At 41.6% G+C, this 144,179-nt stretch overlaps 1 protein-coding gene and 1 long non-coding RNA gene across 7 annotated transcripts; one reads left to right on the plus strand and one right to left on the minus strand.

Annotated features, from left to right (window-relative positions):
• Window positions 1-4,042: 4,042 nt before the first annotated feature.
• On the minus strand, window positions 4,043-26,041 carry MPHOSPH6 (M-phase phosphoprotein 6). 6 transcript variants are annotated; one of them, XM_017967016.4, is made up of 6 exons: window positions 25,952-26,041; window positions 23,836-24,598; window positions 20,699-20,811; window positions 8,309-8,399; window positions 5,520-5,614; window positions 4,043-4,675 (listed from the first exon to the last, which is right to left on the minus strand). In XM_017967016.4, exons 2-6 carry the CDS (start codon window positions 23,836-23,838, stop codon window positions 4,543-4,545), a joined length of 435 nt encoding a protein of 144 aa, XP_017822505.1. In that variant the 5' UTR covers window positions 23,839-24,598; window positions 25,952-26,041; the 3' UTR covers window positions 4,043-4,542. The 6 variants fall into 6 exon arrangements, with proteins under 6 accessions (XP_017822505.1, XP_078214524.1, XP_078214523.1 ...); XM_078358398.1 differs by having other exon boundaries at window positions 23,836-23,894; window positions 25,924-26,041; XM_078358397.1 differs by having other exon boundaries at window positions 25,783-26,019.
• A 47-nt stretch (window positions 26,042-26,088) lies between these two features.
• Window positions 26,089-105,319, plus strand: LOC103789530 (uncharacterized). The gene is made up of 6 exons (XR_013530528.1): window positions 26,089-26,185; window positions 34,824-34,982; window positions 42,786-42,843; window positions 89,007-89,090; window positions 92,757-92,851; window positions 103,003-105,319. It is a non-coding gene; the product is annotated as an uncharacterized LOC103789530 (long non-coding RNA).
• The last annotated feature ends 38,860 nt before the right edge of the window (window positions 105,320-144,179 follow it).

The following is a 144,179-nucleotide window of genomic DNA, read 5'->3' on the forward strand; positions in this document are numbered from 1 at the left end:
ACCCACAACCTGCAGCAATCTGCCCAAGAAACCAACTCCTATTTATAGTGAGCAACCCAGGAATCCAGCCTGCTATATAAATCACACTTGCAGAAAGCCAGATTGTTATCTTAGAAGGTAAATAGTTTCTGTAACAATTGGCCCCAGATGGCCAGGCCTTAATTACTGACAGCTTCCCTAATTTTGCCCCTGCTTCTAACTTAGGGCCAACTAGAGAAAGCCAAACTTGTACCTCTTACCTATCATACAGAGTGCCCCGCACCTGTACCTCTTACCTATCATGCAGGGTGCCGCGCACCTGTACCTCTTACCTATCATACAGGGTGCTCCGCACCTGTACCTCTTACCTATCATGCAGGGTGCCGCGTACCTGTACCTCTTACCTCTCACGCAGGGTGCCGAGCACCTCTACCTCTTACCTATCATACGGGGTGCCGCGCATGTAGTTAGCTTACCTCTAGCTTCTTCATGCCAGCAGTCCAATCAGAGCACACTTGAGCCTTCTCTTCTGTGGGTCTTAAAGCTTTTGCATTCCTCTGCGCGCCTTTGAATCTCTCGCAAACGCAACTGATGGTGGCTGACTCAGAATCGTTAGCCTTTGCTTTTCTCCTTTGGTTCAGTACTTTGGTTTAAATAGGCCTTGTGAGCCTATTTAAATGGATTCAAACTGCCATGCATTCACTTATTTACTGAATAAATATTTACTAAAAGCTTCAATAGGTCGGGCACGGTGGCTCAAGCCTGTATTCCCAGCACTTTGGGAGACCGAGGCGGGCGGATCACGATGTCAACATATCCAGACCATCGGGGCCAACATGGTGAAAAGCCGTCTCTACCAAAAATACAAAAATTAGCTGGGCGTGGTGGCCCGTGCCTGTAGTTCCAGCTACTCGGGAGGCCGAGGCAGGAGAATTGCTTGAACCTGGGAGGCGGAGGTTGCAGTGAGCTGAGATTGCATCACTGCACTCCAGCCTGGCGCCTGGCCACGGAGCGAGACTCTTTCTCAAAAAACAAAAAAGGCTTCAATATAGGCCATATTCCTTGCTAGGCACAGCAGCAAATGAAGTAAGATATGGTCCCTACCCTAGAGGACAGTAACTTGGCAACTAAGGGGATGAACAGGATGACTTGGCAACCAAGTCAGAGGGCATTAAAATACCGAGGCAGCGTTTTTTTTTACAAATTGCATGTCAATTCCTGGATTCATAACTTCCAGGAAGGAGTAGCTAAACATTTCAACTTTAATCGTTATACACTTGAATGCAGATTAGAAAAATAAGCATTTTAAGTTTAGCAAACCCATGATTTCAGATAATACTGCTTTAGGATGTCTGTAACAGCTAAAGTCTAGTCTGAGGATTAAAAGCCGCCCTTATTTTAACAGAGGAAATTAAATATTAAGAATTGTTAATTGGGTATTAAAGAACTAAACAAGGCAGAAGGAAACCACTGAGGTATCATGCAGGAAGCTGCCACTCCTAGGGAAGAGAGTGAAATTGTTCAATTTCTGAAACTTTGGAGGGGTCCCAAAGAGCGAAAACTAAGATCTCTAACAATAAGTTGCTGTTCTTTTAATACGAGTGTCTCCGAGTTGGGTGGGGAAGCCCTGCGGCCAAGGCATTGGACAGATGTCTGAGTAGGTACAGGGTCGTTGGTGCTGGTGATGTCTCTGAGTTGCTGTGGGCTGTTGCAGTAAGTGTTGGGAAGACTAAACGGGCATTAACAATTGTTCTTGGAACACCAGACTCTGCTGGGGTGCAGGCGTTTTGAAGGTGACAAAGAAATAGGAAATGAAGAGGAAGCAGAGAGAAGAGACATCCTGTTCTTCCTATAGCCTCGCCATCTCCACCTGGGCTTCCACTGGCTGATCCTAATTTAGAGTTATGTATATATCTATGTAACAAACCTGCACGTTCTGCACATGTACCCCAGAAATTATTTATATATATATTTATATATGAGTATATATATTTGTGTATATATGTGTGCATATATATAAGAATTGGCTGCATAGGAGAAAGGGGGTTTGCTCAATCCCAGCACAGCACTAAAAGCTGAATACATAGGGTGAGTTTGATTCTGTGAAGCAACAGCTTCGAATATGCCATAGCCCACCCCTTGAGCCATTCAGCATTCACACACTGAGCACTTCTAAACTTCCTGCAACAAGGAAAACAACTGCTTCTACCAAATACACAGCAATCGTCCTTTTTACAAGATAGCATCACCCTTTCTCCAAAATGAGGAGACATAGTCCCAGCAGACATTCTATCAGTTAGTTACATCAAAATTTTAGTCACAGACCCACCTAATATTCTTACCCTACAACTAAATAGCAGTTAACTCCCTAAGAAAAGAGTGAGGTGAGAGAAGAAATTAGCACCCGCACACATGCACACACGCAGAAGTCACCCCTAGGTATCCAAGGACTGGCTCGAGGACTGGTATCCTGCAGATACTAAAATCCAGATGCTTAAATCCCTTACGTAAGACAGGATGTTTGCATGTACCTTATGCACAACCTCTGCGTCCCTTAGACCATCTCTAGATGATTTATGATGCCTAATACAATGTCAAAGCTATGTAAATAGTTGTCATACTGTATTGCATCTGATGTGTATTATTTTTTATTATTTTTATTTTTTGAGTACTTTCTGTGGTTAGTCAAATCCACAGATGTGGAACTCACGGATACGGAGTGCCAATCCTACGTGTAACAGCTGCAGTAATTTGTTTCTGTAACTGGTTAGTCATAAGACTGAAATAACAAATTTCCTTGTTTCCTTACACATCCCATGGTTCCTATTCCCTCAGCCAGTAGCTCAACTTCTCAGGGTTGGTGTGGTGTACCACCATCATTGCCTAAAGGGCCTCATTCCCCTTTGAGATCATTACAGCTCTCCCTTAAAAGGTAGTGGCATACATAGGAGGTGCTAAAAACACCCTAGAGAATCCTCGGGTTCCAGATGCCTTTCTCGCCCATCCATTGTGTAGGAAGGACACAAATGCCTTTGTTGCCAGGATCGCTTGCACCAGCCAGAACAGTAAACTCCAGCCTGTTGGTTCAGTGAAATGGCTGGATAGTTTCAATTCCTGGCTTAATGGAGCCAATGTTGTGTTCCCTAGTGGGAGCACTTCTCCCTCGGGAACTCATTGAGAGAAGCAGGAAACAACCCCCCTTGGGTGGCACCACTCCATCTACTTCTGCTTGATTCCAGACCATGCATTCTGACTCAGAACAGCCCCGTGTAGCAGTCACTCAAAGCATTTGTTACATTTGTCAGATGGAGTCGTATTCCACCTAGTGCCATAACTGAGTCTTCAGCAGACCATTGCATCGTCCTATTATGCCCGCTGTTCCTGGGTGATATGCCAAGGTCAGTGAGTTTGAGAGGCATAAGCCCATTGATCCCCCTTGTATTATGGTGAAATGGGTTTGTCAATCAGAAGTCACACTGTGCAGGCAGGTACAGAAGACGTGCGCTAAGTCCCTGGACTGTGGTGCTGGTAAGGCACTGGGAAGAACTTCTGGTTACTTCCCAGAGTTGGAAGGGGCTTCATTCTCATACTTGTAATGACAAAAAGGCCACATTAACTTCAAATTCCTATCTATTCTCATAACTCACATGAGAACTGAGGTCACAGAGCAATACAATTTTACAGGGATTTGGGGAGAGAGGAGACATGTACCCTCATTCATTTGCTGGGAGCAAAATTAAATCAGTTTTTGACATCCTAGGTGCATACCTCCAGACAGACAGACACACATACACACAATTAATTCTGTGTGCTTCTTTCTATACTTAGCATGTAAAATAGACTTCACTATGAGACTGGACCATTTGTTAGTGATAAATTCTACTGGGCTATAATGTAAGAAATTGACGGTTGTTTTTGACCCATAAGAGGCAATTTCTGATGGTTCAACCTCATACATCACTACATTCTGATCAGCTATTTTTTACAATTACTATGTGGAAAAGAGTTGTATTACTGAATCAAACTGAAAATATTATTTGAAAGTACAAGAAAATACAGAAAGTATGTCAAAGTAGATTTTTATTACAGAATAATTTTTTCTATTAATTCAATGCTTTAAATAAAACAACATAATACCATAAACTGACAATGGCCTGGTAGCATGTAAATACTTAAGGCCGGAGAGGCATGTTTATTCTTGATAAATATAATAAAGGGCAATTTAAACTTTGGCATTGGTTTACATGAGTCAATTCAAGGTCAGTGACTGGAGAACTGTATTAAGAGAAACCAGAGGTCAAAACACTCTTCAGGAAGGGGCCCTCTAACAACGTACATTTGAAGATTGGGGGGTAAAAATCCACTCTGAATGAACGCCATTAAGCAAAGGATGTACAACATCCATCAACATCTGTTTCAAAAACAGCATGTTTCTAAAATGATACATCTCTTTACAAAGTAAACATTACAGTATTAGTAACTACAGAGCCGCCACCGGGGTGCGCTCCAGATCCGCCGCTGACTTCCATGAAGCTCCCGTGGGCCACGGCTCAAGGCATCATCTTAATCCTGAGGCTTTAAGAACATCTTCTTTGCTTTAATCGGTTGTATGTCTCCATTTTCATCTTCTTCATAATTGGCATGGTCTCTCTTTCTGGCAAACTTTTTCCCAATTGTCCCCACCAAGGTCTCATATCTGTCAAGAGGACAGACAGCAAATGTTTAATTTCAAATAAAAAGGTAGGAATCATACTGTGCAGCCATAAGCAAGGATGAGTTCATGTTCTTTGTAGGGACAGGGATGAAGCTGGAAACCATCATTCTTATTAGCAAACTGACATAAGAACAGAAAACCAAACACCACATGTTCTCACTCTTAAGTGGGTGTTGACCAATGAGAACACATGGACACAGAAGGGAACATCACACACCAGGGCTTGTCAGGGGCTTGGGGGCTAAGGAAGGGACAGCATTAGGAGAAATACCTAATGTAGATGATGGGGTGATGGATGCAGCAAACCACCATGGCACATGTATACCTATGTAACAAACCTGCATGTTCTGCACATGTACCCCAGAACTTAAAGTATATACATAAAAAAAGAATTGTAATACACACACACACACACACACACACACACACACACACGAATCAAGCCTTGTCAGGAATATCAGACCAAATATGCAATAAAAAAGATTAAGAAAAAGAAAAATATGATTAAAATAAACCATCAAATTTAACAATTTATGAACTTCTCTAAGAGTGATTAAATTCCTTGCCATTTTGGAGTTGCCTAAACAAATTGAGTTGTACATTTTAAAATACATATTTCCTGCAGCACTGGAAATGGGCTCTCATCTGGCAGCCTAAGACAGGTCTGTGGCCCCCGCAGGCCACGTAAGAGAAGGCCAATCATGGTCATTGTCCTACTGGGGGACTCCCTTTAAAGCTGCCGTGGACTGTGGGGTAAGAGGAGTATTCCTGGGAGAGCCAACGAATGCTTGGTCCAGATGAGAAAGCTGCTGCCCAGGAGAGTTACCTTCTAGCCATCTCTTCATCTGACACATCGAGCTCCACTGTTTCATCTTCAACTTCTTCTGCTTTGTGCTTAGCATTCATATGAAGCATCAATTTCTGAAAAATACACCAGTGCTGACCTTCAGGCTAGAAAAGGCTTGTGAAAGGAACTGATGTCAAACTTATTTGAAGGCAGAGAAACTGAAGTCAAATACTCTAGAGAACTAGTCAAAACTGATAAGCGATTCTCTGTAATACTCGATACCGCAACAGTCTAACAAAAGTCAGCTCTAAGTCAAAAAAAACAGTAAGGCGAAGCACCACTGGATTATATTTAGTGTGAATTGAAAGTGTATTTAAGATCATAAATCTTAGTATTAGTGACTCATATCTAAAGCAGGCATACTGCTGACATATTCCAGTGAGTGGGGGAAGAGATAAACTTTCAGATTTTCTCTTAACTTCCCTTACCCTGTCTTTGAGCCAAATGAAGAAGAACTAACAGTCAACAGTAATTTTTTTTTTGAGACAGAGTTTCACTCTGTCACCCAGGCACAATCTCAACTCACTACAAGCTCCGCTTCCCGAGTTCAAGCGATTCTCCTGCCTCAGCCTCCAGTGTAGCTTGCATTACAGGTGCCTGCAACACACCCAGCTAATTTTTTTTTTCTGTCTCTCTCTCTCTCTCTATCTATATATATATATATATATTTTTTTTTTTTTTTTTGAGACAGAGCTTCGCTCTTGTTACCCAGGCTGGAGTGCAATGGGGCGATCTCGGCTCACCGCAACCTCCGCCTCCTGGGTTCAGGAAATTCTCCTGTGTCAGCCTCCTGAGTAGCTGGGATTACAGGCACGTGCCACCATGCCCAGCTAATTTTTTTGTATTTTTAGTAGAGACGGGGTTTCATCATGTTGACCAGGATGGTCTTGATCTCTTGACCTCGCGATCCACCCGCCTCGGCCTCCCAAAGTGCTGGGATTACAGGCTTGAGCCACTGTGCCTGGCCTAATTTTTTGTATTTTGAGTAGACATGGGGTGTCGCCATGTTGGCCAGGCTGGTCTTGAACTCCTGACCTCATAATGCGCCTGCCTTGGCCTCCCAAAGTGCTGGGATTTTAGGCGTGAGCCACTGCACTTGGCAGCAGTCAAGAGTAATTTTTAATGCATCTCTTGGGTGGTGGTGATGGTGGGTGGAGGAGGCGGGAGAACTGGAACCTTGACCCTGGTATAATGGAGGGAATCTGCACCTCAGCCTCACCCTCCTAAACCTGAGGGTGGATAATGCATCCCATGTAACATCCATGTGATACGGGTCTCTCCTCCATCTCTTTCATATTAACCTTTTTGTGATAATTATCCTGTGACCTTATTTTTTTTTTTTTAAATGTGTAATCTCTTCTTTATAGCAAGAGGAGGATAAGGAATAAAAGATTAAGAAGCCAGTCTCAACTAGTTTTTCTAAGGCTTAAAAGAGTGATAATAGTTCAAAACCTTTTCCCAGGAGGACTGTACTCAGTGTTACAGAACCCAGTAACTGGGGACATTTTCTAACACCCGCCCCTGCCCCCCGCCATCACCTTCTGCGGGCAGTCGCACCCCTCCTTTCCCACTGTAGCAGACGTACTTTGGAACGCCCACCTATCCACAACTCCATTCTTTGGATACAGCATGTTCAGAATCCACCGCCTTTTTCTTCCCTCTTCACCCACTGCCCAACCCTTTCCTTCTCAATCTAAAACTTAAAGCAGGTCAAAGCAAGACCAGGATATACCAAAAACAAACACTTCTAGTGTTTGACTCTGTGTAAAGTAAATATAACACCTTAATTATCAATATGCCTCCTTCCACCTCACCAAAAAAGCAGAAAAGGAAAATCAACCTACAATCTTTCTATAAACTCTGGCAACTGGATTAGCTAACTACAGCTCGTGGAGAAGTGGTTCTTCAATGGGGATGATTCTCCCCACCAGGGAACCTGTGGCAGTGTCTGGAAACATTTTTGGTTGCCACAACTGGATTAGAGGGTGCGGTGTGTGTGTGCTCATGACATTTAGTTGGTAGAGAACAGAGGACATGTGGGTCGTCATCCTTTCAGGACAGCCACCACCACAAAGAATTATCTGGCTCCAAATGTCAACACTGCCGTGGGCGAGAAATCCTGGCTTCAAGTAATATTTACAAAACTAAAGATTTATATCTCAAGCGTCCATTGGGTTCATCAAGTACCTGACAGGATGGCTTTTAACATATGAGCCAGAGGTCTAATGAATATCTGCTAAATAAAGCTCTGCTTCTCTATCCTGGAGCAGGAAAATTCAAATGAATAGCTCAGTTATAAGGCAAAGATTCATTTTCCAAAACAAACTTTCCAAAGGATTCATTTAAAAATCTACTTACAATCTTGGATTAAAACCTGTCGATTAAAAAGTCAAATTACACAATTCTAAAGTAACATTTTTCTATTAGAAAAAAATACATTTATAGATGCCAGAAAATAACTTTTCATAACAGCATCATATGAATAAAATCTTGACACTGCTGTACAAGACTCAAGTTGAAATTCTAATATTTACAGTGGCACTGCCAAGGGCTGCATACTGCTATATTAAATCATCTACTCGCCTCTACCATAAAACTAGACTGCAATGCCTGCAATTTCTTTAAATAGCTATGGCAATATTTCAAGACTTGTTATTTTCTATATAACAAGTAGAAATTGCACCTGGTGGGGAAACACCTAAGCCCAATTATTAGCAGAAAATATTCAATCGGAAAAAGTTTAAATTTGAAGCAATTATATTTAATACCTCAACCTCAGGATTAAATCCTCTGAATGACATTCTTCCATAGAGAAGGTCTTCACATAATAAGAAACTCTGCTCTTCTATTATGAAACTCCTAAATGGGAAAATAAACCTATATTAATACCATGTCTCCTTATATAAAGCACAGCAAATAAAAGCCAAAACATTGAATAAAAAATCAACCTTATGGTTCTCAATAGAATGAAGTAAAAATACAGTAAGATTTCCAACTTAGGGTTAAAAATAAAAACTGATTAATTTGGTCAGCAAAGGCATGAGGAGACAAGAGCAGCAGGCTGGAGGCATAGCCCCTCTTAACCACCACATTTAATTTGCATAAATACCTACATGATATAAAGACCAAAGGTATTTACAATAAACTTGAATTTGCAAAGGATGCAGCAAAGTTTCTTTTGTGTTTACATCCCCTCACCAAACTGTTTTTTCAATTCTTTTTCAGAAAGGAAATAATGTGTATATAAAAATACACATACAATATACAATGATATACTACTGCAAACCATTTTACAAAAGTTCCTGGCATGTTTTGTCTTTCGTTCTCAGGGATTTCAAAAATTCCATTCTCTAATTATCAAAGTAGCACCTTTCAAGGAACATAATTTGAAAAGCAGAATAAAGTATGGGTTTATAACCTGCCTGGAAATTCCCCACCAAGAGGTTAAAAAGGACTGTTAGTTACTATGTTGGGACATTTCCTTCCAGTCTTTTTTACACTTGCATTTACGCTGATTCTTGAACACAGGTTTGAGCTGTGTGGTGCACTTATACACAGATTTTTTGAAAGATATTTCAATAGTTTTGGGGGAACAGCTGGTTTTGGTTACACAGGTAAGTTTTTTAGTAGTGACTTCTGAGATTTTGGTCTCCACCAAATTCTTATTCCATATCTAGGAGAAGTGGGAACTCAGGGGCTTGGGCAGCTTTAGCGGTGTCATCAGTCAGAACCCTTAGCTATAAACACCAAAGACTGACCCTGGATGACTTTAGCAGAGAAGGAATTTACTGTAAGAATACTGTAGGCTCTTTATTTCCAAGGGGAATTGGTTCCAGGACTCCTTGTGGAGACCAAAATCTGTGATACAAAGGGCCGAGTATACTGGGCATCTCAGAATCACAGAGAAGGCTGGAGGGGCAGAACTGGAAGATGGGCAGAAGTAACAGTTGCTAGGTAGTTGCACCGAAACCAAAATCATGCTACAGAAAATGACTCTAGGAAAACCGGTGCTGCTGCTGACAGGGCTGAGCACTGACAGCATCGGGGCAGGCTGCGTTCCCCTGGACCAGGACCTTATTGTCTCCAGCAGAATTTCTTTGCTGAGTCACGAGTTCAAAACGCTAAATCCATGGTGACATATCTGTCTCCAGCCTGGCCATAAACCCTTACGTATGGCAAGAAAGCAAACATCTGGCCTTTAAGGCTTGTCTGCTGGAGTAGGCTCTGATTCTCATAAAGATTCCCTCATCCAACAAACACTTACTAAACCAAACTGCGTGCAGGCACTGTTCCAGAAACTGTGGAAACAGCCACCAATAAAAGAGCCTCAGCCAGGCATAGTAGCTCACGCCTGCAGTCCCAGCTACTCAGGCGGCTGAGTCAGGAGAACTGCTTGCACCCCTGAAGTGGAAGTTGCAGTGAGCCAACACTATGCCACTGCATTCCATGGGTGACAGAGACTCCGTCTGCAAAAAAAAAAAAAAAAAAAAAAAAGGCCTCTGCTCTCATGGAGGTTACAATCTATAGAAAGAAGGGCTAAATAATGAATGAAACATTTATATCATAAAATGGATGAAAATATAGGTTATTCCATCCCTAGCGGTAGGGGAGTAATTAGTACAGAACTAGCTTTCCCACACCATAACTATAAAACAGGACAAAATATTAAATGACTATTTTAAGATAATGAACCAGTCCAAGCAAAGGACTATGATGCCTGAGAGAAGAAAACCAAATGAAATAAGCCCCATGAATGCACAGTTTTCCACCTAGGGGCAATTTCAAGATTGTGGAGCAGTGAGTGGAAGCTCACATAAGGCCCAGTCTTGCTGAGCTCAAGAGAGACCAACTGTTTCATTGCCGCTTCAGCTGAAAACAAAAAACAAAAAACATAAAAAAACCAAAGACACAAACTGAAGTTTGGGGCTATGCAGATGGCTGGAATATCTGGGTGAGGAGACCACAGAAAGGGAGCTACACCATGGAATTCAGGACCAGCATGTGGGATTCCCTTGAACCTTTGGCTGACTATTAAGCTGCACATGTGGAGGATGAGTCTTCAGATTTAGGAGAAAAATAACTGCTGGTGAGATGATTTCTGGGAGAATACCAACTGTATTAGCTTCCCACGGCTGCCATAACAAATTTAAGCTGACAAAATTGGTTTCTTAAAGCAATAGAAACTTATGCTCCTACAGTTCTGTACAAAATCCAGATGTTGGTAGGCCTGGGATCCCTCCAGAAGCTTCCAAGGGTAAAAGGCCTTCTGTGTGTCAAATCTTCCTCAGCTTCCTCCTTGTAAGGAAAGGTGATTACATTTAGGGCCTGCACAGATAATCCAGGATAATCTCTCATCTAAAGATCTCTAATTTACTCATATATCAGCAAGGTAAATTTTGCCATATAAGGCAACACTCACAGGTTCCAGAGATCAAAACCAACCTAGATGTTATTTGGGGGACTATTTTCCAGCCTACCATAGCCAGGAAAAAAAATTTACCCTGCAATTGTATGTCGAAGAAATAATAGAGTTTGCACAAAGAAAGGAAATGTGTGAGTTCTGCCTGGCCAGAGAGGAAAGAGACCAAGCTAAACACCCTGTGGATTTAGCAGAAAGGCCACATCTTAGGAGTAGAGACAATTTAGCTTCAGGGTAGAAGCTACAAAACACACACTGACAAAAACAAGCTGATTGGCATGTAAGTTAACTGCCTAATGAAATAAAAGTCAACACTCTATTAAGAAAAGCTGGCCGGGTGCGGTGGCTCACGCCTGTAATCCCAGCCCTTTGGGAGGCCGAGGCGGGTGGATCACGAGGTCAAGAGATCAAGACCATCCTGGTCAACATGATGAAACCCCGTCTCTACTAAAAATACAAAAAATTAGCTGGGCATGGTGGCGCATGCCTGTAATCCCAGTTACTTGGGAGGCTGAGGCAGGAGAATTGCCTGAACCCAGGAGGCGGAGGTTGCGGTGAGCCCAGATCGTGCCATTGCACTCCAGCCTGGGTAGCAAGAGCAAAACTCCATCTCAAAAAAAAAAAGAAAAGTTACGAAATCTAGGCAGTCAGCAATGTAATACATATAAATGTGCAGCACACAATAAGAAATTATTGGACATGCAAAGAAGCAAGAAAATGTAATTCCCTCACAGAAAGAACAACAGAAGAAGATGAATGAAGTCGTAGAAATGGACTTTAAAACAACTACTGTAAACATGTTCAAGGATTTAAATGAAAACATGAATGCAATGAAGAAACAAATAGAAAGCCTGAATTAAGAAATAGAGACTGCAAAAAAACACTAGATAGAATTTATATAATTAAAGGAAAAAACACTTTAAAAAAAGAAATTATATAACTGAAAAAAAAATCTGAAGGGAAAAATTGGATTAGTCCTATATCTATTAAATACATGGAATTCATTACTAAAAATCTTTTCACAGAGAAAGATTCAGATCCAGATGGCTACACCGGTGAATTTCACCAAGCATTTACAGAAGAAATAATTTCAATTTTACACAAACCAAGAACTGAGAAAAGGAGACAGGAACACTTTCCAATTCATTTTATGGCCAAAACCAAAGACATAACAAGAACTCCACAATCTAGTATCTTTTATAAACGTAGATGCAAAAATCATTAATAAAATGTCAGCAAACTGAATTTAAAAATTTTAAATGTTACATATGAATACCAAGTAGAATCTATGTCAGAAATACAAGGCTGTTCTGATATTCAAAAGTCAATACAGTTTTCAACACATTAACAAAATAAAAATCATGGTCTTCTCATAAAAAATTATTTGACAAAATTCAACATCATTTATGATGAAAACCCTCAGCAAACTAGGAAAATAAAGGATATCTCTGACATTGATAAAGGGCATTCATGAAAACACAGCACTTCATATGTAATAGAGAAAAAGCAAATGCCTTCCCAACTATGATCAGAAACAACTCAAGGAGCACTCTTGTCATTTCTATTCAATATTGTACTGAGGTCCTTAGCCACGAAATAAAACAAGAGGAGATAAAATGTATAACTCTCTTTCTTTGCAGATGACATAATTATCATCTGCATAATTAATCACTTTTAAGGAATCGACAAAAAACTACTTGTGAGTCATTTTACCATTACAGAATACAAAGTTAACATACAACCATCAATTTCTACACACTCCCCAACCCCATTCATACACACAATAAACGAGTTTGATATGATACATAAAACTAAGAAATACTTAGGGATAAACAGTGCAATGAGTATAAAAGATTTTTTCAATAAATTTTAATAGGTGCAGTGGCTCATGCCTGTAATCCCAGCACTTTGGGAGGCCAAGGTGGGCAGATCACCTGAGGTCAGGAGTTCGAGACCAGTCTGGCCAACACGGTGAAACTCCATCTCTACTAAAAATACAAAAATTAGCTGGGCATGGTGGCAGGCGCCTGTAATCCCAGCTACTCGGGAGGCTGAGGCAGGAGAATCACTTGAACCCAGGAGGCAGAGGTTGCAGTGAGTTGAGATTGCGCCACTGCACCCTAGCCTGGGCAATAGGGTGAGACTGTCTCAAAAAAAAAAAAAAAGTTCATAGGGCCACAGGTTATCTACGAAAAATATATCCTTTAATCTACTTCATGCTGTACATAAACAATTAGAGGCAAACCACAGATTAAAATTTCAGCACTAAAACTACAAAAATTCTAGAAGCAAACAGAAAATATCTAACCAAGTTGCCATAGTCAAGGATTCATTAGACAGGACTCATAAAGAATAAACCATAAAAGAAAAAAAATTAATGAAACAACACGATAAAAACTCATCAAAAGACAACATTAACAGACTAGAAGAAAATATTCACTATACATATAAGTGGCAAAGAACTTGTATTCAGAACATAAATAATTCCTACATGCACAGACCTATCTAAGTTTTGCCTCAAAAGAAAAAACAAACCCTAGAAACACTTAAGTTTGAGTTAATGATATGCATGGTGTAATATTTTGGGAGGAAATGTACTGATGTCTGCAACTTACTCTTACTGTATCAAAAATACAAAAAATACAATAAAATGATGGATGTATAGGGGGTGAACAAATACGTGATATAAACTATTTGGGAAAAAACCCAGAAACAAAACTTTCTCAATTTTTAAAATGGCCAAAATATTTGAAAAGGCACTTCATAAAGGCAGACGTGGAAATAGCCAAAAAGCAAGACGTCCTTTAACGTTATTAGTCACCAGGAAAATGCAAATTAAAAACCATAATGAGATGCCACTAAAATAGTTAAAATTAAAAAGATATATAACTCCAAATACTGGACGCTAATGCTTCCTTAGTGAACACGTAATATCATAGAACAGTTTGGAAACTGGTCTGAAAATTTCTGTTAAAGTTAAGTACAATTCCACAGTTACAAGAGAAATGAAAACATAACAAAACAAAACTTGAGTATAAATGTTCATAACGCTTTATCCATAAGAGTAAAAAAACAAGGCTGTGTGTGGTGGCTCACACCTGTAATCCCAGCACTTTGGGTGGCCAAGGCCAGTGGATCACCTAAGGTCAGGAGTTCAAGACCAGCCTGGCCAACATGGCAAAACCCCATCTCTACTAAAAATAAAAATTAGCTGGGCATGGTGGTGCATGCCTGTAATTCCAGCTACTCGGGAGGCTGAGGCAGGAGAATTGCTTGAACCTGGGAGGCAGAGGTTGCAGTGAGTTGAGATAGTGCCAGCGCACTCCAGCTTGAGCAGAAGAGTGAGACTCTGTCTCAAAAAAACAATAAAAAATTGGAAACAATCCAATGAAGAGTTCTTTAACATTATTAGTCATCAGGAAAATGCTAATTAAAAACCATAATGAGATGCCACTAGAATAAAATTAAAAAGATATATAATTCCAAATGTTGAACTCTCATACTTCCTCAGTGAAAGTGTTACGATAACACTTCTATTAATGTCCATTAATAGAAGAATGAAGATACACTGTGGTGTATCTGTAAAATGAAATACCACTTAGCAACAGAAACAAATTACTGATGTTTCAAAACAAGGATGAACCTCAAAAACATTTTGCTGACACAATAAAGTACATATTGCACGATTCCTTTTTTATGAAGTTCAAGAATAGACAAAATTAATCTATGGTTTAAGAAATCAGAACAGGGCTTGCGTCAGAGCAGGGGTGAGACTGACTAAAAAGAGGGGTGAAGATCTTTATGGGGTGACGGAAATGTTTCCTTGACAGGAGTATGGTTTATAAAGATGCATGCAGTCAAAACACATACAGCTGTAGACTTAAGTACATTCCACTGTATGAAACGACCACCCCCACCCCCCCCACCCCCACCCCCACAGAAAGCAGTTTAAGGGAAGACAGTGAGGGCAGACTAGAGGAGGGGTGTTGTCTTATAAAAAATAGTCTGGGTAGGCCTCTTGGATGGGGTGACATCTGAGCAATGACCAGAAGGCAGTGAGGAAGCAAGATATGAGGACGCCCAGGTGAAGAACACCTGAGGGCCTAGTCCTAAGTGTGGGCCCTGAGAAAGGAATCTAGCTGACCTCAGAAACAGAAAGCCCTGACAGCTGGAATGGAGAGAATGAAGAGTAGCAGGAGGTCAGAACTACTTGCATGATAACACTAAGATGTCGTCTCTTACTGTGTTGACATTAGCAGACTGTGAAAGCAACTATGGGCAAAATGAAATCTTAGCATGAGTGAAAGCAGTAGTGATACCAGAGTATCCCAGTAGTTTATATGCTTCACTGCTAGGCCCTCAAAGTTCAAAGAAAAAGCCAGTTTCACGTGAGTATGTTCTTATGATACACCACACATTTGTTTTTAATCTTAGCCCTCAATTACTTTAAAAAACATTCTGTGCACAAAATAGAAACTACATATAAGATACTTCTTGATAGTCAAATATATCTGCACTTGTGTGACTGAACTGAGAGATGAATCAGACAATTTTTTTCAATGAGACACCGCAGTGTTTTTTTTGGGTTTGGGTTATTTGACAGACATTTTCTTGAAAATTAATAAAGCAAACCTGACACTTCAAGGGGAACAACTGACATTATTTATTGCCAATAACAAAATTCAAGCTTTCAAGCAAAAGTCAGAACTCTGAATAGCTTGTATCTGTCATCTTGGGCTTGATAGATTCCCAACACTTAAAAGACTTTTCTGATGAAACTTTTCTGGTGATACTAATGAATGTGATTTTTGATATTGTATAACAAGATGAGTTAACATTGGGAAAATCTATACAACTCATTTTCCAAATGACAGATGCATGATGTTAAGAAATCATATATGGGTAAAAGATCTATTTAGAATACAAGACAGACCAAGACTAATGGAAAGTTCACTGGTGTTTTCAGATTCCACACTGCAATTTACTCTTAAGAAACTACTACTGATTGAGGAATCGTACCAAAGAAGAATGACCTGAAAAGGCCATTGAAATACTCCTCTCTTTTCAACTGTATCACCTGTGTGAGGGTGGACCTTCTTCATATACTTCAACAAAAACATGCTTTACCAGGCCAACTGCAGGTGTTCAGAGTCCAGCTGTCTTCTATTACGCCAGAATGTTAAAGAGATTTGTAAAAATAGAAAATGGTACCACTCTTCTCAATTTTTTGTCTTGAAAAAGTTATTTTTCATTAAAAATGTGTAATGTAATGAGTTTGTTTTTAAATGAATATTTAAATAATTTCTAAAATTTCTTATATAGTAAATTTTGACAAATATAAATCACGTAAAACACTCTCCAGGAGTTCTAAATAATTTTTATGAATGTAAATAGCTCCTGAGTTCCAAACCTTTGAGAACCACTGTGATTTTGGTTCCTCTCTCACTGGCCCTCTAATCCGGCCAGCAGCTCACTTACTTCAGAACCAACTATCCCTGAGGGAATCTAAATTTGGGCACAGAACTTGCTGTTCAGCTTTTTCTATGCACTTGGGATTCCCTTTCAATTGTCCAGTCTTATTCCTTATAGAGTGAGTGGCTGATGAGACCTCCTCAGTTCCCAAGTAAATCACCTCTCTCAGGAGAACACCATATAGACATGCCATCTCCAACTTCACAGAAGCTTTCACTTAAGACAAATGAGGGACTCAGAGACAGGCAATCCCTAGAGGCCAGGACTGGGTTCAGAGCAGGACCACTGGCCCCTCAGAGGTCTTACCATGGCTTTGCATTGACACCATAACTTTAATATAAAAAGGAGCATAGGCGTTTTGTATCTACATGCATGGTTAAAATTTAACTGTTTCTGTATTTTAATGATCCAGTTTTCATTAATGAGGTTCTGTAATTTTAGGATTAAAACACACCCACAAAATTATCTATTTCATCTATTTTGCAGATGAGAAACTACTGCTCAGGAAAAAAAGCCAGACTTGCCTAAAGCCACAAATAATATGCATGGCAAAACTCCAGTTAGGAAACCATTCTCAGTGGGGCTCACATTCCTGAACATTTTTCGAGTGAGGCACTAACTGCCCTTTTGCCCTGGACCATCTTTGTAAGGATATCTGCATAGTGAGCAGCCTTGAAAAGGTCTTCCTCTAAAGCAAAGGGCAGATATGGTTACTGTCCAGCATAATACAGAGGCCTCTCTTGGGGCTGAAGGCAAGTCTGCCTGTGGTCCGTTATCTGAGAATCCAGTTTCCTAAGATCAGGAGATCTCAGCTGTGATGCTAATCCACTGGGTGCGCAGCATCCGCCTGGGTCACTTCATGTCATCCCTCATAGGAATTGGGAACAAAAGAGAAATGATACAAACTTGATGCTTGTGCTGCTTTCTCTGTGGTAAGTCCGTTGTCTCTGATGGTGTTCAGGACACATTACGCCCAAAATATAGCATCCTGGCATACTGGTATTTTATGCTGGAGGAATCTGAAAAATGACATGCAGGTAGGATTTTCTGACCATCCCCTGAAGCAGGTCATAAAACCCTCACGTGAGAGGTGTTCCCCCTACACTCAGAGGAAAGCAACATCCTTATCTCAGAAGAGGAAGGGACAGAGAGGAATCTGAACAAAGGACTTGCTAAATTTCTGCTAGCTTATTACTTTTCGCTCATACCACTTGGTCCTATCCTATTTCTCCACAACTTTCCACTCTTCACCAAACCTAACATAAAAACACTCAGGTTCAACCAATTCTTCAGTCTTCATATTCTTATGAAGGCTCCTGTGTCACATAAAACTTTTATGAAATAAATGTGTATGACTTTCTCTTGTTAATCTGTCTTTTGTTACAGACACCCCAACTAAAGAATCTCAAATGGGCAGAAGGAAAGGATATTGTCCCTCCCTTGCATCTCGGACCCAGAAGGCTCCTATCTTCCACCAGCATCAGTGAAAGTATGGCACGCTAACTTCTTAGTTTCAGGTCCCTATAGCTTCTGACTCCAATTAGACCACAAAATACAAGCCTAAGACTCACAAGAGCCAAAAATACTTCTTAAACAACTTGCTACGACAAAGGAGCAATTAAACTGCCTGTACTTGCACACTGTTACTGGGCCACATCCTTTGGGGAAAAACAACATGGCAACACATAGCAAAATCTTTGATCTGGTAAATTTCACTCTTAGGAATTTATATTATATCAGCTTTCCTGGAAACAGAACTTGAGACAGAGTGACATGCAGGAAATTTAGTAGGAAGTGTTGTTCAGCAGACACCCTTCTAGGAAAACAGACAGGAGGATTGGGCAGAGGGAGACGATGATGTGCAATGCGGCTATACCAAGGCCTCAGCCACATATGAGCTCTGGAGTCAGGAAAGCCCTTCAGTTGGTCCAAGTTGGGGCAGATCATGATTCCCCTAGATGGTCTAGTCACTGGCTAAAGGTGTCCCCTGGGAGGCAGTGTTAACACTGAGTAGCCTTCATTATCTTCACTGAATTACAGACTGATACAGCTGACATTAAAAACGGGAAACTTGAGACTTTGAGAGCATATACACATGCAATCTCCAACTGCACAGATAGTAGTAACACTCTGGAATAGTTCAGATAACACTAGCAAAAAAGGAGGCACAAATATACATGAGGAGAAATAATGGGTGTCCTTCCTATATTCGGGTATAAGGAAATACACACAATGGCAACAATCACTGTGCTTTCTGCCTGGCGCTGTGCTGACTGTTTTACATACATTACCTTATTTACGTCTCGGAATGTACTGGACAGGTACTGTCATCATACCCAACACACAAATGACACAAAACAGGTTAAGTAACTCACCCAAGGTGACAAGTAAACAAGTGGTGGAGCAGGGTATCACACCCAGGTCTGCCTGACTTCAGAGCCCATGTGCTTAATTAACCAATCCATTCCATGGTCTCCCTACTTAAGAGTGTTAAAGACAACAACTACAATACAACACAAATTTCAAGGATGTCATCCATTTACCCCTTCAGATCTACTTCCCTTCTTCACCCCTGCTCTCTAGCCTGGGAGGGTGACTTGAATATAATGCATGGAAGGGCTCCTTTGCTGCCAGGTACATGCCTCCCTTGCTAGGATGACCTTGCGCTGGCTGTACCCCTGGATGGAAGTAGCAGGTCTTTTAAGGTGCTCTCTCTACACAGCTTATCTCCAGATTCGGTCACCATTCCCCACCCGCCCCTTGACTCTGCAAGCTCAGCTGGTAATCGCTGCTACTACACAAGCTAGGAAGGTACTACACTGTCCTGAGGGGTTCCCCTATGCCCCACCCACACCTTGATAGTGTCTCCTCAATCTGAGAGTACCATCTTTTGGGGCCAACATCCTGAGCTGATACACACACCTATACATAAACAAGATGCTGAGTAACGGCAAAATGTTATCATTTATCTTCCCAGGAAAGAAATGTAAAGGTCATTTTCTGTGAACAATATGCGTATTGGGGAGGGGGAGACTACTATTGGAAACAAGATAGACACAGTCCTGCTCTTTAATAAACAACTGGCTGGAATACTTTGGCAAGTTTAGTCAAGGCATAAAATTAAATTATAGCTCCTTAGCAGCAAAGGTCCCTTCCCACCACTGATCCCGGCCCTGGCATTATCTTCACCCTCCTCACCAACATCTTGCTTCCTCTGACAAGTAGAGAAAAAAATGACCTTCCCCCATTCCTCCTGGTGGGACATACTTTCTATCTTTAGAGAAGGATATCTAACCTTTCAAATAATGTCCATAGGTCAGCCAAATGAACAAGGGAATATAACATACCAAATCAAAGCCCAAATGTCAAGGGCAGAATGGAAACACATATATGTATCTGAAGGTAAGTCATATAAATGTGACTGAGGTAAGCAGCATCTTCAGTCCTTTGACCAAAGTTTAAGTAAAACCATCATGCCACAGAGCTTACTAAGGTAACAAAAGTATCACAGAAAATGAAAAATAGCTCCCAGAAGCATTTAGCTGAATTAATGGATGAAATAAACCCATCACACCCTCATTCAGAACTGTTGATCAGGCACCAGTCACAAACAGTGTACCCCAGCTTCAGCACTGACTAGCTGGGTGACCCCAGGCAAGTTACCCTCCCTGACGCTTCAGTTCCTCAACTACAAAATGGACAGAATGACAGGAGGGAGCTCCTAAGTTTGCTGTGAAGATTCGATAACTAAGGATGGAAAGTGTTTTAGCCCAGTTCCTGGTACACCCTACAGATTCAGTAAATGTTAGCTAAAATGGATGGTACTACAAGTAGTAACAATTTCAAAAAGAGAAACAAACAAAAACTCCTGACCTGCCTTAAAATGCTCCACATCATGAACTGTGTAATTGAAACAAAACTGGAGAGGCCTGAAGTACACATGTAATCTTTAGAACTTAAGGTGATAGAACATTACAGCTTTCCCAAAAGGTCTGCTGTTACTATCTGAGATATGTGGGCTAGGTTCCTTTATTCAATGTAAAAAAGGACAACGTGATACATAGTGGCTGGGGGAGGGAGTAGTAAAAATGTATAAATCCATGTGTAACTTTTATAGGTTTAATATTTTTTACTTGTGCCCCTAACTCAACAAACTGAAAAGAAACTATTTCATGGGCTTTATGTTGCTGGAATCATGAGTTAAATTTACCAGGAGTTTCCTTCTGAATGGCCCAAGCATCATTAACAGAAATTGTAATAAACCTACTCTTTCTCTTTAAGCTCTGGCAAATCCAAGTACCAGTGCTCTTCACTAATGATTTTCTTTTCTTCCTCTTCCAGTTGTTTCTTGGTTTCTGAGTCCAGTCCCCTTTGCATAAACTGTGGGGGGAAAAAAAAAAATCAATGTCAGAAACTTTTTCCATTTTAGAGCTGAGGAAACCTCAAATAATTTCCTTCTACTTGCTATCCCTCAGTTATCTATGGAGCCTACCTGGAGATTGAGAGTTGGGGCAAATGATCAAACGGTTTAGCTGTCCCCTTCCACCTTTACACTAGATGATGAGGGACTGTGTCGGGGCATGTGAAAATGCACAATGTATGCTTCCTTTGGAAAACTTAAGGGCTAAGACACCACATTCAAGGGTCTTCTCACCCACAGAGCCCACTGGCTTTTGCACCTGCTGATCTTGGGTTGAAATGCTCTTCCTATCCTCTTCCACCTGGCCAACTCCTCACCTGTCTGACATATGTAAACTTACGCCACTTCTGTAATGCCATCCCTGGCAGGTGCCAGTAAAATCAGTATCTCTGTCCTAAATGCTTTCACGTCTCTCTCCAACAGACTCACCACATCTTAACTTTTTGAGTGTCTATCTTTTCTGGAGACCTTTAGGACCGGGACTGTGTCTGAGTCATCTCCTTCATCTGTCCCAGAAAGGTGACTGAAGCACAGTAAGCGCCCGATAAATGTAGACAGAAGCAAAGGTGCATCTGTAAGTCTGCTCTTTTTTATTTGTCTTCTGAAATGCTGCTAAACTCTTCAGCTGCTCTTATTATCAAATCTGCAGAAACCTGACTCAAAATACGGCAGTAAATAACAGTCCTGCTGCTAGTCTCTCGCCAGCAGGAATATCTACTTTTCTTCTGGGAACAAGTGAACAAACTTAAGAGGCAAACCAGAACAAAATGATAAAATACCAACACTGGAGAAAATAAAATCAGAAAACACCCAGGAGCCTCCTAGCAGTTAGGTTTCAGCTTCCACTGGTTTCTATGTGCCCCCATTTATTTCCCTTATTCAGGCCCCATATTTCTTCTCTTTCTATTCCAGTTCTTCCAAAAAGAAACACAAGCCTTTTTAGGTATAAAGGCTTTAACAATGACTACTAAGTTAAATGGAAAAAACCTTAAGAACGTTCATGAATAAAACACAGTCATGTGCTGCAAAATGATGTTTGGTCAACGATGAAACCCATATATGATGGTGGTCCCCTAATATTGTAATACTGCATTTTTACTGTACCTTTTCTATGTCTAGATATGTTTAGATATACAAATACTTACCACCGTGTTACAACAGCCTACAGTATTCAGTATAGCAGCATGCTGTACAGGTTTGTTGCCCACGAACAACAGGCTGTGCCATACAGCCTAGGTATGTGGCAGGCTATCCCATCCAGGTTTGTGTACATCAACTCTATGATGCTCTCACAATGACGAAATCCCCTAACACTGCATTTTACAGAATGTATCCCTGTCAAGTAACACATGCCTGTGATAACATCAAGTGCTGATGAGAATGTGAAGAAACTGATCACTCATACATGGCTGCTGGAAAAGTCAATGGTACAGCCACTATGGAAAACACCTTGGCAGTTTCTTAGCAAACTAAACATACACTTAGCCATATGACCCAGCAACTGTCTGCACAAAGTGAGTGCATGCAAAATGGTGAAATCTGAGTAAGCTCACTGTCAATGTCCTGGCTCTTTATTGTCCTCTAGTGATATAAAATGTTGTTGCTGGGGGAGGTGGCATGAAGGATGCCCAAGATACCCCTGAACACTTTTTGCAACTCCCTGTGAATACATTACTATTTTAAATAAGAAAAGAAAACAAGTTTGTAGACTACTGTCTTGTAGTCCTTACCCATTTCACCTGTGTCTATATCCTCATTCTAGGAAAGAACTGCAGTTTCTGGAATGTACACATTATACTACCACGTCCTTTTGCCTTTGCTACTTAACAACATGTTTCCATTTTTTGCCTCACACAATATTTACTCTTGTAGGCCCACAGCATGTGTCCTCTAGTAAGACTTCCCCGATTGGCTCTTCCTAGGCCTGCTCCTATAAAGGAGCACCTTTCCAAGACAGCCTTATCAACACTGGATTATTATCCAGCATTGTGCTGCTTTGGTGTCTCCCAAGACTACGGTTCTGAATAGACCATGACTCTCGTTCATCTTGTACCATTGGTACTTAGGCTGCACCCCTGGGACACAAAAGAGCTCACCCAGTCAAGGTTCTCTGAATGTAAATGAACCTAGACTTGTCTTACTTTTCCAGACTCTCTTTCTGGGATGGTTTTCTTGAAACGCAGATGCCTCATTTAATCATTAATATTCCTCATGGTAAAACTCATCAGTATTGCCCAACTGCCCTTTTTTCTCCCATTTAGTCAGGTACCTATTCTTTGGGTATACAAAAGAGCCATAAACTTATGTTCTGTACATAGGGAAAGGATAGAACTCACTGTGAATATAAATCAAGCACCTCCAGACTTACGTAGAAGTTCAATTCTCTTACTCTAGAGCATTTCAGAACACATTCTAAAACTAGTGAGGACTCAGAGCAGACATCAGCACAATACAGTCCTCAGGCTGGATGTCTGTCGTTGTCGATAAAGTTTTACTGGTACACAGCCATGGTCATTTGGTCTGAACAACAATGGCAGAGCTGAGTAGTTGTAACAGAGATTGCCTGGCTCATAAGCCCAAAATATTTATTATATGGTCCTTTGCAGAAAGTTTGCCAAGCCCTGTTCTAAGAGTCTAATAGTGCTAAAATCACAAATAAGCACCCTCTCTACAACCATTCCATACTGACAGACCTTCTATCCACATCCTCCTTTTTCTGCTTCCCATCAGGATCACCCCTCAATGGCTTACCAAGTCAGAAGCATTCAAGTGAGTCAGGATTAAATCCTCAACCCTCATACTTGCCATAAAAAGTGGTTCCCAACCTTTTTGGCACCAGGGATTGGTTTCCTGGAAGACAATTTTTCCATGGGTGGGGTGGGGAGGGGGGGACAAATGGTTTAGGGATGATTCAAGTGCATTACATTTATTGTGCACTTTGTTTCTAATATTGTAATATGTAACGAAATAATTATACAACTCACCATAATGTAGAATCAGTAGAAGCCCTGAGCTGGTTTTCCTGCAACTGGGACAGTCCCATCTGGGGGTGATGGGAGACAGTGATAGACCATCAGGCATTAGGTTCTCCTAAGTAGCGTGCAAGGTAGGTGGCTCGTATGTGCAGTTCACAGTAGGGTTTGTGTTCCTAGGAGAATCTAATGCTGCCACTGATCTGACAGGAGGCAGAGCTCAGGTGGTAATGCAAGCTGTGGAGAGCAACTGTAAATGCAGATGAAGCTTCCCTCACTTGCTTGGCTGCCTGCCACTCACCTCCTGCTGTGTGGCTCAGTCCTAACAGGCCTGGACTGGTACTGGTCCATGGCCCAGAGGTTGGAGACTCATGCTATATAGGACTTAGCTCTGGCTATGGCACTCAAGTGCAGCTGCTCCATGCCTTTTCACAGTATACTCTGTTCAGTTAGTACAGGTAGTGTCTCCTGCTATCTTGCCAGTAAGTTCTTTCTTATCGATGACCAAAAGCTTCTAAAACAAATAGAGAACTTGGGTGATCTTCTTCTCTCTCCTTTGCTTCCAATGTTCAGTTGGGTCTCCCCACTTGGTGGGGGTGGACACTTATTTTAAGTTAATGTCCTCCTTTTTAGTTGCAACTCAGATCTTTAGTTTGAGCCTGAGTCACGTAGTACATCATCTGGCTTATTCCAAGAGCTAAAACAATTGCTAATCTTTTCAGTATCTGCTTGGCCAATTCACTCCACTTCTCTGAAATTAATGTTATTACAAATCCTAAAATCAAAAGCAAACTCTGTTCAGTAAAGATTCAAATTTTGCTATTATCCATGAAAGTGCTTGACAAACTATAAGTTATGCTACAATTTATCCTCATTCACCCATTCATTGTTTACTCTCTAATCTTTCTCGTTTTGAGACAGGGTCTCCCTCTGTGACCCAGGCTGGAGTGCAGTGGCACCATCTCAGCTCACTGTAGCCTCGATCTCCCAGGCTCAAGCAATCCTCCTACCTCAGCCTCCCAAGTAGCTGGGACTACAGGTGCATGCCACCACGCCTGGTTAATATTTTGTATTTTTTGTAGAGATGGGGTTTCACCACGTTACCCAGGCTGGTATCAAACTCCTGGGCTTAAGCGATTTGCCTACCTCAGCCTCCCAAAGTGCTGGTATTACAGACATGAGTCACTGCGAATGGGCTCTCTCTCCAATCTTTCAAAACACTATGAATAGCTTCCTTCCCTTTTTTTTGGAAATTCCACCTCTTTAAACATGACATGTAACAGTTTGCTACTCTCTATTAGTAGTGCTCAGTGAGAGGCATTAGAGTAGTAATAAAGAGCCAGGGTTCTGGAGCTAGACTGAGTTCCATCCCGTCTGCACTACTTATTAGCTGTGTAACTTTGGGTAAGTTACTTACTTCCGTTTCGGTTGCCTTAGTTGCAAAAATAGAGTTACTGCCTGTAGTAACCTCAAAGTGTCATTTTGTGAACTGCATAGGTTAATATATGCAAAACACTTAAAACATTATAGAGTACCCCAAAAATGTAAATATTTGCTATTTTTGAGCTTTCCATTGCTCACAAAATAAAGGAAAATATCCTTAATCAGGCCTAAAATTCCCTGCACGTTGTGACCATGGCCTACTCTGCAACCTCATTTCTTAGTATTTGCCTTCCAAACATACGGAATTATCTCTAGTTCCTGGAAATCTCCATGCTTTTCTTTTTCCTTCTTGCCTCTGGGACTTCTGAACTCAGTTTCTCGTACTTTAAGACGCTGTGCCTCCCACCCTCCCAGTAACCTAAAGGGACCACGACTCCGCGAGTTCAGTGAGTTCCCAGGGTCCCCGGCGCTTCTACCCTCACTGAACTTGGTGAACTGTACCTTGACTGCTGCTTATGTGTATATAAGCTCCGATCCGCCCGCGGGCCTCCCAAGAGAGTCAGCCTAATTCACAACCTGGTTCCCAGTAAACAGTGCAGAGCAGGCGCTAAGTGAATGAATGAGCACAAGAGCTGGAAGCCTTTGGGGCCTCTCTGGTGTCCCCCGTCCGCCCGCCGCCTCGGCCCAGGTCAAGTCGGAAGGACCGGGTGCCCCTACCGCCCGGCGTGGCTCAGCGTCCCCGCACCTTCATGCGTAGCAGATTCTTGGACAACTTTGACTTGCGCTCGGCCGCCATGGTGGCTCCCGCCCAGCGCCGCACTCGGCCGCGATCCTCACCGCACATGCGCGGAGCCGCGTGCGTAGCTGCGTCGCGTGTGTAACGTGCGACGCTCCTCCCCACCCCGCCCTGCCTCCCCGCCCGGTGTCTCGCGCGCGGGTGCGGCCCCTCTGTGGGCGTTCTGCCGACTGAAAGGCTCGGGTAAGCGCGTGGGGCAGTCGCGCGGGGATGAGCGCGGCAGATACTAAACAGGCCCAAGTCAGAGGAGGCCCCCCAGAGCCTTGCTGCCCCGAGCTGTGGGCCGCCCTCCCGGGACGTGGGCCTGGCCACCTCGAAGGCCTATCCTCCCTCGGGGACCCCCTTCCTCAGGCACCCCCTCCAGACTCAGTAGTCCTCGCCGGCACCATAGGTTCCCGCGATGCCTGCCACCCGCCCGGGCAGGGTTAACTACGTGTTTGTCTTCATAACGTGAGTGGCGGGAGGGGCCACGTCGTTTTCAGTAGGACCCCACGAGTTGCTCCCGTCCTCACAGCCGCCCGGAGTCCCGGGGGAACGCGGCCGGGGCCGCCCCAGGCAGTCTGGCTTCCGGTCCCCGCGCAGAGCCACCTTCCACCCGCCGGCCCCTGCGGGTGCGACTCTGGCTGAGGGATCTCCGCTAAACAGAAGAATTGCAAGAAGCAGCAAGAGATGGAGGCAGGGATGGGTGCCAAACACACGCGCATGAGAGGAAGGCCTGGTTTTGATGTAAAGAATTGAAAAGACCAGCCTGGGCAACACAGGGAGACCCCATCCCACCCAACCATAAATAAACAAATAACTGGGTGTGGTGTCTTGGACCTGTGGTCCCCGCTACTTGGGAGGCTGAGGCTGGAGAATTGCCGGAACTCGGGAGGTCGAGGCTGCAGTGAGCTGAAATCCCGCCACTGGACTCCAGTGTGGGCTACAGAGCGACATCCTGTCTCAAAAACAAAACAACAGAGCAAAAAAGAATTAAACACTGAAAATAGGGTAGCGTTCATACCCCGTTGTTTAATGCTCTGGGTACCACCTAAAGACATTTTCGAAAGCCATTCCCAGGTCGATGCTGTGGAACATCCGAAAGCTAGTAGCATCTCAGCTGACAAGCATGGGCTCTATGTCAGATTCTTGAGCTGGGCACTTAAGAGTAATTAGTTCACTTAATCTTCATAAGAGCGGGAAGAAGGTATCGTCATCGTGTTGTTAGGGATTCGAGACCGCGGGTGAGGGACTTGCTGGAATTCACACAGTTACTCCATATCAGAGATGAAATTCAGAAACCGATTGGGATGTTAAAAGCCCTTCAGGTTTTCCCAGGAATAAATAAAATGTTAATGTGCTAAGTAGCTATAGAATCTCATTCACTTGTGACTGTGTGTGAGATACTGGGACATAATACCGTGTAAAAGCGTATCCCCACTTTTCCGGAAGCTGGCATTCTGGACATAAATAAGTGATGAATGCTGTGAAAAAGAACAGTGACATGATAGAGTAAAGTTTAGGGCTACTCTAGACAAGGTGGCCCGGAACGGCCCTTGTCAGATGATGGTGCTAAGGCTTGAAAGTTGAGAAAAACCTGTTGTATGAAGAGTTGGAGGTAGAGCGTGCTCAGGAGACGGAGCAGCAACTGTTAAGTTCCCGAAATATGAACAAAACAAAGTCCCTGTTATAAGGTTTAACAGTGCAAACAGTGAAATTAATCATAAGCCACATTGCATCCCCTAAAATTCATACGTTGGAGTCCCAACTTCTAGTACCTCGGAATGTGAGTGTATTTGGAGATAGGGCCTTTAAAGATGTGATTAAGTTAAAACTCGACTCTTAGGGTGAGCCCTAATCCGGTCTGACTGACGTCCTCATAAGAAGAGGAAATTTGGGGCTGGGTGTAGTTGCTTACACCTGTGATCCCAGCACTTTGGGAGGCCGAGGTGGGCGGATCACCAGGCTGGTCAGGAGTTCCAGACCACCCTGGCCAACATGGTGAAACCCTGTCTACTAAAAATACAAAAAAATTAGCCAGGCGTGGTGGCGTGCACCTGTAATCCCAGCTACTAGGGAGACTTAGGAGAATCACGGGAACCCAGGAGGCGAGGCTGCAGTGAGTCGAGATCCTGCAGCTGCACTCCAGTATGGGCAACAGAGCAAGACTCCATCTCAAAACAAACAAACAAACAAAAAAACCAATAAAAGAAGAGGAAATTGGACACAAACACCCAGGTTGTGTTTGCATAAAAGAAAGGCTATCTGAAAGCCAAAAAAAAAAAAAAGCCTCTGGAGAAACCAAACCTACCAACACCTTGATCTTAGACTTCTAGCCTCCAGCACTGTGAGGAAATCACACCCAGTTTGTATAAGGCACCCAGTCTGTAGTGTTTTCTAACGGTAACCCTAGCAAACTAATGTACCATATAATTAGTTGTAGATGACAGTTTTGATGAGAGGCTGGTAAAGAAAGCATGAGGATCATGAAAGGGTACAGCAAGGGTACCTAAACCATTCTGGCCTGGAAAAAGGACTCTCCTAAATGTGGAGAGGAGTTAATCAGGGGAAAGGCCCACCAATCCTTCACATTGTTGTGCTACTTTCACCAGCATCCATCCATAGGACCCAACTTGCAAGTTCCTGTTAAACAATAATTCCTCAGCCCCTCAGGACTGCTGTCTGTCTCTACAAGTTTGACTTTTGTGCAGGATTTTCAAAGAGGTGCTCTGAGAGAGGGGTGAAAGGGAAAGGGACTCGGTCTGCCATCCGTACTTGGGAAACTGAGAGGTGACTGGACTGGATGAGCACATGTCTTCTCAGCTTCAGAAGAGGAAGACAGCATTCTCAGCAGACCTAAGAGCATATATCTGTCATCTAAGGATGCTAGAAACACCACACCTTCTCTATGGACCCCTATTATACCAGTCTGGATTCTGATTTGTTTTCCTGAAACATTGACATTATTATGTTATTCTTTCACTCTAAAATTTAAAATATCCATTATTATCTGAGAGATAAAGGTCAACTTCCTCAACCTGCCACTCCAAATTCCATTTTTCTATTTGGTGGTGGAAATCCTTATAATTAAAAAGAATCCCCCAAGTCTCTTCCCACCCCTCAACATGTTATAAATGAGAAGTGATTTAAGAGTAATAGTGTAATTTTAACTTTGAAAACTACCTGAGAAGATAATTCCTTGATCTTTCCATGCACCTGAATTGCAGAGCACAGAGGATAGATCTCAGAATCAATGTGTTAACCTGTTGTAGTTACCCAGCCAAAGAAACATCATTTTGGGGGTAGAAATATTTCAAGTGGTCTCCACACAGTTTTGAGTCCTGTCATAATGGAATTTGTTGGAGGTGTGAAAGCCTCCAGTTCTTGCCAACTACTGGATCCATCAAGAAAAGGTTCCCTATGTCTCTTAGCTCCTGTAGCAGAGCTAAGGCCATGGTGCCTAGTACATAGATGCTTGTCGTATTTGGCTACTGAGCACTTGAAATATGGCTAGTGCAACTGAGAAAAATTATTAACAATATTTATTTAAATTTTTAATTTTTTTGAGACAGAGTCTTGCTCTATTCTCAGGCTGGAGTGCAGTGGCATGATCTTGGCTCACTGCAACCTCTGCTTCCCAGATTCAAGCAATTCTCATGACTCAGCCTCCTGATTAGTTGGGATTATAGGCACCCACCACCACAGTCAGCTAATATTTGAATTTTTAGTAGAGACGGGGTTTTGCCATGTTGGCAAGGCTGCTGTAGAACTTGTGGCTTCAAGCAGTCTGCCACCTCAGCCTCCCAAAGTGCTGGGATTACAGGCGTAGCCACCATGCCCAGCAATTTAAATTTTAAGAGTAACAGTGTGAGTTATTTTTCTGTATATGCGGCTTTATTGTTTGAAAGGAACATATATCACTTTAACCTTTCAGAATTTAGCATCTGAATTGAGATGTGCTGTAAGTGTAAAATACATACCACACTTCAAAAGACACTAAAAAAAAAAAACTCAATTTTTTCATATTGTGTGTTAATAATTAAGAGATATTTGTTTAAATAAAAAATAGCCGAAAACTAATTCCATCTGTTTCTGCTTACTTTTTAAAATATGGCTGCTAGAATATCCAACATTACATGTGTGGCTTGCATTTTTTTTCTTTTCTTTTTTTTAAATACTACAATGACTGTGCATACCTTCCCAGTGCAGAAATTAGAGAAGTGTCTGGGGTGAATGTGGGAAGGAACTCTTTTATGCAATGAGACAATGAAGATGGTATGTTAAGTATTAGTTTTTGTTCATTTGTTTGTTTGTAGGTACCAGATATTGTAATGACTTATTAAGTAAAATGGTGGTACAGAAGGATACTGAGTAGTTCATAGATGATGAGAAGGCTTGATAACGAGGCTAAGTTAAAAGAACAGAAAGCAGGGCATTTGAGGGAGCTTAATGACGCAGCGAGAATGATGAACACCCATTGATTTCTCTGCTCTTTGGACACTCTACTCAGGTTTTCAAAATCAAGGAGAGAGTTTTGTTATAACTCAGCTAAGGAGGGCAGGACTTGATTTACAATTCCAACAAGACTATACACAATGGGGAAGGGTAATTCTTTAAAGAGAAATTGGGTGCTGTTCCTCAGAGATAGTCCTGTACTAGCCAAAACAATGCCAAGGACATATCCACTTAAAGCAGGGTGAGAGTTCTGTTGAGACAGCTGGAAGAACACACAAATGGTTGAGTGTCAGGTGAGAAACTCGTATCCAACATCAAATCCATTTCACAAAATATGCTCCCTCTTTCTGCTTCCCTGATTTATTCATCAAGTATTTTTTTTTGGCTGCCTGTTACATGCAAATTGTGACTACAGGTCAACCAGTCTAAAAAGGTAGTAGTGTAAGGCATTCCTTCTGCTCTTACATTCAATTACTTATTTTCATGGGTGTCTTGGTTAAATCAGAACATTAGTGCAGAAAATGGCCTTATATGACATCTAGGTAATTCCTAAACATCAGTTAAGTCATTATGAGAATGATCATGAAGAATTAAAACACATCAAAACCAAAAAAGATTTCTGATTCTCTGGATGATTCTGAATGATCAGCCAGAATTTGGAAACTATAGAGTTAGATGGACCTTTTAACTATGTATACCACATTATGTCAGCTCAGTCAAAACAGAGATTTGTTAGCATTCCACCTAGGTTTTTTTTACCTTTGCCTCCGTCCATCTCTTCTTTTCCATTGCTGCAAGCCCATCCTGGTATTTATGCCTAAATCTTACTATTTTATGACCGTCTGATTGCCATAGACTCCTAGTTTTCTGGCTTCTTCCTTTTTAATTCTTTTGTTTACCAAAATTTTTAAAGCATCTCTTAGGTTTCTGGTGCTTTTTTAGGTACTGGGGAAACTAACCGACCCCATATGGGTATGCCCAAGACAACAAAATGGATTCTAAGTACTATCATAGAAATGGGAGCTGTGGCAGGCAGCATAATCTGGATTTGAGGCCCTCTAAGAGCCTTCCTTGGGGAAGTAACATCTAAGTTGAAATCTCAAGATGAGTTACACGTTTGTCAGACAAAAAAAAAAAATAAATGGGAATGGGCATGGAAAGGTGAAGGACGTTTCAGTCCAATGGAAAAGGGTTAACGTGATGCCTATTGTATAGTAACACGTATGGAGAGGCAAGTTAGGGCCACATCCGAAAGGCCATGTGTGAAATTGGGAGGATTTTATCTGAAAGTCTCTGCAAGGCTGTTGAACTCTTTTAAGCAGGAGAACAACACCATTTAAAAATTGCAAAATAGACTTGTGTGATTCCTAAGATCACTGGCTGAAAGTAGAGTAGCAAAATGGAGGAAGGAAAAACAAAACTGAAGACAGGGAGAAAGCCTGACCCTCAAGCCATTTTCAAGATTCGTTTAGATGACACTTCCTCATTTCCTGTAGATTAATTTTCCATTTTAACTAGTTAATCCTATCACCTATGAGATGAAATCCAAACCCAGGTCGAGACTTGATGGGTAAGACCTTCTACACCTGTCTTCTAGCCTTATTTTCTAGCTTTTTATCCCTGCCATACGTGTCTCCATGTGCTCTCCTCTAGCCAAGTTGATCTACTCATCGTTCTCCAAACATTCCATATTTATCCTCCACATAAATACTCACACTGCCTTCTTTTCTGGAATGATGCCTATAATAATGTTTTTGGTTCCTTCAGCTTTTCAAATCATACTCCTTGGGGCCCAATTCAAATTTCACCTTCTACTTGCATCAACTGAAAATGATAGGGCTGCTTTATAGTTTCAGTGTTTAATTACACACTATGTTTTATTGTTACCTAAAATGATTTCAGGTGCAGGAGGACAATTCTGTGTTTCATACTTACCTTAAATGTTTCACAGCTTTAAACACAGTTCTTAAGATACTAAAAAAACCACTTATTGAATAAGTGAAAAACTGCCTGTTCTGTAACATGGGTGAGACAGCATTTAAAAAATTATGCACATCCTTTAAAAACTTCTAAGCCGCATAATACTCAACAAATTCCATCCAGCTAAGTTCACAGTTTAAAATTTTTTTTTAACTTTACAAAAGAAAATTAAATAAATGAGAAGCCAAGGACAAAGTTATGATACAGCTTATTTTCCTGTACTAGTATATTCTTTTCGGTTAAAAGAGATATGATATCTTTGGACTGTGAGAAAATTTCTAAAGAAGCCAGTTGCTATGGGGATTATGAAGAGAAAAAATTTAAAAAATATAATCAGTTCATGCAAATGAAGCCACAAGGTCTAAACCTCGAAGACATTTGGGAGGGATGGAGGGAGGAGGTTTCAGAGGAAGAATGTGGAAGTGAAGTGTTAGGGGAACTTGTTATAACTGGAAATCTGGCCACAGTTCAACATGGGGTTGTTACTTTACCAAAGAAAGGGGTAATTGGTGTGTTTACTAATGAGAAGGAACATGACAAAGGTCTTAAATCAGAGGACTGAAGAGATCAAACCGTCTTCTCTTTACCTACAACAGATCCTTACTTCTAGAAAAGGAGAGACCAGGTTATAGAAGCCAATGCCAGCTGAAAAGAAGGCTGCTGGGACAGTGGCTCTCACATTTCTATACCCTCTGATACTCTAAGAATATGCCTCCCACCATTAAAAAACAAAAAGCCAATATTTTTCTTATCAGGACAGTTAAATATTTTTAACTTCGTTATTTATTATTTGTAGTAAGGTTTTTAAAAGTTCATTCTTTTATTAGTTGTGCTGGGAAGGCTTGTTTCTTCTCTGGCTACTGTAAAGTTCCATCTAAGCTGAAATCAATCTACGCAGGTGTTCACAGCTTTTGGAGAAGGATGCCATCAAATGTACCTGGACACAAATCATCCCGACACATTTCCGGTGGCACCCAGGCACTGCTGACCGAAACAGTGAGACATCGTCTCTGTTTCACACAGCAGCAGTGGCTGAAAGAAACTGCAAATCCTATTTGCTGTTTTAAAACTAAATTTATGAAAATGATCTCTAGGGGAAGTTGCACAGTGGAGTGGAACGAACACAATCTTTAGACACAGAAAGACTTGAATTTGAATCTGTTTCTAGGATTTCTAGCCATAAAAACCTGTAGTAAGTTTGCAGACATACAAATGGAGTTTGTCTTTCAGGGAATTTTCTTCCTGTTACAAGTTTAAAATAGAAACAAAAGCTACTCTCCTAGATGACTTCTCGTATGCTGAGAATATGCCTGAAAAATCAAGGGCAGATGCGTTAAACCTTGCATACTCACCAGATGGTGTAGATTGATGGAAAGTGAATTCTTAATCCTGATGCTGATTTTGAGGACTCCTTTATCCCATGGGTATTCTTACCATAGTTGGAATCCCTGGCCTAAAGAGCATGGACAAACCAGGGCAGGGGTTTTAGTGACAAAAGTGAGCAGTTAGGAATCAACGTTCTCTTTTTAAGGCCCTGTAAGTTATTAAAGAACAGTTATGTTTGTAGATATTTTGTTAGCAATGATGTATGATAAAGAGGAAAATAATCCAATTAGATATTAGATTCATTTGATTAAAAAATGATTTTCCAAACAATAACACATAAAAATAGAAATGTACAAATTAGAAAAATTAAAGTCTCGCCTACTTTATTTCCCCAACTCCCATTCCTTAATGGCAATTTCCATTAAATCTTCTGGCTTCAAAAGTTTGCAATAAAATAATGTTCTTTAAATCAACTTTTTTCTTCTGTTGAATTGTTTTAAGAAGGGTATCTGCTTCTTATGGTAAGAAGGCATTGCAAAGTGCTGTAATTTATTTTTCTTCTTAAATATACCTACAAACATTTGTTTTGTTTTATTATTTTTCTGTGAGTAGCATTTGGCCATGACTTAACTACCACCATTGGGTGGCAGCCTAAATTGTGACACCTCAGGAAGTGAATTAATCCTTGACATTAGGTTCCATGAAACCCATCTTACAAGTGACAATTTTGCACAGTTTTTTTTTTTAAATGGAGTCTCTCTCACTCTGTCGCCAGGCTAGGGTACAGTGGCACGATCTTGGTTCACTGCAACCTCTGCCTCCTGGGTTCAAGCGATTCTCCTACCTCAGTCTCCCAAATAGTTGGGACTGCAAGCACATGCCACCACGCTCAGATAATTTTTGTATTTTTAGTGGAGATGCGGTTTCACCATGTTGACGAGAATGGTATTGATGTCTTGACCTCATGATTCACCCCCCTTGGCCTCCCAGAGTGCTGGGATTACAGGCGTGAGCCACTGCACCCGACCTGCACAAATGTTTTTAAATGCGGTGTTGAATAAACGGTTTCTCTTGTTTCTAGCAAGAATCAGAACGAGAGAGTGAGCGAGCAAAATAAATGTCTAGTGACCACTTGAGAAAGTCCTCTCTTCCATTGAGCCATTTCACTCCTGCCCATCTACTCTCAACAGCCCAAGAGCCACTGAACACTCTAAACTCTGTGAGGATCAGATGAAACAAGGTATGTGAAAATACCTTACCAATACAAAGGTGTGCAGATGTCAAGGATGGTTATTAGAGAATGGAGGTAGGTTTCTTTTATAGTCTCTTTTATTGGCATGGTGGATTTTTAACAGAGTAGCCTGTAGGAATTAACTACCACAAACCAAGACCTGTACTATTGCACATTTTTATTTTCTTTAAATCCACTTAAACTTAAATCTAACATCTCATTATACTTACGGGCTGGCAGAAATTAAATTTAAATATTTATTAGTAATTTCTTGCACCAAGCATAGTGCAAGGGTTCAGAATATTAAATGATGCCATACCATAGGTGAAGATCCCCATGTCATTGATCATTAGATCTCACTGATAATGAAGAGAGATACCCATTTTCCATTCATCTTGATCTTTTTAGATTCTGCTTCTTCCTTGCTTCCAGTCCACATTTGGTGTCAGAGATCTTTGAAAGGACTGGATTCCTAGCATCCAACATCTCTGGATGCACCATACAGATACTCTTTGCCTTGTATGATTCTGTGTCTCACTGGACCTTCTGAACTCTGACCTCTTCCCAATATTGAAAAAAAATGTATTCTTTCCTTATGCTGTTCTAGAAAGTATTGTCTCTCCTGTCTGCCTCTGGGCTTCAGGGACATACCTCTTCAGTGTGTGTAAACTTTTACAAAAGCCAATAAAAACTGTAGTGTGCAGGCAGTTTCCTCTCTATGTCCTATAAACCTCCTCTCCTACCCCTGAGACAAGAGATACTAAGGGCCTGACCACCTTCCTGGAAGTGTTGAGGTATGTATGAAGTAAAACGCGAAACTCAAAAAAATTATTCTGTTCCAAGTGGCATAACAAAGAACTTCTCTTGCCTTCAGCATATCAAAATTTTGGTGAGCACACTCCGGATTGTATTTGTTCTCCTATCTGGGTGAACAGAACACTCTACGTGATCTTTTTGATTTATTGACTCTACCTAGACTAAGCAACTGTTTTTGATTATTCATCTAGCTGCAATAATCTCCAATAAGAGAAAAAGGAAAATACTTCATGAAGTCTAAGAAACAATAATTGTAATAGTTTATAATTTGCACTTGTTGGCAAGTAAATAGCTCCTTTAACATTAGTGAAATACAATAACCAGCTTCTATGATTTTGTTATTGTATTTGAATTTTTATGGCATCATTCAAACTGTAAGAAAGCTAAGTTGCATTTGGTTTGTGCTGCTTAGGGGATACGTGTTAGAAATGCCTAGTCTTGTTGATTAAATTATTATCTACCCAGTCAGGAGGAATTAACTGCTGTGATTTAAATATGTAGCTATTTGGCATTTAGTAGATCAATTTTAAGGAGAGAAAATGTTAATTTTTTTTTTTTTTTGCCATGGAAAGTTCCAAAAATATTCAAAAGTGCAAAGAAGAGAATACTTTAATCCCTACGTATTCATGAGTCAGCTTAATTATCAACTTATGGCCAATCTTGTTTTATTTACATTTCTCAGTTTTCCTCTTTCCTGTCCACCTCAACCTCCCAAAGTTCCAGGATTATAGGTACAAGCCACTGCTCCTGGCTGAATATGTATACTACTTTTGGAATTAAACTTTCAGAGGACAATTTATGAAAGGAAGAACTTGAATACATTTTGTTAACATGTGAAATAAGAGACATTCTCAGGTCAGGACGTGCTATGGAAATATTGCCCCTTAGTTGGATGATTTTACTCCTATGTTAATAAGATTAGCAGCTGGCCTGTATAGATTGCTGGCCATGTGCCAGGCACTGTGATAGGCACTTTCAAGCTGATGATTTATTTCTCACCATAACACTTTGAAGTAGGTATTGTTACTATGCCCGTTTCACAGATTAAGAAACATGACCTCAATCCCAAATTTAAATGGACTATATACCCCAATCAAAAGACACAGACAGGCAAATTGGATAAAAAGCCAAAACCCTTCGGTATGCTGCATCTAGACCCATCTCACATGCAAGGATACACAAAGACTCAAAACAAAGGGATGGAGGAAGATTTACCAACCAAATGTAGAGCAAAAAAAAAAAAAAAAAAAAAAAAAAAAAAAGCAGGAGTTTAAATTCTCGTCTCTGATAAAATAGACTTTAAAGCAACAAAGACCAAAAGAGACAAACACATTACATAATGGTAAAAGGATCAATGCAACAAGAAGAGCTAACGATCCTAAATATAAACGTACCAATACAGGAGCACCCAGATACATAAGGCAAGTTCTTAATGACTTACAAAGAGACTCAGAGTCCCACATAATAATAGTGGGAGACTTTAACACTACATTGTCAGTATTAGACAGATCAACAAGACAGAAAATTAACTAAGATATACAGGACTTGAACTCAGACCTGAAATAAGTAAACTTAATAAACATTTACAGAACTCTCCACCCCAAATCCACAAAACATACATTTTTCTCAGTATCACATCACACCTATTCTAAAAGTGACCACAAAATTGGAAGTAAATCACTCCTCAGCAATTGTATAGCATTTCACAGGTTTAAACGAAATATCGGTTGGCTGCTTGTTTGTTATTTTCCTCCCTTATTCCTTCCTGTCTTCATGGCTAAGCACATTTATTGGCATAAAAGAGGTGTTTAATACCCATTTTTAAGACTGCATTCTAGCCTGGGCAATAGAGCAAGATTTCCATTCTCTCTACCTCTTTCTCTTCCTCTTTCTTTCTCTCTTTTATTCTTTTTTCTTTCTTTCTCTCTCTTTTTCTTTTCTTTCTTTTTCTTCCTTTCTTTCTAAAAAACAAAGAAAAAGAGAGAAAAAAAAACATGACCTACTGAAATCCCAGTGCTTGGCTTGGAAGGCTAAGATGGGAACATTGCTTGAGGCCAAGAATTCAAGCCCAGCCTGGGAAATATAGTGAGAACTCATCACTACAAAAAAAAAAAAAAAAAAATTAGCCTGTGTGATGGTCATGCCTGTAGTCTCAGCGGCTTGGAGGTTGAAGTGGGAGGATCATTTGAGCCCAGGAGTTTGAGGCTGCAGTGAGCTATGATTGAGTCACTGCACTACATCCTGGGGTGGCAGAGTATGACCCTATCTCTAAAAGAAAAAATGAAAAGAAAAGGAAAGGAAAGAAACGTGATCTAGAGCAATTAAATTACTTGGCAGAAGTTTGGAAGAGGCTGACTCAGGCTTGGTCCTGAGCTGGTGGGACTCCCTTGCCATCGCTCCACTCACTTCATTGATCATTCTACTTCCTTGGGTCCCGAAGTCTCAATATTACCAAATGCGTTTTGTTATTTCAATTCATACTTGTTTGCCTCTTTTGTTGCTGAACTGCCATATTATCTTTATTTTATGATGAACTCAATGACTCAGGCAAGACAGAGTAATACTTCCTCCCATTTTATTTCTTGTCCATAGAATCTGATTGGCTTGAAAGATGAAAGGGAGAAACAACACAAAACGAACTTCATGCCTTTTCTGATTTAGTTAACACTCACATGACAAGCAGTTGGCTCTTGTCATCAGTGGCTTTCTGTGTTGTTCTTCAACTGCCTAAAGTTTTTTCCTTGGTGAGAAATGTCATAAAGCTCTTTTTAATGTATCTATTCTGTAAACTTAGGACAAAGATAGAGCAAGTATATGGGAACAGAAGTGCATAGCACTTTTATTTGGAATACATTTCACATTACAGATGTAAACAAGCTGTCACCATCTTTTTGAGCTTTGCATACTGTAGCAGATTTATTTTTCGCAACTTGACCTTGGCCTCCACATGATTTGGGACTTTTTCATCATCTTTTGTTCAGGAATAACAAATTAATTTTTTTATGTAGTATAAGAAGAATGGTATTTTAAAGGAAAATCTATAAAATGAGATGCCCACATACACGCAAACACATACTATGAGACATGAGTTATTTGCATATTCACACTATTATTTCCCTTGTCTATTGGAGATAATTGAGATATTACTGTATGCCCAAAAGGGAACTGTCTATGCCCCAAAGAAAGTTGATCCTTAACAAAAAAAATTGCTAATTTTTATATTCCAGTGATAGTTTTAGAAGAAACCGTTTCTATCCTTTGCACTTCTGTGCTATAGCCATGAGGACTGAGTTGAGAAAACACCTCTGACCAGGCAGAGTTTCCAGAACTTAGACCTCTCCATGTCCCTCTTTACATGTAATGAGAAAGTACATCAAGGATGAACTTCTTCACAGACCACAGGAAGATGCTGCACAATCCTGCTTGTATCCTTAAAATAAGATTAGAGACTTTAGTCCTTTAGATTACAGATTTCGCCCTTCAGGTAATCTGAATGGCAGGTCCTTCTAGTGAGTAGTTAGTACACAGTATTTGGAGAAAAAAATGTAATATTAATTCTTCTGCAAATGTATAGATCTCTATGCCTCTGTTTGGCCACACTCAAAGAGGATATTTTGAGAAATCCTATGAATACTCATAATGGTGAGATTGTTTAAAATACCTTAGTTCTTTTTTTTTTTTTTAATTTTTTATTGCAATTTAGGTTTGGGGGTACATGTGCAGAACATGCAAGACAGTTGCATAGGTACACACATGGCAGTGTGTCTTGCTTTCTTTCTCCCCTTCACCCACATTTGGCATTTCTCCCCAGGCTATCCCTCCCCACCTCCCCCTCCCACTGGCCCTCCCCATTTCCCCCCAATAGACCCCAGTGTTTAGTACTCTTCTCTCTGTCCATGCATTCTCACTTTTCATCACCCACCTATGAGTGAGAATATGCGGTGTTTCATTTTCTGTTCTTGTGTCAGTTTGCTGAGGATGATGTTCTCCAGATTCATCCATGTCCCTACAAATGACACAAACTCATCATTTCTGATTGCTGCATAATATTCCATGGTGTATATGTGCCACATTTTTCCAATCCAGTCTATTTCTAACTCTTTAGGAGGCTCAAAGAGACGAAAGAATTTTACATTGTTTATTGCCACGAAACATTGTAGTGTGCTTTGAAAAATATTTGGTAAATTCAGGAGCCATAGTATAGGAAATTCAGTTCTGTAGAATACCGTCTAGGTGGATCTCATACTAGTATTTGGGATACCTTATGAATTTAGTACTCATAAACTGTAACATTATTCCTCCAAGGGGATGTATTTTTTATGTGACTTATTTGTCATGGTTGGCTTTCAGTTCTTCTTTCTTCTGAGTTACCTTGCAGTTGTTGATACTTAGAAAGTCGAGAGATGGAGCTGGGTGCGGTGGCTCACGCCTGTAATCCCAGCACTTTGGGAGGCTGAGGCCAGCAGATCACGAGGTCAGGAGATCAAGACCATCCTGGTGAACACAGTGAAACCCCATCTCTACTAAAAATACAAAAATTAGCCAAGCGTGGTGGTATGCACCTGTAGTCCTAGCTACTCAGGAGGCTGAGGCATGAGAATTGCTTGATACTGGGAGGCAGAGGTTGCCGTGATCTGAGATTGCACCACTGCACTCCAGGCTGGGAGACAGAGAATCCAACTCAAAAAAAAAAAAAAAAAAAAAAACAAGGAAATGAAAAAGAAAAAAGAAAAAAGTCCAGAAATTTGAGTTGCGTAATAAATGTAATCTTAATATAAACCATATGGCAGAGAAGAATGTCTATAAGGTCATGGCTTTCATGACATTTTTAGTGTTAGGGCTGGAAATGTTCTTCATTATCTCTACTCAAATTCTTAATTCATTAGAAAACTGTAACACCCCCATCCCCTGCCGCTGCCAAGTTAACCAGCTGGTGGCAGTTCCAGAACTAGAGAGGTGGTATGGCACCACGGTTAAGTGCCTTGGCTCTGACGTCATGTGGTCTGGGTTTGAATCTTGCCCCTGACACTTACTAAGTGTGTAAGCCTGTGCAAGTGACTCTGTGCCTCAGTTTTGTGCTTCAGTTTGAAAATGTAATAATCGTAGTACCTCATTTACAGAGTTATTGGGAGAATTAAATAAATGAATATGGATTGAACACTTAGCACAGTGCCTGGTGCATAGTGAGTACTCAATAAATGCTATCAGAATTAGAATTCTGTTTCCTACTTCTTAGTTGATTGCTTCATTATTACACCACATTGTCTTTCCCGACATCCTTTAGACAGTAAAATATTTCAGTAGTATTATTTCTCATTAGAATTGATTAAGTATTTTAGAGAAGAGCACACAGTTATCAAGTATTGTTGTAGCCATTTTTTCTGAGAGATAGCAATATGATAAATGAAAATTTAGAATGAAATAATGTATATTGGAATATATTCAGGTAATGTGTCATACAATACATTACTTTTTAATACAGGCTTGATCCCTAATTTGCATAACAATTGACCACTCTAGTAGCTCATTAGATAAATTGAGCCCAATTAACCACTTTAAACTTACTACAAATGCGTGTCTGTAATGTGAAACTGTTACTGGAAACTCATTGGAACTCAGATTTCCAGTAAAAGGAACCCTTGATTTTTCAATAAAAGAGGAAATATCTATTTTGGGTCCATGTAGATGATATGGATTTAGCAATGATTTGTGCTTCAATTATAATCACTTACTGCCTTTTAAAGGGAGAGTCATGTCTTTCCAACTCTTTATGAAGATATATTGCTAAAACAACAAAGGCTAATCTTAGATACATGATGCTGTCCACCTATTCAACTGTGTCAACTCTAGGAATTGAGCCGTAGTGTAGTGAGTTAAGCTCTATTCTAATTCTATTAGGTATATGTGGTTGATACTTCAAGCTGCCTACCCCACTGTCATTCTCACCAGCCTTATTTGTTACTGGTGGAACTCTAAATTTTTTCAAATACTGGGTAGTCATGTGTTTTAGGGAAAGTTAGAATTCCCATCAGCTTTGAGAGGGGATGAATCTTGAATAGTCGAAACCAGACATTCTAATTCTAATTCTAATTCTACCCTTCCAGTGATTGACTTAGACATGGGTTTGTGATGTGATTTTATCCAGTAGTTATTGAGGGGGAGTCTTTGGCTTAGCTGTGGGGTGCTTTTGTGTAAAATTTACACTTAGAAGCAAACGTTTCTGCCTCTGATGATTGTCATTCTTATGTGATGCCTGGAGTTGCAGAAGCCATCTTTAGGATCTAGAAGAGAACCAGGCTCAGAGGGCAAGCCAACATGCTTAGGATGGAAGAGTAGAAAGTTATAAAGAAGGTTCCTGTTGACATCAGTGAATTACTAAGTGAACTCACCGTGAAGCTACTCTAGCTCTGGACTTCCTGCTTCATGATATAATAAAAGTCATTATTTAAGCCAATTTTAGTTTGCCTTCTTTATTTCCAACAGACACACTAATCAAAACCATGTAAAATCACTTTATTATAATTCTCATTTCTTTGTGTTCTTTGAGCATAGTTGTCAGAATTAGCTAATGTCTGAAAATTGCTCATGGGATCAGGCATAGCATTGTCCTTGTCTCTTGTGTTTTCACTTGACGATTTCCACTATTTCAATATTTGTAAGTATTTAAACTTATGTTAACCAGCGACATTTCTTCATCCTTGAGTTAGCATTTTAGGTACAATTTTACAAATATTAAATAATAAAATTTATCTCATCAGATTTCTTTTTGTGCTGCAGTTTCTTTTCCCCCTACTAAGCTCCTTGGATACAATCATTTTTTAGCACAGCTCACCTAAGAATATCAACTTGAATGGGGATTACCTCAGTGAGCACGAGGAATGAGGTAACCTTTTGTTACATTAGCATGACCATCTCCTTTGAGCTGATTGATGTACTGTTTTTCTAATGTAATTTCTCAATTAGATTTCTTAAAATTAAATTTTCTCTTTTTTTAAGGTGATCATGCAATAGCAGCTGTGGATTAAGAAAACTGAGCATGTGTGAATTGAGATTGGTATGTTAAATGAAACCAACATAATTTGACATATATGTAACATTTTTCTGCTGGGTGATTACTACACATAGATGTTAATGGATTCATGTAATTCACCAGGGTTACAGTTTATGTGAGCCTTTTAAAAATAAGTGCAATTGGATAATGATCAAGTCTGCAGGGAAGTCTTACTACCTTTAGAAAATTGTCCTCCCTTTCATTCCTGATAAGTCACTGCATTTTGGCTACCCTGTTTACACGTCTGTACCATGTATAGTACTGACATGGTTTGGGTCCACGTCCCTGCCCAAATCTCATGTCAAATTGTAATTCCCAGTGTTGTAAGTGGGGCCTGGTGGGAGGCGATTGGATTGTGGGGACGGATTTCCCTTCTGGTGCTGTTATTATGACATTGAGTGAGTTATCACGAGATCTGATCATTAAAGTATGTAGCACTTCCCTCTTCTCTCTCTTCCTTCTGCTCCAGCCATGTAAGATGTGCCTGCTTCCCCTTCATCTTTGCCATGATTTTAAGTTTCCTGAGCCCTCCCTAGCCATGCTTCTTACACAGCCTGCTTAACTGTGAGCCAACAAAACCTCCTTTCTTTGCAAACTATCCAGTTTCAGGTATTTCTGTATAGCAATATAAGAAAGTTGTAACACAGTTACTGAGACAATAATATCCCCTTTTACTCTGTGAGTAACTCTTCTTTAAATGCTGTGGTTTCATCAAGAGATTTGCCTTCGGACCCTCTAAGGACCAAACCATGAATGTGGGGAATGGGGTTTTGTTTAAAGGTGGCACTGTGAAGTCCGGTATTTCTATCAGTCCTTCTATCAGCACTTTAGGCAAAGCAAATTGGAAGTGAACTGAACAGATGCATCCTGTTAAGAGAGACCCTTCGGAAGGTCTCCAGGTGGAGTCTTAATCCTTGGCATTGCCACATAGCAAATTATTCTTCTCTGAGTAATAAACAGACTAATAGACCATGATTATTTTTCTCAATCAAAGAACGAGACTCCTAAGCCTTTTTCTGATAGATAGGCTGCTGTATATCTACATCGAGAAAGAAAATAAGAAGTATGTAATAAAGCTTAAGATATATCTGCTTATGCTTAAAGCTTATTTATTGAGAATACTTCTGCCTGCTAGCACTTTTTTTTAGTATGTATGTCTGGAGAGAGATTGGTGAGAAACTGATTCCTTCCTGTCCCATATAAGGCAGAACAAAGGTGTGACTTGGTGTCAATGTGGGTTTTCAATTTCTGCTGTAGAAATGTAAAACTTTCTCAGGATTCTTGGTTTACATGCTGGGAAACCCCCTTCCAACTCATTCCCCATAGAAACGCACTGGTAGAAGTGAAACTTTTTTTCCATTCTCTTGCTTCACTCCCTAACTGAGCAATACCAGGTTTATATGATTAGAAATTCCCATCTTTAGGCAAAAATACTGGAAGCAGTATGAATCATACTGAGATATTGTTTTGCATTGCATTTGACAGGAAATAAAAACATGTGAGGTCTTTTTATGAGTCTCTATCTTCTGACATCTTGAAATTGCTTCACCACCATGATATAAAGACTTAAAGTACAGTTTCTGCTGAAGATAAGAGATGTATTCCTAATTTTGCAATATCTTAGAACAGGCCCTAATGCCAGCCGTCTCAGATTAGTCTTAAATCACTAGCTCCTTTGGGGAATAAGAATGGGAATATTCTGATTGTATAAGGATCTTGGGGGTTAGGGGGTTTATGTAGCTATTGTGCTGGACTTTATAAGCTTGACTGCTTTTATGCATCTTGCACAAAGTGAAATAATAAAATAGTTTTGAAAATTTTAATCTATCTCATTTATGTTGAGTGCCAAGAAAAGTGGTCTCTCCTTCTCTCTCTCTCTCTCTCTCTTTCTCTCTCTCTCTCTCTGTGTGTGTGTCAGAGAGAGAGAGAGAGAGGAGAGAAGAGAGAAAGAAATTCCATAGAGTGGAGCTGTGCTAAAGTAGCCAGCCCCCGTATCCTCTTGGAGAAGCTCCTTCAACGGCTGAAAATTCTGCATTTCATTTTAATAAAGGAGGTGAAATTCCCAATGTAGTGGTATATACGTCCCCATCTAATTATGTAGTAGATCACATTAATTTTCACACGAGTATTTTTACATGTTTTGCAGGTGTTTTTCCAAATCCGTTTTCTATTACAGATTGTAACCCCTTTTGAGGAAACAGATTTGTATTCTAATTCTTTTTGTATTCTTGCTCATAATACCTACTGCGAACTGTGGGGATTCATTAAACTCTGATAACTAGCCAGTTTTAACTAGCAGATATGACAGTTCTTTAAAGGTTAGGAAAAACTTGAGCAAGTAGCAGCAGGAGCAGTTTTAAGCTTTTTTTTTTTTTCTTAAGGAATGCATTTAGGGAAGGATGTGAAAACATTTCAGTTGTCTTGGTAGCACTATTCCTATGATTTCCACTTCTTAAAGAAGGTAACCATAGAAGTAATTTAAGCGCTTTATCTGCTGGCATCATATAATCTATTAAGCACATAATTGTCCAGTATACACTTTCTTTTTTACATCCCCAATGGATCATACCAGCTTCTTGTTTCATTGTTCAGCATATTTTCGTTATTAGTTCAAATGCCAGTTTTCCTGCCCAGTCAAGTAAGGTGTAAAGCATACAGGGGATTGCTTCTTTTGGGAGTCAAGACTTCTCTTTCTCTTTGGCTCATTTGATCCATTTTTTTGGCTTCCATCTCAAGAGTGCACACCTGGCTGGGCGTGGTGGCTCACGCCTATAATCCCAGCCCTTTGGGAGGATGAGTTGGGTGGATCACGAGGTCAAGAGATCGAGACCATCCTGGTCAACATGGTGAAACCCCGTCTCTACTGAAAATACAAAAACTAGTTGGGCATGGTGGTGCATGCCTGTAGTCCCAGCTACTCGGGAGGCTGAGGCAGGAGCATTGCTTGAACCCAGGAGGTGGAGGTTGCAGTGAGCTGAGATGGCGCCATTGCACTCCAGCCTGGGCAACAAGAGGGAAACTCTGTCTCAAAGAAGAAGAAGAAGAAGAAGAAAAAAAACAGTGCACACCTGCCCTACAATTAGTATTTAGTGGCAACTTTGAGGCTCACAGTCACAGAGACTTGCAAGAACTCAAGACTGCAGCTGAAGGAAGAAGCAGACACGCCAAAATTGATAGATGTCCCTTGGTTAATGAAGATCACAGATGGAAATACTTTTTTGTGTTTGTGTGAACATGCTGGGATTTTAGAACTGATGCTATTAATCAATCTGTACTAAAACAGAAACAGTTGCAAATATGTAATATAGAGTATCAATGGAATAGAAAACAAACCTTTAACTAAGCCTAATTTTTTTTTGAAGTTGGAAAATGTTTCCAGCCTGTTTTGATGTAATTGAAAGTGTTTAGAAGCTTTCCTGAAGAGTTGATTAATATATCAAAATCAGAAAAGGCAATTTTGAGTCTAATTTTGTTTGTTTACTTTGTAATACAGGATTCTTGGCTTTGAAATTCTGCAGGGTGAAAAATGACTGTCAGTGTGAAACACAGTAGTCAATTGAAAAGAACATTATGTCTAATAGGGAACAGCTGATACTAGCCCAATGTCTGCTATCCAGAACTATATCTTAATCAGTCTGAATAGTTCCTCACTGGCAGAGTAGAGTCCAGATTTGGCCAAGGGAGAGTCTTTGGCCCCTCAACTCTTAGTATGACAACCCCAAAGTGTGGAGTTGGTGGGGAGTTACTCTGGTCCAGGGTGGAGAAACAAGGATAGTTTGGGATCTTGATGAGCTGCAGTCTAGAACATCTGCTGTGTATATGCACAAAGGTGGAAGCAACGTCATGAAGGAAGGGGTTGCATAGCTCCTGTAGTGGGGCCTGTAAATCTTGATGATGCTCCAAGAAGCTTTTCCAATTACTTCTTGATTTTCTCAATGGGAAGGAACTAGATTATAATTATATTTGTAATTATATTTTGGCACTCAGCCTTTGGAGGAAGAGGTCTTAGTTCCAGAAAATTTGCTGTGCAAGAACAAAAAAAAATGAACTTTTTTTTTTTTCCCTAGACGGAGTCTTGCTCTGTCACCCAGACTGGAGGGTAGTGGTATGATCTCGGCTCACTGCAACCTCCATCTCTGGGTTCAAGCAATTCTCCTGCCTCAGCCTCCAGAGTAACTGTGCTTACAGGCATCTGCCACCACACCTGGCTGAGTTTTGTATTTTTAGTAGAGATGGTTTCATCATGTTGGCTCTGCTGGTCTTGAACTCCCGATCTCAGGTGATTTGCCCACCTTGGCCTTCCAAAGTTCTGGGATTACAGGTGTGAGCTACCACACCCAGCCAAAAAATAACAAACTTTTACACAGAGTTTCTGCCTTTTTGGTTGAAACGTGAGTATTCAGAGTGGTAGATGCCTACTGTAGAGTGATTTCACATCTTCTTTTATCCAGGGAAGTTCCAATTGCATATATTTTCCCCATTATTTCAATCACGGATATCTCCTAGAAGTGACAATATTTTGGTGGTTGTACCTGCTAGGCTGTCTTTCAAATCTGAAAGCAACATAAAAATATTTTACAGGATCATAGGTCTTGGTTTGGGGTTCAGAAAATAAGGTCATCACATGTATAAGGAGATAGAACAGAAAGCAAAACAAAACAAAAACCCTAAAATCAACCTGATCTTCCACCCGTTTGGGTAGGTACTAGAGTTTCCAGTCCAGGTTGTGACACAGCTTCTGCTTGAATATCTCCCCTGATAGGTTGGAAACTCACTCATAGCTGGGAAGGCGTGTAATTGTTAGTTAGCTTTGTATTTTTAATCAGACGCTTTCCTAGAGTCTCACTCATCAGGAACAACAGAGAATGTTACCTTATTTTTTTTTGACAGTTCTTTAGATATGAGGATGGATATCTTCATATCTCAGAGACTTCCCTCTCCCTGATCAAGGTTTACCAAGCCCTTCAATCATTTCATTCATGAGATTTTCACCATTCTAGGGGTCGTAACACTCTACCTTAACGTTGGTTTTCCTGGTTTAACTTTTGCAGAATAAAACTGGAACCCCCTTCCCTCAAAAAAATTTTTTGATAATGCAGTTTAAAATTGTTTTAGTTCATTTTGCAGCCACATATTATTATTGGTTTCGACTAAGCTTGTGGTCAATTGATGCCTCTTGGTCTATTTCAAATAAATGACTATCCCCACCCCCTTCTCCCCCCTTTCCCCTAATATGTGCATGTGATGCTGAGAATTGGTATATGAAAGTTTATATATATATTTGAATTCTGGCCTGCCATTCAAATCTCAAACTCTAATAAAATCTTGATTTTTTTTCATCTAATGTACTAGTTTTTTCCTGTCAGCTGCAAATTAAAGTAGGTTTTCTACATTTTTATAAGTGTTATCATTATCTTATAAAAAGGACACACTTTTTAGTGAGACAGATCTTGGATTTTAATCCCAGCTTCATCATGTAACTGCTATCTGATGTTAGGCAGTTATTTAAACTCCCTGAGACCAGTTTTGCTCATCCAAAAATAAAGATGATGATAATTTCTACCTCTTAGTTTTGTTGTGAGCATCTCCAGTAGTGTAAGAGCAGAATATAGTGCCTATCACATAGTAAGTAATGGTGATAGTAATAATAATAATAATAATAAAGATAAATATTTTCTTGACTGGGAATCCAAATCAATATTCTTGTTATCTTTCTTCTTTTCTGTGTCAGAGTTATTATTTTATATAAGGCCAAGGACAGAATGCTGTAGCCACTAGAGGCCATTCTTCAGGTTGACATCTACTAACTGACAAATGTTATTGATCAATAAATATTTGTTGAGTACAGCTATGTTTCAGTACTCTTCTGGTGACTAGGAACACAGTGGTAAAAAAGACAGCAAAGTCCCTGCCCTCATGGAGTTGACATTCACAGGGCCAGGGTTACTGCATAACATAGGGACATAATTCACATAGAGTTTGTTGGCTTTGCAAGAGGAGGAGAGAGACAAATTATGTGTGGATGTACATATATACTTAATATATATAATGTATATAATACAATATCAGATAGTGACAAGGGCTAGAATATACAATGTGATATCAGATAATGACATGAGTTATACGGAAAAATAAAACAAGGTATTCAGTGTATTAGAGAGGGAAAATGCTATCTTATATCACATGGTTAAAGACCTCTTTAAGAAGGTGAAACTGGGGTAGACTCGTAATGGAGGGAGACCATGAGCTGTGCAACTCTCTGAAAGAAAAGTGTTCTAATCAGAAGGACATTGATTCATAAATGTAAGCATTTTGGGTATAAATGGTCAGCCAGTTATTTATTCTCTTTCTTTATTTATTTATTGCTATTAATTTTTTGAGATGGAGGCTCACTTTGTCACTGAGGCTGGAGTGCAGTGGTGGGATCTTGGCTTACTGCAACCTCTGCCTCCCAGATTCAAGCAATTCTCTGCCTCAGCCTCCTGCATAGCTGAGATTACAGGTACCCACCACCACATCCAGCTCATTTTTGTATTTTTAGTAGAGATAAGGTCTCACCATCTTGACCAGGTTGGTCTCAAACTTCTGGCCTCAAGTGATCCACCCTCCTCAGCCTCCCGAAGTGCTGGGATTACAGGCATGAGCCACCACAGTCAGCCTATTTGTTTTCTTAAAACACTATCTTATCCATGAGATCTCCAGGAGAGGTTGTAAGTGTGCTTGCCCTAAGTCATCTAAACCACAGATGGATCTGAGCTTGTGTGGGGACTATGGGGAGGCATATAGGATTTGTATTTCCTTGCCCATATGAAGACCTTTCTCTCTCTGATATTTCTCCTTGAGCAAGTATGCAACTTCATGGAACATAAAGCAAAGAAGGGAACCCATAACCCAGCCAGATCAAATGAACCAACCCTAGTGGCCCATGGGGTGATAGAAGCCCTATCCAGGTTGCTCTCCCACCCCTTATTGTACACATGACATCTTCATTCTCACCTAAAGCCACACACACACAAAAAGGCAGGCAAAAATCTTTGTTATTTTTCTTTGGTGAATCCATCCTGGTTCCTAGTGATTACCACTTCCTTTTTAGGGACTGACACATCATCTAGTCATAACCGGTTTCAAAATCAAGCTTGGAGATCTGTAGGTCACATAATACGCTTTTCCCCTACTGATGGGGTCGCCCCATGTTGGGCACCACTGTTGGGGTCACCACCTGCGGGGGTCTGTTATATCCAACTGAGCATAGAAAGTCAACACCAGAACAAAAGTATGCCAAGTTGCAGGGTTTATTGCCGGCGACCACGGAGGACTAACGTCTCTCCAACCTGTGGCCCCATAAAAGAGGGTGACAAGACTTTTTATACCTGTAAAATCGCCTTGGGGGTGAGGGGAGAGGATGGGGTGAGGGGCTTTAGCCATTCCGAGGGCCAGTGGATTCAAATCACTTTCGGGGCGGGGATGAGGGTGAGGGGGTTCCAGATATTTTGAGGGCCAGGGGACTATTTGACATTCTGATTGTCATTCAAGGGGTTCACAGATGCTAAAATTAGCATTCGTTTACACATGGTCTGGGTAGGGGTGGGATCCATAGATTTTTATTTACTTGGCGCCAGGATGGAATTATCTGGGGGTGCTTACTCCGGTAAACAAAGGCCAGCAATTCTGGCATTTACAGATAATAGAAGGTATGCAGCTTTACCTCACTTTGCATCTTGTGAATAATACAGCAGTTTACAGAAGCCAAGGTTAGCAGTCATTGAGGAGAATGGAAACAGTTTTGTCTCTTTATAAAATGGCATTGTACCGGTTCTAACTCTAGGCTAGCTATATCACAGTCTGTCCTGCAGACCTTGACTCAGTGATGGATAAAGTACACTGACACACATATATTATGCTTTGCCAGTTCGATTGGGGATCTGTATGACTTAAGAGGCATCCCGGATAGTCCTGTAAACAGTTGTAACTGCTGGCCTCCACCAGCCAGTGAGACTTGCATTTGTTTAGTGAAGTTTAATTGACAAAAGCTTGAGTCAACACCACTAGAGTGAAGATTTAAAGCACAGAGTCTGATGCCCAAAGCAAACACCATTAGTGGGTTATCTCCCTGGTCAACCTCCTTCTGAGAGGGCCACCTGGCTCAAAGTTTACTTTTAAGACCACATGAGTAAACAAGTTAGTTAGGTAAACTCCTCTACATACCCTAGCTATTTGCTTTACTTATTAACTAAATGTAAAGGGCAATTTAGGCTACCATCAACTGAAACTATGTAAAAAACCCATAGGTCTTCCAAGAGGGTTTGAGACTATATTCTTTATAATTTCCTCTGCTATTTTTCCATTAATATTTTTGCCACCACCCTGAGTGAATTCCCATGTCCCACCTCAGTTTGAAAAATTAGAATGCTAATTTCCTAGCTCTATGTGTCTCTAGTACATTGCCCCAGCAGTTTTTCTATTCTCTATGACCCTGTAAAGATGACTGACAGTGACTCTTAGATTTTATCTGCAAAGTCTCTTCAAACTCCAGGATGTAATTTGTTTAGGCCTGGAGACACAAACTCTTTAAAAACAATGAGATGGTCTCCTGCTATCACCTTACCTATCTCACGTTTCAGTTCCTTCTGAACACATTTATTCAACTCTCCTGAGTTTAAAGATCATTGTCCCTGATACAGAAGCTAGAAATACAACCGGGGTGGAGTTTTATGACTTTCTCTTTGTTGTTTGTTAATGTTATATCATTTGCCCCGAGGAGTCAGTCTGTGTTTTTTAGGTTTGTCTTTTTTACTTTGATTGTAGCAGATAAGAGGGGTGTGTGTGTGTGTGTGTGTGTGTGCATATACGTGTTTCTGAGTTTGTAGATGAAGGCTTAAGCGTATTTCACTTCAACTCTTATTGAGGGATGAATTCTCCCACCTTTTTCATTCAGTTCAAGACTCCTATGCATATTTTTCCTTGCTTCAGTGTATGTTTTTGCATGAAGGCTCTAGAATCACACCATTCAGGGTCAAACCCTGGTGATTTCACTTCCTCTAGCAGTGAGACCACGGGCAACTTAGTTCACTTCTATGAACCTGAGTTGGCCTTATCTATGAAATGAAGGTAATGATATGTTAAGGACTTTGAGGCCAGGTGCAGTTGCTCATACCTGTAACCCAGCACTCTGGGAGGCTAAGGCAGGTGGATTGCCTGAGGTCAGGAGTTTGAGGCCAGCCTGGCCAATGTGGCAAAATGCTGTCTCTAGTAAAAATACAAAAATTGGCCAGGTTTGATGCACATGCTTGTAGTCCCAGCTACTCGGGAGGCTGACACATGAGAATTGCTTGAACCTGGGAGGCAGAGGTTGCAGTAAGCCAAGATTGCACCACTGCACTCTAGCCTGGGTGAGAGAAGGAGACTCTGACTCAAAAAAGAAACACAAAACTTAAGAGTAAATGATTTAATGTACATAAAGGGCTTAGAAGAGTGTCTGGCACATCTTCTGGCAAATCACCACCATCATCAGCTTTTACGTATTCCCATCATATTTCATATAGATATTTCAGAAATCTTCCGGTCAGCCACAGTTTGTCTTATGGTTAGGACACACTTAATCCAATTCTTTGTATATTTTATCTCTGTGTATTTAGGCCCCAACAGTGAGCACTGACATAAATGATGATGATGTGGAGCTCTCAAAGAGCATAAATCATCAAAGAAATATGAAGTTATGTTTAATGTACTCATGGCAGCAGAAAGGGAATGGGCACATTTTACAGAGGCTCTCAGCCGAGTCTTGTTTGAAACAGAACAGAGACTTTATAATATTCTTGCTCTAACTAATAGAAGCTAGATAGAGCTGAGTTTGTTGGGAGGCCTCTGGGAGGCACAGACCAAAGCATTGTCTTCTTAATCAGAGAACCCAAATAACCAACATTACCATCTTCAAGCCTTCTGGCTTAGTTCAAATGCTCAAGGAAAAACTTACCTTGGTCCCACACAAGGAGAAACAAATCTATAACACCTCATGGGAACGCTAAAATATTGTTTCATATCTGTATCAAAAGGTAAACTTGGAATCACTAAGGGAATCCTCAGCTTATCGACCTTTGAACCATCTGAAAGCTGCTGGTGGAACATTTGATACAATGTAATTGATTGCTCTATGGAGTGCCTGTGCACTTATGTTTTCATAATGCATTGCCTTTGGTGTAACAGCTGTCACATTCCTGGCTTCCTCTCCATCCCCCCCCTCCTCTTCCCCCCCCTCCTCCTCCTCCTCCCCCTCCTCCCCCTTCCCCTCCTCCTCCTCCTCCTCTTCCTCCTCCTCCTCCTCCTCCTCCCCTGCTTTTTTTGGTAACTGAGTTTTGCTCTGTCACCCAGGCTGGAGTGCAGTGGTGTGATCTTGGCTCACTGCAATCTCTGCCTCCTGGGTTCAAGACATTCTCCTGCCTCAGCCTCTTGAGTAGCTGAAACTACAGGCATGCACTAGCTGGGGCTTCAGCCCCACACCACCACACCTGGCTAATTTTGTATTTTTGGTAGAGTCAGGGTTTCACTATGTTGGCCAGACTGGTATTGAACTCCTGACCTCAGGTGATCTGCCCTCCTCGGCTTCCCAAAGTGTTGGGATTACAGACGTGAACCATGGTGCTCGACCCTCCTGGCCTTCTTTGATTGAAGAAGGAAGTAAATCTACTTAACACAGAAATTTCTTTCTTTATTCAAGTTCTCTTATTTCCAGGACACTGATGTATGTTAGAAACTTACAGAACAGCCAATGCCTGAGTAAGGAGGGCCCTACAGAATTCCAGGGATGCCTGGGACTGGCCGGTAAATCTGACTAATTAAGGGGTATTAGCAAGTCCATTTTTGCCCAACTAGCCAATGAAATTCTCTTAGTCTTATCAGTTATAATAATAAAGCTGATATTTTGATCTCTATTTGTCTATCTCCTGTGTCTTGTTTCTCAATGGGTTCTTAACTTGAGAAGGGAAGAGAGAGCTATTATTTATTGATCTCCTCATACCTCAAATGATACAAACAATAAGAGTGAAGGTAAGCAAGAGTCATTAGCTCCTTTCTTTAAATGTAACCAAGATGTGAACCAAGACAGTTTGCCTCAGTTGAACAATTTATCTGTATGAGCCAATGAAAATCAAACATCATTGAGGCCATGCTCTGGAGAGGAAAATATGGATTTTTAGTGTCCTAGATACTGACTATCAATCAGCTGTTGGTTATTTGGAAATTGTTGGTGTCTTTCTTTGTCCAGACTTTGCTGCCTGCCTATTTTGCAATGTATATTCATGCTTATTCTAGTTCTACCATTCACTCCAATTTGTGGGCTGTGCATAGTATCATTCAGCTGATCCTTGGTTTCCAACATGCTCAAGTTAACCATGTTGATCCCAACTTCTCTTTCATGTCACCTGTTGCTTACCCAAAACACATGGCATTCTGTTGGAAAGAATGTAAAGCAAGTGTAAAATCATGAGAGGAGTTCATTGCAGTATGTTGGACTCACATTTGGCCAAATTTATGTCATGGGAGTTGATTTGGAAACCATGGTTTTCATTCCTTTTTACCATATATGTTATAACAATTTCCTGTTAAATAATATTGTATTTTGACTTTTGGTTTTAATGTGTTCTAATACAAATACCCAGGGACAAATTCTTCAGCTAAATACATCTGAGAGATGAATTGTTTAATTGATCTAACAGTCTTTAGGCAACCTGTGAAAGAAGGATCTGATTGACTTCCATCTGGGCAAACCTGCCCCTTTTACACCTTTCATCATGGTTAAGCAAACAGACAGACAAATAAAGAAAACATAAGTCTAGGGAGCTGTGATGAAAAAGGAGCTGTTGGCAGCACGTAGGCAGAAACAAAAGCTAAGCTGAGCTGATTGGAAGGTGACTTTCTGGGGCTAGGGCGTGAGGCTTTTTTTTTTTTTTTTTAGTTGGGAGATAAAGGAATGTCATTGTGTTGGGGAAAAGAGAAAGTTTGAGCAAGATCAAGAGCAGAGGTCATATAGATGCAAAGAAACAAGGATAGGAAATTTCTTAAAGTTTTTGTCTGTGCAATAACTATGCAGTAGCTAGAGAAATCTTTTGTCTCCTCTTAATGAGTACAAACCAAGCTTAAATCCTTGCTGAGCCAGAGAGAACTAGAGTAGACTGGAGGGTGGAAAGCTAAAAGGTGACCTAATGTACAGGAGATGGGATATTAATACAAAGAACCCCAAAAATAGGACCAGAATTAAAACCTAGTTAATGAGTGTAATTCAAACAGATTGACCAGAAGAGAAGACCCTGGATGCACTAGGCAGGACCTTCCAAGCATAGAAGGAAATGAGAAGAGAAGAAATTAGTTCTCAAGATGAAGAAGCAGAGAGAACTCTGGTGGTGAGCCAAAACGTTAATGCTAGGAAAGGCTGAAGATAGTATTCTTTGGGATGCAGATTAGGGATTGGTTTTTCTAGGGGCCAGATACCAGAGTTGAATCTAAAATAAAAATGCATGAAACGTTTATTGATCAACTGCTCTGTGCACTGTGCTGGGTATTGAAGATAGAATGGGGGTGGTGATGGGGGGCAGGACAATGTAACTCCTGCCCTCCTGGGGCTTACAATTCAGTAGGAGGTACAGCAAATTAAAAAGTTGTAAGCCAGGTGCAGTGGCTCATGTTTGTAATCTCAGTGCCAAGGCAGTGGATCACTTGAGGCCAGAAATTTGAGACCAGGCTGGGCAACAAAGCAAGACATTGTCTGTACAAAAAATAAATAAATAAAAAAAAATAGCTGGGAGGCTGTAGTCCCAGCCACATGGGAGGCTGAAGCCAGAAGATCACTTAAGCCCAGGGATTTGAGGCTGCAGTGAGCTATGATTACACCACTGCACTCCAGCCTGTGCAACAGAGTGAGAGACCTTCTCTAAAAATAAGAATAATAAGTAAAAAATTGCAAGTGCTAAGTGGTACATGGTGTCATGGCAGCACATAGGCTGTACTTGACCCAGTAGCTGGGAGAGAGGTCGGGGGAATCTTTCTGGAGGAAGTTATGTCTAAGCTGAGATGTGAAGGACAAGTTGCAGTTAGGCAATCAAGGAACAAGGAAGAACATTCCAGGCCAAGTGAGTAGGATGTGGGAATGCCTGGGGGATAGGTGAGAAAAAGCTACAAAGTTTAGGATTCAGAAACCTGAAAGTAGGTTAACACCACACTCCAGGCACTTTTGACAGGTAGTGACTTTGCATGAGTTTGAGTCTGTAGAAAGAAATTTGAGTTTTGACAAAGTCACCAGGTGGAGAACATTTCTTGATGTTTGTTCCTTGGGGTGCAAGGGGTGGGGCAATACAGCGGAATTGAAGGGGTCCCCAGGACTTTGGTGGAGAACCCAGTGAGCCTTTTGGCAAGGAGGTCAGCAGAATAGTAGAGTGGGTTTTGTGGGATTCTCTGAATGCTTGGGCCATGGCCGGTGGACTACATGCTGCCAAGTTCAGAATTAAAGAATCATACAACAGAGGAAAGTGAACCTTGCACGTGGCCAGAAAAAGAAAAGACAATTTCATTTTGTATGTTACATTTCAATAATAGTCGTTTGTAACTGCATAATGAAATTTGTGAACAAAAGTTCATTTCCAGAAGAATAATCTCTAACTGATATGCAGTGCCTCAGTAGGATTTGTCCAGGTTTTAATTTTAGTTTGAATAAATAATGTAAGATACTAGCCTGGGTGAGATAAAAGGAAATCTCTCTGCTTTCATCTCTCCATGATGGAAGTAATAACTACTTTATTTCAAAACAAGTTTCCAATTAGTTTCTGTGAAATATTATTATCCCCCTTTCCCAGATACTGTAGCTCATTTTGAAACTTAATTTTGATAATATATAAACATTTCTGAAACTTGCTCTACAGGAATGACAGTTATATTTGAAGGGAAGAACGCTGCTGGGCTGTAACTATATTATTTGGGATGGTTCTAAATAATAGTACAAATAATAAAAAGGAATCAGTCAAAGCAAAATCTCATTTCATGGCTATTTATGACCTAGCAAGGATACACGAATCAAGCAAGTCCACTTTCTCCAAAGCTATTCAGTGGACTTTTTTCCTTTCCGCACTAGTTTTGCTTTACTTAAGAATATATATCATCTTGTTCCTATTTACAGAGATGGTATTATTTAAATAATTAATGAATTAAACATAATTGAGCACCTACTGTGTGCCAGACACAGTGCCTGGGGCTTGTGTGCTGGGATTTGCATGGTGAATCAGGTAGATGTGACCTCTGCCTTTGGGGGAACTTAGAGTTTAGAGGAGAGGGACAGGAGTTAAAAAAAATTTTCTGTCTCTGTCTCTCTTGCTCTCTCTCTGTCTCTCTCTCTCTCTCTCTCACACACACACACACACACAGACACACACACACACAGTGATAGAAATAAGAGGTCTATGGTGACTTGAAAACACATGATAAGAGTCAAACTGATTACACAGGACAGGGAAAGGCTTGGATATGATTCAGTGGAGGTAAGGTATAGATGAGTTATGATCCAAGCTAAACTGCTTTCACAAAGATGCTACATTGTCATGACTTCAATAAGATGTAAGTTTCTTTCTCTTTTGTGTGACAGAGGTGAGCAGTTCAAGGTTGGTAGGTAAGTCTTCCATCTTTAACATCTGGCTTCCAGTCCTACCACTGTGGGTACCATTTTGAGCCAGAAGGAGAGAATGAAATGGCTTTCGGAGGTGACTTGGCAGCTGTACACATCATTGTTGCTTGGCCAGAATTTAGTCACATAACCACACCTAGCTACAAAGTAGGCCAGAAGACGTTGTTAGTGGTGATAGCTGCATCGGGATTCTATTTAAAGAAAGCTGAGAATGGATGCTGGCAGGCGGAGGGGACAGCCTTTGGCACAGAAATGAAAGATGAGTAGAGTCAATTAGGCTGAAGTGGAGGAAGACAGAGGGGAAGGAAGCACATAGAAAGGCCACATAAAAGAAGGAAGTGCGGTGACTTTCACTGAAAGTAGGCCGTGGGCCTGGGTCATAGAGGTGGGCAGATTCAAGGTGAGTTGGGCAGGAGCCAGATTATGCTTAGCTTATGGTTCAGAGCAAAACTTTGGTCTTCATTCTAGAGTAATATGAAGCCATTAGGGTTGAAAATGGAAGTAGGGGGACCCATGAAAATTCTTTTTGAAGAGATCACCTAAGACAGTGTGGAAAATGGATCAGCGGGCACAGTAGTCATACACCACGTCAGGCACCATGCTAGGTACTGGGAAATGGCAGTTGAGCAGGATAGACCAGTCCCTGACTTCCCAGAGTTTGTATACCATGGGAGGGAGGGAGAAAGCAAACGAAGATCTAGGGGCCACAGGGATAGCTTTCCTATGACAGAGCCAGGCAGGGACTATCGGGGCACTTTGGCTACAAGCTGGGAGAGGCCCTGCTTCTGCTTTAATTGCAGCTTCTCTCTCCATAAAATGGAGGAAGCCTCCAACAATTAATTAATTCAAGGTGGAGGTATTTTCTACCAGCATATTTATTTACTTATTTATTTGAGACAGAATCTTGCTCTATACTCCAGACTGGAGTGCAGTGGCATAATCTTGGCTCACTGCAACTTCTGCCTTTCAGGTTCAAGTGGTTCTCCTACCTCAGCCTCTGGAGTAGCTGGGATTACAGGCGTGCTTCACCAGATCTGGCTCATTTTTGTATGTTTTCAGAGAGATGAGGTCTCACCATTTTGGCCAGGCTGTTCTCAAACTCCTGGCCTCAAGTGATCCGCCCACGTTGGCCTTCCAAAGTGCTAGGATTGCAGACATGAGCCACCATGTCCATCCCAGTTTATTTTTTCTTAATTGAGGTAAAATTCACATAACATAAAATTAACCATTAACCACTTTAAAGTGTACAATTCAGTGGCATTAAGTGCATTCATGATATTGTATAACCACTATTTCTATCTAGTTCTGACATATTTTCATCACTCCAAAAGGAAAACTCATGCCCATTAAGCTCCATCATACTCCTAATCCTTCTCCCCCAAACCTCTGGAAATCTATCAGCCTGCTTTCTGTGTCCATGAATTTACATACTCTGGTGGCTTCATATAAATGGAATTATGCAATATATAACCCTTAGTGACTTGCTTCCTTCACACAGCATGATGTTTTTGTGGTTCATTTATGTTATAGCATGTTTTGGTACTTAATTATAATTTTTTATGGCTGAACAATATTCCATTGTATAGATAGACCATATTTGGTTTATCTATTCATTCATTGATGGAGGATTGTACTATTTCTGCCTTTTGGCTATTGTGAATAGTGCTGTCGTAAACATTTGAGTCCACTAGTTAATTTTTTTCCCCAAAGTAGATTTTTTTCACCTTATGTATAAGAAACTAACAGGAGAGGAAGCAAAAGGTGAACTGAGTTCTTCCGTCCTCAGTTGTGTACTGCCACCCCCATCACTCTGACCCAAGTGCATCTGCAGGTGCCAGGGTTCTGCCCGACTTCACTCAAGCTCTCAGACTTCTCTCCTGTTGCCTGCCCCACTTCTATTCTCCATGCCAGCTCTTCTGTTCTCTTACTGGGATTTCCATGGTCTCTGCAAGAAACTCCACACCTCTGCTTTTGCTTCCTGTCTTCTCTCTCCTCTTCTCATCACCCACACCTGGAAACCTCGCTTCCCCTTACTGGCTTTCCACATTCCTTTGTTCTTCATGATTGCCCTTCTTCAAAGTCAGCACAGTGTCATCATTCGAGGAAGGTGGGAACAGTGTGAGGAGATAAGAAGAGGGTTGTTGATGTGCAAGAAGGTCAGTTGGTTCCTTCTTTCCTGTTCATTCGTTCACTTATTGTTTTATTCATTCTTCCAGTAAAGATTTGTTGAACACTCACTCTAGATAAGAAACTTATGTAGAAAATCTAGGCAAAACCATTCAGGACATAGGAGTAGGCAAGGACTTCATGACCAAAACACCAAAAGCATTGGCAACAAAAGCCAAAATAGACAAATGGGATCTAATCAAACTCCACAGCTTCACACGGCAAAAGAAACAGTCACTAGAGTGAATTGGCAACCAACAGAATGGGAAAAAAGCTTTGCAGTTTACCCATCTAACAAAGGGCTGATATCCAGAATTTACAAAGAACTCAAACAGATTTACAGGAAAAAAACAAACAAGCCCATTCAAAAATGGGCAAAGGATATGAATGGACACTTTACAAAAGAAGACATATATGAGGCCAACAATCATATGAAAAAATGCTCATCATCACTGGTCATCAGAGAGATGCAAATCAAAACCACATTGAGATACCATCTCATGCCATTTAGAATGGCGATCATTAAAAAAACTGGAGACAACAGATGCTGGAGAGGATGTGGAGAAATAGGAACACCTCTACACTGCTGGAGGGAGTGTAAATTAGTTCAACCATTGTGGAAGACAGTGTGGCGATTCCTCAAGGACCTAGAAATAGAAATTCCATTTGACCCAGCAATCCCATTACTGGGTATATATCCAAAGGACTATAAATCGGTCTACTATAAGGACACATGCACACAAATGTTCATTGCAGCACTGTTTACAATAGCAAAGACCTGGAACCAACCCAAATGCCCATCGATGATAGACTGGACAGGGAAAATGTGGCACATATACACCATGGAATATTATGCAGCAATAAAAAATGATGAGTTCGTATCGTTTGTAGGGACATGGATGAATCTGGAGAACATCATTCTCAGCAAACTGACACAAGAAAGAAAATGAAATACCATATATTCTTGCTTATAGGCGGGTGATGAACAATGAGAACACATGGACACAGGGAAGGGAACACTACACGCTGGGATCTATTGGGGGAAATAGGGGAGGGACAGCTGGTGGGAGAGCTGGGGAGGGATAGCATGGGGAGAAATGCCAAATGTGGGTGAAGGGGAGGAAGGCAGCAAAACACACTGCCACGTGTGTATCTATACAACTATCTTGCATGTTCTGCACATGTACCCCAAAACCTAAAATGCAATAAAAAAAAAGAAATTTATGTAAAGATTCAGACATGGATGCATGGTCTGGCTCTTTTGGAGCTCACAAGTGAGTCAAATGTCCAAACAAGTAAGCCATAAGACCATCCTGACTTTTAATAGGGATACAAACAAAGTATTGTTGGAGCTTGGACAAAGCAGATGGGCAAGGGGTAATTGAGAAATTCCAAGGGCACTTTGAGGGAGAGGTTTTTCTGCCCAGGTTTTCTCCTAGATCCTATCTAAATAAAACCATATCTTTTACTTTGTATTTTAATCTAGGACTTGGCCATTATCTGTGAATAATTCCAGATGGATAAACTCAGGCACAGAATATTCAGGCTTAAACCTTTAGTAATGAAGTGGTGATTTGAGTGAAAAGCTGATTCCCTGATGTGTTCTTCATTTCCTAGCCCCCATAAGCTCACTTTCCTATAATTGCAGGGTTCAATTTTCTCTGTTTTTCTTACCTCAGTGTAGAAAGGCAGACTGGTGATGCTATTTTTTCAGATGAAGAAAACAGGGAAGGGGGAGTTTACCCAAGGCCACTTATCACTTTTATGGAGGAGCCAGAATCACAGCTCCTACCCTTTGAGTTTCCAGCCTGTTGCCTAGCTACCAAACCTCCCTGCATTTTCTACTGCACAGCAGCTGAGCAGGCACTTAATAATCATAATTGATGGTGTTGGCTATCAGGGAGAGTTCAGAGTGGTTCTGGGGAGTTTGTTTTCACATACCAATAAATTTTATTCTTCTATGGTCAATAACCTATATTAATTTGCTCTAGATATCACCCCTGTCTTAACTCACAATGAAGCTTTCTTAGCTACATTGATGATTTCTCTTGTTTTTCTTTATCTTGACTATTCTTTCTCGTGGACTAGAGTTAGTATTTACAGTTTTTACACATTTGAAAAAAGGGAAATTGATACAGTTTCTGTCCTAGGGCATCTAAGAGATGAGTCTCAGTATAACAATTTGAAATAGAATGCAATTCTTTCTATAGAAAGTTAAATGCAGTTCTTCAGAAAGTGACATTTCTGCTTCTTAAAGTCTTAGCTTCGTTTATTAATTGATTAATTATGTTAAAAATATTTGCATGCCTAGATGTTCCAGACACTAACAGGAGTTTAAAAATAAATCTGTTTATCCTTTCAACTATGATATACTGTGTTAATGCTGGGGATGCTGTGGTTTACTCATGTTGCTGACAGTCCAGTAGAAGTTGGATGATCTCACATGATCACACAAGTGGGCAGTTGTAGCTTTCATATGAGTCTCAGAGGAGAAGCACACAGAGCTGTGAGTGCCCCTAATGGGTGGATTTGACATAGTCAGGGAAGGCTCCCAAGAGGAAGTGATGCTCAAGTTGAGTTCTGATGAATGAGCAGGGGAACCAGAAGAAGAGGAAAGGAAAAAGTATTCCAGGTAGAGGAAACACCTTCAAAGACCTGGTGGTGGGTGACAATGTGAGGAGTCTAGGAGCTATAAGACTACCATGGTTTGAATAATGTTAGAGGGCTATAGGAAGCTGGAGAGGTGGGTAGGGGCCAGACCATGCATGGCATCAGGTATCTGTGCTACACCACATCACTCCCACTTTAAGTACAGCCAAGGCCATGGTGAACAGTGCCACACCAGCTCCTGTCAGCTCTATACTGACCTCATCCTAGATGTGCCTGGAGTTTCTTTGGTTCTAGGCCTAGGCCTTTGCAGACCTGGCAGCCATGTGTGACCAACCCAGATGTACCAGGGAGTTAGTGTCCATGGAGCAACTCTTAACCATTGGTGAATGAAAGGCAATGGGTGAATGTTTCTACCTTTTGTCTCCGGTGGACATTTCGGAGACACATTCCCCATGGTCCCCCAGAAATTCCTCACAGAATTGGTCATAGTTGCTCACAATGGTGATCAACTTACTCATTCATTCATTCCTTCCTTCTCTGTTTTACCCACCTTCCCTAATCTTGGGAGTCATGTCCCAAATAAAACTACATGCAGGCATACTTTTGTGATGTGCTGTTTGCAGGAAGCCAGACAGACACCGTGTTAAGGAGTTTTGTCTTTGTCTTAAAAGTAATGGAAAACAATTGCATGTTTTGACATGACAGTGAAGTTAATACTTTATTTATTTATTTATTTATTTATATTGAGACAGAGTCTCACTGTGTCGCCCAGGCTGGAGTGCAGTGGTGTAATCTTGGCTCACTGCAACCTCTGCCTCCCGGGTTCAAGCTATTCTTGTGCCTCAGCTTCCCCAGCAGCTGGGACAACAGGCATGTGCCACCATGCCCAGCTAATTTTTTTGTATTTTTAGTAGAGACAGGGTTTCACCGTGTTGGTCAGGCTGGTCTTGAACTCCTGACCTCAGGTAATCCACCCACTTCGACCTCTCAAAGTGCTGGAATTACAGGCATGAGCCATTGCCCCTGGCCTGAAGTTAATACTTTAGCACTTCAAAGAGATCATTTTGGTTGTAGAGTGGAGAATGAATGTAGAGTGGAAGACTAGAGTAGGTGAGGGTAGAGTAATTAGTGGGCTTTGCTAGTCCAGGCAAACATTAAGGTAGTTAGTTAGTGGGGACAATAAAAGTGGAAAGAAATAGACAGATCTGAGAATATTTAGGGCCTCTAATTGACAGGACCTGGTGACCAATTGGATATAGGAGGCAAGGGAGAAGGAGGAATTTGAAATGACTCTTAAGTGTCTGATTTCTTAGCTGGATGGATGATGACATAGTTTACTAAATTGGAGACTCTGGAAGATCAGGTATGGAGTAGAGGGTCTCAGTTCAAGTTCTTGATGATCCATGTGATAGAAAACCTAACACAAATTGGCTTATACAGAGAGGGAATTATTTGACTAAACTGGAAAAAAGATATATTGGCATTAGTCATGGCGTGACTCACTTAGAGGTCAAACAATATGGTAAGAGTCAGTTTTTTGGCTCTGCTTTTCTTGGGTACCTTTGGCCACTTATGGAAATAAGATGACCATATACCCTACTCACTCCACCAAGTTCAGAGAAAGGGCAAGGTCTTCTCTTTCTAGGAGCCCCAGCTAAGGCATCACTGTGACTTGCTTGTTTTGATTGGATTATATACTCACAGCTCAAGAGTCACCCTGGCCAGAGTAGTAGATGAGAATGGAGGAACCTCATGGAGACCAGGTTGGCCAAGAGTCGGAGTAATAAAGTCCTTAGAGGAAATTAGGATGCTGCTGCTTTAAGAAACAGGGAAATTGATGCTGGGAAGGTACATTAGTCTTTTCTCACACTGCTATGAAGAAATACCAAAGACAGGGTAATTTATAAAGAAAAGGGGTATACTTGGTCCATGGTTCTGCAGGCTGTACAGAAAGCAAACACCTTCTTCTTCTGGGGAGGTCTCAGGAAACTTAGAATCATGGTGGAAGGTGAAGGAGAAGTAGGCATGTCTTACATGGCCAGAATGGGAGCAAGAGGTCCGGGGAGGTGCCATCCACTTCTAAACAACCAGGTCTTGTGATAACTCACTTACTATCAAGAAAATAGCACCAATACGGAAATGTGTCCCCATGATCCAATCAGCTCCTACCTGGCCCCACCTCCAACACTGGGGATTACAACTCGATGTGAGATTTAGGCAGGGACACAGAGCTAAACCCTATCAGAAGCTAACCAAAAATTCTCATTACTAGCAAGAAAGTTCCTTAGCTGTGTTTTGAACATTATGTATTTGAGGTGCCTTTAAGATATTCAAAAGAGTTTGGACACTTGGGTTTAATGTCACCGGAGAATTCTGGGCTAGAAATATACTTTGGGTATAATTTGCATAAAGGTAGTGGTTGAAACTGATGGCATGAATGAAATCAACCAGGGAGAGAAATATACACTGAAAAGATGAGAGAACCAAGGAAAAAGTGTTGAGGAATTCCAATATTAAAATGAAATTGAATTATCCTTTACCTGAATCTTCAGGTAGCCACAGAGGTAGGAAGAAATCCAGGAGGACTCATTTAACAAACACAGTAGCTGCCTTCTTGGAATTTATAGACTAATAACCAGACTTGAAATAAAAAACTGATGGTAATATAGACAATTATAGCACCATAAGTTAAGGTTGTGTTAGAGGTATGAACTCCCAGAGCATCCCACAGGAGCACAGAGAAGAGGCTAATTGTTCCTGTGGGAGAGAAAAGCAACATGCAGAAAGTCTTGAAAGAGGAATGAAATTTTGCCAGTTGGAGAAAAACAGCTGCAGATCCAAGTTGAGATTGTATGGGAGACTCGTGAAGGATTTGAGTCAGAACTATGAGAACTTTAGGAAATAGGCCAGGATGAATGTTGGCTAAGGGGGAAAAGTTGAAGTTATCACACAGGTCACCTTTATGGATGGCTGTTTATCTAAGAGCTTGACTATGTCACTGCGTCATTTCTGAAGGCATCTTGAAGTTGCTGTTTTATCCTGGATTAGTCTTTATCCTGGATTGGCTGGTTGGTTGAAATATTGACGGACATTTTTGACATTAGACAGAGTAAATATAGAATGTTTCTATAAGGTGAATATTGAGTAGTTGTTTTCTGTTACTGCCAAAGTGAAGACAAGAAAAAAATATAATTATATTTCAACAAAGATATTTTAAGATAAACATTAAGAGGAGTTTTCTTATCAGCAACATTTATTTTACTTGTCTGCATCAGCTTTCTAATTTATAGGCTTAGCCAGAAAACAATAATAGCAGTCAAAGATAGAAAGGCTATATACTAAACAAGCAAACAAAGCCAGAAATAAATAAAGTCAATAAGCTTATTGGGAATGGATGTGTTGAGGGAGTCACATCTGAGGCAATTACCATAGTACTTCCAACTAGCTAGGAAGAAGTTTCTGGACACACATTCCAGGCACTCCTGGCAAAGGGTAGCTGTGATAGGCAGATAATGGTTCCCAAAGTTGTCCACATCCTAATCCTTGGAAGACGTGAGTGTGTTAGGTTAGATGACAAAGAAGAATTAGGTTGCCGATGGAATTAAGGTTGCCTGTGAGCTGACCTTAAAGGGGGATTTTCCTTGTGGGCCTTACTTAATCATAAGTGTTTTTTAACATAGAAGAAGGAGGCAGAAGAGAAAGTCAGAGCTAGAGAAAGATTTGAAGATGTTAACGCTGCTGGCTTAGAAGACGGAAGGAGGGATCGTGAGCCAAGGAATGCAGGCAGCCTCTAGAAGGTGGAAAAGGCAAGGAAGCAGGTTCTCCCCTAGTGCCCCCAGAAAGGAAGGCTCAGCTTGGCTGATACCTGGATTTTAGCCCAGTAAGATGTAGTTTGGACTTCTTAACTTCAGAATCAAAGGACAATACACTTAGGTTGTTTTAAGTCACTAAGTTTGGGTAACATGGTACAGCAGCAACAGGAAACTAAACAGCGGCCAGGATTGTCTAACAAATGGTAGACTCATGGAGTAGGTTTGCTTCTGGGATAGACAGAAGCTAGGTGGCAGCAGGGTAGGCCAGGGACTCAAGATGTTGTTATTAGGTCTATCTTGTTAATTAAAAACAAAATGTTTTATTTTGTAATAAATTTAGACTTTTAGAAAAGTTGCAAGAATAGTACAAAGAATTCTTGTGTACTCTTCACATAGGTGGAAATACGGGAGATATATATTTATATATATAATATCATAATCAGTTGGGCTCTTATTTCTTTTTCTTATTTTATTACATCAACGGGGATGCATCCGGTATGATACATCCAATATGCTGTTGAGCAGGACTGATGAGAGAGGACATCCTTGGCTTAAGCTTAATGGGACAGACAGCATTCAGTCTTTCACCATTACATATGATATTTCTTCTTTTTTTATGTTCACATTGTGAATTATATTGATTGACTTTCAAATGTTGAATCAACATTCTTGGGATGAATCCCACTTGATTATGATTGCTATGGTTTGGCTGCGTCTTCACCCAAATCTCATTTTGAATTGTAGTTCCCATAATCCCCATGTGTCATTTGGAGGGACCTGGTGGGAGGTAATTGAATCATGGGGGTTGTAACCCCCACACCGCTCTTCTTGTGATAGTGAGTGAGTTTTCATGAGATCTGATGGTTTCATGAGGGGCTTTCTGCCACTTTCACTCTGCACTTCTCCTTGCTGCCACCATGTGAAGGACGTGTTTGCTTCCCCTTCCACTATGATTATAAGTTTCCTGAGGCCTCCCTAGCCATGCAGAACTGTGAGTCAATTAAACCTCTTTCCTTTGTAAATTACCCCTGCTCATGTATGTCTTCGTTAGCAGCATGAGAATGGACTAATACAGTGACATATTATTTTTTTTATATACACTGGATTTGATTTGCTAGATTATGTTGACTACTCTAGCTGACCTCTTTTCACCAGTGTCCATCCAGTTCCATCTACCCCAGATAAGCCAATAGTCACATCTCCTCTCTCCCTGAAGGTATCTGTGTGTCCTTGTAGTTTGGACTAGCTGATTGCCTTGAGACTTCAGTTCTTTAATGGATTTGAAAAAGTGATGAATTTGCAGTTGTCTTGCCTTGTTGGTTTGTTGCTGTTCTAAGGAAGAGGGCAATGCTCTGTCCAGCTCCTGACATCTCTAAGTGGAAACTAGAGGCTCCACAATTATTTTTTCCACAATTGCTTGTCTGAGATAAAATCCAAATTAGATTTATACAAGCTACTGTTGATATGTCCCTTAAGTCTCTTTTGATCTATAGTTTCTCCCTTTTTTCTCTCTTTTTGTCCCCGGCTCTCTTTTTTCTGTATTGTTGTTGGAGACACCAGCATTTTCTATCTTAAAGTTTACCACAGTCTGAATTTCACTGTGTTCCTGTGGTAAGATTTAATATGGTTCTCTGTCCCCTGTGTTTCTTATAAATTGGTAGTTAGATCTTGAGGCTTTATTAGAATCAGGTTCATTTTTGGAAATTTGTGATGTAGATATTTCTTTAAGTATGTGTGATGTTATCAGCCACTGATGTTCAATGTCTAGCTCTATTAATTTATTAGGATGTATTCATTGCTTTATTTGATGGATAAAGAAAATGAGGCTCAGAGAGGTTGAATTCCTTTCTCCTTTCCTTTTTTCCTTCCTTCCTTTCTTTTCTCTTTTTCTTTCTTCCTTTCCTCTTTTCCTCCTTTCTTTCCTCCCTCCCTTCCTCCCTCCCTCCCTTCTTTGGAATCTCACTTTGTTGCTCAGGCTGGAATGCAGTGGTGTGATCTTGGCTCACTGCAACCTCCACCTCCTGGGTTAAAGTGGCCTTCTGAGTAGCTGGGATTACAGGTATGTGCCATCACCCTCAGCTAATTTGTTTTTTGTGTGTGTTTTGAGTGGACATGGCGTTTCATTTTTGTTGGCCTGGCTGGTCTTGAACTCCTGGCCTCAAGTGATCTGCCCACCTTGGCCTCTCAAAGTGCTGGGATTACAGGTGTGAGCCACTACGACCATCCTGAATTACTTTCCTAAGACAATACAGACAGTAGAGTTGTACCCAGGCCTGGAATCTGTGTCTTACAAATGCAAGTTCTATATCCATTTATAAGCATATTGACTTTCCAGATCTTGCATTATTGAGCAACAGTAAGATCAGTGTTTCATCCTTAAGGACGTGGGACACTCTAATCTCTTTTAGGAAGAGATAAATCTCTCTGAATTCAGTTTTGCTTGGAGGCATAGGACCTTACCAAGTGATTGTTCAAAGTATTTTCCCCTCAAGTTCTGGATTTCATTTGTTCTTATGGATACAATTAAAGAAAGATCCATTGCTAACTGTAGTGCCTGGAGTGGTATCCAAACCCAACTCAGAATCCTGAGCACATTTGGGTTGATGTTTGCCTCTTCAGTTCAGCAGAAGAAAAAAACAGCCAAGCAAACAGATGTAGAATAAGTACTACAAAGCAGAGAATGTTGCAACTGTTTTTTATTTACTATGTAAATTTTTCATGAGTTTGTATCTACTAAGGTGATATAGTATCTCTCTTGGGGGCAAGAAATTCCACAAATTACTGGTTAGAGTTAGTGGACATAATTCAAGAAAAATACATTTTTAACTCTATAAAAAATAAATTTGTCATATTCAAATAGGCCAACGACAGACATCTCTCTCGACCTGAGCATTCATTTCTCAACACAAGTGGATGTACTTATGTTCCCTTCCTGTATCATCTGACCTAAGAGTGTGACATTCTTGAACTTATTTTCCAAGAGACAATGTGAACTTCCCACCCTGCAAATATTTTCTTGGAAGCTTGGAGTTTATGAAATTAGTAATATAAAGATTATTCTTGAAACAACTTCTAGTCTATTTAAAATACAACTTATATAGTGAGGGATGATAAATGTGGCTTTACCTTTGAACCACAGAGCTCTGGGATTCCTAAGCAGAGAAAAGGCTCTGCTTCTCTACTTCCTCCTATGAAGATTCAGGAACTCTTAGGTGAGATTGGAACTTTTTGCCCTAAATGGAGCTTTTTGGTCCTGTCGGACACTAGGAGAAAATGAGGCAGAAACGTGAAGAACCTTCCAAACTTTGAAAACAGTGTCAAAGGGCCAGCGCAAGGACCAGGGTGGACAAACATAGATTAGGAGTTATATTTGGAGTACTAAGGTAGTGCGGTGTCTCAGTGATTATCTGGTCCAACACATTTTGTGTGGTGACTTACACAAAGTTGCAAACTTGTCATTGGCCAAACAGACATTGGAGTTTGTTCTGCTAAGCTGTTCCTTGAACTTCTCTTCCCCCGGCTTCTGAATTCAAAAGAGCTGGGCATGGGTTCTGGCTCTGAAGTTCACCTTGTTGGTGACCTTGGGTAAATCACTGATTGTCACTGGACCTCATTTCCCCCATCTGGAAAAATGCAGATGATTGTGATTCGGGTTGCAGTGGATTAAATGGGGGTAATATGTGTGGAAGCCTCTGTAAACTAGAAACTACATGGAAAAGTTACTAGAGCTATGCAATTGGACTGAGTCTGGTTATATCCACTAACATTCCCCAGGAAACTTCACACTAGATGAAGACTTTCTCTCTTCCCCAAAACCTTGGCTGTGTATCCAAAGCCCAGTAATATCTTGGGAATAAGGAGTGGCAGGTTGGTCAGTTCAGTAAGATCATCCTGACAGGCTCATGTATAGTCTGGAAGAACCCTGACTCTTGGGAGTCCCCAGTAGGACTATGTGGGTGTCCTTTAGCATTTTCTTTCTTTCTGCTGCTGCTGCACCTGCAAAAACGCAGTTAATAAATTTCACTAATGCCTATAGGAGCGCTCACTAGGGATCTTTGGAAAGAGTAATCTTCACATTGAGAAGTATTTTCTCATTACGGATAATGGGATGATGAGATGAAAAATGATCTTGGCTACTTATGATTCTAAAAACCCTTCAGATGGAATAACCTATGGAGAATTAGACATAATAGCAGCAAAGAAATAACTCATTTACTACAAGGCCCACTTAGTTATTTAATCGCTGTTTCTGTCATGCAAATATGTATTCCCGTACAAAGTAATGAAAAATTAGTAGTGGCATAAAATGCAATTGTGGAATGACAGCTTAGCAAATGGAGACATAAACATAAACATACATATATATTTACATGTGTATATCATTTTTGTTTTGGAATAATTTTCGATTTACATTAAAGTTGCAAAGATAGTACAGAGAGTTCCTGTGTACCCTTCTCCCAGGTTCTCCTAATGCTAACATGTTATATAACCAAAAGACATAGCTATTTGATGACCTAAAGTAAAAAAAAAATTAGACACATCGAAGACCAATTAACAAAGTTTGAGCTGAAATTAAGGTCATTCTAAGTGGAGAGATTGGGATAAATATTTTCAACATACCTAACAGAAAATGTATGAATACCCAATAATAAAACTTCTACGAATTAGTAGCTCTACGTGGCAAACCCCCAAATAAAAACCTGCAGAAAAAGAAAGACTGGGCAATTCACAAAGAAAGTAAAAAGCAATGTCTAAAATATTTATGGGAATAAACTCATCTAAAGCTGTAACGAGTAACATAAGAAATAAGATAATCATTCCTTAGAATGTCAAAAATCAAAAAGCTTGATAATACCAGATTTTTACAACAATGCAGTGAAATAAACATTTTCATATGTGGTTGTTGGAAGCATGAGTTGTTCAAGCCTGTTGGGAAGGCGGTTGGTTAATATAAACCAGATTTTAAGGTTCACTTACTTTTTGACCTAACAATCCATTTGTAGGATACTTTTTAACCAAAAACCCTCAAACACATGTTTTATAAAATCTATGAACAAGGAAGTTCATATTAGCATTATTTATAAAAGCAAAACTTGGAGGCAGCTTGCATGTCAGTAACTGAGAGTGTAGTGAATACATAAGCTATACCTTTTCTGTGCAGTGCTGTGTAGTCATAAAGAACGAAGTAGAGCTGTGTGTTCAGACGTGAGCTGATAGCTGAGATGTGTGGCTGAAGTGGAGAAAGCAAGTCACAGAACAGATAGGAGAGCCGGATTCCTTTTGTGTGAAAAAAGAAGTGTGTGTTCATATATGTAAACATCCATGTATAAATCGATGCAACAATGAAGAGTACCCACCAAAGAATAGGGAAAGGGACCACTCATGTTTTAAACTATGTAATTTTAGATGTTCGAATCTTTTACAGCATGAATATATCTATATGATATGCATATAATTCAAATTTAAATAAGAAAAGGAATAACAACAATTTTCTCTGCTATTGTCTTTTTACTGTTAAGAATATAAGACAATATTTATCTATTTACAATGAAAAATGGAGCTTCAGAAAGAGTGAGGTTGCCTGAATGTGTCTCCCGACAAAAGGCGTCTCTGGATACTGGCTTACATTTCCAGATATGTCAAGTTACCTTTTGGAAGCACAGCTATCAACAGCAGTTTCTGCCATTTTTGGGGCACTTTCTAACCAGCTTCCCAACCCTGGGCCAGAGCTAAGGGCCCCTCTGTTTCCCTGGACAGGCTGGCTGTTGGCAGCCTTTGCTCAAAGGCAGACTGATGTCCTCATCAGAGTGCTTTGCCGGTAGCACTGGCATTTCAGAAACACTGACAACCGCGACGGAAGCAGCAGATAAAGAGCATATCACCCGCTAGAATGGGCCTTGCTGTTTCTCAGATTAAATGGAAACATATGCCCAATTGTGAATTTTAAACGGCGTTATCAGGCTGTTTGACAGCTCATCCAGTAATATAATATAGCTTCCACCTTCTGAGTGGAAGCTATAATCCAAATCTCAGAATTTCCTTTATATATTGGTGGATGAGAGGGTTTATGGGCATGGTTTCCAGGTACCTGGGATTGGTGTGTGTATGCATGTATTCAGATGCGTACATATGTGTGTATGTGATAGTCTCAATTTAAAAAATTTTATGCTCTTTTCTTTGTCACCCATCAACATATTCCCCAATGATAAAATTCTTATGTCTAAGCCACATTCCCCAAGGAGCCAGAGAGTGGGTGGGTATACAGGAAAGAGGATGGAAAGCAAATTCTGGCTGGGATTAGGCTGTTTAATGATTTATAATTTCTATTCTGTGTACTATCCTTTCATCCATCCATCGATCCACACAACATGTATATTTTCTTTGTTAAGACAAACTCAGAAAGCAGATTACCAAATACAGAAAGCAACTTAAGTATTTGTTTTTCATAAAACTTTTTTGGTAAATGGTTTCATTCTGAAAATCTTTTAAATTTTCATTTAAAAATATTTTGAAGATAATTGATGTTTTTATGGCCTTCATTTTGTATTCTTGAAAGGAGTGTCTTGAATCATCAAAATGTTTCCAATTTTTACATCCTGTGCCGGATGTGTGGGGCTGAGACAACTATCAAAGAGGTAGTGTGTGGTGTATGAGGTGTGTGAGTGTGATGTGTGTGAGTGTGGTGTGTGTATGTGTGATGTGTGCATGTGGTGTGTATGTGTGTATGGCGTGGTATGGGTGGTGTGGTGTGTGTGGGTGTATGTGGTGTGGTGTGTGTCCTGTGTGGTGTGTGTGCTGTGGTTTGTGGTGTTTGTGTGTGGGTATGTGATTATGTGTGGTATGAGTGTGTGGTGTATGTGGTGTGTGGTGTACGTGGTCTGTGTGTGAGGTGTGGTGTGCAGTGTGTGTGGTATGTGTGTATGTGTGTGCAGGGTGCTGTGTGTGTGATGTGTGTATGGTGTGTGTGGTGTGTGTATGATGTGTGTGTGTGGTATGTGGCATGTGTATGTGATGTGTGTGTCGTGTGGTGTCTGTATGTTGTGTGTGGTGTTTGGCTTGTGTGTATAATGTGTGTGTGGTGTGGTGTGTGTATATGATGTGTGTGTGGTGTGTGTGGCATGTGTGTGGTATGTGATGTGTGGTGTTGCATGTGTGTGGTGTGCATATGATGCGTGTGGTGTTGTGTGAGTGTGTGGTGTAGCATGTGGTATGTTTGTGGTGTGTGTGGTATGTGTGTGGTGTGCATGGTGAGTGTGTGTTGTGTGGTGTGTATGGTGTGTGTGTGGTGTGTGTATGATGTGGGTGTGGTGTGGTATGTGTGTGGTGTTTGTATGGTGTGTGTGTGGTGTGTGTATGATGTGTGTGTGTGAATGTGTGACACGAGCACGGCAAAGGCCAGGATTACACCAAAAGTTAAAGGAAGAACCTTCTTTCTTTCCATCTTTCCTTTTCTTTTCCCCTCTTTTCTCACTACTGACTACTTGAGTCTTCCCTCCCTCATTGTTCATTTTATTCTCTGCCTCCCTTTAAAAACTTCTCCTAACTTAAAAAAATTGATATAATTGACATTTGGGGGTACATGTGATATTTTGATACCTGTATACAATGTCTAATGATCAAATCATGGTAATTGGGTTACCCATCACCTCTAACACTTATCTTTTCCTTGTATTGGGAACATTACAATACCTTCTCTTCTAGCTATTTTAAAATCTACAATAAATTATTCCTGTAATTTCCCTACTGACCTATCAAATACTAAAACTTATTCTATGTAACTATATTTTTATAACCATTAACCAACTTTTCTTTTCCCCTTTTCCTCCTTCCCTCCCCAGCCTCTGGTAAGCACTATTCTGCTCTCTACCTCCATAAGATGTATTTTTAGCTCCCACATAGGAATGAGAACATGTGATATTTGTCTTTTTGTGCCTGACTTATTTCAGTTAACATAATGACCTCCAGTTCCATCCATGTTTCTGCAAAGACAGGGTTTCACTCTTTTTACTGCTGAATAATATTCCATTGTGTATATATACTACATATTCTTTATCTAAGGATGCACACTTAGGTCGAGTCCATATCTTGACTATGGTGAATAGTGGTCTCATAAATATGGGAGTGCAGTGGATCTTCAATATGCTGATTTCCTTTCTTTTGGATATATACCCAGCAGTGGTATTGTTGGAGCATATGGCAGTTCTATTTTTAGTTTTTTTGAGGATCTCCATAATATTTTTCTTTCTTTCTTTCTTTTTTTTTTGAGACGGAGTTTCGTTCTTGTTACCCAGGCTGGAGTGCAATAGCGCAATCTCGGCTCACCGCAACCTCCATCTCCTGGGTTCAGGCAATTCTCCTGCCTCAGCCTCCTGAGTAGCTGGGATTACAGGCACGTGCCACCGTGCCCAGCTAATTTTTTGTATTTTTAGTAGAGACAGGGTTTCACCATGTTGACCAGGATGGTCTCGATCTCTTGACCTCATGATCCACCTGCCTCGGCCTCCCAAAGTGCTGGGATTACAGGCTTGAACCACTGCGCCCGGCCTCCATAATATTTTTCAAATGGCTGTACTACTTTGCATTCATACCAATAGTATACAAGAATTCTCCTTTCTCTGCATTCTCTCCAGGATTTATTTTGTTCTACTTTATTTTATTCTTGAAGTCGAGTCTCGTTCTGTCACCCAGGCTGGAGTGCAGTGGCACGATCTTGGCTCACTGCAACCTCCACTTCCCAGCTTCAAGTGATTCTAGTGCCTCAGCTTCCTGAGTAGCTGAGATTACAGGTGCGTGCCATCATGCTCAGCTAATTTTTGTATTTTTAGTAGAAATAGGGTTTTGCCATATTGGCCAGGTTGCCTGACCTCAAATGATCTGCCCACTTTGGCCTCCTAAAGTGCTGGAATTATAGGTGTGAGCCACTATGCCCAGCTGGGATTTGTTTTGTATCTCCTTGATAATAGGTTTTGATTTGCATTTCCCTGAAGATTAGTGTTACTGAGTTTTTTTTTAGATATAATTTTTAGCGTTTTGTATGTTTTCTTTTGGGAACTGTCTGTTCAGGTTTTTTGCCGATTAAGAAAAAATTAGGTATGGGGTCAACTGGGGTGTCGCCCAGGCCAGCCTCAAACTCCTGGGCTCGATCCTCTTGCCTCAGCCTCATGAGTAGCTGGGACTATAAGCATGTCCCTCCATGCCTGGCTATGTCCATTTTAAAACCAGATTATTTGTTGTTGTTGTTTTGGTATTGAGTTGTTTGAATTCCTTATATATTCTGGTTGTTAATTCCCTGTTGGATGGTGCTATGGTTCGGATATTTGACCCTCCAAATATTCTATTGAAATTTGATTCCTGGGGATGGAGGTGGAGCCTAATGGGAGCTGTTTGGGTCATGGGGGCAGATCTCTCATGAATGACTTGGTGCCATCCTTGTGGTAATGAGTGAGTTCTTGCTCTATTAGTTCCCAATAGCTGATGGTTTAAAGAGTCTGGTGGTACCTTTCACCCCTCTCTCTTCCCTGCCCCCACAGCATGTGGTCTCTGTGCATACCTGCTCCCCTTCACCATCCACCATGAGTGGAAGCAGCCTGAAGCCCTCACCAGAAGCAGAATCTGATGCCAGGCTTCTTGTACAGCTTTCAAAACAGCTAAATAAGCCTCTTTTTTTCCTAAATTGCCTAAGTTTCAGGTATTCCTTTAAAGCAACGCAAACTAAGACAGACGGATAGTTTGCAAATATTTTCTCCCATGCCGTGGGTAGTCTTTCCACTTTGTTAATTGTTGTCTTTGCTGTGCAGAAGCTTTTTGGCTTGATACAATCACATTTGTTTGTTTTTGCTTTTGTTACTGTTGCTTTTGAAGTCTTACCCCCGCCCAAAACCTTTGCCCAGATCAATGTTTTTTTTTTTTCTAGTAGTTTCATAGTATCATGTCTTACCTTTAAGTCCTTAATGCATTTGGTGTTGACTTTTGTGTATGGTGAAAGATTTATCCCACTTTTTCACATCCACTATTCTTATTTTCCCTCCTATCTTTTTTGTATACATGGTTATAGGATTTTTAACAGTGTTTTATTTTGTTTTTAGAAAACATGTTTAGCAGAAGAGAAACTCTTGTGAGTTTTCTGTAGTGCTTCAAATCATAATAATTCAAAGAATATATCCCAAGTAGCTCTGATAGGAAACACTATTGAACAATTAGTAAGGTATTTCCGTACGAATCATTATGAGGAATCAAAACTATTAAGTTTCTTAAAAAGAAAAAATAATCCTTCCAGCTCTAAAATATCATTTTTATTAGAATGATCTTCATTTACTTGAACACAAAGAAATTTAAAACAGTATTAGAAAATGTGGCATTTAATAATGTTTTTACACATCCTGTTCTAAATTGACTTTTTTCCTCAAGAAATACCTGAATTTGGCTGTGATATTAAATTCACCAAGTTTTGCTGTATATTTTTAGTGCTTTATTTGTGATTTCATTGTTTTAAAATAAAAACTATTCAATGTGAATAAATTTGAATTGGCAACCAGAATGACCTGCTACGAAAGAGTCAGTAACTAGGTTCAGTAACCACACGCCAAGCCAGAACATCAGAAGAATCCTCAAACTAATTAAAACAAAGCCTTTAGTATATCCTGGCATTTGCTGCTGTTCTATCCAGAGAGGGTAGTGCCCTGCCGGGTTGTGTTAGCCTGGGATTGGTAGTTCAGGAAAAAGCAAGAGAAAGTGAGCTGAAGTTTATTAAGTTTTCTCATGCTCAATTTCTTCTGTGAAATGGGCATGATGGTAATAGTACTTACCTTGTAGGTATTCATATTATTATAAAATAAGAAATTGGGTATATGAAAAATTGGGACAGAGGTCATTGTTCTCAAAGGTTTTGCTCTAAGTTTTATTTTTGCTTTTCATTTATGATTTGACTGCAGCAGACACCTGTATCCATTGTGTTGATGAGGTCATAATATCTTCATTGAACATTTTATGAGAGAACAATAATATGCTCATTTAAAAGTTTAAATGTCCATGGTCATTGTATTAGTTAAAAGTCTCCAGAGACATAAAACCAATAGACTGAGTAAAGAGAGATATGAGAAGTGATTTATTACAGAAACTGGCTCACTTGGTGAGGCAAGAGAAGACCCATGATAGGCCATTTGTAGCTGGTGGGGTAATTCAGTTCAAGTCCAAAGGCCTGAGAACCTGGAGGGTGGGGAGGTGGGTGTTTGGTGCTGAGGTAAGTCCTGGAGTCTGAAGGCCCAAGAACCAGAAGCTCCATTGTCCAATGCCAGGAGAAGATGGATGTCCCACTTAAGAAGAGAGAAAGAGAGAGAATTTACCCTTCCTCCACCATTTTGTTCATTCATGCCCTCAATGGATTGGATAATGCCTACCCACATTGGTGAGGGTTGATCTTCTTTGTTGAGACTATGGATTCAAACTAATCTCTCCTAGACACACCCAGGAATAATATTTTACCATCTGGGCATGCATTAGCGTAATCATGTTGACATATAAAATTAACCGTCATAGTTATTATCTTCAAAAAAATCCTTGGGACTATGAGTTTCTTAAGGAAAGGCCATATATTATTATTAATGTCACACTGCCTGGTTCTTGGCTGATGATAAGTCAATATTTGTAGCATGACCCAATCTATGAACCTGTTTGTAGGAGGTGATGGTGATCCAGTCCATTATTAAGCAATTAGCATTTGAGAATCAAGCACGTCAGCTCAACAGAATACCCTAAATGATCCCTCATTCTCAGGCTGAACTGAGGCCTTAGGTAGAATAAGAATTTGGAGTAGCCCCCTTTTTCCTTCAGCTTCAGACCTGTTTCTTCTCCTTGGCCTCTGAAGCAGCTTCTCAACCATCCAGTTCCATTTAGTTCCACTCTAGAATGAGTGGTGGTTGTGATGGGTTTTCATCCTGACAACTGGACCTTTTATATTTCCAACACTGGTCTCATGGCAGAGTTTCCGTTTGTTATGATGCTAATAGAGTCTCTCTCTCTTTTTCTTCCATATTGAGTTTTCCTACTAAATTTCCCTTCTGATACCAAGTTTTGCATGTGCCATACCCCAGAAGGAGGATAAAGTGGATGGGGCTAGGGAAAAGAAAAAGAAAGTCCATCTCATCACAAGTGAATGAACATGTAGCATAGAGAATATTCAATTAAGATCTATTTTTTTGTTTCCCCTACACAAACCACCATAGCTTTTTCAGTAGAAAAATTATTTTTAGTGGAAGCTAAAGTTACCAACACCTTTCAGATTGAAAGAATAATCTTTTCTGGCAGCTGAAAGTAAACATAAAGAGTTGTAGCCACTGACAGTGAGTTGTGTGTGAAAGCAGCAACTCCAGGCTTACTGGCCAGGAATAAAGATGTCAGAGAGCACTGCTCGACTGAAGAAACCAAGGAGATGCTGCAGATGGTCAGTAGCTGGACTACCTGATAAATGGGGTCCTGGTTGTACCACTTCATAGCTGGAATCTGTGCAAGTCGCTTGATCTTACTGATTCTGAGGTTTCAGCCGTAAATAGTAGAAGAGTATTATTGAAATCTGCTCTGTCTACTTCATGGAATTGATTGCTGTCATCATAAAAAAATGACAAAAATAACATATAGTCAGTCAAATGCTTCTCTTAGATGAGCAAATGGGTCCCACATAGGAAAAGCATCATGGGTCAAAAGCCAGAATTAATGCTCATTTGCAGATTCCTGCACCAAAATACTTTTTTCTATGTTGAAAACTGAAACAATATGTTTTAAAATTACATTCATTGTAAGGCCGTTCGACTCAGAATTGAGCCGGTGTTTTGTAATATATAGGTACACAGCAAAACTGGATCTTCAAATCGACTTGATTGAATTGCTATTGTATTTGATTCAGGTCTCGGCCCTTGGCCTGTGTTGAGACCTCCTTTGAGACCCTCATTGTCATCTATGTCAGTATTTTTAAGGATCTCTTACAAGTGTAGCCAGCGGGGAGCCGGTCTGCTTTCTTCTGTGTGGTCAGTGGTCACAAGTGCTCAGGAAGGTTGAATGTGACACAGGTGAGCCACAGAGAGCTGGCATCTCCCAAGCCGCTGCTGTCTTTGCCTGTCAGCATTCTGACAGGGAGGGTTTGTCATTCTACCAGCAGACTCCTTGACTTTGGCATTTAGCTACAGCACCTTACACAAGACAGCAGACACCTTGAATCTGGCTTTATTAGCAAGGCTACTGGCCCCCATCCTTCCTCCCCAGGTGCTTCTCCCAGTGGCCAACTTTGGAGTGAAATTAGCACTAGATTCATAGGTTGCAAGCCTGGACTTTGATTCTGGCCCCTTGTTATGCAGGGAGGGTTTCTGCCTCAGCATTAAAGAAATGAAAACAAATCTCTCTTGCAGAGAAGATGAAATTCAGTCTGGTCGGGTCAGAGAGCCAGGAGTGGGCAGGGGGGCCCAGCATGGGGAACTAGCTAGGAAGGGGAGGAGGTGGAGGTGGCAGTGGTTATGACAGGGTTTAGGTAGCAGGAGAAGCAGGTAAACACAGTTATCTGTGGACTCATATATGTGGCTATTCCAGAATCTGCAAATGAAGGGGTGACTGAGGCACTGAACAGTGAACTGGTTTCTTCAGTAATTTCAGGAATATGTGACTTGATAAGCCTCCTTAGAGGCAAGCTCAAATGAATTGATAGGTGAAGTACCATCTTATTAGCAATACCACAACTTGGTTGTTACTGAGATGTATTCATAGCGGTCAGTTCAGTTAAACCTTATGGCGATGCTTGAAATTCTGATGTATGAGAAATGTTCTCTGCAGAGTATGAAAAATGATTGTGTGAATATATCGAATGGCTTATTTTTTCTCTTTCAGTGTTGTGTGTAAGAGGATGTTTCCCCCAATTCACAGAGAATGCCACTGACCTCATGTTGTTAAAAAGAATGGGCTATTTTCTTAATATGGTATTGGATGGACTCTCCATCCTCAAGTAGGAGGCTGACAAAGTTCACAACCTAAAATATACTGTCAATAACAGATGTCAACTCTGTCTGGCTCCCATTTTTGTAAGTTAAACTATGTCTAATGAATAGTCTCTCATGGCTGTTACATATATGCACAAGATGGAATGAAAAGTTGTTGCAACATTAGATCAAACCAAATGCAGATGATCCAAAATCCATAATGAAAATAGTTGGTTACTAATTACTCCATTCTTCATTCAACAACTATTAAAGAGCACCTACTGTGTATCATGCACTAGAGATCCAGGGTGAACAAAACATACACACTCCCTGCTTGCATAGAACAGACACTCCAGTGGAGTGCAGATGACACTACAGAAGGGAGTGATGATGAAGATATCATCAGATACTGAGACTGTGTCAATGATTCTCACTCCCTGCTTGCATAGAACAGACACTCCAGTGGAGTGCAGAAGACACTACAGAAAGGAGTGATGATGAAGATATCATCAGATACTGAGACCGTGTCAATGATTCTCACAGGTGACCCCAGATCAACAGCATCAGCATCACCTGGGAGCTTGTTAGAAATGCAGATTCTCTGATTCCGTGCTGGACTTGCTGAATCAGAAACTGGGGGTGGACACAGGAACCTGTTGTAAGGGTCCTCCGTGTGATTCTGACAAATGCTCAAGGCAAACGACTAGGCCCTATTCATGTATTAAAATTGCAGAATGGAGGTGAAAGTGCTCAAGCACTTCATTTGGATTGGGTATGGAGAGAAGGCCTCTCTGCAGAGCTGACCTGAAAATAAGGATTTGAATGTCAAGAAAAACCATCCATGGTTCTGGACAGAGGGAACAGAGAACAGAGACCCTAAGTTGAGAATGAACATGACTTTTTTTTCTTTTTTTTTTGTGACAGGGTCTCACTCTGTCACCCGGGCTGGAGTGTAGTGGTGCCGTCTCGGCTCACTGCAACCTCTGCCTCCCAGTTCAAGCAATTCTCTTACCTTAGCCTCACAAATTGCTGGGCCTACAGGTGCATACCACCATGCTTGGCTAATGATTGTATTTTTTGGTAGAGGTGGGGTTTCACTGCATTAGCCAGGCTGGTCTCGAACTCCTGGCCTCAAGTGATCCACCCACCTCAACCTCCCAAAGTGCTGGGGTTACAGGAGTGAACCACCGTGCGTGCCCTGAGTAGGGCATATGTGAGGGACAGAAATAAGGTTGGTATGGCTGGACCATTGGTGTCAGGGTGGAAAGTGCCTCCTGATCTAGTCAGAGATGCAGGGAGGGATCAGGTGGTGGTGAATAGTGCTTCTTCAATTTAATGGGCACACACACTATCTGGAGATTTTATTAAAATGCAGATTACGATTCAGTAGGTCTGAGGTGGGGACTGAGATTCTGCATTTCAACATTTCTCTGTAATGATGTTTCTGTTCCACAGACCATACTGTCAGCAGTAAAACTGCAGGGCTTTGCAATTATAAAATGCAACCCAGTAATAAAGCTCTGTGGGTGTGTGCATGTATGAAGGCGGATTTGTTTTTGACCCTGGCTAATTAAACTTTGGCTTACCTTGGGGCCTGGTTCCTGAGAGGTAGTTGATTGGACTAGGTGGTGACTGAGACGGTTGAGAAGCATTTGCAATTAATTTAAAAGGGGAGCCATGTACGTTAGTGTCAACTGGCAGAATCTAGCCAGGTGTGGCTTGTCTGGGCCTCAGGAGGGTTAAGGGAGAGGCTTTGTGATTTCAAAACACAGCTGTTTCCAGGCTCCTCCTCTCAGGTTCTGTGCCCTTGGTATTTCTGAGCTGACCAGCAGAACCTTCTCTTTGTCACTGCCTTTTGTTAAGGTTTTGTCTCCCTTCTCAACTCCTGCCTCATAGGTTATTTAGTATTTAGGTCTTTTCAAAATTCTGGCTACCCATTCTGTGGGTAGCCCCTTCCGTGTTAATGTTTAGGTTTGCTCTCCATTCATTCTCTTCCTTGTGAATACCAAGACTTTGAGATCAGATGCAGCACATTCACTGCTGGGACCAGGGCTGTGGACCCTCAGATGAGGCCCTGCTCCACAAAATGCAATTCACCCCAATTGTTTTGGACCCATTTTTGTTTCTTAGTGTCCTTATGCACTCCTGCTAGGTTTGATGTCCTACCTGATCACCCCGTGACTTCTGACTGATGTGTCCCTGATTTTTGGTGTCACTGGGCTTGTCCTTTCTACCCTAAAGCTCTGTGGGTATGTGTATGTGTGGGTTTCGGTTTGTTTTTTAACTGGCTAATTGAACTTTGGCTCACCCTGGGATCTTGTTCATGAGAGGCAGTTGATTGGTTTGGACTGGATTAGCCTCTCCCTTGTCTCTCCTGATGCCCAGACAAGCCACACTTGGCCAGATTCTGCCAGTTGACACTAAACTACTTGGCTCTGCTTTTAAATTAATTGCAAACACCTGTCAACTATCTCAATTACCACCTAATCCGATCAGTTGCCTCGCTGGGTAGTGCATGGCCTCTCCCACCCATAATTGTGGGAAAATCCTCTTCCTGGGAGTGAATCATCCCTCAGGGAGTTTCTGCTGCTAAGCTCTCTGCTGCCCTCTGCTGGGAGGCAGAGACCTTTTCCCTTGATGTACCATGGAGCTTTAGCTCTTAGAGTAGCAAGCACCCATCAAGATGCTCCACCCTTCCCACATTTATTCTTTCCTTTTCCCATTTGGCAAACACTTATTGAGGATATCCTGTGTACCAAGAACTGTAAAAGGCCCTGGGATACAAGGTGAACAAACTTGATTCCCATCTCTTAGGACCTCACTAAGACAAAAGACAGAAGGGTTAACAGCAATTAGAATATGGCTCGAGAAGGACCAGATGAGAGTAAGCCGAAAATACATGGAGACTAGGACGCCTTCACTGGGGTTTTGGCAAATGAGCTGAGTTTTAAGGGACAGGCAGGAGTAGGCAAGTTGCTGGAGTCTTGGATTTATAGTCTAGGAGGGATGGAAAGGATACTAGAAATTACAATTTGCTTGACTTAATAATGGACCATTCCATGTCCTGGAGGACAATGTCATAGATCATTCAAATTTATATCTTTGCCTTGAGGGTTAATCACTGGGGTTTTCTTATAGTCATGCTGCCTTGTATTTAAGATACAAATATCCAAGAAGAAAAATGAGCCTCAGGATTTTTCTGTTTAAAATCAGACCAAAGAAAAAGAAAGAAAGAAAGAAAAAAGAAAAGAAATGAAAAAGAAATAGGGTCCCATGATCTCTGTATTTTTTGAAACTTGAGAGATTGTATGTTTTACCTCTCCTAAAAGCTGAGGAATTTGATATTTTCACTTTTGTATTATTTGGAATTTGTGTGCTATGTACCACATAATAAGAGTAAATAAATACATTATCCCAGAAAGATGTTTTGTTACTATTGCTGGTGAAAAAACATTTCACTAACACTTTACCACCACCCACCCCACCCCAATTATGCTGTTCTTTTGCTGGAGCAGTGCTCATGAAGATAACTGACAGTTTCAATAGTTTTTTGTAAAAACTTGACATCCAGCCTGGGCATCCTGCCTGCAGAATGGCATAGGCTTAGGATGAATGGTAAGTTAATGAGCTTGTCTACCCCCCAACCCCCGGCATGAGGTACAGTAAACAGCATCTGCCTTAGTAATACAGATGGAGAAACACTGAAATACCAGGGATGATGAAGCTATTACATTCCTACCTGGATAAAAATGAACATAGAGAATTCTCATCGGATGGGCCAAAGGAGCGTATGTCTCACCATACAGTGTGATCTCCTTGTGGCCATCGCCCTTGTCCCTTTTTATGTCCCTGGCCCTTAGTAGCTGCTTCCAAAAAGTTAGTTTAATTAAGTTGAAGTTTATTGCCCTTTAAGTGGAAGCGTGCTCTTCATATATTCCCAGTTGGTAGAGTTCCTGGAAAAGTTTGCTTAGCTGCATATTCCGTGGCACATGTGTAGACTTGTTGTAGGAATATTGGAGGGGGACCTTCCTGGAGTTTCATTCCCTTCCTGGAGTCTTCAGGCTGTCCAGGGCTCTTGACAGTCTTTCTAATTTGATTCAGAAAGAAACCACTAACAACCCTAGGAATTTCCTCTTTCCTGAAATAGTTCATTGGTAACTGAGAGGTGACACCAAAGATGAGGCAGATAGAAAGCTCTGTCATTTCACATCATAGATAAAGGTCCACTTTCTCCTGAGTCATGAACACCCACTGAAAAGAAATATGGGAGAAATCAAAGATTTCCTGTGAAAGCTGTATGCTCTGTCTAGCAGAGTAAAGTAAGTAGGTCTGAGGGATCAAGCTTTCCACTCGAAGAGCCTATTCTCCTTTTACAATCAGAGAATGTGCAGCTGGAGTCTTGAGGTATTATATTTTCAAATGATATGTTTTTATGAGTGGTGTATTTGTGTTTGTTTGGCTGTAAGAAAACAGACCAAGGGCGGGCATGGTGGCTCATGCCTGTAATACTAGTACTTTGGGAGGCTGAGGCTGGTGGATCACCTGAGGTCAGGAGTTCAAGATCAGCCTGGCCAACATGGTGAAACACTGTCTCTACTAAAAATACAAAAAATTAGCTGGGTGTGGTGGTGGCACCTGTAATCCCAGCTACTCAGGAGAATCACTTGAACCTGGGAGGCAGAGGTTGCAGTGAGCTGAGATGGTGCCATTGCACTCCAGCCTGGGCAACAAGAGCAAAACTCTGTCTAAAAAACAAAAACAAAACCAGACCTACTGACTTATGAAGGCTTACAGAGCAGGGCTTTATTTTTCTTATACAAAGAACACAGGTTATGTTCATTCAATGGCTCAAAAAATGTCAGAACCCATTGTTGCTCCTATTATTTTTCTGTTGCTTACTGCTTTTACCTTCAGGCCACCATCCCACCATCCCTTCCATTAAGGACTGAACCCAGCCATTCTCTGTTGCTTATGACCTCGTGGTTGCAAGAAGGCTGCCATAGCTTTAGTCTTCATGGCCAAGTTCAAGGCAGGAAGTCAGGGGCAATGGTTTAGGCCATGTCTGTCACTTTGATAGGAAAGCAAAATTTTTCTGGAAGTTTTTCAGATGGCTTATTCTTACATCTCTTTAGTCAGAACTGTATTTATGGGGCCACCTCTAGACATTAGGGGAGTGAATAAAGTGGAGACTGGATCTACTACTGTATAGACAGCAATGAGAGGCCGTTAGCAAGACAGAGGTGGAGGATGGTCATTGGCAGGCACTGAATGGTATCTACCGCAGGTGAGGAAGCATAGCAGTACTCTACACTTGTGGACAGAATATTTTTAATAACACCTCAATGTTTATATGATACCAACAGTAAGTGCTAGATTATTATACCAATTATTCCCAATGCCCTGACAGAATGTAAAACAAAGGCTGGTTATCTGGTTTTGCTCACTCTTGACACCTGCAGTTGACTCCAGTGGTCAGGTAGGGTAATGCCCAATGATAATCTATCTGCATTTTTACTTATACAATTCTAATACCTAACTGTATTGAATTGTATAGTAGACTTTTAGTATATTTTTCTTGAAACTTTCCAGAATCCCCCAGATTCATCAACAATACTACAGTGAACAACCAACTAGCATGAAGACACAAGTACTGGCTCATTGACCACCTAAATGACAAATTCCCTACACACCGGCTCATGGTGGAGGTGATTCAAATTAGCGCCTTAGCAAAATTGCAAATTGCTATATGGCATGCTCCTCTAGGATCTCTCACAAATTGTCAAAATCATGGATGTTAAATTCGCAAATGGAAAAATACCTGCTGTTTATTCTTTGAAATGCTCTCATGTCATCAGCAAAATTGGGGCACAATGACTTATTTTGGTATTTATTTATGACAGTATTGAAATGGCTGCAATATTTGTAGTATTTTATTTAAAAGAGATAATAGGAGGCCTCTTCCATCCCTTGTCCACAGATACTGTTCTACTTCAAAGGCTGAGCTGCCTTCATCTTACAGGCTTGAATGTATCCTGCAGAGTGGTTGTGAACCAGAGTCCTGTTTAAAATAACCATAAGGTAGCTGGATTCAGGCCTTAATAATAGGAATGATGCCCTGGAAATGAAAGAGAAGCAGAGTGAGGTCATAAACTAGTTCTGAAGAAAGGGAGGTGGTCACCCTCAGGAGATGGGCTGGAAATTGGGCCTGTAAGTCTCCCTTCCCCCTTTCTCTCTTCTCTACCCCATTGTCCCTTCCATACTTTCTTTCTTTCTTTTCTTTTTTAAACAAACAAACAATTAAGGGTCACATTTCAGAAATGGGAGTATGCTAAGATGCCTAGGCATGCAATCTGTATCCATACCTATACCCGTAAGTACACCCGTACCTATAACCACCCCTATCTCTTTGTACTGATTGCTATTAGGCCAACAGAATTGCTAATGCATTTGTACTTACAAAAATAGCAAGTTTCATGCAAATATGACAGACTAAAAACCAGTACTGCTGTCACAGAGTTTATTGTCTAACGTGTGATATACAACAACTCCGTAAGAGTGGAAGGCCATGCATTAGTTGAGCCATCCCCCTGATATTCTTTCAAAAACTTGTGCAAAAGTCAACTATGAAACTTCAATGAGATTGTATGTGGGTTCTGTGACTAGAGAGCTGAAAAACATTCTAACGTCCCTAATTACACCTTATCTTTTAGACATCATTCTCAATGATTCATACATTTCATACAAGTTCTTTCATTTTGTTATTTCCTTTCATAATAGAGCACAGGTTGACCAGCTTGAAGTCAATGAGCATCTGATTGAGGCTAATGACTTTGTCTCTGTTGTACTGAGTTAATGAGACCTATGTTTATGGCAGGTATCAACACTTTCATTTTTCTTTCTCTACTCATTTTTGTAAACTCATTAGAACAAAGGCAATAAAATAGTCATATAATTGCACAAACATTGCTTTACCTTCAAAGATGGAGATGCTACTGAAATGGAAATAATAGTTGGCTAAAAATGCTACTGTGAAATACCTGAACATCTACAAATATGAAAAAGATGATGAAATGTTTGTAAGTTGAATGCATGAAAATGAAACAGTCCACATGTAGTTTTATAATTGGCGCTCAATTGTATACTATGTGTACAAAAACTAGGGTCAGGAGCTAGAACTTCTAATTCTCAATGTGCTCATTAATTTATTCAGCAAATATTTATTGAATTTGTTGAATAGTATTGGACTAATACCAGCTAAGACTGGAGCACCTTCTGTGCCAGAACATAAAAGAGTTATCAAAAAAACCCCCACAAAAATAAGCATATACTCTTACATGTGATATACCGTGCTAGGTGGTAGAAATCTGTTTTGTCTAATCCTGAACTAGCACCCTTAATGACAACCCTCTGACTGATTCTGACTTGTATTTCATCTTTTTGACCCTTCTGATGAGCTCTTTGGCTTTGTGCCTGGTGGTTTTTGCAGTGGTGCTGCTTTTGGAAGAGGCTTTCTGGTTGTGATATCTGCCTACTTGAATTCCTTTGTCTAGGGGTAGGAGTCAGGCTGTTTCAGAGTCCAAACATCTCTGCTAATGTAACTGCATTACTCTGCAATGTGGACAAGGAGGATTAAGAGAATCTGTACTGAATGACAGTGGCAAATGGATACAGACCCTACAGCCAAGCGTCAAAACTTGGAACTCTTAAGTGATAACCAAATGGTGAAGGAAATATTTTCCAATTGTTATCCTTCTCTGTGTGTGTGTGTGTGTGTGTGTTTAGCTGATGGTCCCGTAGGAAAAAAAAATCCATGCCGTCTTTTGTGAAGTGGTATGGAAAATAAGTTTTCTCTATAGGGAGTGTTTGGGTGTTTGGAAGTGAGCGCTGAGGTAGAGTTTGGTGCATAGGATGTTTATCAGACATCAGCACCTGTTGAACGGAGGAGAAAGAAGTCTGGCTGGGTAGAGGGAAAAGTTGAACTATGATGTAGTCCTGGCAAAGCTTTGGCTGTCTCCAGGGGGAGCTCTAAGCCTATGTTACTCATTGGAGTTGACTGTACTAAAATGATTGGGCCTTTACACCACCCCTTTACCAATCACTGAATGTGAGTTGCTCCAGGAAGAATTTGCCCTTGGGAAACGTAACTCTGTGGCTGAGGCAGACACTGATAGAACTGATAACTGCGCAACAAGTCCTTCTTGGATGGGAGATCTGGTGGGGACACATGTCAGTATGACAAAAGTTCTTAGTAAACTGAGAATAGTGGAGAACTTCCCCAGCCTGATACAGAACATCTACAAAACCTACCACTAACATTATATTTAATAATGAGAACTGGGTGTTTTCTCCCTAAGTTTGGGAAAAAAGCCAAGATTTTTTTTTCTCACCACTCCTAATCAACATTGAACTGGAAGTCTTCAGTAGTGCAATAAAACGAGAAAAGGAAACAAAAAGTATATAGATTGAGAAGGAAGAAATATACCTATCTTTGTTCTGTAGATTGTCTATCTAGAAAAATCACAAAGAGTACTAATAAATAATTATAGCAAGATCACAGGATATAAGGTGATACACAGATATCATTTGCTTTCCTATACCAGGAATGAATAATTGGAATTTGGAATAAAAGGATAACAGATATTTATAGTACCACCAGAATGAAGTACTTAGGTTTGTATATAACAAATATGTATAGAATCTGTATGTAGAACACTATAAAACTGTGATAGTTTATTTATGTTATTCTATACATATTTGTTATATACAAACCTAAGTACTTCATTCTGGTGGTACTATAAATATCTGTTATCCTTTTATTCCAAATTCCAATTATTCATTCCTGGTATAGGAAAGCAAATGATATCTGTGTATCACCTTATATCCTGTGATCTTGCTATAACATATACACCATGGAATATTATGCAGCAATCAGAAATGATGAGTTTGTGTCGTTTGTAGGGACATGGATGAATCTGGAAAACATCATCCTCAGCAAACTGACACAAGAACAGAAAATGAAACACCGCATATTCTCACTCATAGGTGGGTGATGAAAAATGAGAACACATGGACACAGAAAGGGGAGTACTAAACAGTGGGGTCTATTGGGGGGAAAAGGGGAGGGCCAGTGGGAGGGGGAGGTGGGGAGGGATAGCCTGGGGAGAAATGCCAAATGTGGGTGAAGGGGAGAAGAAAAGCAAAGCACACTGCCATGTGTGTACCTACGCAAATGTCTTGCATGCTCTGCTCATGTACCCCAAAACCTATAATCCAATAAAAAATTAAAAAAAAAAAAAAAAGGAATAAAAGATCTAACTAAGTAAATAGATAGACCATGTTCATGGATTGAAGTGCTCAATATTATTATTATGTCAATTCTTCCCTACTTGATGTATAGATTCAATGCAATCCCTATCAAAATCCCAGAAAGCTATTTTTTAAGTATTGACATACTGATCTGAAATTTATGCGGAAAGGCAAATGACCCCCCAAAAACCAACACAATATTGAAAGAGAAAAATAATGTCTTACTGTATGACTTGCTACAAAGCTATGGTAATTCAGACAGTATGGTATTAGTGGGGAAATAGACGAACAGATCAAAGGGATGGAAGAGAGAGTCCAGAAATAGACCCACGCAAATATAGCCTAATGATTTTTGACAAATGAATAAAGGCAGTTTAAAAGAAAAAGTCTTTTTAACAAATGGTCATGAAACTATTGAATATCCATGTGTAAACAAAAACAAAACCCGAACAAAAAAACCCAACCTAGACACAGATCTTAAACCTTTCACAAAAATTAACTCAAAATGAATCACAGACCTAAATATAAACCACAAACTTGTAAAGCTTCTAAAAAGCAGAAAATTTAGGTGACCTTTTATTTAGCAATGGGTTTTTAGATATAATACCAAAAGCATGATTTATGAAAGAAAAAATGGACAAGTTGGACCTTATTAAATGAGCAAAGTCTGAGAAAAGCAGACTTTTAAGAGACACTGTTAAGAAAATGAAAAGATAAACCACAGATTGGGAGAAAATATGTATAAAACATATATCGGAAAAAGGGCTTGTATCCAACATATACAGAGAATTCTTAGAACTCAGTAATAAGAGAACAAAAAGCCCAATTTAAAAATGGGCAAAAGATCTGAACAGTTACCTCACTAAAGAAGATATGCAGATGGCAAATAAGCATATGGAAGAATGCAAGCCACCGTTTGTCATTAGGGAGCTGAAAATTAAAATAATGAGATACCACCACACCTCCTGGAATGACTAAAACTGAACGATAGTACCAATTGCTGGCAAGGATGTGGAGCAACAAGAATGCTCATTCATTTCTGGTGGAATGTAAATTGGTACCGTGGCTTTGGAAGACAATTTGGCAGTTTCTTATAAAGCTAAAGAGAGTCTTACCATACAGTCTAGCAGCACATTCTTAGTTATTTCTCCAACTGATCTGAAAACTTATGTTTACACAAAAGCCTGCCTTGAAATGTTTATAGCAGCTTTATTTATAACCACCAATAACTGGAAGCAACCAAGATATGCTTCAATAGATGAATGGGTAAACTGTAACTCATTTATTCTATGATACATTATGCAGAGAGATGAGACTTAAACGCATATTGCTAAGTGGAGAAAGCCAGCCTAAAAAGACTACATATTGTTTGATTTCAATGATATGACATTTTGGAAAAGGCAGAACTGTAAAGACAATACAGAAATAAATGATTGCCGGGGCTTGGGTGAGGAGAAGGGAGGGTTGAATGAGTGAAGCATAGGAGATTTTTTAGGGCCATGATATTATTCTGCATAATACTGTAATTGCGGACAAAAAATGTTATGTATCGATCAAAACCCATTGACCTTTACCCACAAACAGCGAAGGTAAGTTTAAAAAATCATTTAGGAAGTCGTGGAAATTCAGGATGGAATGTAGACTGTGACAAAAAAGTCTGTTTAACAGTGTATGCAGCAAATTTCACTGAAAAGGGTTGGGAGAAAAGGTACTGACCTAAGTAACTTTGGAAATGAGTGGAATTTGTAAAACTAAAGGCAAAATAATTCTTGTATTCTAGTTGATAAAGATGTATCTCATGGGAGTGTGGGTTAACAATTCAGATGCTGTTACACATCTGTATTGGAATCGAACTGATGCCAGCTTAACGTAGATATGGATGGTCACATGAAGAAATATTTGTGGGTATGTGTATGTAGTTGAGTTTGTATACACACATATATTTCCTTGCTACTCAGCTGAGTGGGCCCAGTGTCAACAATGTCTCAGTAATGACCAGTGCACCTTGCATCCAGATTATGGGTACCAAGAAGCTAGATCTTCTTGGATTTAAAGATTGGGAGCAGGAAATATAGCAGAAAAACCTGGAGCATCTTGTGTGCCAGAAAGTAAGAAAGTTTCAAAAAAACACAAAAAAACAAACCTACATTTAGTTCTTTAAGGAATTTTCATAGTGGTTGTACTGGTTTACATGATCACTGCCTTTGTAAAAGTGTTCCCTTTCGCCACATCCACACCAATATCTATTATTGTCTGATTTTTTAAATTACGGCCATTCTTGCAGGAGCAAAGTGGAATCACATCGTGGTTTTGATTTGCATTTCCATGGTAATTAGTGATGTTGAGCATGTTTTATATGCTTATTGGCCATTTGTGTATCTTCTTTTGAGAATTCTCTATTCATATACTTAGCCTAATTTTTGATGGGATTATTTATATTTTTCTTGCTGATTTGTTTGATTTCTTTGTAGATTCTAGATATTAGTCCTTTGTAAGATGAGTACTTTGAGAATATTTTCTCCCAGTCTGTGGGTTATCTCTTTACTCTGTTTTTTATTTCTCTGACTGTGCAGAAGTTTTGGGTGGGAGTGGGTGATGGATAAAAGACTGTACATTGGGTACAGTGTACACTGCTCGGGTGATGGTTGCACCAAAATCTCGGAAATCATCACTAAATAACTTATCCATGTAAACAAGCACCACCTGTTCCCTTAAAGCCGATTGAAGTAAATAAAAATCCCACAGTAACAATCCCAACTAAAACTCTCCCTCTGAAAACAAAACAAAACAAAACAAAACACTCCACAACAATTGAGTATGTCAAAGAGACATAAAAGGCAACTGAAAGAGCTCCCAATGGCCAACTGGGAACAATGTGATCTATAAAATAGAGTGGTTTTGAATTATAACCCAAGGTATAGGAATGAATCCATGCATTCATACTGATGTAAATAAATGATTAAATAAATAAATAAATAGATGGTGGTGGGGAGGGGGATACACAAATATCCTATGGAGAAGAAATGCAAGTAATTTATGTAGATACTCTTTGCTCCAATGAGTTGGAGCATGGCTCCCATTTCTTTAGCGTGGGCTGTGCATTGTGACTTTTTCAAAAGAGTAAAGTCTGGAAAGGAGAGGAAGGGGAGTGTAACTTTGTATGGAGAAACCTGGCAAACACATCCTCAGTTGGAAGATTAAGGTCAAAATTAACAGTGGTAAGTCATGTTGACAGCATGCACCTTTGATGTGAGGTACTGAGAATGTCACTTTACCTCTAAGGCCTTCCTCTCTGCAACCTTGGTTTAATCACGAGAAAAAGAACAGACAAATTCCAATTGTTTCACATCGTGCAAAATACTTGACCACTACTTAAAAACTGTCTATGTCTTCAAAAACAAGGAAATTCTGTGAAACTATCATAGCCAAGAGGAGCCTGGAGAGACATGTCTGGGTGGCATCCTGAAACAGTGAAAGAACATTGGATAAAAACTAAGGTAATCCGAATAAAGTGTGGACTTTAGTTAATAATAATGCTTATCTATTGGTTCATTAATTATGACAAATGTACCATGCTAATGGAAAATGTTTATAATAGGGATTCCAGCTGTGAGGTTCAGGAGAACTTTCTATACTGTCTTTGCAATTCTTCTTGTAAATCTTGAGCCATTCTAAAAAATAAAGTTTATTATTAATTTACAAAATGCATGCCAGACATTGTTCTAGGCACTAGTGTGGGTAAGACATGCCCTTGTCCTCAAAGAGCTCAAGTTTGTGAGTCCACGAGGTATGTGAAAATACAGTCTACTATTCACGCCAGAGACGTGGGAAAAGGGTTTTGGAAACGTAAAGTTTAAAATGGATTGTCTGTAGACTTCTAGCACACATTTTGTGAAAAAGTTAATGTACTTTCTAAAATGTGAAAAGCTGATTGGGGGTGGTGGTGATCTTATTTCAGGTTTCTCTTGCTGATGAGCTCATTCCCATCTCATCTCCCACCACTGTTTTTTTTGCTTACATTCATGCAGCCCTGACAGAGTACTCACCCTGTTTCCTGCTTCTTAGTCCATGCATGTGTATTGCCAGGCTTTATTGAAGATGGAAGATATAAAAAATGTTTGTGAGTCTTAAAAGTATAGATTTGACACTCTGTTCTTAAAACTTCCTTGATCATTCCACCACAAAGAACTTCTCACCAGCGCCCCAATCTGCAGGCTCCAGCTTCCTGCCAAGAGTCTGGCCCCATCTCACCTGTCTTTGCCAACCTCCAGTATTCTGGATCATTTCTTTTGCAGCAAAGTTTACTGCTCTATTTATTTATCCAAGGCAAGTTTGGGACCTCACCTTCTTCATTCAAAGCAATCTAGCGAAGTTGTTTCTTAATAAATGTAACTTATTCTAAAAAAAAAAAAAAAACCCAAACAAAATAAATACGTAGGTGCCAGCTGTTAAAATAGTAGTTTCTTTGTTCTACACTAGATCAGTAAACAAATGAAGTGTTTCAATAAGAAGAGCTGGTAAGAAGAAGAAGTGCCTGTTTTTCCTTCTCTCCTGGTAGTTCTCAGACTACTTTACTTTCACTTGGTCCATTGCAATGCCCCAAGATGGCAGCCTCATACTTCAGTTCTGTGTGATGTTTTGGATCTGCTCTTTCATTTGACTCAGTGTAATCAAAGTTATATCCATTTCTCTTCATTCAGTTTGACCAGGGGGATAGAGTCAGGTTCTCCATGGCCATGGCCAGCTGTGCTTCAAAATATTAATTGTTCCAGTTGTTGTGTTATTACTTATTTTATTATTCAGGACAGATTCCCTCAGCTAGATACAGCCATACCCTACAGAGATTATGTAAGAATGTGATTTTATACATTCTTCTTTCTTCTGACTTCTCTTTTATCTTGAAATGATTATGGTGAGGGGTGGTGTATTTCTTCAAGGGTCTCTCCCAGTTGGAAGGAACATAAGAGAGAATATCAGTCATGACTTCTTTTGTTGTGAACTATAAAAACACAACGTCAACTAGTTTAAGCAAAAGAGGACATTGACAGTGGAGTAGCTTGTAAGATCAAGGGAAGAGCTAAAGGGTACAGAACCTTGGCAGTGAGATGTATATATGTCTTCCCATTCCTCATCTCTCTTCTGTTTTCTTTGTTTGGCTTCTCTTTGCAGGCAGGTCCTTGCTTTCAGCCTCAGATTCCCATTATCCTAGCTCAGTGACCCCTCGCAGAAGGAGAATGCCTGCTTTTATGTGATGTCTGTGCATTAGTTCCGGGGAAGAGCTCTGGGCAGCCTACCTGGAGTCACATGCTCTCTTCTTATCCTAGTCGCTGTTGCCAGGAGCTTGGTGGATTATGACTGGCCTGGCCTGGGACCCTTGCCATCACCAAGGGGAGTGGCTTAGGGGGCTGTGACTGACGGCCTCAAAATTACAAGGGGTGGATGTAGGGCGGGCAAATCAGCTGATGTCCATTACTGAAAGGATGTTGTATTTTCCTGCTGGGATAACAAGTGTAATTATTAGGTTGGTGCAAAAGTAATTGCTTTGCACAGTCTAGTAGAGTCAAGTTAAAGTCCAGCTAGGGTCTTGTTTTTAGCTTTATCAGAAAGCCATACAGGACTCATTAAAAAAACTTTTGTGGAGGGCTATCCATTGGCAGTACTTGAAGCCAGAAATTGGAGAGCTGCACACCCCTCTCCTCAGAGAGCTCACAGTTTAAAAAATAGAAATTCTTAAATCATAACTATAGCCATTAATGACAAGAACCACAATTACTTTTGCACCAACCTAATAAATTCCTGGAGAGACAGACACTGGAATAGAGAGTGAGGTTGGTGAATGTTGCAGGTTGAAGCCTTCTCTCCTCAGAATCACTTAGCCTGTGACTTTTTCTCAGAAAGAGGAGAAAGCAACCCCCTGGGCATGAAGGATTATGTGATTTGGGCAGCACGAGGTCTAGATAAAACTGTGGGAACAGCTTCAAGGACCACTGGAAGCTTTCACTGGGACATGGGGCCTCAGCTGGACCTGAAGCCTCCAGGGTGATGAGTGCGGTATCTTTTGTGCACTTGTGCTTTTATCTGCTAAAGCCCCCTATGCAATAGGTTTTTCATTCTGAGCTGGTCTGGAATCTCGCACCTGGGTAGGATTGGTTGTACTCCCACCCTGGGCTTCCACAAGTCTGGACAAGGAGTATGAAAAGGTTATTATTTCTCTCCTGCCTGAGAGGTGCGAGGCCTCACCTCCTGGGGCCATTCCTAGTACCGAATAAGAAAGTGTCTAAAGTGGTGGCATACAAGCGTCTTTTTTCTTATTAATGGTTGCAGTGGATTATAAAAGGGAACCCAGCAGGCATGGAAGGGCTTGCATCCATTTCAAAAGCTCCAGTACATTCAGAGGCCAAAGAAAGTCCTTTGAGAGTGCACTGTAAAGAGTGTTACCAGTAGTTTTTGTAACCGTAAGCCCTGGCAGGGATTCTGGACCAAACTGATGTCATTTCATTTTCTGTTCCGATCACAGCCTAGTAGAGTCAAGTTAAAGTCCAGCTGGGGTCTCATTTTTAGCTTTATGAGAAAGCCAACGGGACTCATTCAAAAAACTTTTATGGAGGGCAATCCATTGGCAGGACCTGGGGCCAAGAATTGGAGGGCTGCACACCCCTGTCCTCAGGGAGCTCACAGTTTAAACCATGGAAATTCGTAAGTTGTACGTAACTATAGCATAAAACTGAATAGGAACAGAGCTCTGAGGGAGATAGAAGACAATGACTCAGTTTCAGGAAAGATACGTTTTTTGTTAACCAGTTGAAGTGGTGGGGTACAGAGTAGAGAAAGGGGAAGGATCATAATTTTATCACTGGGGTATATCCGTGACCTCCTTGGAGCCCAAAGAGAAATACCAGAAACCAGGAAAGTGTCTCTTTTGCTAAATCTAAGAATATATTAGTGTGTGATGATGTTTCCTGAACAGACAATGAGATGTCTCAGAATTGGTATAAGGGAGGGTGTTTTGAAAGCGCTATATACAAATGAAAAGGCTATTTTTTCTTGTTAAAGTATTTCCCAGTACATTTTCCAAATGTAGACTTCCCTCTCCCTTTTCCACAATAAGCCCCATCCACGTAAGAGATGGGAGAGTGGTAGAAGGGGTAAATCTGCCAATAAAAGTTTATGTTCCAATTAGGAGAGCATCATAGAGGTCTTGTCCTGTGGTATTACCTTCTTGTAACATTGAAATCCCACTCATGAGCACTGAAAATATTCCTGATAGAACCAGGCTAGAGTTGCCAGATAAAATACAGAACACCAGCTAAATTTTAATTTCAGATCAACAACAAATAACTTTTTATAATATGTAAAGTGTAAGTATATACTGGCAACACTAATCCAGGCTGTCTTGGCATGTTGGCACTCATTGGATCCATGGCTTCATTGGATCAAAGGGTTATCCATGTCACGTGTCTGGCCAAAAAAGTTTTTTTTTAAAGTAGTAACCCACTCCTGCATCTTTTTTACGTTTTTTAAGGTTGGAAAACATCAAAGAAAAAGTAATATTTTGTAACATGTGAAAATTATATAAAATTCAAATTTCAGTGTCCATACATAAAGGTGTATTGGAACATAGTCATGCCCTTTCATTTACATGTCTACAGCTGCTTCTGTCCCTCAAAGCAGAGCTGAGTAATTTCAAAAGGCATTGTATGACCTGCAAAGCCTAAAATATTTATTATCAGGACGTTGACAGAAAATGTTTACAGACCTCTAAATTATGCTAAGGATGTCATGTTCTGACAGTGAAATCTGTCACTGATCATGATGGAAGCAGAATATGTTAGACTGACATCACACGGTCATCTAGGAGTTGATGGTGTAATCCTCCCAGTCCCTGGGTTGGTGACATAGCGAAGAAGGGCTCCATGGAATGCTTCTAGTAATATTGATTGGGTAGGTATGAGGGAGGTATTCTGATATTCTCGATGATACAAACTATATTAAGTAGTTTGCATTATAATCTGATCATACCAGACACAACTTCATGAAGTCTTAGAAGTGGGATGGCTGAGTCCAAGTTTATGAACACTTTATATTTTAGTGGAAATTGCCAAATTTCTTTTGGTTGTTGGTTTTTTATTCCATATGAGCACATTTCATTGCATATCATCATTGCATATAATTGCAATTTATTAACTTTTCTTCTCATGGTGGACATTGAGTCTGTTTCCAGTGACTGGAATCATGATCACCCTGTGCATTTGTGTTTCTGTGCAAATAGATATATATCATGAAATTGTCCTCTGGAGAAATGTGAACAATTTACATTTGCAAGAATACAGTGTTTCTATATATCCTCACCAATATTGCATATCGAGCTCTACTAACTAGAATTTATAATGCTATCTTATTATTAAGTTTAATTTTGTGTTTCTGTAATATTGAGAGAGCTTGAATATCCCTCTCTTCATTTATGTAAAAACCATATATTTCTACACTGCTTGCATATGCTCTTTTTCCTTTCGAAAGAGTACCTATTAAGAGGGCAGGTTCAGATTGGCTGGCTCTTCCCAGGCTTATCTGGGGCTCCTTCCCAGCTCCCCAGCCGCTTGTCCCTCTGGTCTCTTGTGTCTGTGCTGCGCTGGCAATCATCGACACCCCAGACCATGTATCTGCACCAGTGCACCCATCCATTTGCCCTGATAAGTGAAAGCTGACTGCACAATTCTGTGTTATTTATGGCTTTTCTTCCAGCTACAAAAAGTACTTTATTCTTCCTCACCCTGGGAGCTGATGTGAGGCAAGTGTCTTCTAAATTTTATGGTACAGCAAATGGAGATGTGAAGACATGTAATTGGCCATCTGAACACCTAGTGAGACAACTGCTGAGTCTAAGTATATAAGATGTTTGACTGTGGTGATCACATCAGCCACAGGCCACCTCACGGGGGTGCAGAGGCAGCAAGATGTGGGTGGAACACTGTACTTTGGAACTTGGAGATATGTATGTTTTCTTTCTAGCTTGACCATGGATTTGTTGATACAGATTAGGCAGGTACTCTCTGTCTCTGGGGCTCAATTTCAGCATCTGAAGGCCTTCAGATCACAGTGAATATTTGACATCTGTGGAAAGAGAGGGGAAGGGAGGAGGTTTTGTTAAAAAGAGCCCCAGTCTATAGAGTAAACCTGAGAAAGTCTCACTGTACTGATGCATAGCTCCAAAGTAGAGATCACCCATTAGAGCAGCATATGTCAGACAGAAACTGTCTGGCCCTAGTACCCGCTTCGTGTCCAGTCATTGGCTGGGAGCTGCCCAGGGAGACCTTGGCCTTGGCTTGATCACTGGAGTACACCCCTAAGGCTCTGCCAGCTGCCTACACTCTTCTTGGCAGACTCACTTGAGATCTGGTCAGTGTACCTTGGTGCCTGGCACAACTAATTCGTTTGTAGTTTTAGGAAATTATTCTGGGTTCCTCCAAAAGTAGTGCAGATCTGAAGACATAATTACTACAGGATCAAACAATATTATAGTACCCCTCTACTCCCAATATTTTCTCATCTAAATTATTAGAATACATGCTGGAGGTAATCAGCTTTTTCTTATTGTGAAATATTAAAAATATATTTCCTCTGTTGTATGTAAAATATGTATAAATTGATACTTATCTGAATATAGGGGTGAGGCCAAGTATGAAAACAATGAGAAAACTATTCTTAGATGTTTATGAGAAGAGGGGGAGAATGAGCCAGATTTCACAAGAGAAAATAGGCACATGGACTATTCAGTGCAGCCCATGTTAATTCAGGTTCTCTGAGAAGCAGATAAGCCAGGATTGAATATGCAAGAGTTTCATTAGGGGAAGAGTCTGTGAGAGAAAATGGAGAGGGAGTTTCCTAACACTAGGAGAGCTGCCACATTGCCATGCGAGTCTGCCCCCGGAAATGAAGGAGGCGAGGAAGGTGGGCTGGGTAGAGCATAAGGGTGGAGTAGTCTACTGAAGGTTCTGCAAGGCCATAGGGAAGTTCTTGAGCCAAACTCCTCGTCAGGGGAGTTCTGCATCTCCCACGACTGGACCTGCCTTCGAATCCCCGCTGCACCCGGTAATCAGCAGAGAGCAACCCACAACCCATGGAAGTATGGCCTTGGCACAAACGTATCCATGTGTTTGAGTTCAGAACATCTGGAGCCCATGGTCAATTCTGATTCCTTTAGGTGGAGGGCTAGGAGGAGCATTCTCATGGCTTCCACATACCTTGTGACATCTGACAACATTCTCCATGACTTTGTCCTATTATAAGTGGTCGTGTTACTTTGCTGGGAGTAGCTGCGTTTAGGGCATTTGTGTAGTCTTGTCCTTGTGGAAGAAGTTTTTTGGGATTGGTAAGTTCTTAGGGTCTCAATGATATACATTTTTGAGATAGGCTTAAAATGCCTGTTAAAGAACCCTGTCCCTTCTCCAACTCTGTTGCTTTATGGGAGTAATAAAATGTCACAAGTCACCATACGTTGCAACTATCTTGATCTTCCTTAAATTATCCTAGGACCCCACAGGTCCATGTACAGACACTTTTGGTGCCCCATATCTCATGTCTACTTCTGATTTTAGCCATGGCTATGGGGGACACTTCTAGGAAAGCTCAGATTCATTTGGTAGCAACCTACTAGAAGCATAGAAGTGTGGAGTTCCTTTCTGCTTTCTGCCCTCAGAGTTTATCTTAGCTGCCAGAGTCTGCTTGGGTCAGGCAAAGCCTTCCTGGGAATGTCAGGGAGTGAATGCCCCTAAGGCCATTCCTTAACCAACAGAGGATGAGAGTTTGTGGAAGGATGCTCCAGCCCTTTGTCTTTCATACTGATAGTTTTGGGAGATATTCGGTATTCCTCTCTGGAGTTCCCAGATAAATTGAGCCTCTTTGGCCAAATAGCTCTAACCCCAGGTATGCGTCCTGACTTGGTCTTCCGCTTTTCCCTGTTTCTTTCTTTCTCTGCTTCCTTACTTTTCCTCCCTCCCTCCCTCCCTTCCTCCCTCCCTTCCTCCCTCCCTTCCTTTCTTTTCTTTTCTTTCTTCTTTCTTTGAGTCTCACTGTGTTGCCAGGCTGGAGTGCAGTGGTACAATCTTGACTCACTGCAACCTCTGCCTCACCTCCTGGGTTCAAGCAGTTATTCTGCCTCAGCCTCCCAAGTAGCTGGGACTACAGGTGTGTGCCACCACACTCAGTTAATCTTTGTATTTTTAGTAGAGATGGGGTTTGACCACGTTGGCCAGGATGGTCTTGATCTCTTGACCTCGTGATCTGCCCACTTCAGCCTCCCAAAGTGCTGGGATTACAGGTACGAGCCACTGTGCTGGCCTCCTCACTTCCTTTCTTTAACAATCTGTGATCACCTCTAAGTGAAGCATATGCACCCAAGTCCTTGTCTCGGGCTCTGATTTCACTGGAGCCCTTATGGGCTACAAATCCCTGCAGAGTGTGTCCAAATACCTTAGGTAGCTCTTTGGGACCTTTCCATGAATCATGGGTGAAGAGAGGAGAACTTTTGTCTTTTCTGCTCATGCTTTCTCCACACTTCTGTGAAATGCTATGGTGGGTGATGGTGCCTTGTGGGAGCGGCCTGAAACTGCCAATCTTAAAGTCATTGGTACAAAGGGACAAAGAGTGAGTTGGGCAAAACCCCACTATTCCCAAGTGATGACTTTATAAAAGGTGGCCTGGATATTGTTGCTTCCCTGCATCTAAACTGGTATTTTCTTCACTTTCTTCAGCAAGGCCCAACCCAGGACCATTTCCTCCTAAATAGATTCCACATAAAGTCCACAGCCTGAACTAAGGAGCTGTAGCAGGCATGGAGGTTGCATGCTCTAAGGAGCTGTAGCAGGCATGGAGGTTGCATGCTCGCAGGAATCCCTTGCTACCCTCAGATCCTTGCTTCTTGACTACTTTCTTAGGCTTGTGATCATTCTTAATTCTGACTTTTATTTATGTCTCCTTGGTTCTGTGTTTGAAAAGTCCAAAAGTGACTTGATCATTACAGCTCACTTTAAAAAAAATTTACAAAATTGTGGTAGGATACACGGTAATACAATTTAGCATTTTAACTGTACAGTCTAGCAGCATTAAGTGCATTTACATTCTTGTGCTACCATCTATCTGTGGAATTCTTTTCATCTTGCAAAACTGAAACTCTATGCCCAGTGAACATGAACTCCCCATCTTTCTTATCCCCAGACCCTGGAAACTACCATTCTACTTTCTGTCTCTATGAATTTGACTATTCTAGGTGCCTCATATAAGTAAAATCACAGTGTTTGTCTTTTTTTGTGTATGACTGGCTTATTTCAGTTGGCTCAATGTCCTCAAGGTTTAGCAATGTTGTGGTATGTATCAGAAGTTTCTTCCTTTATATGGCTGAATAATATCTCATTGTATGGATATACCACATTTTATTTATCCATACATCTGCTGATGGATGTTTGGTTTGCTTCTACCTTTATATGGCTGAATAATATCTCATTGTATGGATATACCACATTTTATTTATCCATACATCTGCTGATGGATGTTTGGTTTGCTTCTACCTTTTGGCTATTGCACATAATGCTACCATGCACGTGGGTATGTAAGACTCACTTTTGGTGACATTTTCCCCAGGAAGTCTTCCCTTGTACATATTCTTTGTTAGATGGTGAGCAGTGGTGTGACAGTGTCTCATTCATCTTTATATCCCATTGACCAGAGGATCTGTTGCATATTAGACACTTAAATCAGTGGCTGTTGAATTCCTTGATTCCCCATCTGTTATTTCCCCCAGAGCTGAAGGGATACTGAATTCTCATAGCAGTTTACCTATAGTATTCCATTGTACTTTATGTAGTAGAAAGCTGTAATATTCTCTGTCCAACTCTAAACTCCTTGAGTTGGGAGATGTTTTGTAAATGTTTGCTGTTTAAAGGAATGCTTTTCCCTGTCCATGCTCCTTGGCCACAGGGTAGTATCTCCAGCTTGCTCCCCAGTTTTCACACTTATCTGACATCTGTACATGTTCTGAGCACCTGGTGAATTGAGAAGTCCTCGTAGACGTAGTGTCTCTTGCTGGACTCTGCAACCAATTTCTGCCTGAAGTCCTGGCTTGACCTTGGAAATTCTGACTCAGAGTTGCAATTAGGCTCTCATAATGAATCATCCTCGTTGACTGACAATAAGATAGAGGTTTGTGAAGGAATTAACTGATATGGTGTATATAAAATACCTAGCAGAGAGGTTGGCTCATGCAAGTGCACAGTAAATGGTTATTTTTTATTAGGTATGATATTGTTTATTATATACATTTGTGTATACACATATAATCTTTTTATTTCTTATGCTCTTCTTACCTCAACAAATCATTTAAGGTATATGACACTGAAAGTTGCATATTAAAAGAATTATTGAAGTAGGAACAAGACATCGAGAGTAATGTTGTGGAGATAGGCAGATTGAAGAGTCCTAGAATTAGGGCATAATTAGGACGTAATTCTAGGACATTACAATCCTAATTCTAGGACATTGCAATCTAGGCTAAGGGTGGTTGTGGTACTTAAGCATTAAATTTAGTTAACCAAAAAAAAAAAAACAACAACAACAAAAAACATTTCTATTATCTCTCATATTTTGCCAACGGAAGGAAGAAGATACCCACCTTCACGTCTGAGTAATGAGACATAGTGGGAGACCTGATCACTTCTCTTGATGTTTGCTGATGAGAATGGAGTGAGAGCCAGGGTGAAAGGGATTGCAGAGGGATGCTTGCTTCTCTGGTTTATCCTTGTTGGAAAGAAGTTAAGGTACAATTTAAAAAAATATCTTTTTTGGGGTCAGAGTATAACTGTTCTCTTTGCAGTGGTCATGGGCTTAGAAGATGAAAGGTAGTGCCCAGGTGAAAGAGTTATGATGCTGACAAAAATGACGTGTGGGTTGGGCAGGGTGGCTCACACCTGTAATCCCAGCACTTTGTATCCGAGGCAGGCGGATAACCTGAAGTCAAGAGTTTGAGACCAGCCTGGCCAACATGGTGAAACCCCGTCTCTACCAAAAAAATACAAAAATTAGCTGGGCGTGGTGGTGGGTACCTGTAATCCTAACTACTTGGGAGACTGAGTTAAGAGAATCACTTGAACCTAGGAGGTGGAGGGTGCAGTGAGCTGAGATCACGCCACATTGTACTTCAGTTTGAGTGACAAGAGCAAAACTCCATCTCAAAAAAAAAAAAAAAAATGATGTGTGCATGAGCAGATGCTGCCGTGTTGGTAAGACCTCAGAACTGTTGCATGTTTCTTGGCCTAATTGGCTGTATAACTCTCCTTGGTTACTAATATTAATACTCAGTCCCGGCATCTTCCCAATATGATTTGCTTTGAAGTGTTGCTTAGGTTTGAAGTTGTGTCTGGTATGATCAGATTATAATACAAACTACTTAATATAGTTTGTATCATTGAGGATGTCAGAATACCTCCCTTATACCTACCCAATCAATATTACTAAAAGCATTCCATGGAACCCTTCTTCGCTATGTCACCAACCCAGGGACTGGGAGAATTACACCATCAACTCCTAGATGACCGTGTGATGTCAGTCTAACATATTCTGCTTCCATCATGATCAGTGACAGAGATTTCACTGTCAGAACATGACATCCTTAGCATAATTTAGAGGTCTGTAAACATTTTCTGTCAACGTCCTGATAATAAATATTTTAGGCTTTGCAGGTCATACAATGCCTTTTGAAATTACTCAGCTCTGCTTTGAGGGACAGAAGCAGCTGTAGACATGTAAATGAAAGGGCATGACTATGTTCCAATACACCTTTATGTATGGACACTGAAATTTGAATTTTATATAATTTTCACGTTACAAAATATTATTTTTTCTTTGATGTTTTCCAACCTTAAAAAAATGTAAAAAAGCAGTCTTAGCACATGGGTCATACAAAAACAGGGAGTGGGTGAGATTTGCCTCATAAGCATGGCTTGCTTACACCTGGCTTAGTTGAAATATGAATCTCTCTGAGTGGAATCAGGCTTTAAACTATTATCTGTCATTGGAATCTTCTTGTGAAAGAAAGGACTGTATGTTTGATAGAGGTCTAGAGTAAGGAGACATCTTTAAGTGTGAGGAATCTTTGAGGCCATTGGAACCTCGAGTTACAGAAATCGCAGGAGAGAACTGAAGTTAAGATATAGTAGGAAGACTGTTGACTTTAGAGTAAAAGACCTTTGTTTATCCCAACTCAGTCACTTCTTCGCTGTATAGCTGAGGCTACTTATTTTATCTGAGTTTGTTTCCTCACCTGTAACATGAGGGTGACATTCATAGAAGACAGCTGTGGGAACTGGAAGAAATCAAGCATCTACTCAGGACTTAACATGTTGTTGGTGCCCCCCATAACTTAGGGCTGATCATCACCTTGACTTATTTTTTTCTTAAAACACCAAAGAAATGTGCTCCAGGGATGGGGAAGGAAGCTCTAAGAACTCTGAGGGCATCTTTAAGGAGCAAGGGAGTCCATCTCTGATTAGTGGGCACAACCAGGACAGCAGGGAAAGGCCAGAGAGGGGAATGAAAACCGAGATAGGGTCTGTCCCAGGAAGGCCAGGGGAGCAGAGCTATAGGACTGCGAGCTTGGAAGGAGCAAAGCAGGAGAAAGGTCAGCCACAGGGGAGAAAGAAGCAGTTTCAGGGCAGGTCAGAAGGCAGGAGGCCTCAAATGAATGTTTGGGGCTTAGAAGCACCCAGCTAACCCAGGATTCCAATGTCACCAGCATTCCCAGCTAAAGGCCCCATTAGCAGGGGTCAGGGCACAAAACCCATCCATTTCTGAGCTTCCCGAGGCTTCAGCCAGGGGCTCCCTGCCCAGTTTCGTTCAGTGATACGAGCTCACTAATGCATCCCTAGCATTAGAAAGATCACGTTACCAGTACTTTGTACATGAATACAACTTTTATGTTAAATGAATGATGGGCTGCGTCATGCACTTGTGTTCTAGTTGGATTCCATTGGAATCTGTAGTCCTTTGGCGTCTCTACGAGGAGCAGAGACTCTTATACTATACTTACATTGGTCAAGGTAAGTGAGCTGTACTGTAGAGACACAGGACAGTGCTGTCTAATAGAACTTTTTACAATGATGGAAATGTTCTTCACCTGCATTGTCCAATATAGTAGCTATTAGCCTCACATGACTCATATTTTTTTTTTTTTGAGATGGAGTTTTGCTCTTGTTACCCAGGCTGGAGTGCAATGGTGCTATCTCGGCTCACCGCAACCTCCGCCTCCTGGGTTCAGGCAATTCTCCTGCCTCAGCCTCCTGAGTAGCTGGGATTATAGGCACGCGCCACCATGCCCAGCTAATTTTTTGTATTTTTAGTAGAGATGGGGTTTCACCATGTTGACCAGGATGGTCTTGATCTCTTGACCTCGTGATCCACCCGCCTCGGCCTTGTTTTTTTTGACAAAATTTCACTCTTGTTGCCTAGTCTGTAGTACTGTGGTGCGATCTTGGCTTACTCCAATCTCTGCCTCCAGAGCTCAAGCGATTCTCCTGCCTCAGCCTCCTGAGTAGCTGGAATTATAGGCATGTGCCACTACGGCTGGGTAATTTTGTATTTTTAGTAGAGATGGGCTTTCTCTATGTGGGTCAGGTTGGTCTTGAATTCCCAACCTCAGGTGATCCTCCCGCCTTGGGCAGATCCGAAAGCACTGGGATTATAGGCGTGAACCGCCATATCCAGACTCATATGATAATTGAACACTTGAAATTTTTAATTTTATTTAATTTAAATTTATATTTAAATAGTTAATGATTACCTTATTGAACAGTACAGATGTAGATTTCAAAGAACATTTTGAACAAGTGTTCTTTGTGTACTATCCATCACCAACTGGCAACTTTCTTCTGAGTGTCTTATTTTCAATTCCTGAAACAGACAGAAAAATATTCGTAGGATCTAGTTCATCTTTTCACAGCCTCCGGATCTACCACCTTTGGGTCAGGTTCTTCAGCCCGCTTGTGGCTAGGGATGGGTCAGGACTTTGTGTTATGAACATAGCCCCATAGGGGGCAGGACTGTGGGTAAACAGACCCTCCTAGAAAAGGACTGGGGGAGTCTGTGGGCAGGGCATGCAGTGATTGGCATTGCTTGTAAAGACAGAGTTCATGTGGGTCTCCAGAGAGCAGAGGAGTTTATGAGGAGGCAGATTGCAACTCATTCATTCTTTTAACCATGCTTTTATTGAATAACCACTGTAGATCAAGCAGAGTGCTAGACCCTTGGGATACCATGATACATGAGGTAGATGTGACCCCTTAATTAGCAAGCTCATGGATTAGCAATAGGAGCAGAAAATGGAATGAGTGATAACAAATACAATGTGTTGAATGCTGTGATGGTAGAGTGGGGAATGTCTAGGCAATGTAAGGCAAGAGATCTTAAGCCAGTTTGTAGAGGTCAGGGAAGACTTCTGGAAGGAATGAGACAAAGCATTTGGCAGGTAATAAGGAGTGAAGGAAAGAGTAGGCAAAAGTCCCAAAAAGGATAGAATACACGTTTGTAAAAACTAAAACAAGTTCAGTGAGCCCAAATTCTGTTATGAGAATGTGGTTTCTGATCCTGTAGGTGAATGTTGCCATCTATTGCAGCCTCTTGAAGATGCTCAGTGCATTTTAGCCAAGTAGAGGCTCTGAGAAGTCCTCAGCTAAAAGTAAGTCTTAATCCAGTTTTAGCAAGCATTTACACAGTTTGTTTAAACATGCAACCCTTTCTCTCAACCAACCTCCTCTTAGCAACAGGCAGAGCTAGTATCCATGGAATGCTAGTTGGGAAACTGATCTAGGCGTTTCAGTTGTGTTCAGTAGAAAGAGACTGTATTTAAGACAGTTCTTGCTGCCCAATCAAATTTGTTCTGGGCCTGAAAATAAATATGTAACTTTCTGCCCGAATGCTTCTTGGCACACCTAGAGCCAGATTCATCAGCTTGTGCAGTTGGCAAAGTGCTTGATTTCTGCTTGCAGTGTCTCCCTGGAGGGTCTACTCACAGTCTGAATGAACTTCACTTTTCCTGATGCTATTTGTCTAATGCCCACAGTTACAGGAACTCAGTTTTCCTTTTCAATTGTCCAGGTGTATTATTTCGTTCTCACACTGCTAATAAAGACATACCTAAGACTGGGTATTTAATAAAGGAAAGAGGTTTAATTGAAGCATAGTTTACCATGGCTGGGAGGCCTCAGGAAACTTACAATCACGGCAGAAGGGGAAGCAAACATGTCCTCCTTCACATTGTGGCAGTAAGAAGAAGTGCAGACTGAAGTGGGGGGAAAGCCCCTTACATAACCATTAGATCTCGTGAGAACTCACTCACTATCACAAGAACAGCAGTATGGAAGTAACTGCCCCCGTGATTCAATTTCCTCCCACTGTGTCCTTCCCATGACATTTGGGGATTATGAGAACTATAATTCAAGGTAAGAGGACACAGCCAAAACATATCACCACTTGTCTGGAAATTGCCTTCACACTAAGTCTTCCAAGGCCCTCTCTGCAGAGGCACTTTTCCTTCAGAGAGCTGTGAGGACATTGGCTCTCCCTGCCCTTCTCTTGATCCACATATTTTGCTCCTCATATTTTCATATGGTGCATCTTATCTACCCAGCTGAGCACTGGGCTTTGGAGTTACTCCACTTCTAGGTAGTGATTGTGGACAAGCAGCTTCACTTCTCTGTACTTCAGTTTTCTCATCTAAACTAGAAATTATATTACTGCACAGGGTCCTTGAGACTTCAGTGATTTAGATGATATTATATCTTTTTAAATGTTCTAAATGTTCCAGATCATTGAGAACAGTACTGTCACCTAAGAAGCATTATTATCTTTTCAAGAAAAGGTAGAGACTCTAGTCCTTGTCCTGGATTTGCTACAAAGCTTCTCCCTACAATTGCTTTGTATCATTGATTTCGGGTTTGAATCTTTCACAGGACAGTATCTTTCTCTAGGATATATTCATTCCTGATTTTTTTTTGAGGTTATAATCCCTTCTTCCTTTGTTTCTTTTCATATTCCTCCTCTTTTTTTTTTTGGTAACAGTTTTTTGTTTCCCAAATATAAGTCACCCAATATACAATGCACCCATTTAAATTGGAGAATTCAACAACTTTCAAAATGTTCTCAGGGTTATGCATTTATCACTACAATCAATTTCAGAACGTTTTTGTCACCACATAAAGAAACCCATTAGCAGTCACTTTTCATGTTATGTACTGTATGTTAATACCTGCCCCCCCCTCCGCAATTTATGTGTTGAAACCCTTACTCTCAATGGGATTGTATTAGGAGGTGGAGCCTTTGGGTGGTAATTCGGCTTAGATGGAGTCAGGAGGGTGGAGACCCCAGGATGGAATTAATGTTCTTATAAGAAAAGAAGGGCTACAGCCTGCTCTCTCTCTGCATGCATGCACCACGGAAAGCCATGTGCATACATAACCAAGCAGAGGTCTCACCAAGAACCCAGGCATGCTGGCACCCTGATCTCTGACTTCCAGTCTCTGAAACAGTGATAAATGAATGTTTGCTGTTTCAACCACGCGGTTTATGGTATTTCTATTATAGCAACCTTAGCTGACTGAGAAACCTCATTTCCCCTCAACCTCTCTATTTTCGTTTCTCCTAACCCGTGGCAACCATTAATCAGTCTCTTTGAATTTGCCTAGACTGGACATTTCACATAAATGGAATCACACATTCCAGTGGGCGTTGCAACTGGCTCCTTTCACCCAGCATGGTGCCATCCATGCTGTCCCATGCATCAGTGTTTCATTCCTTTTTGTGTCTAGAGCATACTCCATTGAATGGATGGACCACATTTTGATTATACATTTATCAGTGGATGGATATTTGTGTTGCTGATGAACCTTTTGGCTGTAACAAAGAATGCTGCTATGAATATTTGAATACCTGTTTCTAATTCCTTTGGTTGTATCCTTAGCAGTGGAATTGCAGGATCATATGGTAACTTTCTGTTCAAGATTCTGAAGAGCTGCCAGTGGGTTTGCCACAGCGGCTATCCTGTTTTCCACTCCCACCAGCAGTGCTGCATTGCTTGACTTGTCATTACCGCTACTTGCCAGCTCACTTGTAAACAGGTAATAGACCTTATGGCTTATTATTGATCTATATTTATTTTAAAAGCAAAAGTAAGGGATATTTTTGCAAAAAAAATTTTAGTGGCACATGTTGAAATAATTATGCTTTATCAAAAAAACAAAACCAAAACAGATTTGCTGGTGAGGCAGCAAATGTTAGCAGTTATTATTATGAGACTAACCTAGATTATAAACCCCTTCCCAGTCAAGGTCTAAACCTTATTTACCTAGATTTCTTCAGGGAGGTTGTCAAGAGGCTTGGGATGAATACATATTTATCATTCTTCCATTTGTTCACTCAACACTTTATGTAGGGTTATGGTGTATGCCCACTTTTAGTGACATATAATTAAAAAAGAGAAAGACAATTTTAATGCCACAACGAGTCTACCATTTACTCAGTGAAGATACGCCTGCAGGCAATAGGGGCACTCAAGCCTGGAAGAGTGAATGCAGGCTTAAAGCCCATGGAAATTATTTATGAATAATTTTAAGGGCTTGTTACCCTTTGACAAAAGAAGGAGATACATGATTCGTCTGGCTGACCGAGTGGGTGGTGATGGCATTGTTGGCAAAGATATGCAGGAATTAACTGAGGACCAAGAGCGGCTTTGAGCAAGGGGGCATGAGGGGGAACTTATAGGCTTATCCTCAGAAGACATTTGTGGAAGATTTGGGGATTTTAAAGATCAAGTGAGATTCTTGGTCATTTTTGCTCTTTATCTGCTGACAACCTTGAGAAACATTCAAGGAAGTGCTGGAACCTGGCAGAAACACAGAAGATAAATTTTCACCTTCTGGGCACAGGGTCTGGTGTGGAAGGCAACAAAATCAAATAGTGATCACAAAACCAGACAAAAAATACAGACACAGGGGTATGTGCAGGGTTGGGGTAGCACAGAACAGGGAGCTTCTGAAGGTAAGGTCCAGTGTATTAGTCTCCCAAACCTAGTAACATGGGAATAGTAACAAATTCCCATGCAGTCCATGGCTTAAAATAACAGAAATTTATTCTTTCACAGTTTTGGAGGCCAGAAGTCTGCAAGGCATCAGTAGGGTCATGCTTCCTCCAGAGTCTCTTGGGGAAGACCCTTCCTTTTCTCTTGCAACTTCTGGCAGCTTCTGGCATTCCTTGACTTGTGGCATGTGCTTTACTCTCACGGCTCCTTTCCTTTTCTCCCTGTGCCCCTCCTCTGTGTGTTTCTTACAAGGGCACTTGCCGTTGAATTTAGGGCCCACTCCGATTAGGAGGATCATATCTCAAGATCTTTAACTTGACTACATTTGCAAGACCCCTTCCTTTCCCTCCCTCTCTCCCTCCCTCCTTCCTTTCTTTCCCTCCCCTGTTCCTCCTTCCCTCTTCCCCCTTCCCCCACTTTCTCCCTTTCCTTCTCTTTCCCTTTCCCTTCGCCTTTCCCTTCTCCTTTCCCTTCCCTCTTTCCCTTCCCTTCCCGACCCTTCCCTCATTCCTTGGGTCTCACTCTGTCACCCAGGCTGGAGTGCAGTGGCGTGACCTCAGCTCACTACAACTTCTGCCACCCAGGCTCAAGCGACCCTTCTACCTCAGCCTCCAGAGTAGCTGAGACTACAAACATGTGCCACGGTGCCTGGCTAACTTTTTTGTACTTTTGTAGAGCTGGGGTTTCACCATTGATGTGGTATGGCTGTGTTGCCACCCAAATATCATCTTGAATTGTACCTCTCATAATTACCACAGGTTGTGGGAGGGACCAGTGGGAGATAATTGAATCATGGGGGTGGTTCCCCCCATACTGCTCTCGCCTTAGTAAGTCTCATGACAACTGAAGATTTTATAAGGGGAAACCCCTTTCGCTTGCCTCTCGCTTCTCTCTTTGCTGCTATGTGAGACATGCCTTTTGCCTTCTACCACAATTGTGAGGCCTTTCCAGCCATATGGAACTGTAATCCCATTAAACCTCTTTTTCTTTGTAAATTACCCAGTCTCAGCAGACCCATGTCTTTATCAGCAGTATGAAAATGGACTAATACAACCGTTTTGCCCAGGCTGGTCTTGAGCTCCTGGGCTCAAACAATCCACCCACCTTTGGTCTCCCAAAGTGCTGGGATTACAGGCGTGATTACTGCACTGGGCCCTACAGACCCCCTTTTGCAAAAACGGTCATATTCACAGGTTCTGGGGTATTAGGATGTAGCTATATCTTTTTAGGGGCCACCATTTAACCCCATTACATTAGGGAAGTCTCCCTGGATGCAATAAACAGTTGGTCTAAATCATGAAGGCATTGGCTATGTGAAAGGGTAGAGGAAATTATTCCAAAAGGAGACAGGAGCATGTGCAAAGGTCCTGTTGAAGGAGACTCTGCAGCCATTCATGCCTACTGTAGGGCATCTGGAGTACAGGGGGAGTGTGTGTAGCATGACGTGGAGTGAGGAAAGGGAGATGTTCTGGGCTACAGAGGCATGCAAGGCTCATATTCTAGAGGGTCTGGGATGACACAATAAAGAGAGAATGGAGAAACTACTAACTAAAGAATTTTAAACAGGGAGGCAATATGAGCCAATTGGCATTTTAGAAAGATTACTTTGGACAATTTGTTGATGGTGGGGCAAAGCAAGTCTGGTGGTGGTGAAACTAGTTAGCAAAACTTTTGCTCAGTCAGTGTGCATTGGCTTGAATCCTCCCTCTCCTTACTTCACAGATTTTATTTTCTTACATTAGCTTGTGATTTTTGCTGGGCTGTTGGATGCAATTTAACATGCTAAGCCAATCTATTTACTTGTAATGCTCATCACTAATAGGAAACAAGATGCTGGCCTCACAAGGGAAGCTGGCCTCACTCAGTTGACAAAGTCCCTTGCATTGATGATGAAAGATTGTAAATGGATTGAACAGGTTGACAGTGTCAGTTCCAATTTTTTGAGCTACCAAATCGTGTTGTCAACAATTAGCATCTACAAACTATGAACACACATACATCACTCTTTCACTAAAAGAGGAATTCTGGCTGCTGCTCTGGATCTGACACAGATTTCTCTCTTACCACTGCTTTGTAGTGGCTGCTGAAATTAAGGCTTGAATGATTCAAGAATACCTATTGAACCTCCTCTAAGTGTCAAGGATACCTGGGATTTAGCAGAGAACCAAACAGCCTGTGCCTTCAAAGAGCTCACAGTCTAGAAAGGGATGCTGGTAAATTCCGTGCTAGAGAAGAGATGGGGTTCTGTGTATCCCCTAAATGCCCCAGCAGAGGGGCTAAAAGGGGAAACGCTGCAGAGGCCTCTATTCCAGCTCCATGCTGCAGTGCCTGACTCTGCCTTGAAGGCATCTTGCTCAGTGGTGGGGTCACTCTGGTTGTCGGTGACATCCTGGGTATAGATAGAGATGCCTTCTGAGTGAATTCCTTAGATGTCGTCTCTGTGCTCCTGCTCCCCACCCATCCACTCTTTGTGGGTTAATATCATCATTGTCCATGCCCTCCAAAGGGATTAGCTCCCTTCTTGCCCCCAGGGATCTCTGTTCTGTAGAAGTGCATTTCTCCAGGTCCATTTATTCATCTGTTCATTCTGCAAATATGTACTGGCCGCTGACTGCTTAGAATGTCCTGTGCCAGCTTGTGGGATTATTACAGGCACAAATTAAATATGAGTCTTGCCTTTAACATGCTTATGTTTATGTCACCCCCTCAAAGCAAGGGTAGACTGTGGGAGGGGTAGTGATAAGCAGGTTGAGATTTCACTGGCAAGAGGGCACTGCTGGCATTGGAAGGGGCTGGGCGGGTGGGTGTGACAGTTGTGGGAAATGTAGGGCAGGAGAAGAAAAGGTTGAAGCTGCCCTTTGAAGGGTCTGACTAGGTGAGGATGGGTAGATTCACTCTGACATACCCAGCCAGGCACGATTCTGGTCTGGAATTAGATGTCTGGGTTTAGAACCCATGCAATCTGTGAGACCTTGTGCAAAGGTCCTCACCAGCTAGGCCCCATTGCCTCATCTGTGAAATGGGATACACATAGTTCTGCCTTCCTGGTGATGGCCTGGAGATTTGGCCAGCTGCATCTGAGGCTTTGGGCACAGTCTCCAGCATGGAGTCAACTCTTGATCAGTACCAGCTGGCTGCCACTGCTGTTTGCCAATCCTGGGAGAGAAGGGACTGTCCTGACAGTGTTAGCTTGGAACAGGTACTTAGTACCATAGATTTAGGAGACTGGAAGGGAAAGTTGACCATTTCTTGGAGTTGTAAACTTGTCTGGAAGGAAGGAGGAGAAAAAGGTGAGCCAGTCCCATGTCCAAAACCCTATTAAAAGTTCTTTATTCTTTCCTGGCTCTAGAGCTGAGTTTTCTACCTGTTATGAAAACATGGCCTAAAATATCTTTAGCCAAGTAGCCTAGAGCCCATGGGAACTGTCAAAACTGGGATTGGAGCATAAATATGAAATGACAGGAAGCTTCATGTGCTGTATCAAACTTCACAGCTAGAATTTTTAAAAGCAAATTATCATGTAAAAATATTCTTGTTATGTTAAACTGGAAAGGAAAATAACTTATTTATTTTCTTAGATCAAATTGTTGGATGCAAAGTTAGGCTATATTTTTTTTTCACTGCTGAATGCGTTGATGCATCCCTTTAACCAGCCAGTTTACATGTGAATGTTAGTTAAGATGCATCAACCACAGTGGGTTGTCAGCCTCCTAAGGATTGTAGCCTTTCAAATGGGTCAATGGACAGAGATTCAAAATAGGAGTCAGAGACTTTGATGTTTTTGGTATTCCACCAAGAGAACAATTTTCTCACAAACAGGACGGGTATCTATCTGTGATTGATAAATGGGCTTATTTATGGCAATTTAGGCATCCCCTGTGTCTGCCGTAGTCTTTGGAAGCATGAATAGGTGTTTTCAGGGCTTGGGACGCACCTTCACGGCCACCAGATGTCACTGTTGAGTCACAAAAACACAGCGGTAGGGACCGAGAATCCTTTGCGGGGAGGACGTTTCGGAAAACTTTACCTGGCCAAGCAGCTCATTCTTTATTTTAAATATCTGCCAAACTCAGGATCCCAGGGCAAGCCTAGTTGAAGTCAGGAGAGTACTTTAGGATATGGAACAAAACTAAGGAAGTAGGAAAAAAATGCAGTATTTGGTTTTTCTGTCTTTTGGCATTCTCCTGGTCACTCAGTCACACTTGCATGCCTGCTCTCTCCCCATTCCCAGCCCAGAGCTAAGCAGTCAATGCGCTGAGCTAGTTAGACACTTGCAAAATTGCAGAGCACCAGAGCTGGCAGGGCTCACAGGGGTCATCTAGCACTAATGCCTCAACTCAAGTGCAGGGGGGCCAAGAGGAGGAGGAGTTGTTTGAAGTCACGGTTAGCTTTAGGCTGAGAATCTCTCATAAGGTTATTAAGTAAAGGTAGAGCATAGTGATTCTTAAAAGTGGGGTCCCTGGACCAGCAGAATTAGTATCACCTGGGAACTTGTTAGAAATGCAAATGCTTGGCCTGCACCCCAGACCTACCGAATCAGAAAGGCTGGGTTGGGGTTTAGCAATCTGTCCTTTAACAAGCCTTCCAGAGGATTGTGATTTGACAGAGGTAGAAGATCTACTGATAATAAGGGTAGGAGAACTTCAGTTCCTATGCCCTGGTGCCACGAGCATCTCTCTGGGCTCTGGGCTCTGAAGATTTTGGTTAATTCACAGCTTCTCACTGGAGCTTGGCCTCATCTATGCATTCTCTGGTAAAAGTGGGTCCCCTCTAGATATGATGATATTGGGTTGAGGTATCAAGATACTTCTCTTCTATGCTCCCCATCTTTTTCCAGGCCCCATCTTCCAGCCATGGAATGCAGTGGACTTAGGATGCCTCCTGGTGGCTCCCTTTTAGGCAGGGGCAGCTGGAGCACTAGTCATCCCTTTTCACTCCTCTGCTCCCTTATCCCTCTTAAACTTGTTGCCCTGTGTCTCACACTTTTCTATTACAGGAGGGAGAGTTTAGTGCTATTCAGCCTCTACCGTGTGCCACGTGTTTCCACATGTTTCCACATGTTCTTGGAGCTCTCACAACAAACCCTGGAGAAGAGCATTTGACCATCACCACATTTTTTTTTCAGGGCAGGAAATGCCCAAGGTCATGCTGGCAAGTACATGTGTGTACAGGGAAGATTTCAATGACCCTACTTCAAGTTAATGGGGCTTTAATTTCCTCCCAGGCTCTCTTTGCATTTTTAATGAGCCTTCAAGTCCCAAGAGGGAAGCCAAGTAAGAATTTCAGATTCCTCTGCCTGGATCTGAGGGCAGCGACTTCTAGGGGGTTGGGAGGTTGAAGAAGGGAATCCCTGTGCTTCCCCACAAGGTGCCCTCTGAAGAAAGAATGCCTCTTCTGCGTTTGGAAAATGGTTAGATCCTGAGCATGAGCTCCCACAGAAAGAAGTATTCCTTAGCTTTAGACACCACTTATGGTGTCATCTTCCAGCTACTTTTAGGACTTTCCGCTCCCTTTACCATGTGTTCTTCTAAGGTTTAACCTCAACTTAGTGTAACCAAAGATCTTTTTCCACTACATGAGATAAAATTTCATGTCTTTTGAGTAGTGGTAATCCAATACCAGTTTTCAAAGAATTCTAATTTAAATTAATGCTGTAACTACAGGCAAGACAATTTAATCTCTGTTTGATGCTTCAGAAGGCATTTCTCAATCTTGTAGGGCTTCAGGGTCGTGATTTTCATTGCACTGTCAACATGCAAAACTGCAGTTAACAGACTGAGTCAACTGAGGAGTGGGGAAAATGGCATCTATCTCTATTTTGTTACGGGAAAGGTGTTGGCTGGATTTGCAAATGGCTAAGCATTGGTGTACTGACAGTTTTTCAGGCTCAAAGCTTTGATTTTCCTTTAATTATTTGGCTGAGGTGGAAGATGAGGACTGTTTCCTGATTTAATTAGATAATCTCAAGTACAAAGATGTGGGCTCTGTGACATGGTTAAATAGAATTGTGCTTGGCAGTTTTTCACAACATCCCAAACGAAAGCCTTGAGGTAGCCACACCTCAACATACACACTGCCTCTTACATCACACAGTGATTATATTGAATTGCCATTTGAGTTTTCATTTGACATCATACAGGGAGCAATGCATTTTCCTTGCACTGGGATGGCCAAGGTAATTTCTCTTCTATGAATGTATCCATTGCCAACACTGGCATGATCATTCGAAATAGTGTCTCTCTCCCGCTTCCACTCACTTTGAAATCATTACTGATGCATTTTGACATCCTGCCACATCTCCTGTATTTCAGTAGGCATATATGGGGATTCAAGAAAACTGTAAGACTCCCAAGGCTGGGGAAAGTATGATGGGGAGAAGAGAAGTCTTATCTGGAACCATTTAATAATGGAAGGCAGAGAATGCCAAGGAGAGGGAAGATCCAATCTTGGGTCCATTTATGGTTTCATGAAGACCAGGGATGCTACAGCAGAATCTTCTTGAGAATTCTTGAGGTTTTGTAATTGCCTCATCTTTGTTGTTTTCATTATTTTCTGTCCCTGTTTTTTTTCTTGTTGTCATGAGGGCTGGCAGTGAAAGCAATGCCTTCATTGAATTTTTCATGTGACATTTGTCACACACTTTCTGTGGGCCAGTACCGTGCTGGGTCTGAGGCCATAAAAGTAACTCAGACGTGGCCCCATCTTCAAGGCTGTGACAGAGTCCTAGTTGAAAGGAGGAGATGAAGACATTCATACCCAAGATCAACAGGCCTTGCACATCAGAAGGAAGAGCCAAGGGCCATAAGAAAACAGAGGAGGAGGGCAGAATGAAAAAGAGTGAGGGATTATTTTGTTACCGAGCAACCCTGGTGAGCACAGACCCCAGCCTGGAGAAAGGAGAAGCAGCTGGGAGGAAGAGGCAGAGCCAGCTGACTCCTACTGGCACCTGGAAATGTTCCAAGCACAGAAACATAGGTCTTGCTATTGCCCATGAAAGAACAAATGCTCTTGCAGAAAGCCCTGGCGTTATCATGGAATTTAAAGAGGTAGTGCCATTCTAAGGAGAGACTGAATATACACGTGGACAATGACAATGGCCAGACTTTAGAGAAGTGGAACTCTGACCCACAACCTCTGCAGCAATTGGCCCCAAACACACAGGATCTGATCCATTATTGCCACCTTCCCCAAGCTGGCCCTTGTTTCTAAATTAAGACAAACCAGAGAAAGTCAAATTTGCCCCTCTAGCCAACTGCATAGCATGCCCCTCTTCCGCCTATCTAGCCCACCTATCCTTTTCTATGCCAACACCCTCCAAGTGGGGCACACCTGAAGCCTTCCTTTTTCCCAGCATGACGCTCTCTCTTTCCTTCGCCTGCCTTGGCATCTGCCAAATGCAAGCGATAGTTAGTGGCTGATTCCTTTGCTATTGCAAGCTCTGAATCAATAGCCTCTGCTTATTCTCTGTATTAGTTCGTTTTCATGCTGCTGATAAAGACATACCAGAAACTAGGTAATTCACAAAGCAAAAAAGGTTTAGTGGACTCACAGTTCCACGTGGCTGAGGAGGCCCTCACCATCATGGTGGAAGGTGAAAGGCACTTCTTACATGGTGGTGGCGAGAGAGAAAGTGACAACCAAGTGAAAGGGGATTCCCCTTATAAAACTCATCAGATCTTGCAAGACTTATTTACTACCTTAAGAACAGTATGGGAGAAACTGCCCCCATGATTCAGTTATCTCCCACAACACATAGGAATTACGGGAGCTACAATTTAAGATGAGATTGGATGGGGACACAGCCAAACCATATCATCCTCCTTTCGGTAATTTGCGTTTATTTTCAGTTTTTGGTAAAGGGTATTTTGAAGCATGAACACAAGTACTTACACCTACCAACCACTCAGTAAATGCTATTCTTTCCCGATAAAGCACCCGTGACATTCCTAGCAACATGCCTGGAGAGTGCCCTCTTCTTTTATTTTATTTCTTTATTTTTTTTTTGAGATTGAGTTTCGCTTTTGTTACCCAGGCTGGTGTGCAAGGGCGTGATCTCGGCTCACTGCAACCTCTGCCTCCTGGGTTCAGGCAATTCTCCTGCCTCAGCCTCCCGAGTAGCTGGGATTACACGCATGCGCCACCATGCCCAGCTAATTTTTTGTATTTTTAGTAGAGACGGGGTTTCACTATGTTGACCAGGATGGTCTCGATCTCTTGACCTCGTGATCCACCTGCCTCGGCCTCCCAAAGTGCTGGGATTATAGGCTTGAGCCACTGCGCCCGGCCTAATCCAGGTTACCAACCACCCTGGCGTAAGGTGGACTGAACCTTTACGAAACTGACACTCATGCCAGGTAAGGGGACCTGAGTGGTCCAGAGAGTTCGATGGGGTAGCAGAGGCATAGGCAGGAACACACTCCAGTCCCAAGCCAACAACTCACAGACACCTTTGAAAGCTGTGCAAAGAGCGAGTGGAAAAGATGCCTTTCAAAGGAAGAAATCTTGTTCCAAAGCAACAGCGTTTCTCTTCCCTCCAAGTGCGCTTCCCGATAATAAAGTTCCTGATAAGCTGTGTACAAATCACACTTCTGTAAATTGGGTCCTACTTCCCCCATGATTTACACTTTCCTTTAAGTGCTGATTTATCATCATTTCTTCCCTTGGCAACCATCCTTACGACTTGCCTCTTAGTTCTAGCCTCCCTGGCAGATAATTAATGAGCTCTTAATACAGCTTATGGGCACCGGAGGGAACACACTATTTAAAGATGTCTTCCAGGGGATTTGTGTGTGTATGTAAAGTGAAGAATCCCTTTGTCATGCAAAAAAATCACATACATTTGGCAAATGTTGCCCTTTTGAACTTGCGGACTATTCAAAGGCAGATGAAGAAGTTTGCTGAAATCAGTATTCATCAATATGCATCAGTCTAGGGTTTAGGTACCCAGTGGTTCTTTAAAGTATTGGGGGTGGAAAACAGTGTTATTAAAATTTTGATTAATTAATTGCTTTTCTTGTTTGCTCACTTGTTCAACAAATACTTACTGAATACTTATTATGTGCCAGGCCCCATGGAAATATAATATTAAGCAGGATAGACATGGTCATCCTGTGGCATCACAGCCTGTTGGGGAGACAGATAATGAGCATGTAATTATGCAGATAATGAGTTCACTACACATTTGATCAGTGCTAACAAGGGACCAATGAGGGGGGCTAATGAGGCCTGAGCTAGGTATGGGGAGGGAAAGTGGTCAGGAAAGCTGAGCTCTGAGGTCAAGTTAGAAGTTACCAGGGAAAGGGCACTTCAGGAAGGGAATGGAATGTGCAAAGTCCCCAAGGAGGGGAAGAGCCCAGCCCTTTTGAGAAGTGGGAGAAGGACGCAGGGTGGAAGATAAGCCAGTGAGATTGATGGAGGCACTATGGCCATAGCCCTTACGGGCTAAGTGTTTTGAATTGTATCCTAAGAACAATGAATAAATTATTGATGCATTCTAGCCAGAGTGTGTGTATCTAGACATGCTTAGATAAACCCTGCAGAGAGACAATATTGTCTGCATTGTGGTGAGGAAGGGATAGGAGGGCCTTTTAGAACCCGTTACCTTTGTCCAGGATAAGAGGTGGTATTCGGTTGTGATTTTCATCAGTTTCTCCAGGAGAAATGGGTAGAGGGTGTTAGGATTCAATTAGTTCATTTCACAGAAGAGGAAGAAGAGGTCTAATAGGATAAGAAGAGTTATAGGACTGGCTCTGAGTGGAAGAGGGGCCCGCTCCTGACAGTGCAGCATCTTCACTGTAGTCCTGAGCTTCACCCCAGGGAAGGACTGCCTTCCTCAAAAAGGGCACACATGCAGGCAATAGCCTGCAAGCCAGCTCTGAAGTTCCTCCAGCAGGCTTTGGAGAAAGAGCCTTCCTCATGAATTCTGACCTAGACATGGGGATCAGAAATGATGGTCTCTGCAAGTGGGCTTGATATGGAGAATCTTCTGGACACAGGCCCCTGTCTTCAGTGGAGTATCTAAGTATCTCAGGTCCCCAAAACTGGTCTTGATGGCCTCTCTATCAGACACCAGCCAGGAGTTGACAAATGTTAGTGGGCAAAAGTGTCCCTGGTGGAGAAGCTTCCTCAGAAAGCATATGCTTAGGCCCTGCTCTCAGGGATTCTGTTTCAGGCTCTCTGGCTCATGGCCTGGGAATCTGAACTGCGTAACAGGTCCTATATCCCTCATTCACTTTCTCACTTTGTTTCTAATGTAGATGGTCTTTATGTTATTTAAAAACTCTGAGAACTATTGCCCCCATGATATAGGTCTCCAGGAGACCGGCTTACCTGAGCTCAACAAAACATAGTATATGGTCTGGGCAGTCACTGCCACTTAGGAAGCTCAGGAGACTGGGTGGGATCTTGAACTGGAGTATAGCTTTGGGCCAAGCCTTAACCTGCCTGCTTCTCCAGACTGCCTGAGAATCATCTGGAGGGTTTGTAAATACATCCATTTTTCTCTAAAGATTCTGGTTCCACTATGGTTTTTGGCAAGTACCCCAGGTGATTCTTAGGATTAGGCAGGTTGGAGGCCTTTGCCCGAGAGGCTTCAGGCAGCCCTGACCCTTAAAGGGCCTCCGGGAGTCCTGGGTGTTCTCAGAGGGCTTCAGGGAACTCTGTGTGTTCTCTAACATGCTCTCCATATCTGCTCTGGATCCTGGATTCTACATCAGGGCATCTGGGGACAGTACTTCATGAAGGTGGCAATAAGCTCTGCTGGGGATCTTACTGGAGCTTGTTAGGACTGAGAATCCTGCTAGATTCTGGATGGGGCCTGATGTGTCTGCCTAGCTTTGTGGCCAGGCAAGGGAAAAACCTGTAGAGGCAGGAAACCCAGTGGAAATGCATCACTCACTGCCAAGGATGATTCTGATGCTAGTTTCAGCAAACTTGGGTGGTGAATGGTTTTAAAACTTTGCTAAAATGAGAAGAGCTGTGTCCACTCAGCATCAGGTGGAACTGGCCAAATCAGGGCACCTGTAGTGATAGGCTTCTTGGGCCCCAGGGAGAAAACTCCATCTTATTTTTGAGCTCCTGAAATACAAAGGCAGGGAGATCTTGCATCAGGCTTGCTCTAGAGGCATCTATGAGTTGCTCCCCACTTCCCAGGTTCACCTTAGGTGGTCAAAGAGGGCCCCTGCAACTGTGTGGGAAAGGTTTGCAGAACTAGGAAGCTCCTGCAAAGGAGTAGGAGTTTGTATGTGAAGTTTAAATTACACTCGAAGACAGTGGCTGCATGTAAAAAAACCAAAATGAAAAGCCAATAAAAACATAAAAAGAGTTAAAAAATGCCTGCTGGTCCCACTGGCTCAGAATCTTTAATGTGGGCAGGGAGTGGGGAGCTGGTCTAAATATGTTTAAAAGCTCCCTGGTGGGTGTCATGCGTAGGCTCTAGTGGGTCTGTGAGCCTGGACATTGACCCCACTTGTGGTTCTAGTGGGGAAAGAGGCCATCTTGGATGCCTTGATGTTGGGAGTTTCAGTTCAAAGAAGGCAGGTACAGTTTTCTGGGGTTCAGGGATGGACAAAGAAGCTTAAATAAGATGGGGCTTCGACCTGTGGGTTTTGATCATGACCAGAACTGGCACTGGTTGTCCACTCCATCTGCCATGTCAGGCACACAGCTGCAGAGCCATTGGCAGCCTTGCTCCTTGGTGAAGAGGACTATCGCCTTATCTTGGCAATGATGCGCAGCAGGCTTCATGTCAAAGACTCTTTAGGGAAGGCCTCCGTCTTTAGCTGGTCTCATTGATTGCTTGCAGCCTCTGATCTAACCCTTGGTGGGAAGTTCAGAGTTCACAGGATTCCTTAATCTAGGAGGTTGCAGCCCCCAATGCTCCTGGAGTTTCTTGGCAGCCATGAGCTGGGGGAGCATTCTTAGCTTCTCAAGGGTCCTGCCGATAGGACAGGTGAAGAGCTGCTGTGTGTCTCTAGGAGGAAGTAAAGTGACAGATGCCTGCTGGCTCAAGAAATGTGTCCTGAGCTCAGTTGTGAGCACCAATCTGGGGATAATATATGGACCAGCAGAGGAGAGGCATGGCAGGGGTAGGAAGGGCAGTAGAGGGAAAGAGGGCAGATGTGAACAGCATTTGGGTGCTGAGAGAAGTGAACCTGTCTGCTTCTGGGATGAATTGATTGTTCTCTGTGATTGCTGCCACAGTGGGAAGGGGATGTTAACAGGTCATTTGGGGGTCCACTTTGCTGCAAAGACTGATTGAGCTTTGAGATCAGTCCCAGACTTTCCTAGAACAGAAGTTTAGAACTGGGTTGGAGATGGAAGAATCTTGAATCCTTTCTCTGTCTGGATCTGGTGGCTGTCTTGGGCCCCAGAGTTGATTAGTTGAACAAAATATCTTTGTTCATTAAACAAACGTTTATAAGGCACTTATAAAGTGCCTACCATTGTTTTTGGTGCTGGAGATTGATCAGTAAACAAGCAGATAGGAATCAGCTCTCATGGCAAACAGATAATACTCATAAACCAGTCAGGTAAACAAGTATAAGGGTCGTGAAGAAATATCGGACAGGGCAGTAGGTTAGGGTGTGCTTGGGGAAGGGGTATTTTAGAATTTGTGGTCAGAGGAGGCCTTTCTGAGAAGGGGATATTGGAGTCCTGAAGGTGAATAGGAGCCAGCCCTGGAAATATCTACAGGAAACATTACCACGCAGAAGGAGCAGTTAGTCTGAAGATCCTCAGGCAGGCATGAGTTTGGTGCATTTGGGATCAGAAAGATCACTGGTGTGGCTGGGATGAACCAAGCAGGAGCGTGAGGATGTAGGATGCCACGAGGAAGGTGGGAAGGCAAGACCAGACTCTAGAGGGCCTGGTGGGTCTGGGCAAAGAGTTTGAATTCTACTTGAGTATAATAGGATGTCACTGGAGGTTTTTCCATAGAAAAATGGCATGGTCTGATTTACGTGTTTAAAGCATCACTTTGACCAGTGTATTCATTTCCTGGTGTTGCTGAAACAAAAAATACCTTAATACACACATTGACTAGGTGGTTGACACAACAGCAATTTATTTTTCACAGTTCTGGAGGTCAGAAGTCTAAAATCAAAAGGTCAGCAGGGTTAGTTCCTTCTGCAGGCTCTGAGAGAGAAGCTGTTTTATGCCTCTCTTCTCATTGCTGGCAGTTGGTGGAAATTTTTGGCATCCCCTGGCTTGTAGCTGTACCACTCCAGCCTCTGCCTTCATCTTCACATGGCCTTTTCCTCTGTGTGTCTTTGCCTTTTCTCTTGTGAGCACACTCATGGTCAGATTTAGGGCTCACACTAATTAAGAATATTATCTCAAGGTTCTAAATTATGTCTGCCAAGATATTTGTTTGAAACATGGTCACATTCAGTTTTCAGGTGGACATATTTCTTAGGTGGTCAACATTCAGCTCCACTATCAATACTATGTAGAATATGGATTAGGGTAAAACTGGAAGCAAGGAAACAGCTTAAGCCAGAGACCCCAGCAGCTGGGACTGGGAAGTTGCTGGAGTAGATGTGAATACCAGCTCTACCTCTTAGTAGCCAGGAGACCTCAGGTAGCCTCCATGAAGGTGCTGAGTCTTGACTCCTTCTTTGGATAAATAGGAATAATAATTCCTACCATATGGGATATCAAGAAGATTAAATGAAATAACGTGTAGAGCTTAGCACCATCTCAGGCCATAGGAATGGCTCAGGAAAACGTTATTGTCTTTTGATATTGTTAATAATGTTAACAGGACAGTCAGCCTGGTAAATCGACCTTGTAACTAGGAGCTGGGTGGTTTTGCTATGAATTGTAGGAGCAGTGTAATCAGATTTTGGCCATTTTGGGTTTGGCCTGTTGGCTGCGTGGGGAGTGGTAGTAGCAGGGGTTCCCAGGCAGGAGGGGTGCTAACAGAGAAGAGAATCAGTAGTGGGTTAATACACACACGCATGCACTTGCATGCACATACACACACATGCACACACACATACATATATATTCATGTTGTGGGGGCTGGTAAGTCTAAAATCCATGGGGAAGGCTATCAGGCTGTGTACTCTCAGGCAGGAGATGATGTTGAAGTCCACAGATGGAATTTCTTCTTTCTCTGGGAAACCTCAATTTTTGCTTTCAATCAATTGGATGAAGTCCACCAAGATTATCAAGAATGATCTCTTTTACAAAGTCAACTGATTGTAGATCTTAACCATGTCTTCATAATACCTTCCTATCAACATCTGGACTAGTATTCAGCTGATTAAGTGGGTCCTATGTCCTGGCCAAGTTAATACATAAAACTATCACAAGGGGTGACCTGCGATGAAGTCCACATCCTGGGGTAAGGCTGGTGCTTGGAGAGAGAGTGAGCCAGAAAGAAGGCAGACAAGTGAGTACAGTGACTGGTAGAGCCTCAGCAGACCCCCCGGGTGTTCCTGAAAGAAGTGGAGCTTCTGGAAGTGGGTGGCAGTCCTGGGAATAGACTATAGGGTGAATGGGATGCCATCTGCTGGCCGGCTTAGGTGGCAGAGTTGGCAGTGAGGGTGGAGGGTATTTGTGGCACTCTTTTAATTCCTAGGAGACCCATTCTACAGAAACTGGAGTGTTCTGGCAGGAGTTGGACCTGGGACCAAGACTGGAGATGCCTCTTGATGATATCTGGGCCTTGGAAGAAGAAAAGAGTCCAGGCTGGGAAGCAGGCAGGCATTGGCAATGGTGATTTCAGAATCCTTCCTTAGCGTTCATAATTCCAAAGCTAGGTTAATGTTGGTGTAGCTTCCTACTGTCTAGAGATGCAAAGTTCAGTTTTGAGCAGTGCCCTATAGAGTGATTCTAATAAAGACTAAAAGGGAAAATGTTGACAGGTAGTCTTATACTTGCATGTGGGGCTCTCTGAAAAGCCATGATATCAACAGACCCTATAAGCAGCAGAAAAAAATGACAAAGGATTAAAAAAAAATCCCACTTATCCTCCAACTCAAAAGAATGGCTCCAAGCTGAAAGAATCCTGCTGGCTTCTGGGTATTGGATCCCTGCTATGTGTCAGAATATCACTGAATGGTTTGCTTACCCTTTCTCATTTAATATTCAAAACAACCCTGTGACACAGATATGACAATGTCTCCCATTCATACAAAGAAAAATTAAGTCCTGAGAGGCTGGAAAACTTACTTAAAGCCATGCAGTTCCTACGTGGCAGAGCTGGGAGCTGCTCAGAGCCAAACCATGTCAGTCTGACTCTAGAGCCTGTGCTCTTCACCATAGTCACTCCATCCAAAACCCAGGAAAGTCAGCACTTTGAGAAACATACTGAAGACAACTAAAAGGGGCTCTTCACTTGCATTTGGGGCAAAAAGTGGATGAACAAAGAAAAACTGCTTGTGGGAAGTTTTAACAGATGAGAGAGAAAGCAGTAGTCCTCGATTGCTTTTTTTTTTTTTTAAGCCAGAGTCTTACTGTTGTTCAGGCTGGAGTACCATGGCATAATCCTGGCTCACCGCAGCCTCCTCCTGGGCTCAAGTGATTCTCCTGCCTCAGCCTCCTGAGTAGCAGAGACTAAAGACACCTGCCACCATGCCCAGCTAATTTTTGTATTTTTAGTAGAGATAGGGTTTTGCCATGTTGACCAGGCTGGTCTTGAACTTGGACCTCAAGTGATCCACCCACCTTAGCCTCCCAAAGCGCTGGGATTACAGGCATAAGCCACCACACCCTGTCTCGATTGCTGTTTGAATTCTGATATTTCTATCAGGGAGAATGATTTCCTGTGGGGAAAAATAGAGAAAAGGGGAGGGAATCTGGGCTCAGCATAAGTGTGAAGGCAGAAGGCCGGTACTGGTTCATAGAAAGGAGCTTGGGTCTCCACAGGAAGATGGAATTTATCTTGTGGGTCTGTTGGAACATTTAAGTGTAAAATCTGTAGTATTGGTTGCTATAGAGGATGCAGAGAGGCTACTTTTGAAACTTCCCGTTCTCTTCGGTCTCATAATCTGCTCCTTCTCAAGAAATTTATGACAATCAGGAGGCAGCTTTTTCTTCCTTTTCCAAATCTATTCCTTTGGCACAGAAAGCGTGTGTCAAACATGAAGAGTATATATCATGTATGTGGCAAATTTATAATAGGCTCAGCCTTTAATCGTCCCCTTTCCTCCCTCTTTTCTTTGTTCTTCTTAGATTTGAGAACTGTTAATACCACCAGCAGAATGGCACATACCAAAAATAATTCTGTATAACAAACAAGCACAAATAAGCTTCCATTGCTTGTGTGTCCCGAGTCAAGTGTGGGCAGGCCAGTGGCTCTGCTGATCTTGGTTAGGCTCACTCACAGTTATGGGGTCGAGTGGGCATCATTCATTTATGGTCTGGCTTAGGCAAGGGGAAACCAAGACAACATTGTTCTTCTTATCCTAGAAGAGGGTGACTGATTTCTCATCCTAGCTTGTTAGTCTAGTTATGCTCTCATAGCAGAAGCAGAGGTGCAGGAGCATAAGCAGAAAGAACCAGACTGTGAAGCTGGTATTCATAACCAGCACATAACACTTCCATAGCATTCTGTTGGCCAAAGCAAGTCACAAGTTCATCACAGACTCAAGACGTAGGGAGGTAGGCTCCATCTCTTTAGTAAAAGGAACTGAAAGTCACATGGGGCCAAGGGCACAAAGGGGTCATGAATGTAGTTGATCTTCCGTAAGTACCTGCTGTCTTCCATAATCCAAGCAGTGCTTTGGGATTATGATGATAAGTAGTCATGTCTCTGCACTTGAGGGTTTTCTAGTTACTCAGGCCAGTACCTTTGATATCAGGCCATTTGCTGGGCTTGGACAATGCATTAGCCAAGTTTTGGCTAATGCCAGAATTTCTGGCATGTTGCTGACTTATACTGGACACATCCTTCTTCCCATGTGCTGCTCAGTTATATTTCTATGGCTGGCTGTAGCAAACAGTTTTCTACAGTGGAGAGCAAAAACCCTCTGAGACTTGTCCCAGTAAACATTACAACTCAGCAACTACTGGCCGTTGTCTCATTTCTCTTAGAACTTGCAGAGAAGAGACAAGTTCCTTGGTATATCTGAATGGAGTTGCAGAGGTGAGAGCATCATAGGGAGAATGCCAGCAAGATGCAGACAAAGTCACCAACTCAGATCTGTTTCCCCCAGAGAGAGACCTGGTGAAGCACGACAGAAGAGTCTCCCGTGTGGTATTGGGTTGATTCTCCCATGTCAGGAGAGAATCTCACTGGAGATTTTGACGTTATGCTTGCTTGATTGAAATGCAATTGTTGGCAATGGCCCCTGGACTTCCCTGAGAATAGCAACCTCATCTGCTTACTCCTCTCTATTTGCCAAATGCCTAACACAGAGCCACATGGTTAGGCATTCTTTAAGTATTTGAATTATTGTTGAATAGAAATAGGAGAGATGACTGAAGACTGATAATAAACAGATTTTAAACTTTCCAAAAGAGAAGGAAGGTTGACACTAGTGGACGGTGCATCCCAGACTCAGTTATCATACAGATGGCTTGTGAGGCAGTGGAAACAGAAGCTGGTATCACTGGGAGCCAGAATGGGTTCACCAACAACTGGTCATGTCAAACCAAATTTAATTCTTATGTGATCAGATTCTTGTACTTTTGTAACAGCCTGGAGGCAGAATATGCATGACATCCAGCAGGGCATCTAACGGCATAGTTCATAAAACTTCCCCATAGTTGGCAGGTGAAAACATGGGCCCAATTAGTTAGCAGCTTGATGTATAACTGGATGTTTAACTATATATGAAGATCTTCTACTAATGTCACATTTTTCTGGAGGAAGGAAGGGAGTTTTCTCTATCTTTACATTGTGGGACCCTCTTCTCCTTGTCTTGCCTATATTTATCAATAGTTACAATACAGATATGTTAGTTAAGCCTGTTAAATTTTTGAATGATTCAAAGGTGAAAGGAAGAAACTTACATGTTGGATGATGGAGTCAGAATTCCACATCATGTTGACAGATTAAGATGATGGGCTGTGACTAAAAGATGAATTTGAATAGGAATAAATTTATAGCAGAGACTAGACATTGAAGAGTAATTTGCAGGGGTATGGGATAGCAGAGCCCCAGTTTAACAGCACACAGTCCGTTAGTGGATGAAAAGCCATAAGCATAAGCTGAATGAATAGAAGTGTAATGTTAAGATCAAGGGAGGTTATACTCCCCCTGTCTCCTCAGATCACACTGTTCAATAAAACATTTATTAAGTACCTCTCGGTATCAAAGTCTTAGCCAGGCACTTTTTTTTGTTAAATAAATTAGTGTGAGTTCCAAGGAATTCGTCACTCTCAGTTGCTACACAAAGAGTATCAGAAAGCCCCTGGTTTAGAGCTGGGCACTCAGCAGGTGATATATAAATGCCAAGATCACAGTATGGCCCACAGCTTTATTTATAGCCTGTGGGGTCACTTGCCTTTCACTCTTTCACCATTTCTAACCTCAAACCTCTTATCACAAGTGAGTGGATTTGTTTTGAGTTTCTTCTTTTATTAAACAGCATTCTTTTAATGCCTCATCTGATAGCATCAGGGCTCTGTGTCTATTCTTGTTTATCCTTTTCTCTCTCTCTTTGGATGGTGGTGCCATTCCCTCCTACTGCAGACAGCTTGCCTCATATTTTTGCAGGAAATGACCAGAAGTAGCTCAAGATGATATTATCCTTGCGATTCATAGTCTTAAAGGAAGAGAGAGACCTACTGGTGTTCATATATCAGAGGAAGCTCTGATGGACCTGTCTTAGGTCATATGGTCACTCTTGGACTGGCCACTTCTGGGTATTGGTGTTCACTACTACAGTGGCTGTGTGTGTGTGTGGTGGGCAGGAGCTGTTTGTGAATAGCAAGTTAAGCGCCATGTAAACTACATGGAATAAATTTCCCGCAGAGAAGAACAGGGGTTTTATAAGCAGAGAATTAGGGAAAGTACACTAGAGAGGCATATAACATTTACAAACTCCCTTTTTTCCTGAAGAAATGGCCAGAGTGGAGGTAGGAAGAGGGAGAAGAAAGATTGCTGGGGAGCCCCTTCATCTCCCAGTACATTAAGCAGCTCCTGAATTAAGAGAGGAAAGGTGGCTGTGATGCCTTTTGATCAACCATTATTTTAAGACCAAAGCAGAGGACCGCTTTGGTTTCGGGCTGAGATGTGCTGCTGCCTTTTCTCCCCATTGAAGTGTTGGGGTTTGTGCTTTTGGCTTCTCTTTTTCTATTGCTTGGATGTAAGAAGGAACATCCTGGGAAGCTTGGAGTCCTCAGGTGAAAAAGCTTAATGAGGAACACAGTAACTGTGCCCTGGCAATTTGTGAGGAAGTTCTGTATCTGTTCTGCAGATGGTCCAGAGAGAGTTAGGAAAAGACACACTCATTTTCAGCTCACCTCTATTTCTGTCTCTATTGGCTGAGGCTGCTCATTTCTGAGGCTCCCATGGATCTGGGAAATGGGAACCTCCAGCCTCACTTCCCCTCTGCTCATCCAGCAGCTGGAGGACCTGTCCCAGCGGTTACATTCACCCTGTGAACAGAGGGAGAGGATACATTCCTGGTTCTAGAGAATTTGACGCTCAGACTAATTTGCACACTGGGATCCTGGAGGCCCTTCCAAACTATCACATCTTCTGCCTCTTGACTACCTGGGCTGACAAGGGAATGCTGGCATGGGCGCCCAACTAAGGCCTTAATCTTGATGTCACCTGTTTGGCTGTGGACTTCACTCTGAGGCTCAAGGGTTGTTTTCCAGATTTTCAGTCCTAATTATGTTTATTGTGACTGATATTAGAAGAGGCAAGTTCTGTGAATGCTGTCAAGCCAGCTGGACTATGCTCAGAATGTATTTGATATCAGGAAATTGGCCTTCAGTGTAAAGGTCACCACAGATTACACACATAATAAGTGAGCCCAGGCAGTTTGGAACGGTTATTTGTACTCAAGCTTAGGTCCACAAATACCATCTTTTTATTTATTTCTTTCTTACTTCCTTTAAAAGCTTTACATCATTGGCCTTTCCATTTATCCATGAAATGTTAGGAGTGGAAATCGACAGCAATCTACCATAAATTCTAAGAGCCCATCACACCCCACTGCCCCTAGCCCTGGGGAGAAAAGCATAGGGTTAGACATTTTAGTTCATTTACCTTAACATAGATGTTATATATAGATGTATAATATTCATAAATTCATGTAAATGCATAAAATATATTCAGTCAATATATTACTATGTATGTGCATTTTAAAATATATTTCACATATGCAATATGTATATTTTAAATATATGGCAGACATTTTATCTCAGAGCAATTCTGGAAATAGATATTATTATTCTCATTTTCATAGATGAAGAAACAGAAGAAATTAGGTACCTTTCCCAAGATTACCAGACCAATCAGGTTCTCAGGTGCAACTAATAGAAACCAACTCTGATTAAGCAGAAAATCAATTTATCAAAATGGTGTTGGAAGTCTGAGAGATCTCCAGGAGGGCTGGAACTACAGGTCTAGAAGCCATACAGCCAAGAATAACACCAGCAAGGACCCTACCACTGATGTCCCAGATACAGACCCCGAGGCGTGTCCTGCTCACAGCAAATAAGACAGAGCAAGCCCGGGTCACAGCAGTCTTGGGAAGATGGTGAAGCTGAGGTTGCCAGAATAGCTGCTGCAGGTGCTGCTGCTTTGGCTGACCTGCTCCCACAGCTGTGTGGCAAGTGGCTGATGGGAGGAGTCTCAGCCCTGTGCTGCACCCTCACTGCAAGAAAGACTGGGAGGATTTTCTCCTCCTGATGTGTTAGGGGTCCTCCAACACTGGACAGTCAAATAAGAATGATAGATGTCCTGTGTGTACCACAACCAGGGCAGGTGGAACCAGGTTTTGGTGCCAGGTTCATTTAGCCATGTAAGTTTTTTACTTCCTGTTACAGCAGGCTCTTGGAGGAACCCAGCAGCCAGCTGGGCGTCTGAGCATAATTTCAGGCTTCTAGCTGATCCTGGCTGGGCCTGGCCTCCCCAAAACACATGACCTGAGCAGTTTTTGTTTTGCAAGGAAGATACCTTTATAAATGGAAATAAAAATGGGCCTGAAACACCAATTTGGAACTTAGGGAAAGTTCAAGGTTATAGTGTAGTCAGCTGTTAGAGAGTTGCTATGATATAATCAACAACAACAGCAAAAAATGGGCAAATAATGTTGGGCTGAGAACTATGAGATTTCCAGTTTTTGAGAAAGTGGAACATCACAGATGTCCTTGATGAAAACAGATCCATGAAATCACCAAAGTGTTTTGAATTTTCTCAACCACACAGGTAAGGCATAAGCATGTTTTTTCAAAGATTCCTAATTAAGTCTCCAGTTACCTCGATCATGATCAGCAATCTCCAGGTAATTCTTCCTTATAAGAAGCTGCCACTCTTTTGAGTGTATTGTAGATCATTTTAAATTAAAAATATCTGTGTGTTTTTAACCATAGAGTTGTATCATAAAAAATGAGCAGTAGTATTTACTGCATGTGCATTTCCTTCAGCACTGTGTCTTACAGACTTTCCATGTTGGGACAAACCAACCTACCTTACTGGTTTCTGTAGTGCATAGTATTTCATTATACAGCACGGGACAGATTGCTCCAGCAGTTTCCTATTGATATAGGATTTTTTTTTTTTTTTGCCTTTTCAAACAATATTCCAAAAAAAAAAAGTTTTTGAATATGTCTTTTTTGTACTATGAGTGTTTTCTCCAAAGTGGCTATAAAGATGTGGAATCACTGAGTCACAAGGGATTTACATTTAAACATTAAAGGCACAGGCAAATTGCCCTGGAATGCGCTTGAGCCAAATTATGATCCCACTTGTAGTTCATAGAGAAGCCATTTTCCCACATGGACATTAACATACTTCTTAATTTTTGCCCATGTGAAGTGCTTTTTAATTTGTATGTCCCTGAGTGCTGGCGATGATGAACATCTTTGTGTTTATTTGTTGGCTTTTGTATTTTTTTCTTTCATGTATGCTCTATTCTTATTCTTCCTCTTCAGTGTCCTCTTACATTTCATTTCTGGACTCCTGAGCACAGGGACTGTGTGTCCTGTTCCTTATTGCCTCTCATGTGCCCAGTTCAATATGTGTCGTGAAATAACTGCACAAACAACTGTGAAATGATCCGAGTTATCACTACCTTCAGCCTAAGCACAGTTTTTCTGTCTTCAGTCAAGGCACAATCTGAAATCTCCTTCCTGGGAATGAGCCTTAAAGTAAAGTATTAGGCCTTGTATAGAGAAATCAGAACCCAGTCACTTTGGCTAACAGGTGGATGGTTGTCCAAGAAGGCTAGATCAAAAGCCCCCAGGCACCCTAGAATTCACCCAACCTGTGTTCTAATAAAGCAGGGCCTGCAGAGTTATTATTTGACCATGACTTTTGTCTGACAAAGACTAGCTATATATTCAATAAGATGTGTCTTACCTAATATGTGCTTCTGGGAGATAGTTATTAGCATTTGAAAACCAAAAGATTTCACATAAATGTCCAGGTTTCTGACTTTCCATGGCAAACTACAGACCCAGAGACATCAGCCTTTTTGGAAGAGGGAGACTCTCTCCAGTTTATCAGAATCCCTGACTACTTGGGTCCTGGAGACATTTGAATTTGCACCCTTCAGTTTACAATACAGTTGGAGATAAAAGTAAACCTATGAAAAAAGAAGAGAAAGCCTGCAATGCAAAGCAGTGTGTGGTAGTATACCAAGTGGGTATATCATATGGATTTCCAGAATTCTGAGAAAGGGAAGGGCCTTGAAGGCTGGGGTAGACACCACAGATATTTTCTGTATTAGCTGGGTCTTAAAGGATGGGTAGACATTGCTGGGCGAGGGTAGGGTAAGAGTGAAGGAAGGTCAAAGGTAATATGTTAGTGGAGGTTCAGGTAACACCGAGGAGGTTGTCATAGAGAGTACGTGCATTTCTGCAACCCTGAATTCACAAATGCTAGAAGCATTCCTGCTGCTCTTGAATGGTCTTGAAACCTGAAAAGCCAAGTGGAAATTTTGTTTGCATTTTTCCTCTGAAGATAGGATTCAGTGCTTCCAGCAGATTCTTAAAAGAATTCATGACCCCCAAATGGGGAAAATCACTGGTAGAGGGAAATATTGAGAGGCCAGGTTAGTGATGTGATCTGAGAACTGGCTATAGAGGGACCTGGCTGCCCAGGTGAAGCGTCTTGACTACATTTGTCCCGCCTGCAGCTGCAGGAGCCTATAGGTGACAAGGAGTCTTTGAATGCAGCCTGCAGGGAGATTTAAGCTTCACTGGGGATATTATAATGGCTGCCATTTAGTACAATTTTGTCTGTTCCTCACACTATGCTGAACTTTTTAAAAAACTGAGATGAAATTTATACAACATAAAATTAATCATTGTAAGCTGTGAAATTTAGTGGCATGTAGTACATTCACAATGTTGTACAACAGTCACGCCTAATCTAGCTTCAAGATGTTTTTATTACCTCAAAAGGAAATCCTGGGCCCATTAAGCAGTCACTCCCTACTCCTTTTTATGGCTGAATAATATTCCAGTGTATGATAGGCTACCGTTTATCCTTTTATCAGTTGATGGGCATTTGGACTGTTTTACCTTTGGACTACTGTGAATAGTGTTGCTGTGAACATTCATGTACAAGTGCCTGAATTATCGTTTTCAGTTATTTGGGGTACATGCCGAGAAGCAGAATTGCTGGCTTGTATTGTAATTTTGTATTTAATTATTCTGAGGCTATGCTGAGCTTTCTCTGTGTTCTCTTCTTTAATCTTCTTAAAAAGTTCAGTGAGATCATAGGCGGATGTTGAACAATGAGAACACATGGACACAGGGAGGGAAGCATCACACACAGGGGTCTGTTGGGGGGGCTAGGGGAGGGACAGCATTGGGGGATGAGGAGGTTGGGGAGGGATAACATGGGGGAAATGCTAGATATAGGTGACGGGGGGATGGAGGCAGCAAACCACCTTGCCATGTAAGTACCTATGCAACAACCCTGCATGATCTGCACATGTACCCTAGAACCTAAAGTACAATTAAAAAAATTCAGTGAGAAAGGACTTTCATTACCTCTTACAGATAAGAAATTACAGGTAAGAAAACAGGCCCTGAAAGTGAAGTGGTCTTCCTAAGGTGGTTAAGTGGCCTTTTTAAGGTTGTATAGCCAGTCAGTGGTAGAGTGGTAGTGGTGGTGGTAAGTGAGATTTAATACCAGGTCTGACTGATTGTAGAACCTGAACCCTTAACCACTGTACTACCCTGCCTTTCTGTAACATGCGAGGAGGATGGAACCTCCAAATGAGGCAAGAAATCAGTTATTTCGTTTCCTTGCTCAAAGAGCTATTAATTGAAAGAAAAATATTAATTGGAGAAAGGCTACCCAGTGGCAAAGTGATGAAGCCACCTATTATTTGTTAAACCGAGTGGGGGTTTGGCCATGAAAGAAAAGCGAACAAGGTCTCTGTGTTAGTCCATTCTCACACTGCTAATAAAGACATACCCAAGACTGGGACGTTCATAAAGAAAAAGAGGTTTAATGGATTCAGTTCCACATGGCTGGGGAGGCTTCACAATCACGGCAGAAGATGAAGGAAGAGCAAAGGGATGTCTTACATGGCAGCAGGCAAAAAAGAACGTCTGCAGGGAAACTCCTGTTTATAAAACCATCAGATCTTGTGAGACTTATTCACTACCATGAGAACAGCATGGGATGGACTCACCGTCATGATTCAGTTACCTGCCACTAGGTCCCTCCTATGACGTGGGAATTATGGGAGCTACAATTCAAGATGAGCTTTGAGTGGGCACACAGCCAAACCATATCACTCTGTATGGATGCTTTTCCGTTCACCCCTGCAGGCAGGCATCACTGCCTCCTGGAAGAAGTTGGGACACTCACTCTCCCAGCCTCCCCTCCTTTCCCTGCTCTTGTGGCCACCACTATAGCCTGCACTGCCTCTACACTCTTTACCCTGGAGGACTGACTAGTGATTTCAATTTTAGAAAAACTCTAAAGTGGCATATATGCGTAGGAAGCTGCACAAACATCCGAGCCTTCATTTTATCCAGGAATTCCCTACCACTTGTGAGGGAGAGTCCATAATAAGCAGTGTTCATTGGGATTAATACCTGTTGACAGTGAAAACATGAAATTGATCAGAAAACCCTTTTTGAAACAAGACCCCAAGGTGACTGAGGAATAAGGCAGGAAGCAGGGTGTCTGCTGGGTTCATAAGAACTGAGTGCTGGTAACTGCATAAAAGTGAAATTGGTAATATGAGAGACATGATTACCAGAAAGTGCTAACACTGCTGTGGAGGATGACAGGCAGCAAAATCTATTTTATTTGCTACCCCAGGAAAGTACTGAAGGGCCTAGTTATATCCCCAGACACTCCCATCCTGTTCTAATGTGGCATCTTTTATCTGCCTACTAGTGGGAGGGGCCAGTTCAGACACTTGAGCATGTTAATAACTGGCTGCCTACCTAGGTATGTGCTATTCAAGTGTAAGGTTGCATTTTAAAATAAGTTTTTAATTTTTCTTGGCAACTGTCATTTATTTCATAGAAACAAGAGTGGCTGGAATATACTTTGATTTATATTTTTGTTTATATGTCTTGACTTGTACTTAGCTGTTAAGCCAGGATCCTTCATGTGCACCCCTAGACCTGTCAGTGAGTTGCCTTCCCTCTGGTTTCTCACTGGGTTTGGCCAATGTAGGCAGCAGCAGGAGATTGGAGGGAAAGAAGTGGAGGTAAGTCTGTTTGAATTCCTGGTTTGCCTTCTGATGGGACACAGTTGGCATTTGTTGCAATTCTTTATTATGGGTGATTGCTCCTGTAAGGTGGCCCTCTCCCAGAGCTATAGGTCTTGTTCAGTTCTGGTAACTCTCCCTCCTTCTGTCCATTCTTGTCTTGGGGGTGGTCTCAGCTTCCCACCATTGCCAGCCCTGGGGAGCTTCATCTCCTGTTCATTTTTCCCACTTTTCCCACACTTTTCTAAACAGTCTTTTTAAGCGTTCACCCCTTCAACATGCCATCTCTTTCCTACTATGACCCTGACTAGCCAGCCACCCAACTCCTCTGTCTCCATGCAGTTATCTATGAGATGGCCAGGGCTGGGACAGAACACAGGTTGGCTAAGCATTGGACTGCACCATCATCTTATGCCTAGTCAGACTGGACCAGAAAAAGGGGAACTGAGGGCTGAGGAGCCTGGCCAGGGAAGGGGACTCGAGGAAACTGGAAGAACAATTGTCTAGGATGGAGCACCTGGAATAGAGGAGAGAAACATAACAGTCCAGCCAGAAAAATAATTAACAACTTGAGGATCAATTGGTGAGATAATTTGTGGGCTTCAGCCATGCACACAGAGCTTGCTTTCATAGGTATTCCTACTGCTGGAGGAACCTTTCCCTTTTCCTTAGTGAACTTTGAGTGGGCAGCTTCCCTGTTCACCTGACTAGGCCATCTCCCACCCCTTCACTTTAGAATTTGGGCTCCTTGCAAATTCTTGGAATGACCTTAGCCATTTTTTGCTCCTGTCCTTTTTCACTCAAATGGTCCTCTTTGCCAGGACTGTGATAATTGTTAGTCTTTCTTTAAGACCTGTCAACTATGATAATGCTTAGTCTTCTTTTTTTTTTTCAAGACAAGGTCTCACTCTTGCCCAGTCTGCAGTGCAATGGTGCAATCTCAGCTCACTTCAGCCTCGACCTCCCGGGGTCAGGCAATCCTCCTGCCTCATCCCCCTGTGTAGTTGGGGCTACAGACATGCACCACCACACCTGGCTTCTTTTTTTTGTATTTGTAAAGGTAGGGTCTCACTATGTTGTGGGAATGGTTAATAATAGGTGTTAACTGGATTGGATTGATGGATGCCTAGATAGTTGGTAAATGATTGTTTCTGGGTGTGTCTGTGAGGTTGTTGCCAGAGGAGACTGACCTTCAAATCATTGGACTGGGAGAGGGAGATGCCCCTCAATGTGTGTGAGCACAATTCAATCAGCTGCCAGCAGGGCTGGAATGAAGCAGGTGGAGGAAGGTGGGATAAGCTGGCTTGTTGAGTCTCTGGCTTTCACCTTTCTCCCACGCTGGATGCTTCCTCCTGTTCCTTCTGCCCTTAGACATCAGACTCCAGGCTCTTCTGCCTTTGGACTCTTGAACTTACATCAGTGGTTTGCTGGGGGCACTTGGGCCTTTGGCCACAGATTGAAGGTTGTACTGTCGGCATCCCTGATTTTGAGACTTTTGAGCTTGGACTGAGCCCCTACTGGCTTCTTTCTTCTCCAGCTTGCAGATGGCCTATTGTGAAACTTCACCTTGTGATCATGTGAGTCAGTTCTCCCTAATAAACTCCTTTTCATGTATATATATATCCTATTAGTTCTGTCCCTGTGGATAACCCTGACTAATGCAGTTTCCTGTGCTGTTCTTGAACTCCTGAACTCAAGCCACCTGCTGGCCTCAGCCTCCCAAAGTGTTGGGTTACAGTCATGAGCCACCTCACTGGGCCTCTTAGTCTTTAAAATCAACTAGGATGCTCAGAAAACCTTATCTAGTCCTTGGTCTGATAGAAATGCTCTTCTAGGCTCCCAGGCATTACCTTGGTCTTCTCTCCCATTCCTTCACTGCCAGAACATGAAATATGTCCAACAGAGCTTTGGATCTTTTACCAGTGCAAGAGGTAATTTGGAAGATGTGGTCAGGGGAATACACATTAACATCTTGAATATTTTAGAGATCTCTGGGGCAGCGGGATAAAAAAATTCTATATCTATGCTTTTGGAATGGGAAAGGAGCCTCCCCATGAAATTCTAAAACATTCTATTTTTGCAAGGTGAGAACACAAACCTCTAAGTATGAAACCAAAGTCCTTTTACATTAAAGAAGATGAACACGTCAACAGTGGATACAAAGGGAAGCAAAATCCCTTCAGATAGAAGGAAAAAGAACAACTTAACTTTTGAACTCTTAAGACAAGAGTGTATTTTCTTCATGATCCACTAAGCTTCTTGCCCTCAGGAATGTTTAGAAAAATAGGTATGAAGGAGACTATGTTTATCTGGTTGTTGTAGTATATGTTGGAGGTCCTTGGGACCACTCCCAGCTTTCATGAATTGCAGGAAGAACTCATGAATTCAGTATACAGTCATATTTAAAGCTACGGTTTATCACAGTGAAATGATACACAGCAAAATTAGAAAAGGGAAAAGGCACAGGGTGTGAAGTCTGGAGGAAACCAGGCACAGGCTTCGCAATATCCTACCCCGTGGAATCACACAGGACATGTTTGACTCCTCCAGGCACAGGCTTCGCAATATCCTACCCCGTGGAATCACACAGGACATGTTTGACTCCTCCAGGCACAGGCTTTGCAATATCCTACCCCGTGGAATCACACAGGCTTCGCAATATCCTACCCCGTGGAATCACACAGGCTTTGCAATATCCTACCCCGTGGAATCACACAGGACATGTTTGACTCCTCCAGGAACATACTGTGATAACCAGTATGCAATGTTGCCAAGCGGGAGAGCTCATTAGAGACTCAGGACCCTGATTTTTGTTTTGGTTTTTGCTATTTTGAGATGGAGTCTTGCTCTGTTTCCCAGGCTGGAGTGCAGTGGCGCGATCCCGGCTCACTGCAGCCTCTGCCTTCTGGGTTCAAGTGATCTTGGCTCACTGCAACCTCAGCCTCCCAAATAGTTGGGACTACAGGTGTGCACCATCATGGACAGCTATTTTTTTTGCATTTTTAGTAGAGATGGGGTTTCACCGTGTTAGGATGTTCTCCATCTACTGACCTTGTGATGCTCCTGCCTTGGCCTCCCAAAGTGCTGGGATTACAGGCATGAGCCACAGTGGGTTTTTTAATTGGAGGCTGCTTATGTAGGCACCCTTTTCCTGGCATGTATCAAAATTCCAGACCTCCATAAGGAGAGCAGGTGTTTAGCATGAACAATATTGTTTGCATGAATGGTGTAGATGCAGTGAGCCCAGTTCCCAGTGCCGAGAATGGAGGGAACCTTCTTCTAAATCCAAGTATCCAGGTGTCAGCCAAGGCTGGACCTTGCAGGCAGAGCTTTCTAAGGACAACATTTGTCAGGTCTGCTGTTTGCTCTTTTTTTTCTCAGGTGTCACATCGATCACTCCTGGTTAAAGGAGGCAGCGATGCAATTTTCCAGCAAGGGGAGCTTCCTTTCCCTCAGATCCCACAGAGAACTGGCGCTTCCTTGAATGTCAGCTCAGATTTCTTTTTCCAGATACCTTGTCAATGACTTCCAAACCTTCCACTTATTAACTATGTCCCCCTTCTCCTTTGCATTCTATCTTGAGGGGCTTAAACCCAAGCTCCCAAGAGGTGTCCCTCCTGCATGGAAAACTCATCCCTCAGAGATTTGCCAGGTGTTAAAACCTATGTCACTGGATGGTTACCCATCAAATAAACTCGTTTTTATCCAAAATGCTTTCTATTCTGCCCCTGCTGACCCAGCACCCTTGGAGCTACTCCCAGTCACACTATCCTGGTTCTTGCCCACCCATATGGGCCAGTTGGTGTCCTTGTGGTATAGAACCATTCTCTCCCTGGCAGGCCTAACACTTGCTCAGTCAGGTCAGGCTGAGACTCAATTCTTGGTGTTGGTCTGGTAGCCAGCAGAGGACGTGGATGCATTGTTTTGTTAGGCAACTAGCTCAATAGAGGCTTTGCTCATTCTTCAAGCATGGGGAGGGGCTCTGTCTTCCAAAGGGATGGGGAGACTGCTACAGGCCTAGAGGGTTCAGGGGGATCTTAGGGTTGAAGGAGCTCAAATGCATATTTTCAGGTATCTCAGAGTCCCACTTCTTCCCATAAGGACTTTGACTTTGGTGGAAGAGATGTACCTAGGCTAAGAATCTAAGAACTCTGATGTTCAGCAGCTCTTATGATGATGTTCTGTGTCTGTTTTTCAGCTGTCTTTATGCTGAAGATCAGCATTTATTTAAATACTGCCAGGGAGGCTCTCTGACACAGTTTGCTCTAAAATATTGAGTGACTGCCCTGAGGCTGCCATTTTTTTCTCTTGAAGGTATTCATGGTATTCAGCAACAGGCACCCAATTTCATGGTCCTTAGAATTACTTTATCTCCTTACTCCTCTCCAACACCAGAGATGCTGCATAAGCCAGTACGTCCCCTTCTGCCCACCTCTGGTCCTGGTTCTCCACAGGTGAAAGTCTTAGCAATCATGCTGTGTCCACACACCAGGTTGGTGATGCTCCATCGACCACTAGTGATGAACTCCACATTGCCAGGTTGCTAATCAGTGATCCAACTCTGGAGTCCTTCCTTTGAGTGTACTTCTTAGGGTCCCTCTCTTAGGTCAGTGTGGGGACAGAATAATGGTCCCAAAGTTGTCCATATCCTAATCCCTGGAACCAGTTAGTATGTTACCTTACACAGCAAAGGGACTTGTGAATGTTACGAATTTTGAGATGGGGAGGTTATCCTGGATTTTCCAGATTACATTAGTCTAATGTAATCACGAGCAAGTGATTTTGACTGGTCCTGTGCATCCAAGAGAGCTGTGATGGTTACTGGAGGAAGGTTAGAGTCAGAGAAGGCTGTGTGATGATGAAAGCAGAGGTCAGAGTGATGCAAGGTCATAAGCCAAGGAATACAGGCAGTGCCTAGAGCTGTAGAAGCCAAGGAATGAATTTCCCTGCAGAGTTTCCAGAAAAAATGCAGAACTCGATTTACCCAAGTGAGACCTCAGACTTCTGACCTCTAGAACTATGAGATGCATTGTTCAAGCCACTAAATTCATGGTCATTTGTTTCAGCAGTGATAGGAAATGAATACAGTTGTGTTTCCTAGAAGCAGAGACTGAGACAGAGATTTGGGTACAAATGACTTCTTGAGGGAATACTGTCAGGAGAATCCAGTAAGACATTTAAGGATAAGAGGATGAAAGGGAAGAGATAAGTAAGGCTGCAGTCCCAGTTAAAATATAGCCTTGGCCTGAATCACGGAGGGTGGTGTTCTTGATGTAAGTCACACTGCAGAGTGATCCTTTCTGGAGGCCAGAGACTCCCATGATTGCAGTTTCAGGCAGGCATTGGCTCTTCCTAGGTTGGTGCTGTGAGAGTTGGGGGCAGCATGTGCCCTCTTAGATGACTCAGGCTTTGTCAGCAGAGGGTAATTCTCCAGAGAAGAGGCACCTGTGAGCTGTTAGCAGCCGATACTCACAGCAGCTGGAGTGTGGATGCACAGTCCCATTGAAGGGGAATCTATTTCAGCACCCTTGCACAGGGCAGAACTTGTATACATCCAGTGAGACTACCTTAGTATGCCCAACCAGAAAAATAAGAACTATTTGAGAAACGATGGCTTTTCTAGCCTAGTTACTTTGGCCTCCAAATGCAGTCACTCTGACTTGCAGAAAAGAAACTAAGTGATATCAGCAGCCTGGTAAACAGTTACCTGGTAGTTTTGCAGAATTTAGCTGCTTTATTGAATTCTCCCAGCTTTTGTTTTAGTTTATTCAAGCAACCTTGAGTGACCCTAGTTGACTGGCGATCATGCAGTTAGTGACAGACCACTGACATGACTGCATTTGAGTTAGAAGCCCCTTGGACCTGCCACTTTGCCTGATCTGGGGCCTTGAAGAAGGCAGTGCTTGCCTTTGAACCCTAATCCTTGCTCCGTCATCTGACTCGATCAACACAGGAAGTGGGACGCTAGCAGACAGTCACCAATGGAGGTAGGATTTCAGCCTTAATTATTTTACCCCCGATGGTACGACAAATGGATCTAAACTGATGGAAAATGGGATTCTTCACTGAGCTGCATCGTGCCCCAGATCTGTAATTTGATACAAAAGCTTCACACAAATTGAAATTAAAATGCATTTTAGATGCTTCCTCCCATCAAAGTAGTTTGCACCAGCAGACTTCTCTCTTTCAGGAGTTTGCTATAGAAATAGGAGAAACCAGGCAGCTTTGCTGTTGGCGGCTGTGGAAGTAACAATCTCTCTGCCTGTCGACTGTAGGCAAGAAAATGAAATAAAATGAAAACTAACTGGAGGTCTAATTATCCTTTTCAAGATGACTTCATCCTGCAGAGTTGCCCACTGAATACATATAAGGCACCTTTCCTTTCCCTTTGAGTGTTTGGGGCCACATTAACAGAGGGCCACACTGGGATTCAGAAGACGGGGTGCTCAGTGTTTGAGTCCAATTTATTTGTTTAGCAGCACTTACAGAGGGAGTGACTATCCACCAAGCTCTGTTTAAAAGCATTCCTCAGGCCAGGTGTGGTGGCTCACACCTGTAATCCCAGCATTTTGGGAGGCTGAGGTGGGTGGATCACGAGGTCAGCAGTTCAAGACCAGCCTGGCAACATGGGGAAACCCCATCTCTGCTAAAAATACAAAACTTAGCTGAGCATGATGGCAGATGTCCATAATCCCAGGTACTTGGGAGTTGAGGCAGAGAAATGCTTGAACCCAGGAGGTGGAGATTGCAGTGAGCTAAGATCGTGTCACTGCACTCAAGCCTGGGTGACAGAGCAAGACTCTATCTTAAAAAAAAAAAAGCACATATTGTTAATCATAATGACTCTGTGAAGTAAGTACTGATGTTATTGCTATTTTGGAAAACTAAGAAACAGAGAGGCGAAGTGACCTGTCCCATGTCACATCTAGTAAGTGGCACCAGAATTGGGATTTGAACCTGGTCATCTGACTCCAAGTTCTAGGTTTTTTGTTCTTCCTTACTGTGGTGAAGAACCTGGGTGGAATTTGGTTTTCACAGAGAAAAAAAAATCTCCATTTCTCTAGATTCCAGCCCTAATTCTGATGGCTTTGTGGTGGGGCAGGCCTTGGTTGCAGCAGAGGCAGAGATGCAGATCCAGCTGTGCTTATAGCACATATTGTTCTGCTGTAGCTTTTCTTTTTCTTAATATGATAGTTTGGCACACTCTCTTGCCAGCAGGGTAGAGTTACTTCTTTTACATCTGCTTAATGTTTACCATATACATTACCCATAATTGAACTGCTGTGCTACTTTTAGATATCCACTTGTTCCCAATTTTCTGTTATTAAGAATAATAATGTAATAAGCATATCCTTATATAACCAGTTTCAAAAAATACCTGGCTGTATAGGAATATACATTATTATATTTTTTAAGCATTATTTGTTATTTTATTAGATTTTTGTGGAACAGGAGGTGTTTGGTTACATGAATAAGTGCTTTAGTGGTGACCTCTGAGGTTTTAATGCATTTATCACCCAACCAGTGTATACTGAACCCAATGTACAGTCTCTTACCCCTCCTCCCACCCTTTCCCCTGAGTCCCCTAAGTCCACTGTGCTATTTTTATGCCTTTATGTCCTCGTAGCTTAGTTTCCACTTATAAGTAAGAGCATACAATGTTTGGTTTTCCATTCCTGAGTTACTTCACTTAAAATAATCATCTCCAATTCCATCCAGGTTGTTGTGAATGCCATTGTTTTATTCCTTTTTAAGGCTGAATAGTATTCCATTATATATATATATATGCCATGTTTTCTTTATATATATATAGACACACACACACACACACACACACACACATATATATACATATACAACCAAACACACACACATATATATATTTTATTGCACTTTAGG

The sequence above is a fragment of the Callithrix jacchus genome, chromosome 20 (assembly GCF_049354715.1).
Source record: "Callithrix jacchus isolate 240 chromosome 20, calJac240_pri, whole genome shotgun sequence".
Lineage (NCBI taxonomy): Eukaryota > Metazoa > Chordata > Mammalia > Primates > Cebidae > Callithrix > Callithrix jacchus.

Coding starts and splice junctions, on each gene's coding strand:
- MPHOSPH6 (XM_002761203.7), bottom strand. CDS start 26,002: ATGGCGGCCGAGCGCAAGTCAAAGTTGTCCAAGAATCTGCTACGCATG. Junction 8,400..20,698: donor CCAGAGCTTAAAGAGAAAGA/GTAGGTTTATTA, acceptor TTTCCCATTTAG/GAGTTTCATAATAGAAGAGC. Junction 4,676..5,519: donor GATGAAGAGATGGCTAGAAG/GTAACTCTCCTG, acceptor TCCTCTTGACAG/ATATGAGACCTTGGTGGGGA.